General features: G+C 55.1%; 3 protein-coding genes and 1 long non-coding RNA gene across 14 annotated transcripts in view; 1 reads left to right on the top strand and 3 right to left on the bottom strand.

The window, feature by feature from the left end:
• Positions 1–25,658: 25,658 nt before the first annotated feature.
• PFKFB3 (6-phosphofructo-2-kinase/fructose-2,6-biphosphatase 3) lies at positions 25,659–86,740 on the bottom strand. 9 transcript variants are annotated; one of them, XM_036228203.1, is made up of 17 exons: positions 86,611–86,730; positions 42,890–43,015; positions 41,984–42,080; positions 41,254–41,320; positions 40,697–40,771; positions 40,286–40,342; positions 38,229–38,353; positions 37,531–37,738; positions 37,140–37,370; positions 36,815–36,919; positions 35,903–36,032; positions 35,272–35,334; positions 35,079–35,143; positions 34,119–34,241; positions 33,044–33,214; positions 31,496–31,518; positions 25,659–28,137 (listed from the first exon to the last, which is right to left on the bottom strand). In XM_036228203.1, the coding sequence occupies exons 1-17, from the start codon at positions 86,723–86,725 to the stop codon at positions 28,131–28,133; spliced, it is 1,788 nt and encodes a 595-aa protein (XP_036084096.1). In that variant the 5' UTR covers positions 86,726–86,730; the 3' UTR covers positions 25,659–28,130. The 9 variants fall into 9 exon arrangements, with proteins under 9 accessions (XP_036084096.1, XP_036084095.1, XP_015991905.2 ...); XM_036228205.1 differs by lacking the exon at positions 25,659–28,137 and adding an exon at positions 29,255–29,312 and having other exon boundaries at positions 37,140–37,286; positions 86,611–86,740; XM_016136416.2 differs by lacking the exons at positions 25,659–28,137; positions 86,611–86,730 and adding exons at positions 29,255–29,312; positions 50,112–50,537 and having other exon boundaries at positions 37,140–37,286.
• An 11,646-nt stretch (positions 86,741–98,386) lies between these two features.
• RBM17 (RNA binding motif protein 17) lies at positions 98,387–119,810 on the bottom strand. 3 transcript variants are annotated; one of them, XM_016136424.2, is made up of 12 exons: positions 119,665–119,810; positions 113,096–113,233; positions 109,239–109,355; positions 107,453–107,619; positions 106,830–106,927; positions 104,144–104,200; positions 102,855–102,996; positions 100,832–100,983; positions 99,852–99,925; positions 99,210–99,308; positions 98,781–98,853; positions 98,387–98,662 (listed from the first exon to the last, which is right to left on the bottom strand). In XM_016136424.2, exons 2-12 carry the CDS (start codon positions 113,216–113,218, stop codon positions 98,559–98,561), a joined length of 1,206 nt encoding a protein of 401 aa, XP_015991910.1. In that variant the 5' UTR covers positions 113,219–113,233; positions 119,665–119,810; the 3' UTR covers positions 98,387–98,558. The 3 variants fall into 3 exon arrangements, with proteins under 3 accessions (XP_015991910.1, XP_015991908.1, XP_015991909.1); XM_016136422.2 differs by having other exon boundaries at positions 99,852–99,946; positions 119,665–119,793; XM_016136423.2 differs by lacking the exon at positions 119,665–119,810 and adding an exon at positions 114,679–114,804 and having other exon boundaries at positions 99,852–99,946.
• Positions 119,811–135,808: 15,998 nt separating this feature from the next.
• Positions 135,809–140,904, top strand: part of IL2RA (interleukin 2 receptor subunit alpha) — a 39,228-nt gene continuing 34,132 nt past the window's right edge. The window contains exon 1 of the mRNA XM_016136427.2: positions 135,809–136,090. Within this exon, the coding sequence (XP_015991913.1) occupies positions 136,027–136,090 (64 nt within the window). The 5' untranslated portion in view covers positions 135,809–136,026. The remainder of the gene's footprint in view (positions 136,091–140,904) is intronic.
• The window catches only part of LOC118608710, a 6,311-nt gene continuing 2,160 nt past the window's right edge, over positions 136,754–140,904 (bottom strand). Inside the window, exon 3 of the long non-coding RNA XR_004953164.1 lies at positions 136,754–139,721. This is a non-coding gene — a long non-coding RNA (uncharacterized LOC118608710). The remainder of the gene's footprint in view (positions 139,722–140,904) is intronic.

A 140,904-nucleotide genomic window follows, 5' to 3' on the forward strand; every position in this document is an offset into this window, starting at 1 on the left:
GGGAAGAACGCAAGAACTTCCCCGTGCGGGTTTTTTTTTTTTTTTTTTGCAACTTCCTTGAATCCATAATGATTTCACAATTTGTGTTATATTATAGCCATGATGCAAGCATTTCCCTTTCTTGGGAGATCGTTCAACGCCATCGGCAAAAGGGAGCCTCTGGGGTCCTTGGCAGAACTTGGAAGGAGCTCGGCGCGGCTGACGGCTCAGTCAAGTCAGCCTTGAACACACGACTGCCCCAGCAGCAGGCACGTGACGGTCACCCGCGGAGCCGGTGTCTTTTGGTTTTGTTTTGGTTTGGCTTTTGTTTTGTTTTGTTTTGTTTTGTTTTTTCTCCGAAGCATGGTCCTTTTCTTAAATAGATTCACAAACACACATTCTGCCCTACTATACATTTTCCAAATTATGGTCTAAAATATGTTTATGACTGATACCTACAGATAAATAACCGCCTCTTTCACCCTCGCTGCAGGCTTCTTTTTGAAGAATCATCCCAGCCGTCATCTATATAATATGCCGTCCATGAACCAGATTCAAAGGCCAAAATATCCATAAAACAAAGGTAGCGTTTTGCTGACAGTCCACGCTAAGTGACCAAAGGCTTCTTTTGGGTCGGCAGAAGCTTTGGTCTTGTTCTTACCAAAACCCTCTAATTCCCTAGCAGGCTCTCTCTTTATTTACCCTTTCTTGTCAAATACAAGACCCCAGGAATTGTAAGGCACGTCCTGATTTCAGAAGTATCCGAGCTTGAAAAAGGCATGTGTCAGAATGGATCAAATACGGTAACATCCCATGCAAACGTTACAACCTCCGCCTTCATCTGAAGAACGGGCCCCTCCCTATGCTGTGGAGAAGGGTTTGCATCCTATAATTGCTCCGGTCGAAACAAAACCTGAACAAAGGTTTCCTTTCTGTGAGATGAGAGCCCCGTGTGTGGCGGGTGTGTGGGGGGAGGGGAGGGGCGGGCGTGTGGCTGCTTGCGTTACCTCGAGGAGCTCACGGGAGCCCCCTGCAGAGACGGGGCCGGGAAAGGCCACTGCAGGGCCGTGATTCACCCACAGCTGGCCCCACCACAAGCGCAGGATGGAGTCCCTGGGGCAGACAATGAGCTGCCTCCTCCCCATGCGGGACCCCAGGAAGGGCTCTGCTGAGTCACGCGGCGGCCACGGAGGAACAGACTGTGGCCCCTTCTCAGCATGCCCCTTGGCTGAGTCACAGACCGGCTATGCGGCGGGCACTGCCTATCGCTGAGACGAGGGAAACTTCCAGAAACCAAATAGTCCCATGTCGGGACGACAGAGGCCCCGAGAAGGGCAGGTGTGGCCGTGACCCATGGCCTCTGGCACCAAGTCCCCAGGGCCCAGGCTGGAGGCTTGCTGGGACCCAGGCGAGGAGCTGCACACGTCCGGCTCGGAGTGGAACCAGGCCAGAGTCCTCTAGTCCCAGCCTGCAGGATGCCGCTGGCCATCGCCCAGCCCAGGAGGGGACAGAGGTCGGGGAGACGGACGCCTGGTGAAGAAACGATCTCTGCCCCCACGAACGCGCAGCCACCGGTCAGCATCGTAGCCGCAGTTGCTGGCGGCAGGCCGCGTGGGGGCCTCCGTGCCCGCCGCCAGCACAGACCGGACTTTCACGCCGCCTGGCGGCCGAGACGCCCTGAAGCGTCGCTCAGCCTCCCTCTCGAGCTGTCACCTGCGGCCGTGTCCAGGCCTGTCGCTCTGGGCGACATCACGCCACGTCATCCGCTCCTAAGGCGGAACGGCACACACGCGGCCATGGCACGAAGGCATTCCAGCATTTCCGCAGCTGCATTTCGATAGACGTTCTTTCCTTTGCACTCCAACGTGCTTCATTTTTTATATTCAAGTGGTATTCTGAGAAGGGTTCAGAGTCGGCCTCAGGCCACCCAAGGGTCCTTGGCAAGGAAAAAGCTTGAGGACATCGCGCCAGTTGGCTGAGTGCGCCATGACAAAGGCCCACGGGCTGGCTGGGCGGCTTAAACGACGATACCTATTTTCCAAGACCGAGGTGGCGGCAGGGCTAACCCGTCCTGCGGCCTCTCTCCTGGGCTCACGGGCGGCACCTGTACGTCTGGTCACCTCGTCCTCCCCCGTGCATGTCCCTGGGCCCTGATTCTCGTCTCTGTAAGGACACCCATCGCATTGGATGAGAGCCCGTCCTCATGACCTCGCTTTACCTCTGCAAAGCCCCCATCCCCAAACCAGGTCGCATCCTGAGGTCCCGGGGGTCAGGATGCCAGCATATCTTTGTTCGGGGGACGCAACCCAACCCATGACTCCTGTCCGGTCCCCGTCCATCCTCACGGGGAGCCTCAGGCCCGCGGCAGTAGAGGGCCGACGTAAGCGCTCACAAAACACACGCTTCCTGACGCCTCCCTCAGGAACCTGTGATGGCCACACACTGTGGGCGACGTGGCGGCCGGGATCCCTGGGAAAGCAGGGAGCCGTCTCCCCACGCGCAGATGCTCTGAGAACCCCGAGCGGCCCGGCCAGAAAGCGGAGCTCGTCACCCACCAGGCAGCGGGTCCTCGGGCCCCCGCAGGCCAGCAGGGGACGCCGCCGGCACCGAGTTTCCGCTTGCGGTGGGCAGCCGCTCCCGGTCTCGTCTTTAACGTTTGCAGCGGTCGCGATCACCTGTGTCACACCTGCGACGGGCCCAGGGAGCCCACCTGTCACCAGGCGGACGACATTCAAAGCCTTCGGGAAAATGGCAAATAGTCTCGCCGCCTACCCTCTCTCTGGGACGCTCAGCCCTCGGACCCCGAAATCCTGTCTCCTCCATGGACTCCGTGCTCTGGAAGGCTGCAGTGAAATCCGTCCACACCGCAGCTCGCACGCACGCACGAACCCAGGATGCCGGGCTAGCCCCACGGAAAGCGGCCGGAGCTCCCGACAGACCTGCGCACGTCACTGCCTCTGCCGGAAATCGGACGTATCATTCAGACTTTAATTAAGAAACCCAGCACTCTATGTCCTAATGGGGCCATCAGAATGATGGCCTCCCGTGGACAGCAGGACGTCAGGGGAGGGGACAGGGAGACTATTACCCGTAGTCCTGAAGTGACATTAGAGACATCTGTCACCTCGGAGCTGCCGCCCCTATCGGCCAGTCACCAAAGCCAGCAGCCGGGTTGCAGCCCCCACGTGGAGCGGGCTCGGCGCTCGCCTGGCCTCCTGGCGTCCGCGGTGGCGACCGGGCGGGTATGCCGGCTCCGCCCCCTCCCCGGCTCCGCCCCCTCCCCGGCTCCGCCCCCCTCCCGCGGCGGCCGGGCAGCGCCGGGAGGCGGGGGCCAGTGCGAGTTGTCCCCGCTGCCTTCTCGGTGCGAGCGGCAGACCCGGGGCAGCGTTTCCCCGGCGAGGGACCCAGCGGCCCCCACCACCACGGCTGCCACCCGCCCTCCGGCAGCTGGTGCCCTGATGCCATTGTCGGGTGACGGTGTCCCAACCTCCGTTGCTAAACAGTCACCCTCTGTCAAGGACAGCCTGTTCCCTGCCCCTTCATTCCATTCGGGGACAGATTTAGAGACTTGCAGACTAAGGGGTTGGACACCTTGTCTGAGGACAAACAGCTACAGGACATTTGTGGCATAATCAACAATATTTTTGGTCTCAGAATCCTTGGGGGTTCCCAAGTGGCACGAGCGTCTTGTGTTATTCAGAAGGAGCCCTTCGATCGCACCTGACTTTATGCCAATGAGGTGACGCAGGCTGACAGGGTGGGGCCGGGCACCAGGGAGACCACGTGATCAGAGGGCTGGGACTTCCGGCCCCACTCGCTGGCCTCAGGGAAGCGGGGCGGTATGGTGAGCCCTGAGCCCTCGGCGAACCCTGACCCCAGGGGACGGATGAGCTTCCGGCTGGCCACCAGGGGGAGGTGCCCGGAGGGTGCTGCACCCAGACAGGGTGTGGGAGCCCTGTGCCCCGCCCCCCACAGCCCTGCTCTACGCGCCCCTCCCACCGGGGTCCCCGCGCTGTACCCCTCAGAGCTGCCAGAACGGCCGGCCAACCGCTCGCTCTGCACTCTGCGAGCCACTTTAACGGGTTATCACACCCAAGGAGGCAGACACCCCGGCTTCGCAGCCAGGGGGGTCAGAACACGGGGGTCAACGTGGCCCTGGGGTCGGCAGCGGGGTGCCTTCTGGCCAACCCCGGGCAGACAGCGTGGGGGCTGCAGCGGGGCGTTCTGTGGGCGAAGCCGATCAGAGCTGAACTTGGGCGGGAACTTGGGCGGGAGCCCGGCCGCGGCCCACGCGCAGCCCTGCGCGGCTGGCCGCGTGTGACCCCTGGGAAGCGGCTCTGTTGCTGGCAGGGAGCTTCCGGATCCCCAGCCTTCCCTGCGATCCCCTGGCCACGTCGGGCGTCTGGCTTCGCGCTCCTTGGCGCCCACACCCCCAGCGGGCTGCTTTCGGGGGCCCACAGTGGCTGGCGGGCTCCCCGGGCTGCCCCCCAGGTGCCAGAAGGTGAACTAGGAGGCAGAGCCGCCCTCGTCTGCGGTGCCAGAGACCCCGCCGGCAGCCGGCGTGGCGGACGCCAGCGCCAGGGGCAGCGACCACCGGGACCCGTCTGTCTGCTCCCTTGGCCGCTTAGCAAGTGGCAGGAGAGGGCGCCCCGTTTCCCGAAAACACGGGCGTCCCCGCCGTTCCCCGGGTTGATCCTCACTGCAGGGCCCGCTGTTCCCAGCACGGTGATTTCCCACCCACACAGCCTGGCTCGGGCCTCTCAGCAATCGCATTGGGCCTGGTGTGGCCAGGGGAATCGGCCTGAATTCTAATCACATTTTCTCTTGGCGCTTGCAACGGGGTTCCAGACGGTGGAGGCCGCTGAATACTGATGACGTGTGGCCAAGGACACTTGAAGACCATCTTTTACTTTTTTCCCGTTTAAATCATCTGTTCCTAGCCTGCTTTTCAGAAATCGAGTTAATAAACTGGCAAAATCCAGAGTTGGAATAAAACAAATGAAACAGATCTTGCTTTGTCTACTTGACAAATGTTTATTGGATGCTTGCTGGCCCCAGGCAGTGACCTAGATGCTGGGGACAGACTGATGAGCAAGATCCAGGCCGTTCCTATCCCCAGGTGCTTAAGTCCTGTGGGAGAGCAGGCAGAAAGCAAATCATTTCACCAGTAAATGTCACACTACCACTCTGAAAGAGAGGCACGTGGTCCCGTGCATTTCACAGAAATGCGAGTGAGTCACGAGGTTGGGAAGACTCCCCTGAGGAGGTGACACTGGGTGCATTGGGAGCTAACTGGCCTCGGCTGGAAGGGGGCGCTACTGGGAGCCAGGAGCAGCAGCAGCACCAAGGCCTGACCTTCCCTGGTCAAGGACAAGGGGGCTGTGGAGGACTGTGATCCCAGACGAGGCCTGGCAGGTGGGCAAGAGCCAGGCCACCCACTAAGCCCGAGAATAATTGGAAACCGCCAAAGGGCTTTAATCGTTGGGATGACACAAACGGTTACCTCGAAAACATTGTTTTCGCTTCATGGTAGAACAACGAGTAATATCAACCACGTTACCCTTTTCACACGAAATAGGAAAAAGTATGAATTATCGTCTCCTCTACAGGTGACAATACTAACACGTAGAGAAGAAAAGCGACTTGCACGGGTCATTCATTACACAGCGGAGGCTAAAACATAGGACTCTTGTCCCATGTTCCCAAGTCTCTACACATCCGTTTTCAAAAAAGTGGATTAAAAACCTGTCAGGAGTTACTTTCGGTGACCCTCCTCACTTATGCATTTGACATACTGATTTCCGAAGTCATCTGGATACAAAATGACCCAGCCAGTGGCCAGAAACACAAACCCCCTAATGTCTGCCCCTAGGAATGGCTAAGCCTTACTAATTCCTCTCTCCACACATTAAGCTTCTTTCTCCTCCCGCGTCCCCAGACTAAGTCACCCCCCCCCCATCTTCTCAGCTGCCACGTCTTCTTGCCTCTGCAAAGGCTGTGTTCACTGCACCTTCAGCATGACCTTGTCGCCACAGGTAAAACAGACACGAGAGTCTCGAAAGGGAAAAGAAAAGGCCAGGTGTTAGTCCCTAACACAAATCTAAGTCATCCCAGACCACCGAGTCTGTCATTCAGCCTTACATTTATCTAGGGGAAAGCTACTTGTGCCCTCTCAGTCCAAGTATCTTTATCCATAAGATGGAATTCACAAGACTTCCATTCCTAAGAACGAAGAACAGGTCATTCCTGCCAAAGGCCCTCCTCGGAACAATCAGCCCAGCTGAAACATGTAAAACAGCCCCTCCCTGGACTTATCGGGCAGCTGAAAATAGAGGGACGAACTGGCGTCCAGGGAAGGTGAGGCCGGGCACGCCTAGAGCTGCTTTTCCCCCGGAGGTGTTTGCTCATCCCATAGGGGTCGGCCGAGAGGCTGGGCAGCGATTCTGAGAGCCCCCCCCCCCCCGACCAACGGAGCTGTGGGTTGGAGTCCAGGGACAGACACGAGAGTGGGGTGCGGTGAGGGTGGCTCGCGTTGGGTTGGAAGCTTACGGGGGTACGGGATGGATGTAAGAATGACCCTGAGCAACTCGGCCTCAGGCGAGCTCGCCCACGGAAAGCGGGGGGAAGCGATCACAGGTCACGAGTGCCCTCAGGCGCCTGGCAGAAGGAAACAGACCGCGCGTCCGGAGGTAGATATGAATTATTTCTATGAATGATTTTATGGGAATAATGTCCTGCACACAACCGAAAGTAACAAGACACATGAGGAGACAAAGCGACATGACTGAAAATCTGCATAAATAATAAAACCTGCAGAGATGGACTCAGCGGCTCCAGTTAGCAACAGAAACTGTTACATGCTTAATATTGAAACATTCCAAGAAATAAGACTAAGGATTTCAGTGGAGAAATGGAAAGCATCTCTTTAAAAAAAAGAACCAATGGAAAATTTAGAACTGAAAATATTAATAACCCAAACTAAGAATTCAATGAATAGGTTCAGGAGAAAATGAGTAAACTGAAATATAGAGGGGGAAATGGAGCATAACAAAAATCACAGAACAACGAAATGATGGAAAATACAACAGAGCAGGAAACAGGGATGGAGCGGACGCAGGAGGAACGTCCGCCTTCCGGGTCACGTTCGAGGCCAGCCTAACCACGATCCAAAACTTCCGAAGAATGTTACAAAAATGGAACGTTTCCGACCAACCCTACTGGTGAACACAGACACGAAATTCCTAAATAAAGGAAGCGTAAGCCAAATCTAACAATATATAAAGAAGGTAACGTGGACCAGCCAAATCAGGCTCACTCCAGGAATGCAGGTTGGCTCCACATTCACAAATCAGCCAATCAGAACCACGTGACCTCTCAACGAGGCGGAAAAGGCATCTGATAAAATTCAGCAGGTAGTCATCACTACTTTAAAAAAAAAAAAAAACTCATAAGGGGTCAAATATGTGGTGACAGAAAGAAATCTAACTATGAGCAGCAAACACACAATGCAATGTGCATATGCCCTACTGTCAAATAGTACACCGGAAACATTGGATTTTGTTCATCAATGTCATGATATAAATACATACATACATACATACATACATACATACATAAATAAATAATTTTTTAAGAAGATCATGGAAGACTAGGAATAGAAGATAACTCCTTGTTTTGTTTCATTTTGAAGCATTTATAAGTAAAGAACCTTAATGTTATTGGTGAAAAGTTTAAAACTTTCCTTCTGAGTCAGGAATGAGACAAGGATGTCCCCATCGCCACTGCCATCCAGCACTGTGCTGGCGGGGCTAATGACAATCAAACAGAAATTTGGATGAAGAAGAAAGATTGGAAAGGAAGAAATAAAACTGTCACGATCCTCTGACCATATTACTGATTTATGTAAAGAGAAGAAAGAACTATGGATAAACTATTAGAGCTAGTTAAATAAATTTAAAAATAGCCCAAGGTATGAGAATAATTTTTTTTAAAGCAATCGTTACCTCTACATCACAGCATTAAATAATTAAAAGATCCAAAATTTTAATGATACTTGCAACCATTTTATATTTGATCTTTGTGAATGTTTTTTATCCAGTCCAAACAAATGTTTTTGATTGAACAATCTTTTGTGGTGAAAAAAAAAAAGATCATTTTTAAGATGGCATCAAAAAAAGTTCGTAGTCTGAAGGATAACAGCAGCCACTAGAATTTAAAACTCTCCACATGAGTTCCCCCAAAAAATAAAAATCCCAAGGTCATCGAGGAGTGAAATCACACATCTCAGCATTACAAGAATAAAGAGGAACTACAAATTATGCCGAGAACCATGCCCTTCGTCACAAAAAAAAATCTCCCTGGACCTCTGCTGTGGCTTCAAGGTCTTGTGAGGACAGAGTGGGAGAGGGGAGTTTTAGGGAAACCCCTGAAAAACAGAAGCCCTGTGAACCGCGCAGTCCACACGGAGGCCCCCAGCTCAGGACGCTGCACTTGGTCGAATGCTGTGGTCACCATCTTGCGATTCTTAATCATTTCATCTTTACGCTGATGTTTGGGAAGGGAAGTCTGATGCGAAGCTCAGAGAGAGCGCAAAGGAAGTGTGTCAAGTCTACAACCGGGAAGGCGAGGACGTGGCTCGCCACAAGAGACCATGCTTCAGCCCGGAACTCACTCTGACTGAAGACAGGGTGATGGCATTCTAGAAAATGCCAACCGCCAAGAAGCCCTGTTATCATCTTCCTTACCTGGCTAACCTGTATTGGCCAACCGCACATGCCGAAAACGATGCTAAGGGAAAGGCCGGGTCGACCCAGTTCCCATCCCTGTCAGTCCTTTCTTGCCCGTCGTCGCTAAGAGAGTGTTGGTAAAACGTGAACGCATCAAGAAGTGAGCAAAAACAGCTGAGTTAATTTCGGACGATGATTCATTATTTGGGTAAGGACAAAACACACGCGCTTGTGCAAGCTAGGAAAAACTGATTCTGGTGATACCGCTTACGAGGTCAACGCTCTTGGGTTTGCATTTATAATTGGCATTTCACAATGTAAAAATGAAAAGTAGAATTCATGCTGATAATTCAATTTTTTCTTCATTTAGAATGACATGAAATACCAAATAAAAAAACACTGTAAGTCAAGAGACTGCAGAAGAAAAACCATTTTACACTTTAGCACCTTTAATGATCTTTTTTTTTTTTTTCTGCTTTGTGCACGTGGCCCCCAAATGATGGGAAGCCTTGAGCAGAGGGCGGAAAGCCTTGCGTAAAGTCTTGAGTCAGTGCTGCCAGTAAGCATCACCGCTATGGGGATGACGAAGGCAGAGCCCCCTGCGTGAGCGTGAGACCCTAACTGTCGCCCAGGGCCCCATGCTCGGAAGGGCCCTTCGCATGGTTTAATGCTCTCTGTTGCCGTCTTGAAATTCTGGATACATTTTGAAAAAACGGGTCCCACGTTTCATTTTGCACTGGACTCCACAAATTATGTGGCGTGTAGATGGTCCTGTGTCATGGCAAGGTAGAACCCTGTGGGTTCAACTGGAATTCAAGATAGCAATATGAACTCATGTGTCAAATAATATAATTGTAGATATTCTAGTTGTTGTATTGTTTTATCTATATATATACAAATGTACAAATACATGTGAAACTATCCCAACTCTGGTCACCCAAAACACTCCAGTAGCAATGAACACACGTCCATCTGGGTCCCCCAACAAGGGCTCGTTAGGGACACGGCTGGTTCCAGGACTGAGCCGGGGCCAGAAAGTAAGGAAATACTCAAAACAAGAGAAGGCAGAGTGTCAGAGGCTACAGGAGCCAGCTTGGAGATGCGCCCACTGCCCAAATCTGGGACAGCGTGGGCATCGAAAAAAAATGATAGTAATGGGTCATAACCCACCGACTGTGATAGGAAGCTCTGTGTCCATAAAGAAATCAATAAGAAAACAAACAAGGAAATAAATGAGAGAGGAAAGAGGGCTCTTCTCAACAGCAGAACGATGGAGGACAAATGTGCAAGAAATGATGGGCCAAGAAAATCGTCCTTCTGCAATCATTACAGTAAAGATTGGTTTGGGCGCAAATCACTGACGGATGCTAAAATTAAGGGGAAGTTTGTTGAGGAACAGGGTATTTTCGAGGCCTTGTTGTCTTCCCACAGACTGCTTATTAGCTTTGAGGATGAAAATAGTGTGTATACAGTGGAAAAACTGAACAACGCCCTGGGCAAACGGTCAAAAGCATTACCCATGAGAGACGGGTAGGCGGCACACACCGTCAGGTGCAACGGGGAGAGACACGTGTCATTTACGCAGTATCCAGCCGAGGATGCAACACCTGAATCTAAGCTTGAGGGAATATGAGACAAATCCAAATCGAGAAACTTTCTGTACAATAGCTGGCCCGTCGTCTTCAAAAGGGTCAAAATCGTGAAAGACAAAGAAAGCTGAGGAACCGTGCCAAGTCCAAGAAGCCTAACACCAAAGGACAACTACATGCAGTATGTGTCGTTGAACCGGGTGCTATACTAGCAGGGTATTAGAACAACCGATGAGGTTGGAAGGGGACTGCGTTAGTCGGAAGTCCATCAAGGCTAAGCTTTCTGAATGCGATAACGGTGCTATGGTTATACGAGAGCCTCCTGGTTCTCAGAAAATACACACAGAAATGTTAAGGGGTGAAGCGGCCTGATTTGTGCAATTTACTCTCAAATGATTCAGAAAATGAAAAGAAAAATAATATGTGCCTATAAAGAGAATGAGAAAGAGAAAGAAAAAACAACAACAATGCGAATGTGGCAAAATATTTTTCAGGTGTGGAATCTGGTCACAGGAAAGAAGGGACTTCTCCGTGCCACCCTGGCAGCTTGAGTTTGACAATACTTCAAAGTAAAAAAGTTAAAAAATAAAATACCTGAGAATAAACGTGACAAAATACGTGTAAAACCCGTAACAGAAGAGTGTCAAATATTATTAAGAGAAAAATGAAGAAAAGCCAACTAAGTCAAGAGATAAACCACATTTGTGGATTGAGAAACTCAATATTGTAAAGATGTCTGTGCTTCCCAAAGTAATCTAGTCGATACATTCTAAATAAAAGTCTCAGCCTGATTATTATGGCAACTAGAAAGCTTATTCTGGAATCAAATGGAAACCCAATGGGCCGAGATCATCTTACAAGAACAAAGTGAAAAAATTTGCTCTATCAGATATCAAACTTTAGTTTAAAGCCACGTGAATTAAGGTGATATTGGTGCAAGTCTAGATAAATAAACCGACAGAATATAATCGTCTAGAAACCAACTCTCTAATCTTATGACAAGATAGAGAAAAAGACAATCCTCCAAAAAGTGGTACTGAGTTATCAAGACTTGAGGGGAGAACAAAGCAGACCTTTATTCTTATCATCCCCAAAACTCAGTCCTGGGTCGACCGTAGTTAAATGTGGAACACAGATAATGAAACTTCTAGAAGATAACTGTGCCGGTCGTTAAGCTCTTGTCCCTCAGCCTCAGATCCAGCCCTCTGCTCCCTGCTTCGCGATTCGGGGGCGACACTCCACATTTCCCCCGTGCTGGTGGGCTTCCCATCCCAGCGTATTCAGCAGTCAGGGCTGAGAAAGGGAGACCGAGAGGCAGGCGGCGCCAGAAGGGGCTTCCTCCTTCCTGCTTTGCACGCTGTCCTGCGGGCATCTCTCCCTGGCAGCCTCTGGCTCCAGCCTCCAGCTTCTTTAGGCCCTTCCAGAAGCAACCTCATCACCCCCCCGCATGACCTAGCAGCAGCCACTGGACGGCACCCGCGCCTTCTGAGTTCTGATGGCCCTGACCTCTTCCCTTCGCTCCCCTGGCCTTCGAGGCAGTACCTGTTCCCTGAAGGTATTCTCTCTCTCCAACCTAAGGTTCCTTTCTTGTCTTTCAGCCTCCGATACCCATGCAACAACTTCTTCTTTTTAAATTCTCTCCATCGAAATTAAGTAGTGTGATTTCTGTTCTAACTCGACAGTAATTGATACAACAACATGCAAGAACAGTCTTATGACGTTAGAAGAGGGAGATTTTCTAAGCAGGACACAAAGCGCACTGACCACAGGACAGAGCGTGGGAAGTTACATTACATTGAAAATATCGAAAGATAGCTTTTGAAGGATTAAAAGGCAAGCGGCAGAATAGGAAAAGATATTTGCTATTCATTCAACCAACAACAACAAAAAAGACCTTGTACCCAGACATAAAGAACGGTACGAATCAAGACAGAAAACCCAGTGGACAAGGGTACACCTTACATACAATTTTTATTTGTCAGGTACAGCTCAATAAAGCTGAAAAAAAAATAAGCAAAGACTTCTAAATGTACTTCACGAAAGCTAACGCCCAAGTGTCCAATAAACACGTGAAAAGGCTCTCAGCTTCCTTGGTCATGAACGGAACTCAAATGGAAATCCAGATGCGCTATCGCTACACGCCATCACGAAAGCTGAAATCAAAAGGACGATGCCAACCGCCGGCAGAGATGCGTGCCAGGAAAACCCTCACACGCTGCGGGTGGGACTGTGACTGGCACCGCCGGTGTGGAAAACGGCTTAGCGTTAGCTTCCCGAACCAGACACGACTTCGCTCGATGTCCGTGTCGACCGAAATGCACATCCTTTTTCACAGACAGACACGCGCGAGTACGTTCCAGGCAGCATTCCTCATACTAGCCCACAACGGGAAAGACACGAAGGGCCAAAAACAGTAGAAATGAAAATGAATTGCGGCATATTCGCATTATAAAAATACCACACAGAAAAGAGAATCAACTGTAACTCATATAACCGTAAGTATGAATCTTAAGAATTTAATGTTGAGTCTTTAAAAAAGTCACCAAAGAAAGCATAGGATTTGATCTATGCCAACTTTTTTGTTTATTTGTTTTTAAGAAAAAGCAAGCAGGATCAAACTAAAGTGTTTTGGGATGCACACTTAGATGATAAAAATATAAGAAGAACAGAAGTCACCATATCAATGAGGATGGTGGTTACTTCTAGGAGGTAGAGAGAGGGGGTACCTTTGCTTTTTGGTAGGTTACAGAACCATTTTTTTGTGCACTGTTGTTTATGTATGTTGGATTCCACAATAAAAAATTAAAATGTAGATACTACGCATTTTTAGGATCATCACAAGGGTTTACTGATACAGGGTGTATAGAAGGTTTTGCAAATATACAATATAATAAGCACTTAGTACTTAATGGTTGTTATCATCTGGTACCGTGCTACTGAGAGACGGAAGTACCTAGAAATCCTGATCTAGGAGAAAATAAAACCCCACCAAAAAGCAGTCAGAGAGAGGGCTTACAGCGGTTTCTAGCATATACTAGAGTATGTAGGTAGAAGTGAAGGTGAGTTTAAGTGTGCTTGTTACAGATAAATGCCAGGAGATCAGGCTCGGTACCTACCACAGTGCCCAGCTCGTCAGAGCTTCTCAACCATTAATGGAAATACGGAAAGTTGAGTGAGTGGGTGGGTGGCTAGGTGGACGGATGGATGGATGGACGTTTGAGGGATGGATGGGGGGACAGATGGACAGACAGACCTACAGATGGATGGACAGGCGGGCGAGTGGGCAGATGGATGGATGGATGGATGGATGGATGGATGGATAGATCGAAACGAGAGTTAGCCTGATGCAAATCTCACAGCTCTGAGAGTGCAGAGACTTTCTCTACACTCTCTCTCTGCCCGGAGCTTAACACCATACCACATACGAGAAGGTGGCAGGCTCTGTGATAACAGGGAAGTTGGTGGCCGTTTTTGCAGAACTTTTCACTGTCCTTCCTGACTGTTTACTGGCCAGGGGAAGGAATTCCATCGACCTGGATCTATAACATCTCCCGTCAAGTGGGTAATTTATTTTACCTACAAATAAAGCCCCAAAAGCAGGGTGTGAGACCAGCTTCTCCACCCAGACAGTCTCCCCTCTGGGAGCAGAGGCTAAACTAATACACGGTCAATGGACAGGGGCCAAGGCAGGAGACTGCTCTCCCGAGCCGGCCTGAAACGACAGCCACCCATCCAGAAGGGAAACCGCCGAAGCCACGCTTTCCAGTGAGTACTATGTGCAACCCAGGACGTCGAAGTTTTGTTCACTGCCGGGAAATGCCACTACATCCTCCGAGCGGTTGCTACGCTCGCTTGGCATGGCCGGCCTGACTCCTGCACTGCATGTGGGGAAGCCCGTCGCCCACGAGGCGACTGCTCCGGGCTCGGCAGAGGCCTCGTCCTGTGCCGTGTTGCTACCCTGTGGCAAAGCACAGTGTGCTCGCTGGCAACTCTCCCCCGCCCCATCTCCACCTGCCTCTCCAACCCCCACCCCCAAGCCCAGCTCCGCCTGGGGCAACGCAATTAACTGTTGGATCCATTTCCTTCCAGACCTTTTTCTTTACACACACACACACTTTTTTTTTTAATTAAAAAAACTCTACACGTATGGTACAATAAACAATAGGTTTGATTTTGTCCTGGTTCCTGGCACAGGGCTCCTTCAGGCCCAGTGATATCTTTTTTTATCCATAAGGCGCTCTTTTTGATCACACCCGAGTTTATGCTAATGAGGTGAGACAGGTGAGGCCCCCAGATAGCCTCAGGATGGGGCTGGTCACCAGAAAGACCAAGCCCTAGAGGGCTGGAGCCTCTAGGGAGAGGGGGCAGGAGGACCAGAGCTTAAACTCTGTAAAGACTCTTGACCAGTGAGATCTGATGAGCTCCTAGGCTGGTGACCACGGACAGGGGAGGATGCTGCCCCGGAGAGGGCGTGGGGTGTGCGCCCCTCCGCACGCGCTGGCCCCGAGCCCCCTCCCCACGCGCTGGCCCCGCGACCCCCTCCGCACACACTCACCCCACGCCCCCCTCCCCTCGCGCTCGCACTGTACATCGCTTCCACGTAGCCGTTGCTGAGCCATTTCCTTTATGATAACCCTCTCAGTGTAAGTCAGATGCCTTCCTGAGCCATTCGAGCAAGTCATTGAACTGGAGGAACGGGTCCTGGGAACCCTCCATTTGTAGCCAGCTGGCCAGCGGACAAGTGGCAACCTGGGACTCGCTGCTGGCCCCCGCAGTGGAAGCCCTCTGGTGGCCTGAGCCCTGACCTGTGGGGCCTGACGCTAACCCAGGCAGCGAGGGCCGTAGTCCAGGTGGACCCCCTGGATCCCCAGCCGCCGGCCTGGGAAACATCGCGACCACAAACACATCACCCGCTAAGCTGCTCTCCTCACTCAGCACGTCCAAAGCGTCCCCAAAGGAAGGACTCCGGGTTCTCCATCACCCTTTTCAACAGCTGCACAGCGAAGCGGACCCCCTTACCCCAGCGCCTCCCCACCTGTTCCCCTCGGGTGTGTGCCACCCCCGCTTGTGGGTGCCGCCCACACCTGCACCTCCTGAGCCCTTTCTTCTCCTCCACCCCGCCCCGCCCCCTCGCCAGGTTGCCCCGGACAACGAACCACAACAAACCACAGACAAATCAGGTGCGGGGCGTGTCTGGGGAAGATGACTGAGACACATGCTATTCTGCGGTACAGGATGTGCCATAATCTGCAGAACCGGGCTCCTGCTAATGGACTTGCTGTAATTTCCGACATTTCCTGTCCCAGACCACGCTGGACACAACCTCAGTCTTACTCACCATCCCCTCCCCGCCCCCGTCCCCTTCCGAGTGGCCTCCGTGGTGGAGAGGGCTGCCCAGCCTCCCGCTGTCACAGCGTGAAATGAAACGCGTGGGCCGGGCTGCCACCATGCCGCCAGCCTCGATGAGCCACCGCGCAGGTAAGTGACTCAGCCCGCTTGTTTACTTTCCCTGGAGTCAAGTGAGGATCAAAACGTGCAGCCCACACGACTTCGGATTCCTAAGTGAGCCGTGGCTGTGAACGCACGCCCTGCCCCTCCCCAGAGGCCGGGTGCCCGGCCCGCGTTTTCAGATCGACGACGCAGAAGGAGTCCTCAGTCTGAGAAGTGACGGGGTCTCACGGCTCAGCATCTACCCTCCTCCCGGCGCGTTGGGTGCTCCCAAACGGGACAGAGGACACCCTGACGGACAGCCTCTGTCTGCCGGCGCGGTGCGGAGGTCGCTGCGGATGTTCGGAGGGACAGGGCTCCGCGCGACGAGCCGGAGGGAGGTCGCGGCCGGCTTTGCGGACTCCTGGCCTAGGGCTCTTGCCTCTAGCTCACGCCGCTCCCTCCCGGCGCTAGGAGCACAAGGAGCAGGGGAGGGACGGAGAGCAGCTGCGGAGGCCTCGGGGGCCACCCGCCAGCACCTCCTTGACCTTATTATCGTCATTATCGCCATCGCAATTACTCGCTGCTGTCACGTTTTTTCACACGGGGGAAGCAACGGCACGTCAGGTCGTGACCTTCGGCTTCCGCGTCCAGCCCCGCCCACGACACCCAGCCCCGCCCACGACACCCCAGCCCCGCCTCCCGGGGGCGGGGCCTGGAGCCTGGCGCGCTGCCAGCCCGCGCGTGACGTCACTCGGCACCGGGGCCTTCGCCTCATGAAATGCGCGCGAAGCCACGGCAAAGCCGGCCCGCAAGCGCCACCGTTTGCCTGGCTCGGCAAGGTTGCAACTACATCACGAAAAGTACTCTTTCTTTCACGTTTTTACCCTGAAGTAAGGGAGACGCCGTTGGAAGAGGCTTATCCGAGAGAAACGAAGGTTGCATTTCTGCATTAAAATCGAATGGCTATTTTTTTAAAGGCTGACTGAATTTTATTTCATTTACGTGGAGAGGAGAAAGAAATAGAAACCATCGTGCTATAAATGGGGCTTAAGACGGGGCTAATGGCAAAAAAAAAAAAAAAAAAAAAAAGCCAGGTTAATGGAAAACGATCGTTTTCACATGGTCCGTGCTGGGCACACACACGCAGCCGTATAGACGTAAAAACTTACACCGTGCACGGCCGACACCGATCCGGGAAGGCGCCGAGGGGCCGCGGGGCGGGAACGCCTTCTCTCTGAGGCTCGGCCGTGTCTCGGGTTCGCGTGGCCTCTCTCGGGCGAGCATGGTGAGGAGCTGCCTTCGTGGGAGGCGGAGCGGCGAAGAGACGGCTCGGGCACCCGCCCAGGCTCCGGCCGGCGCCTGGACGCTGGCGCCCTCGCCAGGCTCGCCCGCCCCGCCGCAGCCGTCGGGGAGGGGCGGCGGAGCCGGGCCCCTGACCGGCCAGCAGCACGTCGCAGACGGCGTGGCTCGCGCGGACAACCGAAGACGAGAAACTACCCGTCTGCAAACCCTTGAATTAAGACACCCTCTTCCGGTGCCCAGCGGGAGGTGATCCTGCCGCTGACTCGGCGAGGCGCCCACAGCCCTCCCTGCTGCCCCCACCCCAACGCCAGGTGCTGGCAGCAACTTTTCTCGGTGCCAGTGCCCGAGGTGGAAGAATGTTGGAACCCGGGATGGGGGAGCTCCTGCTGAGCCACCGCTTCCTGTCCCAGAACACACCTCACCCACACCCGCCACTGGGTAACGACGCTGTCACGCTCACCCAGAGCAAACGCGGCTGCTCAGGGAGCTACACCCACCGCCACTGGCCTCGACTCCCTCACCTGGCAACCTCACCAGGCAGCCAGCTCACCTCGAAGCAATCGCCCGATTAGTTAAATTTTATGATGCTGCCTCAGATTTCTACAGGAGAGTGATTTTTTTTTCACCTTTCAGAAGGCAGCCAAGCCTCATCGGAAGTGTAGGGAGAAAACTAAAAAGACATTTGTAAAGGAACAGTTAAGACTTTGTTATTTTTAAAGATATATGCCAAAGACGTGCCCGTTTTCATTGTAAAAGATCCAGTACAGAAGTTTACGCCGTAAAACCGAAGGTCCTGCTTTATCGCCCCGCCCTCTTCACCCCCAAAACTAACTCACCTGGATAAACAGTCTGGCGGGTGTCCTTCTGGCCTGGTTCATGGGCAACTGTATAGGCAAATGGCACATACACATGTAAACAGGAACAGAGTGGTACCGCACCGCACGGGACAGTCACATGCCAGTCACATGCCACGTGAGACTTCTGGGCCAGCGACAGACCGTGTATTCCGCGATGGTCCCATAAGATCGTCACGGAGCTAAGAAATTGCCTCACCCCGTGGCGCCATAACGTGGTACCCGCGTAAGCCTAGCGCTAGGCAGGACTGCTCTGCTCTGGTCTCCAGCCATCGCTAGCAGTGCCACCGGCTAGAGATGCCAGCCCACCTGGTCCCGGCGGCTGCTCCCCCAGCCCTGTCCCCCTTCTGAACCAGTGTGACAACCGGCCCCGCTTTTGTGCTGCTTATTATAATTGCAAGATGCCCCTCAGTAATAGCCGTTTGGAAATTCTGAAGAAAAAAAGTTTATTATTTACAGGCCGTGGGGTGCACGAGGCCCACCAAGTCCTCGGCGGGGAGCAGAGCAAGGCCCAGGGCTCTGCTCTTTTCCAGGTCGAGCGTGGGGGCTTTGGCCATCACAGGCTCACTCTTTGTCGGTGGGCCTGAAACAGGAGGGCGGGAATTAAAGCAGGCAACATAATGCTTTCCACGCAGTAGGTATCCAATAAACGTTCGCGAGGCGATCGATTAAACACTCTCGGGTGAGAGCTAGCCTTCAGGGACTCGACCCCAGGCACGAGAGGCAAATTTAAAACTACAGAGTCTCTGCTTTGAATCAAGCAGAGAGAATGGCATTTCCAAGCCTGACAAACTCACTCCTTACACGTGTAGGCCGGGAAAATGGAAGTGAATACACTTTCACGGAAATCACACCAACAAAAATGAACAAAAAAGGTCAGTTTCCCATCTCCAAAGACGGTTGCCATAGAGTTTCCTCTCCTTTTAGAAACACACTGACTGCGTCCAGCAAAACAGCAAAGATTTTGGCTTCCTGGCCACCTGGTAACCATGGTTTCCTGGTTTCATTCCCCCTCTACACATGACAATCTCAGGTCCTACGGGGCAAATTAGTTAACACAAAAAAAAAAAAAAAAAAAAAAAAAAAAAAAAAAAAAAAAAAAAAAAAAAACCCATGTAACTAGCTCAAAAAGTTGTAGGGAAGATTCAACACACTGTTCTAAGACTTAACATCTAGCCCATACGGAGCTTTCAACAATTTTGTTTATTCTTCAAAACCATTTTTTCATATATTCCGTAGTGAGAAAATCAAGTGGCGTTCTCACCCCTAATTCTGATTCTTAGGACCCTTCTAACACCCTTGACCGCTGAAGAGACGGGACTAGAAAGGGGTCAGTGGAGGGGAGTCTGGGAGATAAAACCTGACAGCTTGAGAACGGGAGAGAAAGATGGGTTTTCCTCCGAGCAAAGGGAGGGCCGAGCTCTTGAACCGCCTGGATGTGTTTCCCTTTGTTTTGCCGTCCGGGGACCAGCTGAAGGCAGTGGGCAGAGGGCCGGCGCTGCCCACTTCCTCCCAATTGTTTCCACGGACCTACATTTTGAGAGGACTAATTATTGCAGCCTCCTCCTCTCTTCCCCACAAGAAGGGAGCTTTGTTTAGTAATTAAATCAGGCCGTCTGGGAGGCAAAGCCTTTCCACTTTAGACCGAGGTTTGGGCCCCCAAATAAAAGAAATAGTGCCTCTTTTTCTATTTCGCCAACGGTGTTTTCTCTCTCGCAGACTGAACTGGGTGGGGTTTTCTGCCTGACGGAAATACTGGCCCAGGCGTGAGGCAAAGCCGAGCATGAGACAATTATTTAGCTATCTCGTTTCCACTTCCAGGGAATGAATACAAGCTAAGATTGTCTTGGTTTATCGACACAACGGCACCAGTCTCCCTCTTCCTTGGTCTGGGAAGTCCCAGCCTCGGGGTGACCCGTGCTAGTTCGGTAATCTGCATGGCTGCCATCTCGGGGGGCTGCTTCTGACCCAGCTTTGCAGAACCGATGCATTTTTGTCACGTTCTAGAGCCCCTGAGAACTTCCTGTTGTCGAAGTCAGGAGTGACTGCTGTGGTTTAATCTGATGCAGACTGCTTCGCTCCTGTCTATGGGAAACACCACGTTTCCTGGTGCAGGTCACGTGGCAAAGTCACCCTCTACACCAGTGGCTCTAAGTGCTGTGGGGTCAGCAGGGGTGACAGCCAGCACTGTAAACCACCGCAGAGGACAGCGGGGCTGAGGGAGGAGCGGGAGGCTCCGAGAAGGAGCAGAGGGGTCAGCCTCCGGGAGGGGGAGGGAACTGTCTTCTTAGCAGTGAGTAGCCGTGGCTGCATCTGGCAGCCTAGAACTTTCTTCTTCATGTCACTCAGAGCTTCCGACACATCCTGTGGCACTGTTTTCTCTCTCTCTTTGTGGGGGAAGTAACTCTCACTGAACAAACCGCTAGATCAGAGTCAAGTCGGGGTTAGTCCCAGCTGCTATGACGCCTGAAATCGCTTCCCCCTCTGCGAGCCTCAGTTTCCCCATCTGTAAAGTGATAGCTGAACCAGGGGACCTGGAAGGTCCCAGCTGGAGTGATCTAGGCTTCCGAGCTCGTGTTGCGATGCGCTCACGCCTCTCTTCGATAGCAACGAAGGTTTTTCTCATTCACCGCCTGTAAAATTCCTATTAGCCTGTCGCACAATCTTGGACCATAATGGGAACTCCATAAATTCCAAGTGAATGCATGAATGAACAAATGAACAAACGTGCAGACGAAACCGAACAGCTCCCCTCAGTTCCGCATAGCACCCGCCGGGGTCCCCAGACGGTAGCGCCACACGCCCTTGTCCCTAACTGCCCTCTCTGGCTTCTCACTCCGCTCTCCTCTGTGGTGAGCTGCGGATTTAAAAGATGAGGAATCCCTCATCCGCATAGAATCCGCGTGCCACAGAACTGACTTATTCTGGAGGAGGAAGGCCCACATGCTGGACCGGGCGGGCTGAGGTGTGTTTCGGGCCCAGCTGACCCCGAGTGCCTGCCGAGCACGGCTTTTCGTGGGCACCGTGCCCACGCTCTCGGGCCTGCCCCGAGCTGGGACGTAGCGTCTTTCTCAGACAGAGCAAGCAACCCGATCACTCCAGAGAGACCCGTCTCTCCAGAAATTCCCTTTTCTTTTGAGCAAACTGGTCTGCTCTTTGTTTGCCACCTGAGGCCCAGAAAGGCTAGGACAGCTGAGGCCACGCTGTCCCCTGGAGCTGAAGAAACAAAGAGCTGCCAGGGTTAAGTGGAGTAATAAATGAACAACAGCTTGTCTCACACCTTCCTGCTCCAGCTGAGGAGATGCGAAGTGAATTAGAAAGAGAACAAAGTGTCCCAGCTCCTGGGGTAGCAGCCCAGGAAAACGGCTGCCTGCAGATGGTAGCTCAGATATGTAAACGAGTGACCGTGCCCAAAGGCCAGCCTGTCCAGAGCGGCCAGTCCTCGCTGCCTTTGAGAGGGGAGGGAGGCTTTCTCTGAAGCTGTCCTACTGGGTTTACGTCTTCCTGTTCTCTCTCTGTACTTGCTGTTCCTTGGTAAATCCATCTAGTGATGCAGTCTGGGGACTAAATAACAAAGTCAAGTCTCAGGCTGGGTTTCTGCAAGTCACGGAGCCAGACAGAGGATGCTAAATTCGTCGTCTTGGGGCCTGCGGCCTGGGACCAGCAGCTGCTCCACTCCTAGTCATTACGGTGTGGCTTTTAAAGGGCTCTCTGCCTCTGTCTCTCTCTCTCTCTCTCTCTCCTCACCACCCCCCCACCCCCGCCCGACCTCTCCTCTAATGAGACTCCGGAAGCTCTCGCTCTATTCTCCACCCCGCTACCTGGGCCATCTTGGAACTCTAAGAATCTGAGCACCCCCACTGAACCGACCAGGCTGCTCGCTCTGAAATGACCCTCCAAGACCCAAAACGTTAGACTACTGCAATGCTCACGTCCTGTTTGTAGGGGTTTTTTTTGGGGGGGATGGGGGGTGGTGATGAATGAGTTGTTGTTGAAAGGACTCATACACAGGAATTGTTAGGTCTCCGCTTTAAAAAAAAGGCTTTAAATGATAAATACAACACCTGTACACAATTTCTCAAAAATGAATTAAGTGAGCTTAGCACTTTAAGGAAAACAACCAACAGTATTTGTTGGCAATTCCAAGTTTCCACTTAAAAATCAGAATTGTAGAAAACTTGTAGCTGCCACTAAGATTGATAGCTTTCCAGTACTTGAAGAATTTTCTAATGAGATCAGAGAGATAGTCATCAAAGTGATTTTTTTTTTTAATATTGCGTTGTGAAATACGTCAACATTTGGAAAATCTTTATAACTCAGTAAACTAATATTTTCCAAATGATCTATGTTGGATGCTACAGAATCATGCCTAGGTAAAAAAAAAAAAAAATCAATTCGAAGAGCAAGATGGACCAAATGGATTTTAATGTAACAGAGTATAAAAAGTTAATTGATAAAGTTTCGGATTTCACACCGCGGCTAATCTTTAAGAAACTATTATTTTTCCATTTGGGGTATAGGATCAAAGAAGAATATACACAATTATCTGAAAAAGATATTAACATACTCCTCTCCTTTTCAACTACGTATCTGTGTGAGGCTGGGTTTTCTTCCTATGTTTCAAGTAATGTCACAACAGATGAAATGCAGAATCGACTATGAGAATCTGCCACTAGAGAGACTTATAAAAATGTAAGTGCCATTCTTCTCACTAAATTATTTTATATTTTGCAAGGTATATTCTGCATAAAATGTTTTTATAACATGTCATGAGTTTATTAAGATAAATTATTAAATAATATGGGTTGGGTTGTTCTTTCTCTTTGCAGTTTTCATTACAAATGCACAAAATGTGGATAGATAAAGTCCACGTCAACGAGAGTTCTTTGGAGCCCTAATAATTTTTAAGAGTGTAAGAATCTTATAAACCAATATCAAGGCATTACATTGTACGCCTGAAACTAGTGTAATATTATGTGTCAATTATACCGCAATTAGAAAAAAAAAATCACCTAACTTTTTTCAGTTCATATTTGGCTTAGGGAGAAATAAAGTATAAAGGAGGCTCAAGATCAAGAAGTTGAATTTCCACACTAACTTATACTGCTTCGATTGTTCTAAATTCAAAACATTCCAACCCCTATGAGAAAGATAGGGGAGGGAAGAAATGGCGGGGTTAGAGCACAGGGTTAATCATCAAAGGATGCTTTCTTGGCGAGGTGCCCTGCAGGTGTGTCCAGCCTGGGGCCGTGCACCTTCCTCAGTGCTCTGGGGCGGGCTGCCTTTCATGTAAGTGAGCTGCCCAGGCTGTTCTGGAAAGCGTAATTGTGGAACCTGAGGATCTGGAACCCTATTCCTCTAAAGTTACCTATGCGGGTATGCACCTGGGAAGTCCTCAGGTACCCCAGGAAGAGGGTCCCCCAGGAGACGCTGGTCCCCAGGCCTCCGGAAGAGGTGAGAAGGGGAAAACATAGGACCTCGGGTCTCTGCGGTTTTGTGAGCACCCTGAGTCACGACTCCTTAAAGAAAACCTGTTATTCATTCATCCGGAGGCAGGGCAGACAGACTTCTCTGCAGCCCCTAGGACACAAAAGCTTGTTTGCTAATTAACAGGTGACTCAGTCCCATTCCTGTGGCGAGTGATGCATCTCAGGCCCTGTGACTGACAGGGCTGGGTGGGGCTCTCCCCCAGGGACAGCTGGGCAAAATCTAGCCGGGGCCTTAAGTTCTTAGTCTCTCTCCGCTGCACCTGCAAAGTGAGATGAACAATACCCTCTTTGTATTTAGAGCCCCTGGTTAATAACTATCATTTCAGTGCTTACTCTATGCCAGGAAATGTCAGGGGCTGCACATGTAAGATTTAATCCTCACCGAAAGCCTGAAAATTATGGCATTTCTTCACTCCTAAGGGGAGTTTCTGTCTACGCTTAATGCATCCAAAACTGAATTTCGTCTTGCATTGGATACGTATGTGGCTTGTTCTGTTCTGTACAAACGTTAATAAATTCACGCTGCATCTTATAATAAAAAGTACAGCACGAAGTTCCCTGTCTTATGAGTGGGGAACAACTTAAAAAAACGACATAACTTGCCCAAGTGCACACAGCTGGAATGTGGTGGGACAGAAAGGTGACCCCAGGACTGTCTGTCCCCAAAGCCTGGAGTCGTCACCACTGTGTCACCCCAGGCTGCCGCCTCCCCTCTCCAGCCCGAATCTACTACACAGCCGGGACCTGGCAAAGCACCCCGTCCCGCCCAGGCATCGAGCACCTCCCTGCCCCTTTGTCCACATTTGTCAGAGTAACCAGGTGAGACACCTTTTGTTCGGTTAATCCGACCTGTCTGAGACAGTTAACTCTGAGGTCTCCCACGGCCTAAGTTTGGGCCTCACGGGGCTGAAAATGGACAGCTTGCATTGAGCATTCGTTGGCAATACAATGTTGTGAAATATTTTATGTATAGGGGACACTTCTCCACAGTGCGCACCCGAACCCCGGCAGCCCAGCTGTCTAAGTCCACAACCCAACAAGCTCCCCATCTTCGCCTCATCCCAGACATTGAATCTGAGGTGGCCGATGACCCCACATGTGAGCGGACGAGGCTTCTGCTATGGCGCCCACACCATTAAACACCAAGACGACTCCCAGGTGGCTGAAGAACCCCATTTTGAGGTGCCTCTGTTGTCTTTATGGGGTTCCCCCTTAGTATGGTCTTAAGAGTGTGTCAGAACCTGTAGGTAGAAACCAGGGCCCTTCGCTGACTATGCACTGACAGGGACAGCCCACTCCCACGCAGAGGATGACAACCGAACCCGCCCACGTGACGAAAAACGAGCGCTCAAAATGAAGTTTATCAAACATCCGTTAGCACTTCAAACTTCAGCTGTTCCACCTTTATTCCTTAAAACGCCGAAAAATTCTGCACTTAGCTTAAACAGAAGCTTTCGTCCAGGCGTCTGGCGGAGTCCTGTACTTTTCTCATCACTTTGGATGTGTTTCCAATGTATGTTTTAGGATAATCTGGGCGGAGAACAAATTTGTTGCTATTTCTTTCTTAGCATTTTTTTTCCCCTTTTGTTTACAGTGGTTTTCGATGACCTTGAATTTAAAATATTTACATCGTGGCATCTCAATATTTCCTTTGTAGTTTCTTTTAGTGCTTTTAAGCTTGGTCTCTGTTCATCCAAAAATTAGACATTCACTGATCTTTTCTTCTCCTTTTTAATAGTTCCATTTTTTTTTTTTTTTTAAACACAAAGGTCAAGGTGGATGGTGAAATGCTATGATCTCATTAGTTTTATCTTCCTAAAGAGCTGACTGATTCTCCTGGTGATACTATTTATCAAACAATTCCAAACAGCCCAGGACCAAGGGAGATGGAATTCAACCTGGCTGGAGGCTCCTTCCAGCCGCCCTGGCCTGCAGGTGGGGAGCCCCCGGGCTGGGGGGAGCCCCTGGGCTGGGGAGTGCAGCTCTCTGCAATGCTCCTTCAGAACCAGAGGCAGGTGTACGGGAACTCTTGGTACTACCTGCTCTTTTCTGTAAACTTAAAATTGCTCTTAAAGTCTATTAATTTTTTTTTTTTTTTTTGAAGCTGACACAGCTCAGTTTCCCCGACGCAGGCATTTAGCGCTCAGCATCTCCACATCCTGTTTCAAGGACAGGGATGGACAGGCGGGTCAGGAGCTGAGTGGCAGAGATTTGGTGTGCTGACCGGAAGTGTCAGTCAAAGGCTCTTCTTTCCCCCGCAAAATAAGGACCAGAGGTGCACCCCATCAGTATATTTCAACCAGGTATTTTATTGTTCCGGCAACTGCAAAATATACAAATTTCTGACAGGCATCCCCTGTTTGAAAGCTGGCCAGCTTCACCCCAGGCGACTGATAGTCAGACAAATACGCAGAACGCAGAGAAGTCGTAAGTCACGCGCAGAAGGCCCCGAACCGACCCACGAACAACAAACTCAATCTGTACAGCTTTCTGCTCTCAGGCTCCCTTATACATATTAAATAAATAAATAGCACATCTGCTATCAAAATAATAAAAAAATAAATTTCAAGTATTACAAACGAAATCATCATTGGTTGTGGTTCAAACAGTTTTTCTTCTCCCCTCAAATAAAAGAGTTTCGTCTATGGTCTCAGGACAGAAAACAGAGAGGGCTAAGCCTCCCCCTCCCCGCAAATTATGCGAAGTTAAAAACACATTGGTCCCAGGTATTTCTGTCGGGGGTGGGAGGGGGGTATGAGCGCCGAGGGGCCGGCAGGGACCCCGTGCCCCAGCTCCGCACCTCCCAGGCCATCGCGTCCTGTGCTCCCGCCACGGGCCCCTCCCCGCCCAGGCCCCGGCCAGCCCGTGTCCCACGGCCTTGTTTATGTCAGCGCCAACGCCAGGCTCTCAGAGGCGAGAGGACACGTCTTCACACAGCCCCGCTCGGCTGGGCCGGGCCGTCAGAGGCGAACGTCAGAGTCGGCTCTGACAACCAGAAACCCCGGTGGGCCAGGCCAGGAAGGGGGGACACAAGCGAGCCCTTCTCAAGAGCGGCCCCTCTGCCTAGAAATACACCCAGCCTACAAACACACACTGTCCACCAGACTCCACAGCGGAGGAAGAGGTAAAAATAACCCACATCTTCAGCCCCGCAGGAATGTACACACAGACATCCTCTCCGGCAGACCGCCAGGCACGGGGCGGGGGGCAGGGGTTCAGTGATTTGGTGTGAAAACCTCAAATTTGATTGTACGGTCTCTGAAGCGAGTCCCATTTCCCACATAATCCCAGAGAAATGTGCGTTTCCTAAAAACTCCTCTCAAACAAAATAAGGTCAGGAACAGAAGGAGCTCATCTCTCAGGCTCACCTCTCAGGGTCCAGCTCGGGTGTCTAAGCCCTCCCCTCCCCCTCACGGCTGTTTCAGAGGCCGAGGTGGGTAAGGGTGTGGGGCTCAAAAGCAGAGGGCAGGGAAGGGAGGTGACCTTTGCCACTAGCTTCGAGAGACCCTTCAAAGGGTCGTTTGGACAAACTCTCACTTTGATTTTCTGAACCAATTCTTCTGGGCTTTGGGACACCCCCTTCCTCCCTCGGGACTTGGAGCAACGAGGAGAAATCAGCAGGTAGAAACTACAGGTATTCAGAACCACGTGTCCCAAAAGCCTCGCTTTGAACGGCCCCCCTTCACCCCCCTCCCCCCGCACGAGGGGGACACCGCCCCAGGAAGCCAGCCCCGAGCTCAGCAGACAACGACGCTCGGCGACGAAGACATGCAGAGTCGGGCGGAGTCCTGCCAGGAGACTACGGCCAGCCGCGGGTGCCAAGTGGCCGTGAGGCAGGTGACGAAGGCGCTGCTGGCAGGAGGCCGGAGCCTCGCCCCCCACGCGGCCCCCGGGTCAGCCCTGCAATGATCTGAGCGCGGGCTCCCCAGCTGGTTGACTGGGGTCCCTCCGCGATCCCCATCTCGTAGGCAAGCTCGACGCCACCGGACCCAAACATCTAAGTCACTGAAGAGAAGGGGTGACTTTCAGGTTGCACGTTCTGCCGTGAGGAGTACGGCGGCCGGCGGCGCCGGGAGCCACCTCCCCGGGGCCCGGGACCCTGGCGGAGCCAGAGGGACCTAAGCGCCCCCGGGGAGGCCGAAACCCGGGTGCCACGTCCTCCTGCCGACTCGGCCAGTGTCTCCCGACATCGCCAGGGGCGGGGGCACAGCACAGACACAGACGGGGACGGCTGTCAGGGCCTGCCCCCCTGAACCTGCCCAAGTACTCGCCCGCGGCCCGGTCTCCCGGGCCCAGGCCACACACGCGCCGCGGCACCGTCTGCAACACCGTGGACCTTGGGCAGCCGGGATCCAGGCCCCGGGGCCGGCGTCATCGCCCCAGTGGGAACAGTCCAGGCCAGGATTCCAGAAACGGAGCAGAACAGCACAGGGGTGCCCGACACCCCCTCCTCGGGGCCTCTCTCACCTCCCCAAGCCTGGGGCAGGGTCGGGGAGGCCCCAGGCGGGAGGACGGGGAGAGTGGGGTGCGGGGGGTGGCCGGGGCTGGGTTTGCACATGCGCATGGGAGAGGCGTCCAGGGGTCTCGCCAGCCGACAGTCTCAGGGGCAGGGGTTCTCTTTGACCGGAGGCCCCTCTTCTACGCTTCCCGACCCCGCTGCGGGGGGAGTCCTGGGGGTCGTTGGCCTCGGGCGGAAAAATGGCGGGGTGCAGGGTCCGCCTCATTGCGTCCGCGAGGGGTCCGCGCTGCTCGGGGGGCCCTTCACGTCCTGGGTGCGGGAGAGAAGAGGGTGGGGGAGGGGAGTTATTCTCGCTGCGCACCAGGTTTCCCACGCGGGGGGTCTAAGGCCATGCGACCCTTCCCCCACCCCAACAGAGCACGCGGGGACAGCTCCGCCCCCCCAAACAGGTGCGGTCACCGGGGACCACGGAGGGCGAGCCCGGGGTCACGCAGGCGCAGGGCCTCGCAGCAGAGAGCCTGACTCCCGCCCGCAGGAGGCGGGGAAGGCAGGAGCCAGAGCAGGTGGCCCTGCGGCCGGCACCTCAGGGACGCCCAGCTCACGGCCCCGCGGAGCCCCGAGCCGCCCCTGCCCCCACCCCGGGAAATGCCACCTAAAGCAACCCCAGGCAGAAGTCTCGCCCCCGAGATGCTGGCCAGTATCGACGCCCCCTTAAACAAATATTTTTCAGCTAGGGACAGATGAGGGCTGCCGCCTCACACAGCGCTGCCTTTACCTACCCTTAGTTCACCTGGCCAGAAAGGGAAATGGCTTTAAAAAACGTTCCCTCCCGTTCTGAGTGTCCCACCACGGCTGTCTTACAGGGGCCGGCACAGAGTGCAAGCGAGGCAGCCGGGCCTGCCGGGCTCGCCCCGCCTCGGCTGCAGGAGCCTCCGGGGCAGAGAACTCCGGGGGCCCCGAGCTGCTTTCCTGGGACTCGGGAGGTGGTGCCGGCCCGCCCTCCCACCGCGAGGGCCTCAGGCGGCCGTGGGGGAGCCCCGCAGCAGAGCCCCCGCCACCCACCCGAGGTGCGCTGACCCCGCGGGCAGCGGCTGCCCTGCCCCCCTCCCCGCACCCGCGCCAAGGCCGAGGCTCCGAGCGCCCACAGACGAGTGTGATGCAACAGTGACAGGGGACCAGACACAGCGACGCCGCTCGCTCCCGCCCGGCCCGGTCGGCACACACGGGGGAAAGGAGGAAGCGAGAGAGGGGACCGAGACGAGGGCGCTGCCCTCGGAAACCGCGGGGCGCCCGGCACAGGGCGTAGGGGTCACAAACTTCACAACGGCCGGTCCCCACACAGAACGGGGCGCCCCGCGCCGCACCGGGCGGAGGCGCCGTGACTCTGAGATGCGCGGGGGGACAGGGCGGGGCATGCACCGAGCCATTTACCTTTCCAAGGTTAGTAAGGAGAAAACTTTGAGAAAATGTGACAGACAGTTCGTCTTTCAAGCATAGTGGGGGGAAAAGGAAGAAACATGTTGGAAAAGGAAAACAAAACATCTTTAGCAATCTTTCCAGTGCGCATTTGAAACCTGAAAATCAGGGACACTTGGGGAATGGTCTGTGGCCTGGGCTCTGGTACGGCCCCCCGGGGTGGGGGGGGTTGGGGGGCTGCAGGGCGCCATGTCTGACTCAGAAAGCACAATCACTGGCACCCTCGGGCCACAGCCCCTAAGACCCCGGGGCCTCCCCTCCCCCGTCACTTGGTGCTCCTGCTGCTCAGGAAAGGAAACCCCGCTGGCCTGTGCAGAAGACACCGGGGGTCAAAACACAGCCTGCCTGCTGGAGGAGCCCCCTGAGTCCAGGGTGCCGCCCCTCCCCCGGTACCGGCCTTCGGCCATGGCCCAGGCTGTGGGCCGGAGACGCCGCACATGCCACCTGGTCAAAACACCCCGTGGCTCTCCAGTCCCCATCTTAAAGACGAGGACGCTGAAGTCCCAGAATTACATCATCTTGCCCAGAGTCCAAAGAGAGAGGGTCATAGAGCCAAGATCAGACCAGGCTCAGTGTGACATTTTGGGGACTGTAGCCCCAGACATGGGCTCATGCTCCCGGGCTGGGCTGGACACTGGGACCCCCGTGGAATGTAGGTGTGAAGGGTCCAGGGGGGACACATCTGGACTGGACTGGAGGCAGTCGAGCCAAAGGCGTTCTCCTGAGAAGGGAGGGAAGTGCCCGAATGGCCCCCTCCCAGCAGGAAGATCCTCCTGGCAACATCGGGCTACGGGTCGTAAGGAGCAGGAGACGCGCAGGTGCAAAGCCGGAAGGCTCTAAACCCAAAGAAGAGTCTTCCCACGAGGAGGGCCACTGATCTGGAACGTTCTGTGTCCAAGGCCCGCCTTCCAGGGGGACGGACAGCGGCTGTTCCCCCTGAAGCCTGAATGTCACGGACAGGCCCGCCGGAAAGTAAACGCACCACCGCCCCAGGAAGCAGCCTCACGGCACAGCTGCAGGCCGTGCCCCGCCGGCCACTAGCGCCAGGCGCCCGGACAGGGGCAGGCGGGCGTGGCTGGGCTGTTCCGACAGCGGCCCGGAGAAGGCGGGCAGCCGTCAGGGCCGGGGGACCCGGTCGAGTCCTGGTTCTGCCACCGAGGGGTGGATCGCCATGGGCAAGCGACTTACCCTCGGCCCCTGTCTGATAAACGGGGACAGTACCTGCCCTGCCAACATCCTGGGGTCACTTTAAAGACCAAAGGTACAGCACACGGGCAGGCACGTGCTCCACGAGCTGTAAAGCATGACGGAATATGGTTCACGTACAGCCAAGCCCGCCGCCGAGAGCGAGCCGCGCCTGAGCTTAGCGGGCCGAACCCAGGCCCTGTGCACCTCGCATGAATTAGCAGAGGCGCCCTGAGCAGCCACGGGGGGCACGGGGGGCTGCGATGTGAGGGGCTGGGGAGGGGATACCGCCTGGTGGCTGAGACTGAAACTGCAACACAAGGCCACGCGTGCTTGGGGACCACGGGGCAGTGGAGACGCTCAGCATCCCGTGGCCGCTCTAGCGGACTCTTAACCGGAACTTTCTGCAGAGAGCTCCGGCAGAAGCAAAGGGGAAGCCCAGCGGGTCTGACGTGGAGGCCGCCCCCGCCGCTGAACGTGACCGTGAAGGTAGGGCAGGTTCCGTCCCAGGACGACCCGATCCAGGGTGATGATCTCCAAACAGACCTCTCTGGAGTGTGGGGTCCTGGAGCACCCCCGGGGCGGTCCCTGGCCAGAGCAGGAGGGAGAGGCTGCAGGGCCTCTACCTGAGCTGCAGCCTAGGCTCTGGGCAGTTTCCTCAAAATGGAAGGGGCTCTCCCAGGGAGACACAGACCCTCAACTCAGCGGCGGCAGGCACGGGCCAGGCGAGGGGGCAAGACGAGGTTTGCCACCACGGCGACCGGGCACCCCCAGGGGCGAGGAGGGGGCAGCTGCAGCGGCCGCGGCGCCAGGACGCAGAGCAAATAGCCGGGCCGGAGTTGCTGCTTGTGTCCCCGGCTAAGACTCGTGAGTCCCCTCGTCCCTCCTCCCTCCTTCAGACTGCACAAAAACTGCCATCGTCCTCGACATTTCAACAGGCAGGAAGCCAAACTGGCAAGCAAGAAGTGGGTGCGAGCAGCAAAATTATTCAGAGAGACATACTTACAAACAGGCCTTCCCTAGCAAAGGCTGCAGAGAGAAAAGGTGGAGAGAGAGAGAGAGAGGTCAGTAGAGGGACAGGGGACAGGGCCCGAGGCGTCTGAAACCAGGACATCCTCTGCGGGGACCCTCCCAGCCCGGCCCAGCCGATGGCGGCTTCCAGACTCCCTGACGATTCAGCTCGGCAGTCCCAAAGGACTGTCCCGTCGAAGCGAGGGGGACCCCCCGCCATGCGCCTCTGTGACTCCGGGTGGCACAGCCTGGCGCACCACCCAAGCTAGGCCAGGCCAGCCTGTGACACTGGCCCCTACATATCCAACCACGACCCACGGTGCACAGCAAAACCTAACGGCAGAGAGACACCACTTCGGTTTCCACTTTTCATTAAAAACGCCTCTAATTTTAGACCCCAAAGGAGCAGTGATTAGACACCTCGAAGCCCTACGCCCTCACTTCAGAGGATAAGGAGACTGGCGGCCGGGGGGTGGTGGGGTGTGCAAGCCGACAATAAAACCCGATGCTTAGAGCCGGGGCGACACCCAGTCCACAGCAGGTGCTGCTCCCTGTTCCTCGGGGGGGGGGGGGGGCGGGGGGAGGAACCGAGGCCCAGGGAGGTCCAGCCACCCGCACTCGACCCCCTCACACCGCCAGACTCTGCCAGACTCCGCCAGACTCAAACGCGCTTCGGGGGGATCGCAGGAGTTTGCAGGCCTCGGCGCTGAGCTCATAAACACACAGATTGACAGCCATGATCTATTTGTAAGAGACCAGGCCTGGTGGTTGGCGGGGGGCCGGGGGCGGGGGACCCAGATTTGTACCTGGGGATTACTACGTCTCACATGCTGGCAAAGATTCTTGGCTGTTGTTGAAGGAAAAAACGGTTTTCTAAAAATAAATCTTAATGCCCAGCAGCCAGAATCTTTCAGCCTTTAATCTGCACAGCGAATAAAGTACATTCTAGTTGTTTTTTTGCTGTTTGGTTTTTTCACTACGTGCTGTTTGAGAAGATGGCCTTTTCCAGGCCATGCAGCCCTGCGAGCCTGGGTTGTCACCGGGCCTCACGGGCTCTAGGCAAGGACACTCTCCAGGGGCCCCTCCCACTACAGTGGGGGCCATGGCAAGGGACGAAGTGAAGGAAAATACTCGGCGTGGGCCTGGGACAGAAACGACGTCCTCGGGCCACAGAGGAGTCACTGGGCCAGGGCGTCATGGACACTTCTGGACCACGGGCCGTGTGCACCTCGGGTTCAGAAGGACCTGTCTGTGGATCGGATGTGACAGGCCGCTTAGCCGCCTCTTCCGCTCGCCCCGATTCAGCTCGTGGACGTGGCCCCCTCACAAAGCTCATGCACACTCACGGCCACGGGCAGGGAGGCCCTGACGTGGACCCCCGGGGAGTCACCACCTTCGGGGGCTGCCCCCACGTCCCGTCCCTCCAACACCCACCCGCATGCAGGCCTGGGTCTGAGGCCACAGCCACAGCCACCGGCGGGCCCCCCTCCCCACCCGGACGCGGGACACGGGGCCCGAGGCGAGGAAGGCGGGGCTGACGCACTTGTCCGGGCAGCTGCACGGGCACCTCCGGGGGCAGGCAGCTGGGCACCGCGGAGGCAGAGGCCACATGCTCCTCAAAGCTGTTGATGCGAGGCTTTTTGGTGGGCTCAGGGCTGGCTAGTGGGGTGACACTATTGCGTCTCATGAGTGGGTTAGGTCCCTTCTTTGCGTCCTAAGCGAGACAAAGACAAAAGAGAGAAGGCGACAGTTACAAGGAAAAGGGAGGTAAATAAGCCAAAAAAACCCCAAAAAACCACCAAACAGAAGGTGTCTCTCGGCTTCTGGAATTGACTGATACGATAAGACCGACCACGGTGAATGGCCCTATGACCACGGGGCTGCCGTTTGCCCTGTGTCTCCCGGTCGGCGAGATCGGGAGGGCGGTCTCCTCCCAAGCCCCTTTTCCAGATCATTCCAGGACACACGCTGGGACAAACGCGACATTGGCAAAACAGGTGGGAGGAGCTGAGCAGGACAAGTTCTGCAGTTGGTCACAGCTGGCAAGGAGGCGGCTCAGAAGGGCCTTGCCTCCGGCCTCTAAGGAGGGGACCGCAGGGGAGGGGCCCAGGGGAGAGGCCCGGGCGTGAGGCCGCATCGACCGCTGAGGGCACAAGCCGGAAGGAGGGCAGGGAGGAGGAGGTGTCGGCGCTGGACTCTGTCCCCGGCGACAACCCTGGCTGACCGTGAGCCAGGGTCTGCAGAGACGTGGGACCGGCCCTGTGCCCCTGAGCTGCGCCCGGCTCAGGGCAGGAAGGGCGGGCTTCGAAGGGCCCAGGACACCACAGACACAGAGGACCGGAGTGGCAAGTGGCAATGTGCCTGGGGCGATGGGCTCTAGAGTCCCCTCGGCCTGTCACTCTGTGGCTCGTGGCCTAGGAGCCCGAGTCGGGGTCTGTCTCAACCAAGGCCCTGCACGGTGAAGCCCTGAGACCATTGGAGCCCAGTTCGGGCCTTTTCCGGGCCATCCGGCCCTGCGAGCTCTGAGACCATCGGACCCTCCGCGGCTGGAGGGTCCAGCTGGAGGCTGCTCCTCACAGAGCCGCCGCAGACGCAGCACCCACCACCCGCGCACGTACAGAAGGGGCCGTCACTGAGCCGAGGGACGCCGTCCTGTGTTCCAACCAGCCAGGCAACTGCCGCCGGAAGCCGGGTTCTAATGCCAAGACCTCCTGGCCACGCTCCCTGGGAATGGGAGTCTCCTGTGCGGACGGGAATGGCACACTCGGTATGGACGTGGCGGGCTCATGCCCGCAAAGCACCGCGTCTGGACAAAGCACGGTCCACCTTCTTTTCACAACGGACGCCTGGGCGGATGCCTGAGAGACCCGACCGGGCTGGCCACCAGATCTCAGACCCCGCCCCCACGGCGGGGATCAGACACCCCCGGACGCCGAGGCCTCCTGAAGACACCCGGCGCCCGCCATGCCTCGCGGACCCCGCCTCTCGGGCCGCATGTCCTTCCTCACTGTGCTCGTCGTCTGGGCCACGCTGAGCCCACGTGCACGGAGCCGACTGAGCGACTCCGTGGACGCGGCTTTGAGCTGCTGCAAACAGATACTACGCTTGACCTTGGCCAAAAGGCCGAGAAGCGAGGCCAACACTGCTTTAACCCCTAACTCTGGAATGGGACCGTGTTAGTTGTCTGTCCCACAGGACGAGGCAGCAGTCGCTGAGCCGTGTGGCTACGTTTACGAGCAGGATGTGTCCTCCTCTTTAGCGGTCACTTCTTGGGTCAAGGAAGAATGGAGAAAGAAAGTGTGGAAAGAGAGAGAGGAAGAGGTCGAGAGGCCACGAGAAAGACAGGACAGGAGCCCAAGACGTGGAGAGAAGGGCGGGAGAAAGTCCCCGGGGCCCCCGAGTTCCAACGAAACACCCCACGAGAACACCCCGTGAGAACCTGCTGAATGACGCGGTCAGCACGGACAGGCAACGCAACCGTGGGGACCTCCCAAGAGTACGCAGGCACCGGTGCTGTCACTCGACAGACCGGGGGATGGGGGACAGGAGTGGGGACCGGCGGGGGAGCTCACACGCACCTCTGACCGCTCCCGGTGTGTGTTCACTGACTCCACGTTCAGGTAGATGGACTCCACGCGGCAACCTGGGCGAGGGCGGCGAGAGATCGAGCGGCCGCTGGTTACAGGGGACAGGCCGCCTACAGCCCCACAGCCACCAGGAGCCACCACCCCAGGGGGGCGGTCTTGGCAGGGGCTGCGTCACCACACTCACCGTAAGCGACGGGCGTCAGTTTCAGGACGGTGTGAAGGGGGCATTTCAGGTAAGGCATCTCCTCTGGAAGAGGAAGGCGCCATGATTAGGTGCGGGGCTCAAGGACGGCCATCTATGGGACCCCGTGAGAGTCGGCCACAACAGCGCCCTCGGGGGCCCGGCCAGGCAGGGGAGCCGCCCCACCACCCCCGACACAAGGCAGATGGCCCTAGAAAAGACACCTAGCCCGAAGAACAAAATCAAAACAAACCCCAAGCCCACCTTCACACAGAGAGTGAACAAACAGTGCCTCCCCCAACAGCTGGGTGTGTCAGGACTCAGCTGGGCCTCGGGCAGACACAGACTAAAATTTTAAGTTAGTTTTCTGGGCTGTCCGCCCCTTACAGGTGAGCCGAAGAGCAGAGCTGGGCCCTGCCCTCGGGGCCCAGGGCCCCTGAGGTGGGCACGGACGGGCCCTTGGGGGGCTCCTGCACGAAGCCACCATGTGTCACATGCACTCTGAGGTCTCCCGGGGGAGGGCAAGGGAGGACAGGGCCACCCCAAACTCAGAGGCTAGATTTCCTACTTCCTGCCAGGGCCTGCGCCTGGCTCCCGTCCCCCGACCCCGAGAACGCTTCGGGGACAGCGGCACCTGCACTCTTGTCCAGGAAGTAGGCCAAGAGGCAGCGCAGGACGGCCTGGTGGCAGATGACCAGCACGTTCTCCTGGCGCTCCAGCTCCATGATCACCGGCTCCAGGCGCTGCACCAGGTCTTGGTAGGACTGCAGGACGGAGGCCAGGGGGCCGCGTGGGGCAGGAGCACGAGCCCCCGCGGCCGCCCCCGTGTGACCCAGAGAACACCCGTTGGCCGACCGCTCAGCCGGTGCCCGTGCTGCCGCCTAAGGGTGCCGGGGGCCTCCCGCAGCCTCAGAGACAGAGGGCATCCCTGCTCGGGGAGAATGTGGGGGAGCAGTCTCCCCACGGGGCATAACCTCCGCCCCTCTCCTGACCCTCCCCACTGCGCTGGGGAGTGAGGAAGCCGCGCCTGTCACACGCTGACCCAGGTGGCGGCAGCCAGACACAGAAGGCCACGCAGCGCACGGCCCACTCGTGTGAGAGGTCCGCAGCAGGCCCCTCCAGGGACAGACCCGTGGTCGCCGGGGGCTGGGGCTGGGGGGGCTGGGGCTGGGGGGGCTGGGGCTCACAGACGGGCATTTTTTGGCATGACGGAATGGTCTAGAATTAGAGGTGAGGATCTTACGTGCTGGGGATACACCAAACACCACTGGACTGCATACTTTCAAAGGGCGAAAGCAGTTAACTTTACATTATGTGAACATATCTCGATAAAAAAAAGTTTTAAAGAAGGGGTAGGCCTATCTAGGGCTTTCGAGACCCGCAAGGCCCACACACATGCTGGTCCCCCTGCGGTCCCCCTTCCTGCTCTTACTGACCAGGTCCCAGAGGCCGAGGGCCAGGGTGAGACAAGGGGACAGCGCCACGGGCTACGAGGGAACTGACGCAGACCCGCCGCAGACAGGCGGGGGGCGGGGCGCACACGCACCTCCCCAGTGGGGTACCGGTAGTAGTACTTGTCCTGCTCGCGCAGGGCGTACTCTTCAGGGTAGGTGTCCTTGATCTCCTCATAGGTCATCTCCTCGCAGACGCCCTGGAGGGGACACCTGGAGGTCATGTGAGAGAAGCAGCCCCACATGGCCCCCTCCCTGGGCCCCATACGCCTGCAGGTCTCTGGGCCCTCAGGGTTTCCAGCAGAGGGGGCAGGAAGAGGCCCCACTGGCCGGTTGCCCCGCCCCCCGTCCCATCACTCCGCCCCCCCGTCGCCCCACCCCCAGCCCCCCACCCCCAGCCTGCGGGGTCCCGGCACCCACCGCGTCGATCTCGTTCAGCGCCTTCCACTGCTCGTAGGGCAGCTGCAGGGCCTCGGCCGTCTGGATGGCGCTCTTCAGCTGGCTGGTCCACACCTTGAGGTCCTTCAGGTTCTGCTCCTCCACGAATTCGCTGAGGGCGCTGGCGAACTGGGGGCGGGGCGTCAGGGGCACACTCTGGGCTCCAGGCTCCAGCGCCCCCTGGGGAAGCAGCGCGGGCTCTTCCCGCTGGCACTAGGGACAGTCACTCTAATGTCGTTCGAAAGGCGTGGAGCCCCCCACCCCCGCCCCACGGCCCGGAGACCCTCTGCGTCCACACACACAGACACACACGGACACGCAGACACACGTGCACGGGGACGCACGCAGCCCCGGCCCTCGGTCCCCCGCCTACCTTCCTGCCCCTGCTGGACAGGCCCGAGTCCCCTCCGATCCTGCCGCGGAGGTTGTGCTCGCTCTCGCCGTGCCGGCACAGGTAGATGGCGCGCGGCTGCACGTGGATGTTCATCAGGTAGTACACGATGCGGCTCTGCACGTGGTCCTGCACTCTGTTCACCAGGAACCGCCGGCCCACGTCGATCACCTTGATCAGGGACAGGTCTCTGCGCGGGAAGGCGGCTGCAGGTCAGAGCCCCGCTGCCAACCACAGGGCGCGCCCCCACCCCAGGAGTGTGGCCCCGCCCCCAGGAGCAAGGCCCCGCCCCCGGGAGTTTGGCCCCGCCCCCAGGAGCGCAGCGCCAGGCGTCCGGGCCACACCTGTGTGCTCCGACCTGGGGGTACGAGTGTGGGCGAGTGGGAGAGAGGCTGCTGTCCCCCAGGAGTAGGGGAGAGAAAAGCAGGAGACTGCAAACAGAACAAAGGCAGCGTGGAAGGGGCAGCAGCGAGAATGGGCTCAGATATCCACTTCCCACACTTCACGGGCTTAGTGGCTGAAGCAGCCACACTGAACGCGCAGTCAAGGAACTTCCGGAAAAGGCAGTTTAAAAGCGAGCGCGGGAGCGGGTCACCAGGAGCGGATGCCTCGTGAGAAGCCCAGGGAAGCACAGAGGCCGAAAGCCGGCGATTCTGAGCGCGGCGCCTCCTGGGAATCACCTGTCACATTTATCGGGGTCGAGGGGCTGATAGCTGGCTTCGTAGCAACTGATTCTCTTCATGAAGTCGTCCATGGCTTCTGCTGAGTTGCAGTCTTTGTAATCTGGGCTGGAGATTTTCACTTCCTGTAACACCACAAAGGGGCAGCTGATGAATCACGCTGGAAGGCTTTCTGCTTAGCTGAAGCAGGATTTGGGGCTGGCAAACGGGGAGAGCACAGCCAGGCTCAGAGCAATGATGATCCAACCCGGCGTTTAGGAGGAAAGAAGAAATGCAGCGGGGTCGAGCCACAGCAGGACAAGGGCCGGGGGGAGGGACACCCCGGCAGACAGGGATCACTGCCTGACAGGAAGGAGGCAGGAAGCCAAGGGTCTCATGACACCTCTGGACAGGCCACGACTGGGGACCGACCCAGCAGCCCAGTCACCCCCAGATGGCCCAGCCCTCTGTTCGGCCAGGTTCCGCGTCCCCGTCTGCAACTTCCCGAGGCGGAGGGAGGCTGTCGGTTAGCCGAGGCGCACTCGGGGGCCGGGGGCAAGGTCCCCGGCGTGTGTGTCAGGCAGGACCCTTCCCCACCACCGACAGACGGACGGGGCGATGCACACTTGTAACTGGCCCCCGACTAACACTGCCCTGCCTGGCCAGGCCAACATTCCGAGGTTTGCGCCCACGGGAGGGAGATGCAGCAGCCTAGCCCTCGGGCCTGCCACCCCCATAACTGGACAATTAGCCTGAGCCACCTGGCGGATGTTAGTGGAACTCAGACTTTTATCCTCCCAGCAGCTACTGTGGGGCGAAGAGAGGCAGCTACTCTTCCAAGCAGTTCAGTGGGGATTCGGCGTTGCAGGGCGCAGAGTTCCGGTCCGGGGAGATGGACGGTGGGGAAGGTCGCACAGCCACCCGCATGTGCTGAGTGCCACAGGAACACGCCTCTGGAAACGGCCCCCGCGCCCCCCGGCACAGCCAGCCGCACAAAGAGCACAGAGGAGAGGCAGGAGCCGCCGGCCGCGCGAGGCTCTGCACACCGAGGATGCGCGGGGCACGGCGTGCTAAGAGCCGGGCAGCGAGCTCCCGGCCGCGCGCATGGCCGCTGACCCCCGGGCACAAGTGGTTTCGCAGATGCTGCTTCCGGTATCGGCAGGTGGAGGGAGCAGAACCAAGACAAAGAGATGCGGCCGAACCCTCTGAGCCTCTGCCTTCGGACCCGTCAAGACTAATTGGGACCGATTTCTCTCAATTTGAATAGCCCGGCCTGAAAGATGAGCTCGTCTCTTAGAAACGCGTGTAACATTCCCGCCGCCTTGGCACGGAGGCCCAGGGAGGCCGAGTGCCCACTGCCGACGAGCCCCCCGCCCTCCCAGAGGCGTTCTGCCCGCGGCAACACCGGCGTTTCCCAGACAACGACCGCCCTATTCCCATGTGTCTGAGCCCCACAGAAAATCACCTCCACCTGAGACGGTCACGCGCGGTCAGGTCAGACAGCAACTCCTTCTGTGCATGCCATGTCGCTACCCAGGGATAAAATTTAAGAATGCGACAAATGCATCGAATTAAACTGCCAACTACGCTGTTTATCCGGGCACCTCCCCTTGTCACAGGTTGTGGGTGCCTCAGCAGGAGATAGTTTCAGCTCCCCAAACTAAATGCTGCCTCTACCCTGCTGAGTCCTATGGCCTTTGTCAATCACAGCCATCCGCCTACCAGGGCCCTCAACAGCAAAAGAGACCGGCCTGCTTCCTGGAGGGGCGACCTGCCCTTTGCCCCAAGCAGCCCCATCCCCATCCGCATCCCCATCCAGCCACCGAGCTGCCGCCCCGTTCCGGGTCCCCCGCTTTACCTCACGTCCCACGGACACTGCTTAATGCTGACTGACTGACTGACTGACTGACAGGCCCTGCGCGTAAAGCCAGCTCAGGTCCGAGAACACACTTCTACGTGAAACACTGCCCTGCCCTTCCGGCCACCTGGGTCCCACCTTGGACAAAGCCAACAGCCGGCAGGAGAGCCGGCCCCCCCTCGGGGCCCAGGAACTGCCCGGGGGTCCAGCGTGGCCTTACCATGATGTTCGAGGCGACCACGGTGGGGTCATCACACACGGACTCGATGAAGAACACCTGGGGGGGGGAGGGGAGGCAGACACGTCAGGAAGCGACTGACCAGGACACACAGAGGGCCAGCTCCGGTAGCACCCCATGACCACCGTGTCTGAGGAGGAAGGCTGCCACTCTCAAATCCCAGAGACAGAAGAAAAGGGGCCACCTGCCTAATCGGATCCTTCCCCAGTCACGCAAGACACACTTTGCCCCCACCCCCCGCCCGTCAGGGTCACCCCCACGGGCGCCCACCGGGAGGCGGGCAGGACGAGGACAGCGGGAGGTGGAGGGACAAGTGTGAACCGGCCCGTTCGGAGGGTTTCCCTCCCTCCCTCCCTCCCGAGCGCTCCGGGCCAGGCCGGCAGGTCGGCTCACCTTGAAATCATTTTCTTTGGCAAAATGCAGGATCATGTGTCTCCTCTCTCTGGTCGTATTGGTAGCATCGAACACCTGATGGGGAGGAAGAAAGTGGGCCGTGAGGGGAACCCACGCCGGGCTCTAGCCGCGCTGGCCACACCACGGGGGCCGGCCTGACCCTTCCCGGTGGGAGCCCACGGCCCTCCCCGCGCCGGTCCCCAGCCGCACTCAGGGGTGGAAGGGGACGGACGGCCCTCGAAGCAAAGGAACAAGTGACGGCGACATCGAGGCCGGGGAGGGTGCACCCCGGGTCCAGCATGCCCCGAGGGGCGCCGACTGCGCGCAGAGGAGGGGCGCGGCGCACACTGGCCGGCCGCGGCCGCGCCCTGACCTCCGGCCCGTGGCCCTGCGCTGCTCGGGCCACCTGCTTCTCCCAAGTCTCGGGCCGGAGGCCCCTGTCCCTGTTCGAGGGGTCCCCACGATGCCACTGCTCGGGCCAGTGTCTCCATTTCCCTCTGTCCAGGCCGCCATCCCACCACGGGATTGGAGACGGAGCCGCGTACCCCCAAACTTACTGAGATCTGGCCCCCCTCCTTCGTCAGGTAAGCTTTGACGTCTCTCAGGGCGGCCAGGGCGCATTGCCTGGGGCACAGGGAAAGAGCACAGGCATCGGGGCCCGCCCACCCCACAGAGACGCCCCGCACCCCACCTCGCCTCGGGGTGCCCAGCCGTGCTACCGCTGACCTGCCCAGGCTGGCCAGGCCCCGCTGGCCCGGGGCGCCCCGTCAGAGCCCCCACGGAGGCCCACAGTCGCCCCCCCAAGCACTGCTCATGCCCGGCTGCACGGTGAACCCCGGGACCCCTGAGAAGCCCACGCCCAGGTCCTGCCCAGGTCGCAGGACTGGCCCGGGGCGGGGCTGGTGTCAGGTCCCTTCCCGCCTCCCGGGTGACTCCTAAGTGCGGCCAGGGCTAGACCTCGTTACACGTTACACTCGGGTTTCGGGATCACCTCGGGCTTAAAAAAGCCCTTTCTCGTGTAAACAGCTGACTTTCCATGAAAACGGTTGTGTTCGTTCTTAATAACAGGACCGTGTTGTTGATCCACGTCACGTGGGCTGCGTTAGCCCGTCCGGGAGCAGACGGGCGCAGCGCGTCTCCCAGAGGCCAGGAGACGCCCTAACGCACGGGGCCGTGGGGCCCCCGGCGGAGGGCCCCACCGCAGGCCAGCTTCCTCGTCCCCTCGCCGAACCCCGCTTCCGGAAGCAAAGCGACACCCCGGCCGGGGCCGGCCCGGCGCGGCCTCACCTGCGGACCCGCATGGCCTCCTCGTTGTCGGGGCGGAAGAAGCTGTAGGAGCTGTACTGCTTCACGGCCTCCCGGCGGTACTCCCCGACGTTGAACACTGCGGCGGGCGGGGACAGGGCCGCTGAGCTGGCCGCCGGGCGCACGCGGGCCACCGCGGCTGGGCGCGCTCCCCCGAAAGGGAGAGCAAGCCCACACACGCGCGCCAACTGCAGTGCGATTCTGGTAAGACGTGGAAACCAGAAAGGGGACCCCCTTTCTGTCTTCCACCTGTCTTCCACCGGGAAGACAGCCCACAGGTGACTGTCTGCTGCAGCCCAGGCCCCTGTCCAGCCTCGCAAGGTCAGGGCTGGAGGCCGCGGCGTGAGAGCAGCTGGCCGTCACACGCTAGTGAACACAGGGGCAATGCTTTCCGCCAGCGGCGCCCCCCACGGCCGGGTCTGACTCAGCCCCCCGCTGACGCAGCAGCCTGCGACCCCGAATGCTCTCTCTTTGCGCCGGGCACTGTGCTGGGCACAGCGGGGGACAGCGCTGTGAAATCAGTCCCTGTCCTCCGGGCATGTCCCAGATGGCTGGACACACCTGGCAGGGACTCATGAAACCTCATCGATGGCTCAGAGCCCTTTACAACTGTCAGCAGAGGGACGTCCTAGCCACCGAGTGCTCTGGGAACGTTAGGGCTTCAGACCAGCACGGGAGGCAGCGGACGCTTCCTGGAGGAGCCGAGTGGGGGCCGCGGGGGGACTCGGGATGGCGGGGATCACGGAGCGGCCAGTGAGGAAAGGCTCCAGCAAAAGTAAGGGCGCGTGCAGCGCGGCGGGTGGCAATATGGGGACTCTTTGGGGGGGAGGCTGGGATGGGGAGTAGGGTCGCAGCACCTGGCCACCTGGCCTCGGGGCGCAGGCTCACCTTTCGTGGGGACGCCAATCCAGTTGAGGTAGCGAGTCAGCTTCTTGGAGATGTAGGTCTTCCCCCGGGCTGGCAGGCCCACCATCACGATCACCGTGGGGGAGTTGGTCAGCTTCGGCCCACAGGCTGCGGGGGGACAGACCGGGGGGCCAGAGATGAAGATGAAGCAGCCTACTTCCTTCCCCTCTCGCGGTCCAGCAGGACCCCCCCCCCGGACCCCCCGTCACACCTCGCAGCTCCCTCCTGCTTCCACGTGACGCCCCCTCCCCAGTCGACACAGGACGTACAGAAAGACGCCAATCCCAGTCTCCAGCCCGTCGGTCTGAGTGACCCTCCTATGTAACTTTTATTTTAAGAAGGCAATTTTGTTTACATTGACTTAAATTAAATTAATCGGGGTGACATTGGTTAACAAAATAATGTAGGCAAGGAAGGCAATTTTAAAAAGTGGGAGTCTGTCAAATGAAAGTAGGTCAGGGACTCCGAACGCTGCCCCACCCTCCCCGCCACAGGGTGACAGACACATTCCTTTGTCCCCGGGACGACTCTCTCGCCCTCTAATGCTCCTCGCCTGCCCACTGCCTCGTTCTGAGTGACAGCAGGCCGAAGGCACGGCAGGTCACGGGGTCCCACGTGCTTCCGGGCAGGGAAACCCAGAAGGTCAGGCCTGGGAGCCTCCTCCTGGCTCCGCTGCTGAGCTACTGTCCCACAGCCCTCGGAATCTCGGTGAGACGACATGCCGGGGAGAGAGGCCCTTCGCCGCGTCTGAGGAAGGCAGCCGCAGAGCCCTGGACATTTGAGGGGCTGGTGTCTTGCCCCCCAAAACCCCTGAACTTTCCAGCAACTCCAGCATCCTGTGATGAGCGCTCGTGGACCAGGGGCCGTCTGCTGGGAGCAAGGGACTGGCCACCTGCCCACTCCCTGGCTACCAGGGTCAACCCCACGTCCCCGCCAGACACACGGCGCTGCTCCCCGGGCACCGGGCACACGGGTGCAGGCAAAGCTGTTCGGCTGCACCCCAAACCCAGGCACACGTCGTCATGTTTAGACAGGGGCTTTGTCTGAAGGAAGATGCCTGTCTGACACTGGACGGTCCCCACGCAGTCCTGCCCTCGTCTGCTGAACAAACCGAGGTCAGCTCGCTATTCCAGGGCCCGCCCCGGACCTGTGGGCTGGGGACAAGGAGGAAGCTCAACACAGCGACCGGTTCTCTCACGCGTTTTGACCATCGGTGACTTTCTCCGTGCAGAACGAGGAGGTGGAGGAGGACAGGCCGTCAGGAGGCCGAGACATTCAGGGGCCACAAAAGCCTGGGCTGGGGTCCCCCAGCTCCCAGTGGTCAGGAGCGAACCAGTACCTCGAAAGCGGAGGCGTTTCCCTGCCCCTGCGTGAGCACAGGAGGCGAAGCCGCCACGGGGCACGCGGAGGGCGGCGACCGTCTCCCTGAGCGCGAACGGGGACGCGGCGCACCCTGCTGCACGCACTGCGGCAGCCGCAGGCGGCACGGGAGGAAAGGTCCTGCTTGCGCCCCGCCGCCAGCCCCCTCCGCGAACCCTCCCCCCAAACCACTGGCTTCCCACTGGCCTCGCCCGATGCGCCCACCAGGCGAGCCACTGACACGCACAGAGACAGACAGGTGGGCGCGCGCACACGCGCGCACGCGCGCACACGCAGAAAGGCCTCCCCGCGGCACGCCTCTGAGCCGAGCACCTGCATGGACTACTCTGGCTGGATCCATGCCAAAGACATGGAGACACGGGCCGACTCATGCGTCCGACCGCAGATGGGCGCTGCTCTCCGCCAATCACGCGCGCGGATCTCCAGATCTCCGGCTGCGAAAGCCACAAAGACAGACGTGGCAGAGGCACTCTCTGAAGCCAGAAATTCAGGCTGAATCTCAAACCAAAATAAACCATCGCGCCTTTATTTTGCAAAGCAGGAGTCATTCTTCCTATGCTTTGGCTTCCTGCAGAAGACTCAAGGAGCTCCCCTGGGGACCGCAGGAGGTAGTAGACCCCGCCCTCGCCCCCCTCCACCCAGGGTTCCTGGGTCTCCTGGCCAGCAGGGACTCCACACACCATTTAGAGCAAGCCTTTGAGTCTTACTCTCCTCCATCCCTCCCCTTTCTTTCTTTAAGGCACAGCACGGCTTGGTCCTATAATCCCCTGCCCCTGCCTTGGTTCCCCACGGACCCTCGGTCTCTTCTTCTCTGTGGCCCTTTTCAACCCACCCAGCCCCCATCCCACCCTCCCGGAGCACGCTCACTGCCTCTTCCTCCTCCCCACCAGCCCAGGCACTAGCATGGAGTTGAACAGAGGATTTTCCAAAAAGTACTTGAGTGTTTCATTGCATCTGGTGTACGTGTTTAATATTTGAACTCTTTTTTGACCAAAAAAAAAAAGTTTCTATACGGAGATGTACTGAGATGTCAACTTAGATGTCAATGCAAATGTGTACGTGGGATGTGTATGCACTCGCTCTGTCAGAGGCCAAGGGGTGGCCGCGGGGTTAACAGGACATAAACCCCTCCATCGCAGCTGGGGGGGGCACTCAGGCTCAAAGTGTCATCCGTGGTTAAAGCCACCCCTCCCGTAAGAGCTCAAAGAAAGTCCCGAGTTCTGGGAGCCCGCCCTCAACTCCCTTATGTCACTCACGCGCTGGAGGGCGCGCCGCCGGTGCTGGGCGCCCGCTGAGCACGGAGCGTGCGTGGACACACAACCCCTGTGCCGAGAGGCCGCCGGTCCGGGGCGGAGGACGACAGCACACAGGCGGACCAGGCACACGGCGTGACGGATGCCGGGCCGACGGCAGAGCACACGCCCCTTGGGGAGCGCGGCACGGCGGCCCGGGGTGGCTGCGGGGGCGGGCTTGCGCCGGGCCGCCCGGCTGAGCGCCCCTGAGTGGCACGTGGGCTGGACCCGTCGGTGTAGGGCCGGCTGCCTCGTTTATTAGTACGTCATGCACTCTGGTTCCCTGCACGTAAGTGGACAGGGGACAGCACACCACAACCAGGAGGCCAGGTGGTGGCCGGAGCAGCCCGTCCTGGAAACGGACAGCCAGACAGATGCGCTGCGACTCCATTTCCAGCGCTGTGAGCCGGAGGAAGCCGCCAGCCTCTCTGATAGTGTGCGATGCGCTGACATGGGCAGGCGCTTGGCAGCTGTCCCCACCCACAGGACTGCCTCCCACAGCTCATGTCCGCAAGCAACATAAACTGTCAGAAGGCGCTCTGCTGTTGCTCCGTCCCTCCTGCAAGCTTTCTTCTGCCCAGAAGCGCTGCAAACTGCTGACCTCAGAAACATGCCAAGGCGTTTGAGCTCTTTGCAATAAGTGGGTAGATTACTGCTTCGACAAGTCTTCCCCCAGGGGAAGAAATGGAAAGGGCCGTTTAAGACAGAGGCAAGCTGCAGATGCTGATGGGGTCAGCCCGCAGCACCCACGGCCTGCTGGAATGCCTGCAGCGTAACCCGACTCCCGCCCAGCAAGGGTCAAGGGCGAACCAAACACTGCACAGAACGCCCTGCAGTTAGCACCACCCCGCCACCCGAGGCAGCCTCTCTGGGAGACCAGCTGCACGCCCTCAGCCCTGGGAGAAGCAGTGCAGGCCCAGAAAGCACTGGCAAGCTGGCAAACTCCGAACTATTGTCCACTGGACCCAGACCCGCCCCTGGGGTGGCATCCGCCCCAAGAGTCTGCGTAACGTGAGGGACCAACATCTAAGAGGTCTGGCCCCAGGCGGGTGGGCCTGAGGATTCATTTGGGAGCTCGGAGAAGGCAGCTAAGCCAAACCTTTTCTGCAGTGTGCGGTGAATGCCTTACGCATCCACGCATTCACGACTTCACAGGCACAGTTTAACGCCTCCCTAAGTAACCTTTGTCCAAGGAAAGCCCCTCCCACCCCAGGGACAGTGAGGGACTATAGTGAGTCATCTGGCACCCTTGGGAGGCAGCACAATAGCCCAGTGGGCAGGAGGGCCGGGATGGAGTCAGAGTTCAAAGCCCGTTCTCACGATCTCCCTTGACCTTGGACAAGCTACTTGACCTCCCACTGTCTCAGCCTCCTTTTCTGGGAAAGGGGACAGGCCGCTTCATCGGGTTTCTTGGGAGGACCAACTACTACGTAATAGGCGCGAAATGCTTCCCTCAGCGCCTCCGTCAGCATCAGCCTTTATGGCTTTCCTCCCTCCAGACATGTGGAAGCCGAGACCCCCCAGTTGAAGAGGGTCAGAAGCGGGGCTCACAAAGTCTCTCATGACATCCTGCAAGTGCTCTCTTTTTCCTTAACCAGTGGCTCTCCGCCAGTGGCTGAACCTAAAGGGCTCTTAAAAAAAACAGGACGCCCAGGCCCCAGCAAGTCTCGCTAGGTTTGGGGTACCCATGTGGATTTTGTTTTTCAAAATCTCCCCGAAATGGTTCCAATGCGCAGCCAGGGCCGAGAGTCACCGCTACAAATTGGAAGTGATCACCCCATGGACAGGTAGGGGTTTCTCCTGAACACCCCCATCTTCCTTCTTTAATTCAGAGTACCTCGGTGGGTTTAAACCCCTCTCTGAGATGAAAACCCTTCTGCCGGCAGACAGCATGGACGCCACTTTACGGATGAGAAAGCTGAGGTCCTGGGCGGATGGAAAGGCGGGGGCCCCTCCGCGGACGCCCCACGTGCGCTGACAGCCGGCAGAAGGCACGGGCTGTCCTTGCCCGTCAGCGAGGGGCTTTCCTGCTGAGGAAGCTGCTTCGCACGTTCAGTGCGTCTCCCCGAGTCACGCCGTGCGTTCGAAGGGAGCTGCAGGTTTCGTGAGAAGCGTTCACCGTGCCTGTGGGTGTAGCGCCAGGGCACCCTAGGCGTGTCTGGAGCTTTCTGTTGCTGTTTTACTGTCCTCTGCACAGAAACAGAATGTTCCCCATGCCCTCCGGGGAGTCCGCCACTTACAAAGAAGGTGACAGGTTCAGGAGGAAGAAAATCCATCCAGTGTTCCAAATGCCATTAAAGAAGGCGGGGTGGCGTCGGGGACGATGCCCAGAAGAAATACCTCGTTTTCTCTATTCCCATGGGAGACGAATGTGACTACAGAAGTCGAGACAGACGCTAGACGCTGCTCCTTGAAATACGGGCAGTAACAGCTGTGAGGGCTGCAGATGTTTTTATAAAGGAGCACGTGTCTGCAACTGCACCTCAGAACCCCTCTCAGGATTCCAGGGGTGGGCGGGGCCACCGCCTTAATCCATCAGCTTCAGCATCCCCCCGCCCCCCAAGCTCTGAATGGTTCTGACAGGGATTTTTAGGCAAATCTCTCATCTGCGTGTGAAACGTGCAGACTCACAGAGCCTAATGGATGGGTCTCCCGCGCCTGGAGGAAGCGTGCTGCACACTGCTGCTCAGAACCGCTCGCCTCGGCGGAGGCGGCCCTCCACGCGCAACCTCGGGGGACCACTAAATGCGAGCGTGTGCGCGCACGCGCACATACAAACGCGTGCATTTATGCACGCAGACAGAACCAAGCCCCACTCGCACGGCCGGTTACAGCTTACAAGGCGCAGTAAATAGGTTCTGTTCCAAGTCACAAAGGGCGGGACTGTTTCTGCATCTTGCCGGGGGCGGGGGGAGGGGGGGTGGACCTCCCTCTGAATTCGAGGTGCCGCATTCCTCACCACCAACAGGTTTCACAGACACGCAAGGAGACCCGGGTCAGCCCAGGTTGCAAGCTATTTAAGAGTATATCTAAACGGGCTGGGAAACAAGGAACAGACCTGCTGGGTCCCTTGCAAAGAAATGGAGTTCTCCTTAAGGTGTCTGTGATCCCCAGAACCCTCATATCCAGCCGAGGGGACCAGCCGGTGGAGGAGCAGCCCCCACTGTCAGGAGTGCTTTGCCAGCCCCCATCAGCAGCAGGAGCTAGATATACCACAGAACCAGGTCGCCCCATGCCTAGGGCAGGTGGGGGTGAGATTCAGAGCTGGGCGAAGCCCAAGGTGTGAGCTGTCACACATCTGTGTGAGCTGTCACCACGGCCTCTGTGAGAAACGTGCAGCACTCAGGTGCCATCCACGCCTAGAAGCCACCTCTAGGGTTTGCACCTGGGACTCCTTGGTTACCTGTCAGGCAACCTGAGCTGGCCTGGGGCGAAGCACCCACCGCTGGGCTCCACCCTCTCCACCTGGTGGGCTCCTGGGCAGGTTACCTGGGGGAGTGGCGCCGCCCTCAAACCATTGGAACCCCCTTTTAGGAGCCGGCTCTCCTCATAGCTGGGGACGGGGCCTGAGGTAACCCTTTCCATAGCCTGTATGGCGACCACAGACAGCAGGCTGGTGAACTGCCAGCAAACTCCGGGCGCGGTGGGGTGCGCGCGCGCACGCAGCGCTGCCAACTGAGCGGCCGCCGCCGCATCCACCGCCCCCCGCCCCCCAAACCGGAGGCGACGGCTGGGTCCAGGGCTGCTCTCCTGCGGCCCCCAGCGCAGGAGCCGACGGTGGGATAGGGACCGAGAGAGGAAACAGACATGTGGAAAAGGAAAACGCGAAAGAAAGAATAGAAGTAGAAGGAGAAGTAAAGAGATTCGAAATATACAGAAAAGAGATGGAAACGAAACAGAGATGAGACAGATAAATACGGAAAGGCGGAGCGGGAGGGATGGAACTGCGGGGCGGCGGGGAGGGGAGCCAAATATCCGGGGGGGCTGGGCGAGGCGATGGAAATAGAGGTAGAGAGAGGGACGGGGGGGGGGGAGTCGCGATGGAGGGTGCAGGGGGAGACGTCCGAGGTGACGCTGCGCGCGCGAGCGGCCGCGACCCTGGGCGGGACTGCGCGCGGCGGGCGCCGGCACTAGGGCCGGGAGCGCGGGACAGCGGGCGTCCCTCCCCCGGCGCCCGCTGGCACGGCCTCGCTGCAGCGCCCTGCGCTCCCCTGCGCGGCTCTCGGGGCGCGCTCGCCGTTTCCGGGTCCCCCTGCGCTTGGTGGCGCGAGCCAAGCGCAGCGCCTCGGCAGCCGGCCAGGGGAGGCGCAGCGCCGGCGCCGAAGCCCGCGCCGACCCCGCCCCGCGCCGGGGAGGAGCTGAAGGCGCCGGACCCCCGGCCGCGGGGACAGCCGCGGAGGGCGGCGCCCGGCCCCGCACGAGCGCGCCGGGGGAGTCTGCACAAAAGCGCCGGGCCGGCCGCCATACAAAGGCCTCGCCCCGCACGCGGCGCGCGCCCCCATGCAGCCCGGCGCGCGCGCCCCTGCACTCACATCTGGGCAGCGAGGGACGGTGGTCCACCGGGATCCAGATCTTCTGAACCCGACTCTGAGTCAGCTCCAAAGGCATCTTCGCAGCCTAGGCTCGGAGGCCCTCAGCCCCTTGCGAAGAACTCAGACTAGAGGAACCCCCCGAAACAAAGGGGAAGAGGGGGTGCGTGCGCAGCAGCGCGGCCCGTGCGCTCTCCCTGGCGCAGCTGGTGGGAAAGGTGCTTTCTGCTAAGTGACGAACGCTCGCCCGGAGCGTGAGGCTCCACGCGCGCTCCGAGAGGCGCGGGGGGCTGGGGCTGCACCCGCCGCCGCCGCAGTCCGGGCCAGTCCCCGGGATGCTCGGAGCGCAATGACAGCCGCGGTCGCGGGGCTCCAGCTCCAGTCGTCCGCGGCAGCCGCCCGCTCGCCGGCTCTCCAGCTCTGCTAGGATGCCCCGCACTCCGCCGGGCTTTTAAGGGTCCGGCCGGCGGCGGCGCACACGTCAGCCTAGGGGCGGGACGCATTCTTCGGGTTCCAGCCCCCCTTCGCGGGGGAGGCCGCGCGGGGGGCGAGCCAGGAGGCGGCCCGACGGCGCCCCCTGCGGGCCCGCGGCGGCAGCGCGCCGCGCTCTGCCAGTCCCGCTGACAACGCCCTGGGCGCAGCCTTGGCCTGAGACCCGGCCGCGTCAGCGTCGTGCTGTGACCTGGTCAAGACGACCCGCACGGCTTCCTGGAACAACCACCCCAGTGGGCGCGAGTGTGGCCCGTGCACCCCCGGGGCTGGTTGAAATGCACCCTCCTTGACGGCCTCTTTGGGAGCGGGACCCCAGTACTCTGCATTCTTAACACCCACTCCGGGTCAGGCGTGTCAAGCCGAAGAAAGGCCCGGGCTTAGGTTTAAGAGTCGGGGTGAGGGGCCCCCAAGGGAGGACGCTGAGAGCGCTCTGTGGGGTACAGCTCTCCTGGTCACCTCTTGCCAGAGCTGCCCCGTGGTAATGCTGGCGAGTCTCACCCACCGCCACCGCCCCCCCCCCCCCCCCCCCCCCGCCACCAGCGGGGAGGAGGCTTCCCCGGTCCTGTGTCCCCACCCTGCCTACTTCCTGAATCCCTTAGAAACCTTGACCTGTCTGAAACCGGCTGCTGAGAGCTTGCGACGCTGTGCACGAGGAGGGGGCTGGAACCCCGCGGAATAACTGCGGGGAGGGGGCACCTTGATTATGCGAACTCCTAAAACACACGCCATGGACGCGGCACAGCCCGCTGCATCCTCTGGCCAGTGTCTGGCGTGTGTGTCCTTCCTCCGCCTCTCCGGTCCTCGCAGTTTTGCATCAGCTCGCGGCATTTGACAGTCGTGTAGTCAGGCCAGTGGCCGCCTGTGAAGATCTGGGGTGCTTCTAGTGGGGACTGCCGCAAGCGCGGTGGCGTTGCATGGAAGCGACTCCTGCAAGCGCTCCATCAGCTCAGAAGCGCTGCCCTGCCTTGCAGAGGCGCGCACCTCACGCCCAGGCTGTGCTGGCTGCGAAGAAGGCGGGGCTCCCCAAACCCACAGTGCAGCGGAACAGTCTGAGCACAGGCTGCCACACGTCGCTCACGTCCCGCATGGCTCAGCCGGGACAGCGCCCGCTCCCCTGCGGCCGGCTGGGCTGCTCCCGCCCCGCCCACTCCGCCCGTGCCGCGTCCCCCCTCATCAGCGCCCGAGCCCGCCCAGGGGCCGGGAGCCCCGAGCGTAGAGCGTCGCCACCCTGCCCTCCACTCCCCGCCTCCCGGCGCACAGCCCTCGCTGAGTCCCTGCTCTCCCCCGACAGCTCTGCTGACTCAGGTTTCGGCCTCGGCAGCTGTTCAGAAACCCGAGTGCCCGGCATTGGACTTGTTTTTCTGCAATGGGAGCAAATGCCAGAGATGACACCCTATAATGGCCCTGGGACAGTCCCAGTCCGCTCTTGAAATAAGAGTGCGCTGATCCAAAGAGAAAAGGCATTGGCAGGCGAGCTCCAGTGCCGCTGGCGGGAGCGGCTGCCAGGGGGTTCGCTGAGGTCAGGCGTGGGGGCTGCTGCACCCCTAGATGCTGGCAGGCTCGCCTCTCTGGGAAGAACCAGCATACCCGCTGCCTGCTCCTTTCCCACTGGGTTTTTCTTGCGAAAACCTGCCAGCAGGGCAATGGGGCAAGGTGGCATTCTTTCCTCCTCTAAGCTTGCAAACCACCGTGGTGGGGTTCAGCTGAGGGGGCAAGGGGACCACACTGCGTTCACAGGTCTTTAATCTCCTCTCTAGTAACATGCACGTCCAGGGCCCAGCTCTGAGGAGACCAAGCAATGGACGGTCCTCTCTCCTGGCGCAGCGGGCGCTGTCCCTGAGGGCTCGCCAGTAACGCCCGAGGCAGCCATCTCTGCAGAGACAAGCCTCTGTCCTCCCTCCCTCCCACACCTGAAGTTCAGGCAACCCCCTCCAGCCTCTCGTATCTAAGTGTAACGAACTGGGAATGCACGGGGGACAAGGACGAATTCACACTTTAAAATAACTGTACGACTAAGGGGGCGGCTAGAATTGGTGGCGCATTTGCAGTCCTCAAGGAAATCAGGGTAGCGCCTTATGGAAGATGAAATTACTTCGCTGCGAAACCCTTTATAAACAGCCCGACTGCAACTGAATTCCAAGAATGTACTGGGTTCGGAGTTTGTGGTTTAGACGTCATCGCCTAACTCTTCCCCTAGTTCCACGAATGGCCCTGTCTTCACTCAGCTGTCTAGGGCTTTTATGGACGTCTTGGTCCCCATCCTGGTGATCAACAACACACTCCTTCAGAAAAGGCTGCGGAGAGTGTAAACATTTCTCCAATACAAAGATATTTTTACAAACAGGACAGCTCCAAGGACTAGGGGGAATTTTATGAGCCATGGTCCTAAGTATTAAGACTAGCAAAAAAACTTCCAGATACTCCAGTGGGTTTTAAGTGAGTAAGAGGAAGTTTAGAGATCACAGGGATTAAGGAACTAGGCTAAAGGCCAAGGAGCAGCCAGCTAGTTAGGAACTTTTTCCACCCCGACACGAACAAGTTCTCCCGGGGAACTGGTGATGGGTCCGGCCTAACCCCAGGGTGCTGAGTGTAGTCTTGACACGGGGATGGGGGTGGGGTGGGGGGGCCATGATCCCGCCCATCCCATCCGGGACGACTGAGCGCTCTGGCAGGAAACAGGGAAAGCCTGGGCCGCAGGGCCAGGCAGAGGTGCTTAGAGAGCCGGCTCTAGCCAGGAAGAGACGCAGAGAAAGGATGGTGGACGCGACCTTTCTCCGTGACGTTCTTCCGCCCAGTTCCCTGTGCTGGCCAGTGGTGTGACCCTTCCGTGCCAACAGCAAAGCAAGCCCACTTGCACGACTGGGTGCCAGCTAGCCAGACAGAAACAGCCACGCCATGCCGGCGCCCACCTCTTCCCGGGGGAGACAGTGAGAGGGAAGCAGCTGCGAGCCGTCAGACTTGCTGATCACACACCGAGTGTCATCCTTTGCCCTCGGGAACAATCTCACGGCTGAGAGAGTGAAGCGAGACACCAAATTAAAAGGCCAAGATGAGCCCTCCCCTCCCCTCCCATCCAGAGACAGGGGAGAGGGCGATCGTTAAAGAAAATGTGTGTCGCTCACATGAATGAGAACACAGACGCAGACGTGCACCCCGGGGCGCACTGGAGGATTGAACGCCGAGTTCCACACCTGCGCGGGGAGGCGGACGGCAGCTCGACTCGCCATCGCCAAAACGCGGCAGCAGCCAAGACGCCCTTCCGTGGGCGAGCGGCCAAGAAACGGTGCCACATCCAGGCCAAATACCGTTCAGACGCTAAAAATAAATAAGCCATCGAGCCACGAAAGGACATGGAGGGACAGTAAATGCACATTACTGACAAAAGCCAAGCCGAAAAGATATGATTCCACCGTATGATTCCAACTCTTCGACATTCTGGTAAAAGCAAAACTACGGAGCGGGTCAAAAGACGGGTGGGGTGGCTGGCGGGGTTGGGGTGCAGGGTGCAGAGGTGCCCACTCGGAGTCCCGCTGGCCTTCCCTCTCGGGCGCAGCCCTGAGCACACTCTGACACTCCTGGCTCCTGCCGTTAGAGCACCCACATTCCTGGCCCCTCCCCCCACCCCATATCAAGACGGATACTATTTGCGTTTAGAAGTATTATTTTAGGACTTGAAAATATTTGTGCTTTTTAAAAATCAGATATTCCGTAGTCTAGTAAACAGTATTGTACCAATATCAATCTCCTGGTTTTGATATTTTACTAGTCATGTGAGATGTCAGCTTTAGAGGAAGCTAGGTGAAGGGTTTATGGGAGTCCATGTACTATTTTGTAACTTCTTATATTTCAAAATAAAAAGTTAAAAAAACACACATGCAAAAAAAACCTTAAAAGCAGCGATAGTGCAGTTTGCTCAAATTCTGGGGGGAAAAAAGCATAGTACAGCTACTATGGAAAACAGTCTGGAGGTTCCTCAAAAAATTAAAAATGAAAAAAACATTTAAAATGGATCTACCTTTTGACCCAGCAATTGCACTTCTGGGTATTTATCCAAAGGAAAACAAAACAATAATTTGTAAAGATCTATGCACCCTGTGTTCACAGCAGCACAACTTACAATAGCCGAGATAATGGAGGCAACCTAAATGCCCACCAACAGACGACTGGATAAAGAAGTCATGGTTCATATATACAATGGAATATTACTCAGCCATAAAAAAAAAATATATGAAATCCTACCATTTACAATGGCATAGATGGACCTAGAGGTTATTATGCTGAGCGAAATAAGTCAGACAGAGAAGGATAAATACCATGCGATTTCACTTATATGCAGAATCTAAGGAACAAAAAGAACAAACTAATTGGAAAGAGACTCACAAATGTAGAGGACAATCTGGTGACGGCCAGAGGGGGGCTGGGAGAAAGTGGTAAGGGTTACAGAAGTAGAAATTAGTAGTTGACAAATGGTCATGGGGATGGGGAGCATGGCCCAGGGCATGCAGTCCACAGTGGTGAAATGGCTAGGTGGAGAGCCAGAGGAGAGAAAGCAATTAAGGGGATTGCTTAATAAACTATATAAATGTCTAACCAACGTACTATATGCTTGAGACAAATAAAAAAAAAAAAAAAAGCAAAGTTTGTGTAGATCTCTGCATTGAGGAAGAAGGACATTGGCAGAAAGGTAGTCAAGATTTGCATGTGTCCCTAACACCTTTGCTTCTTGCAAATGACACACACATGCAAACAGAATTTGCATGAATCCTGCTCTTATGAAAAATGAAATCAATCTCAAGCTATGTTTTAATTTGGTTGGGGTTGGGGGCGGATTCTGTTTCCGGGCTTTGTGTAGGTCTTCGGGAGAAGGTCAGTGGGTTTGTCATCCTGGTCACGGGTTTGCATGGTTAAAACAAAATGAGAAAAAGAAAATCATGCGGAGCGCAGCTGGGCTGGTCCTTCCCTGGGAGGAAAGGAGGCCCGAAGGTGAGTAAGTGCTGGAGAGGCTCGCTGTCCGTCCTCTGCGATTCGAGGTGCTCACGAGCGGCAGTCGTGCGGCAGGCGCTGCGAGGAACCAGCTCCGCTGGACTCTCGGCCACTGTGGGTCGGGCCACAAGGAGGTACGTGATCAAACGGCTGTCACCACGGTGTTCCGTGCCCAGCCTCACGCTGAGCACGACAAAGAAACAGCTCAAGAGCTTGTAATTTAAAGCCAGAGGGGAAAATGTACACGGTTTCGAATAAAAGTGGGGAATTCATGTGGAGGCGTCAGGTAAGGTGAGAATGCGCCACATGCGGACTACGGTCAAGTCCATACTGGGACAGTAAGAAAGAGGCTGCGCGTAAGTAGGGGGTCACCTGGGACGGTCAGATCCATCTCCACTTTGTCTCTACTGACTCCAGGAGGACGCATGGAGCTCGACGCCAAGGTCTCTCATTTCTCTCTGTATTCAACAGGTGTCCGCGGAGAGCGGCCGGATCAAACACTATGAAGTCGCATGTGGCTGTCGGAATTATGAGTTCATTTTGAATTTCCTAGTGTTCCCCCACGTCTCTCTCCCTCTCTCTCTCTCTGTCTCTCACACACACACACACACACACACACTCCTACCTTTTTTTCTCACTGCTAGTGAGGCTGAGTCTCACAAATATTAACTTGCTCGGCTGTGATCACATAGCTAATGAGCCAAGGGAACAAAAACGAGGCCTTCGGCTCACCCCACATTCACCTCGGTTTCTCCCAAGTAAGTCCGTCTCCAGCTAGAACGTGCAGTCTCCCTCCCAGCGGCAGTGCCAACAGCAAAATTTCAGGATCTAAGTGGTTCCAATGACAATCGCTAAATTACTTAGTGTTTTGTTATAATGCGGCAGGACGAATACGAATCATCGTGAGAAACTATTACCAAGATTAATACTAAAAACTTTCAATCGAATGAACTGAACCTTGGAAAACACTGCTTAATGTATGAAAACGAAGAGCCAGCCGCTCAGAGATTCACGAGTCTTTATGTCTTTAGCAGTCGAACCTGGAGAGACTTCTGCCTTTCGGTGCAGAAAAGGCACGTAGAGCCAGATTAGAGAGAAATGACAGTCTTATGGAATGGAACTGAGCCAGCACTGAGAAACGAAACAGACGTGGAGGCGGCCCTGAGCGTTCTATGAGCCTCTCGAAGTTTTTAACATGTCCTAGTTTCTTAGTAAAGGAAAAGGAGAAATACTCCTGTATCTCCAACGCTGTTCGAATTACTAGAGAAAGCTCGAATTTCTATCGCCGACACCACGTTTTTACCAGAAGGCGGCCCCGCCCGTGACAGTCCTCCATGGCATGATGCCTCCCCGGACGCTGGGGCGGTGCAGTCCTATGGGAGCGGCGGGCACCACGCAAGGCTTTCACGCGGGGGGGGGGGAGGGGCGACGCGCCCCGCAAGGCCCCGGCGCCTCTGCTCAGCTAGAGGACGGAGGTGACTCCCGCCTGTGAAACGGGGTTTCCACGCGCGAGCACGCGGCAGCGCGCCCGGCCCGCGGCCTGCCCGACGCGTGGTCGCCGAGAGCTCTGTGCAAACCCGGCCGTCAGCCTCCCGCCGAATCGGTGGCGACTGGGCTAGAAAACCAAGGGTGTGTCCCTGATGCCGCCTCCTTTCCCCCCATCCAACTCTCTGAGGCCCGTCCGTCTCTTCCTGCATGAGAGAGGGCCCTCCAGGGGCCCGTAGGCACACGTGGGACAGCATGCACAGGGGGTGGTGACGGGAATCGGCTCCCGGGTTCCGGAGGGGGCCGGGAGTCCATCCACCTGCTGTCTGCAGCTGGAGGCCCTCTCCAGGTAGGACGCGGACCCCGCCCCGGGGAGGGCCACCTGCTTCTCTCAGATCAAATGCTGGCCCCTTCCAGAGACATCCTCACAGACACGCCCCGAAAGGTGCTACCCCAGATATCTGGGCACCCCTTGGCCCAGGCAGGTTGACACATAAAATTAGCCGCCACGGTTTCTGGAGGCCATCCTGCCCGCCTCCCCTGACAGCAGATCAGGGATGTTGAGCGGCCCCGCTGGGCAGCATTTTTTCAGAATCGCAGGTTAGATGTGGCCGGGCAGCTGAGCTGGCGTACAGAGGGGTCCGTCCATTCCGTTCCCGGACACCGCGGCTGGCCAGACGGACGTTTGTCGCATGAGCCAGCGCGGCTTCCTGAAGCTTCCACCGGGGTCCTCGCTCTCCTGCTGGCCTCAGGACAAGCCTGTGGCCGCGCACATCCGCGAGCGGCTAGCACCTGCCATCACAAGACTCCTGGGCCTGACCACAGCGTGGCCACAGAGCAAAGCCGCCCCCAGGAGCGGATTCACCCCCTGGTGTTAAAAGAATCGGGTTCCAGGGAGAAGTGTTGAGCGACACCACCAGACCTATGGCAAATAGGGAAAGGGGCCGGACACTCACATTGCCATGACGAAAAGCAAGTCTGAGGAACTGTGGGTCATGTGGGTTCACAGTCTCAGCAACGGACGACCAGACACCCCTGAGCTCCAAAGCCGACCCAGTGGGAGCCGGGGCACAGCTGAGCCAGGACAGAGCGTGTGTGTCGGGGGGCTGTGGGCGGGGAGCTCAGAGCCTCCGCCCTGCCACTCACCCCGTGGACACCAGGCCACAGGACTCCCCGCTCTGGACCCCCACCCCCTCATCTGCCGACGAGCCATTTGGACGGTCCCCAGGCACCTCTCCCGCGTCTCCAGGGATCCTAACTGTTCTCGATGAGAGATCAAGAGAAACGACACTAGTTACTAGACCGTCGGCAACTTAAAACAGGGACGGCCCCGCGTCCGGTGCCGCCGGAGCTCGCCGCAGCGTCGGCACACGGGAGGGGCAGGATGCGCGTCCGTTTGCGACGATCACATCTGCGGTGACTCAGTTCGGCTCGCGCTGGGGGCCGGAAGCGGCTCCCGTAGCTGCTGCGGGACCCACCCGGCTCGGAGGCGCACAGGGCGACCCGCGCTGGCCATGGCGGGCTCGCCTGTAAGCGCGGGACCTGGCTTCCCGCCCACCTCCAGGGGCGGTCACGAGGACCGGACCAGATGCGAATGAGCTGCTCCCGGACACGCTGTGCGGTCTCAACAAACGCGTGGCGGTTGGCGCGCTGGACCGTCCAGGGCCACCGCGAGGCTAGCGGCCGAGATGTCCGCACGGACTTCTGCACTTCCCCAGTGCTCCGTGACCCGCCCACCGCCCCAGGCTCCTCAGCAGGCCGACTACATGCCCCCAACCCACACGCCAAGGCGAGGGGGCAGCCCGGCCCACACGCCGAGGTCCCTGACCGGGACTCGGAGGGGAGCGGGAGCTGAGAGCCAGCGGCCGTCTGCAGGGGCAGGAGCGCCCCGGGCCGGCGGGAGGGAGTCCGCGGTTGAGAAAGTGGGGCATGGGCCGGTGTCGCAAGGCCCGGGGCCCGCGACGCTGCCGTGGTGCAACCCCGGGATTGACACACCGGGCTGGCGCCCCTCCCCTTCTCGGGGCCCCTCATCCTTCTTCTCTCTCCCGGGGGAAAACATCCTAAAAATAGAGCCGATCGAGGCCGACATAAAACTGTGCTTTAGCATGCGTTCTGAAATCCACTGCTGAGCCCAGGATGGAAGCGCCGTGGTGGCCGGCGTGCGTCATGGGCAGCGTTCGCGCGGCAGAGCGGGTGGTCTGTCACCGCCCGAGGCGAGGCCAGTGCGGTGCCGGTGACGCCCCAAAGGGAGGCAGTGGGGTCGCTGCAGCCTCCCGGGAGCCTCGCGCCCTGAGGAGCGGTTGAAGAACCGGAGGCGAGACAGAGAACGGACAGAGGACGACAAGCCCATGACGTAAGACGGTGACGGCTCGCAAATCCAGGAGGACCCGACTTGCGCCGCGCCGCTCCCGTGAGCAGAAACCAGGCTGCTGGCTGAGCGCCAGGAGGGGGCCCCTCGCACTGTCCCGCAGCGGACCCCGACGGGACAGAGGGACAGTGGGTCCCAGCGGCAGCTACGTGCCCCCTGGCCGAAAACTTTGCCGAGGGTTCCCACGAGGGCTGGGGCTCAAACCAGCGCCCAGCCTCTGGCTAGCCCTGCAGATGGGGGACCCTAGGATTCTGGGACAGGCCTGAGCCCTGCCCCAGCTCACCAACCCGATGACTCTGGGCAGGACACGTCCCTACGCGTCAAAGATCTCAACGGTCCTCTTCTGTTGTAAGGTTTTTACATCTAGAACTGCAAAATTGGGTGAATCCAGGTACAAAGCTGCTGATCCAGGGTTGACTCACACGTCGGATCGACGGGTCGTCAAGGGGCTCGGGGCCACAGCCTGGGTGGGACGTCCCCTTGACGAGCCCCTTGGCATCGCCACGTGAACTGAGCTACGATGTCTTCCCATTCACCCCGGGGCCACCGGGGGCCATTCGAATGGGCGCCCCTCAAGCAAATCGCTGTACCCGGAAACTCCAGACCAGAAAAAAGTTTCACATCTGGACCAGCGCTCTGCCGAGTGATCGGCGAAACCTCCGCGGTTCCCAAAAGTGTGACACGGGATTCCCACTCGGAGTAGCGACAGTTCTGGTTTAATTTTTTAATCCATAAGCACAGTCTTTACACATAAAGCAAATAGGATAAAATGGCAGCGTTGGCTGAATCTGGGTGAAGGCTATCCCAGGATGCTTTGCACTGTTTTTGCAACGTTCCTGTAAGTCAGAGATTATGTCAGAACGAAACATTAAAACTCAAAGCATTTTAAGTTCACGAGGCACATAAAATGGTAAAAATCCTGCACATTCACCTCAAAAGGACCTTCCTCAGATTTGGAAGTCGCATGCATCTGATGAAAGTTCTAACACAAGAAATCAAAGATGTCTCTAAAATGCTAAACCAATTTCTCGACAGACACCTTGCAAGACATACAGTCTCGTATTACAGAAAGAGGGTGGAGAGGTACTAGGCTTTGCCTTCGGACGAGGCTGCTGACACGCTCCGTCTCCAACCCTCACGGGCACAGCGCCGTTCTTAAATTCATCTGCCACGTTTCCCCTCCAGAACTGGAGTAAATTAAACAGCTCGCGTGAGTGGTAAAATGTAGAAAGCAGAAGATTCATTTCAGTTTACGTGGCGACCCTGCTCGCTGTGTGCCCTGCGGCCACCCCCGCATTCCTTCTCAGCTGACTGACCCTTCGTGTGGCAGATGGGCGGAGGCAGAGACCCCCCCAATGTCAAGGTCAGTTGCCTCCTGCCCCCTCCGCAGGGATGGGTCGTGATGGGTGGGACTCATCCACCCACCGTCTCCCACGGTGACTCCTCTGGATGTGGTCATGTGACCAAGTCTTTAGAGTAAGCGACAAACGACATCCTTTGGGTTTGGGCCACTGTCGGTCAGGTATCCCGCTACCCCCACACATGTTCGCGCCTCGAAAACTTAACGAGGAACAGCCTGCTGCTGAAGCCTCGCCCACGACAGAAACAGTTGGTTAACACACGTGTTGTATGTGACAGGCTTACGTGCTGTATTCTTGCACTAGTGAGCTAGAGAAAAGAAGATAACAAGAAAACCATAAGGAAGAGAAAACACGGTTACAGCCTTTATTGAAAAGGACACCACACCTGTCAGTGGACCTGCTCGGTGCAAACGCGCCTTGTCCAAGGGTCAGTCGGCCACACCCAGCGTCCAACCCCAGGACAGAGGCTTCCATCAGAACTGCCGGGTGGGGCTCAGGCTTTGCAGTGTTTTGAAAGCTCTTCCAGAGAGACCCCGTCTGGATGCCCACTCCCCGCCACAGGGCCAGCCTGCGCTCAGCTTCCGGCTGGGGCCACCGGAGCGGGGAGGCATGCACGCACCTGACCACGACTATTTCACGCCTTCCTGAGGAGACGAGAGGTATGTGCAAGGGAAACCGTTTGTAAAAAAAAAAAAAAAAAAAACCCGCCGGGGGGTTTGGAAGCGTTTTGGAGAGATCCACGCACAGACCCTCGGGGGTCGGGCGTCCGGGGGTCCGGTGTCCGGGGGTCCGGGGTCCGGGGGTCCGGCACACGGGAGCCTTTCGGAACTGGCGCTCCTGCTGCGTCTGCAGTTTCCTGTGTGGCTCGGGACGAGCGTCCCAGCAGCCTGGACACCTTCTCTGTTTGTTTTGTTTTGTTTTTGAGAATGAAGAATTGGGTTGACCTTCTGAGGCAGGCTGGAGTTCTCAGCATACTAAAGTCCTAGGTAGTTTCCAGAGCACATTGCCCTAACCGGCTGTCATGGCGAGGAAAAGTCCCCTGAGATGTCCCCTGTCCCACCCTGTCCCTGCACCGTCCTGGGGCGAGGAGAGCCCCTGGAAGTCCCCAGGGGAGGGCAGCAGCGTGGCACGCAAGGACTCAGTCACCTTGGGGTGGGGTGGGGCGCGCGCGCACGTGTGCATTCAGGGCACTGGTGCTCCAGACCCCGCGGGGGGGGGGGGGGCGGTCAGTGGGGACAGACGGCCACCCCGGCTGACCCTGCTGTGGAGCAAGTGGGACCGTGGGGCATCGGTAAAGGATTGCACCGTCTGGCAGAGGCTCAGCCCTCCGCCCTCCCAGCCGTGGCCCCGGCCCCTGGACTGGGTGACAAACTTCACCCACATTTGGGCCTCGTCCAGCGGACACAGGAAGAGCGTGGAGCGGTCTCGCCTCCGTCCTCCACTGGCAGCCAAGGCCCCGCATCTCAGCCGGGAGTGGAAGGCCTAGCGGAGAGCCAGGCGCCGGGGGCTCCGGGGGACCGGGGGCTCGGGGCAGCGGGCGTCCCGCGTTCACCCCTCCCGCCCCCGCGGAAGCTGGCCGCTCCGAGCGGAGCATGCGCGTGGCGTGGAGCGCTGGCCTGCGGAGATCCGGGGCCTCAGGCCTGGGGCTCGGGAGGCTCTGCCTCTCCCAGAAGTGGCGTGGGACTCAGAGCCGCCCCGCTGTGCGCTGGGCTCCCCTCTTCTGGTTCACGGCGCACAGACCGCTCTCACGCTCGCCCACCCCTCACGTCCCCCGTGCGGTGCTGGCCCTTCTGCGTCCAGGACCCGTGATCCAGACCCTCCAGGGGTGGGGGGAGCGTGGGGACAGGGCGGAGAGCCTGGCTGGACGTCCCCGGGGGGACTTACAGGGAGACTGCAGCGAGCACGGGGACGCAGAGCCAGAGCGGAAACCAGGGCCCAGGGCTCCGCGCTCGTCCCCTCTGCCCTGCCCCGGTCCACTCTGGTGCAACACGTGTGACACCAGCCTCACCATTTCAACCACTTCTGAGTGTGCGGCTCAGCGGCGCTGACACACTCACACTGTTGTGCAACCATCGCAACCGTCCAGGACGTCTTCATGTTCCCAGACTAAGACTCTGCACCCATTAAACAGGAAGTCCCACCCCCCTTCCGTAGTTCCTGGCAGCCCCACTCCACTTCCTGTCTCTGAATTTGCCTGTTCTGGACTCTTCATATACGTGGAATCGTGTATCTGTCCTTTTTGTGACTGGCTTATTGCACTTAGCATAACGCCCTGTGTCGGGGTGTCCTTCCTCTTCGAGGCTGAACGATGTCCCATCGTGTGTAAGGACCACACTGTGCTTCTCTGTCACCTGTCAGGGGACACCTGGGTTGCTTCTCCCTTTTGGCTGTTCTGAAGGGTCTGCTCCGAGCAAGGGTGTGCCTCTGTTCAAGCCCCTGCGTTCACTTCTAAATCTTTAGCTTTAAAAAAAATGTCAAGATCAGCCTCCGTATTACATGATTAGGATATGTCTTAGTTTTAGGAACACATTCGACGATTTGCTAATTTCCAGAGAACTAATACATAGAGTAGAACATCATAGTTTGGATTATTAAAAGTAAGTCCAAACACATATTTGCACACATCGTACGATCAGCTGCTGAGAAACAACTAGAGAGAGTACACACGAGCACTCACTATGGCTACTTTTATGTTAGGGGGTTAGGGATGATCTCTTTTATTTTTGGACTGTCCTATCCTTTCTACAATGAGCCTGTACTATTAGTATTATTAGGAAAAAAACTATTTTTTCCCTCAGTCCTATGCTCTAGGACTGTCTGTGGGCCTGGGGTCCGTACAGACTTACATACACATCATTTATTCATTCATTCACTGAAAACAATGCAAATTATAGACATTTCTAAAAGCTGATTGGTTTGAATGGCTGAATACCGTGAGTCCAGTAATTATAATGTGGCCGTGGCTCTCGCTTAGACTGACCTCACTAACGGATGCCCCCAGTCTGGGATTAGTCACATGCCTGGTTGTCACTCAGGGGACTCAGCGGTCATCTCACAGCTCACCCAACTGGAAGGGACACTGGGTTCAGACGCCACCACCACGCCCTTTGCCGCCAGCTGCCTCTGGCCGAGCCCGGCTCACACAGGTTGGTGCTGCACATCTGTGTTCTGCTGTCTTGGCGTCCACCTGCTCAGGCAGGTTCCCTCCCACCCCGGGCTCCTGGGGCACCAGTCCTCAGGTCGCCGTGGGAAAACCCAGCCATGAAGTCTGGAAGTCGGGGGGCCACATCTCAGAGGGGAGGAGGGAGGAGCAGGCAAATCCCTTGTGCTGGGGAGCACCGGAGCGAGGTGTTGTCGGTCTCCTCGGAGACGCGGTCTTTCGGCACGGGTGGGAACCAATGGTTAGCGAATAAGTGGGCAGAAAGCTCTGAGCAAAGAGTAAGGAATTGGGGCAAATAACTCAAAAGCAGCGTACCGCCCAGCAATTTCGAGCTTCTGCCTGCCTCACCTGCCCGCTGCTCCTCTCCACGCAAACCACACCGCCTGGGTTCAAATCCAGTTCACTGCTTACCAGCCGTGTGACCTTGGACCAGCGTCTTCATTGATAGAACAGGGAAGGTAATCGAGCCCGAGAAGTAGTAGACTTTTTTTTTTTTTATTCTTAGCTGATAATTTCCTCACTAGCTGCCTCTGATTGAATACATCGGGCCTTGGATTGGGTACTTTAAACAGATCGTGCCTAAGCCTCAGCTCCACCCAGCCATCCAGGGACTCTTGCCCTTCTAGATAAGGGAGCAATCTCAGAGAGACTTAGAGATTCGCCCTAGGACACCCAGCGGCAGAGAGGCGAGGAGGCCTTGGGTGGGGGTTACCCAAGGTAGGGCGGAGGAAACTGGGACGAGAGCATTTCCCGGGCGGTACCTCAATACCTAGAACCGAGCCCGGCCCAGAGTAGATGCGCCAGGAGCATCTGTGAAGCGGGCGAATGAAGGAAGGAATCAATGATGGCTGTGCAAGTCAGTTGCACCCACAGGCTCACAGACAGGTCTGCAGTGCTCGGGCCAAAGGAAAAGGGGAACCGACCAAACCCAAACGAACGCGTTCTCCCCCAGTCTGGGAATCGCCGACTTTAGGCTCCTTAAATTCCCCACTGTGACCAAGGCTGGACCAAATCAACCTGCAGCCCTGGGAGCATCAGTGGGTACCACGGCCCATCTCATAACTGGTCTTCACGACAGCCTCCAACGCAGCACCCACCCTCATACATCCACCCTCCCAGGCCCCCAAAGCTCTCAGCAACGTACACCACCTCACAGGAGTTTTCCATGCTCCCAAAACAACCCCACCCTACCCAGCCTCAGAAACGTCCCATAATTCCATTTTACGGCATTCTATTATATGTGTATATGGGGGGGAGGGAATCTGATAAGAGGAATTCATACTAAAATGCGAATGGCTACATTTCAGTCATCTGGTAGCTTCTGAATTGTTGTTCCAACCACCAATCAAATCAGTCAAGCCCTACCCTGTTAGAGTTTACTCTAGAGCTAAGAAATTTGTCACATAAGAAGCCACTAGAGAACAATTCAGTGCTGAAATAGCTCTGTGTAGGCTGAGTGCTTACCTGGAGTCCCAGGATCCCCAAGTTAGTCAGGCCCTGGGAGGCTGCCTCTCGGGGCAGGAAGCCAGTCTCCTGCAGTCAGGGTGCTCCTGCCTGCTTCCTGGAGCCCTGGCTAGACAGCAGCCTGCATCTCCATCCTGATGTCATTTCCAGTTTCATCACCACTCCTCTGATCCGCCTCATATACTTAGATCTCAGGTAAGGTTGTGTTTGAAGAGACGGTTCTGTGGCTATAATAGGTCTGCAAACCACGATCTAGTCCAAGCCATCGATTTCACAGGCAAGTGGATCCAGATAGTGGTTACCTGCCTGAGACACTCGTGAGTGCGCGGCTGCTAGGACTGGATCCCAGGTCGTTCTGTAAAGTAAACACGTCTCTGAAGTGTAACATGCGCACCATAATGCACAGCTTGACAGATGCTCCAGCCGAACGCACCTGCAGAACCACCGCCCAGCGCAAGAACGAGGTCAGGGCCGGAACCCCAGAAGCCCCCCACGTGCTCCCTCGCAGTCGCCATCCCCAAGGCCACCAGGATCTTGACATAGTTCTTATGGTTTGAACTTCGTATCGGTGGCATCGCACACGTGTGTTCTACTGGGCCTTGCTTCATTCACTTAACATTTGCTCACCGGACTCGTGCACAGTGGTTCTTATGGCTGTGGTCCCTTTGCCGTCCTGTAGGAATTCCACCGCACGAGCATAGCGTGACTTATTTACCCACGCTGACGGAACACGCTGGGGCTACACAGGGAACGTTGCTCTGAACGGTCTCGTCGCCGTCTCAGCGCACGCGCGCTGGCGCGTTCTCATCGCAGTCCCAGCGCACGCGCGTTCTCGTCGTCATCTCAGTGCACGTGCTCAGGCACGTTCTCGTCGCCGTCCCGGCGCACGCGCTGAGGCGCGTTCTCGTCGCCGTCTCGGTGCACGCGCACAGGCCCGTCTGCGCACCAGGAAAGGAGCCTGCTGGGTCGTCGAGCATGCGTGTGTTCACTACATACCGCCAAAGAGCTTTCAAAGTGGTTATGTCTGTTTTTCACTCCCACGTGACGGTTTCTGTTTTGATCCCAAAGTCTCACCAAAACTTAGTCTCTTTCTTTTTAGCCATTCAGCCTAAAGCACATAGACAGTAGTATCTGCCTGTGGCTTTAATTTGGGTTTCCTAGATGACCAAGGAGGTACGGTGGCTTTTCATTGCTTATTGGCCATTGGGATAGATTCTCTTATGAACACTGTTTCCACGTGAAGCTGCTTTGGTTTGCTCGGTTTTGTTTTTCCTTTCTCCAGCGTCACTTATGCGGATCTATGACATACAGGAACCAAACTGTCCCCTGGATAAGAGCCCTGAAGCCAGACTACCTTGGTCGTGCTCCAGCTCCAGTGGTGACTAGCGGTCATTCTGGGGGTCCAGCCCTCTCCCTGCCCAGCTGTGTCGTCTGTAAGACAGGGATGGGGACTGCAGGGCCTGAGTCCTAAGCCTGAAGGAGTGAACAAGTGCACAAGCCTAGAACAATGCTCGGCACACTCTAAGCGCTCCATACGCTGGGATTTTTACTGTGAGACCCAGTATTCTGAGCCTGAACGCGCCCAAAACTGCTGAGAAAGAGGGGGCATGGAGCAAGCCTGAGTTGAAATTTCTCTTTGTTGGCGGCTTATCATCATTTTGGCAGCAACCTCGAATTTCTCCTAGCTACAGAGATGCGTCCCGTGTGTGGGAATCAAAGAGATGTCTGAGTAGAGGAGCTGGGGCCAACTCATCTCAGCAGGCGAGAGACAAAGGGGGAGGCGTCTGCAGAACCCCACAGACCACATGTCCCAACATCACCTGTAACCCTGAACCACAGGCTGCAGGGACCCCACCTCACAGAGCGCCCAACACGGCCTGGCACCCGCCCTTCCTCTCACCACTGGAGGAGCCAGGACAAGGAGGCGGGACTGACCAACTCGCCCCGTCCCACCCAAGCGTCTGCCCTTGCCTTGGTCAGCACAGCCCTGCACTCAAGCGTCAGCAGGCCCAGCTGCTCGCAAACAAGCCCACCCAGCCGCCAGGCCTTGGCGCTCTGCTGCCTTGGCTGGGGGCTACAGGCGGGTCCGGGGAGCAGGCCCCGGAGGTCAGCCGGGGCCGTGGACGCCCTCACTCTGCAGAACTTGAGCTGCCCACTGGCATGGAGCAGGCTGGCGGAGCGCCGTGTGATGGCCACACCAGGTGCTGGGGCACGGTGGCTTTTCTAAGAACCCCTGCTCTGGACCAAGCACAGGGGTCATACGGGCAGACAGGAAGAGGTCAGGGAGGTCTCCATCTCTTCTGGTAAACAAGCCTGTGTCAGCAAAGTGGTGTAAACAGCCAGCCCGCCCTATGAGCCCAGAATGAGTCACAGACATCCAAGCCCCTTATTTCACAGGTAAGGAAACTGAGGCCCAGAGAGGTCAGTGGGCAAAGCGTGGGCTTTGGAGCACGGCCACCTGTGGTTACGGGTTCTTCCTTTTCCTATAACTGGCTGCTTCGCTGCCTCCAATCCCGTAGCTAATTAGTCATCAAATCCTAACTGCTTCTCGAACATGCAACCCTGGTTCTCCCTACTCCAGCTCAGGTCTCAGGTCTCAGCCCTAGCCCCAGGTCGCGGCTGCCCGTCTCCCCCTGTCCCCCAGCCGCACGCGGCAGTGACAGGCCCATGTTCTAGAACAATGTTTTGGTTCTGCTCTTCCCGGCTCGGAAACTGTCACCGGCTCCTGACTTCCTCCAAGGCCCCCTTCGGCCCCCCGGGTCCTCCCCGCAGGTCCTCCCAGCCGGCTCCCAGCAGCCTCGCTCCCGTTCCTCGCTGGCCCTGCACGCTGGACCTCCGATCGTCCCCTCCCCTCCCCCCTCCCTCGCCCCCGACTCTCCTGCCAGCTCTGCTTTTCCACAGCGCACTCCGCCGGGCACCCCCTTTTCTCCTTGTCGCCTGACCCCTTCCTGTCAGCGCCTTTCGCTGCTGTACCCACGAGCTTTTCTTTCCCGGACAAGCGTCTGTTCTGCACACTGTCGCGTCACCGGACCTGTGCTCTGCACGTGTCCCCGCCACCCTCGAAGCTTCGTCAGAGCGGGAACGGTCTTGCGCGCGTCGGGCCCGGCACGGCGCTCAGCCGCCGCGGGACGCGGGCACCGGACACGTGGACGCGGGCGCGGACACGCGGACGGGCAGCTCCGCCACGCACGCGGCCGGCGGTCTGGGCGGCCGGCCCGACAGGGGCCCCCTCCAGCGCGAGGACGCGCTCGGCACGGGGACCCGGAGGTGCGGAGCGGCGCGCACCGTCAAGGGCTGCGGAGGACGCGGACCGAGAAGGGCGACGCCCCTGGTCCTTGAGTTCCAATCGAAGGCGTCCGAAACCACGTGTCTCACGGCTCCCGACCGGGAAGGAGCCCGTCCCCGTTGACGCCTGGGTCTCCTTAGGGACCCGGGACTCAGGGCTCAAACTGCAAGGTCACCGAGCAGCGACAGGCGCGGCGACAGGCCGTTGAGATGTCTACCTGGAGGGTGACCTCAGACGCAGAAGGGGGCGGCCGCCCTTCCACACCCGGGGCCAACCCCTTCTGCTACAGGACGTGCCGCTGCGTTTAGGGTCAGACGTGGTTTTCGGGTTTTTCTCACGCGCAGCAGCGCAGCGCGCAGGACCCACGCGGCGCGTGCGCCCCCCGCTGGCGGGTCGGGCAGCCCGGGGCTGCCATCGGGTGTCGGTGGGCTTGTTTCCAGCCAGAAAGGGATGAGAGGGGAAAGCGGGGAGGCCCGGTTCCTTCCCACACTGGCACTGCACCCTGTCCCCCTGCTCCGCACCCCAGGTCAGTGACGCTGGTCCCACTGCTGAGAGAGCCTGCCAGCCAGTGGGCTCACCCCAAATCCTGGTTCCCCGTCTCTGTCTCCTGAGGGGAATGAGAGACTCGGAGCTTTCGGGTGCTGTGTGCTCTCAGATGGTTCGTAATTACATTAAGTGTCAATGGCCTAAACACCAAGTAAAAGACCCAATCGCGTTGCATAAGAAGAGAAAGCAAACCCGATGTAAGAAAGCCACTTTAAATAGGAAGACCTGGGCGGTTAAAAGTAAAAGGGAGGGGGACATTGTCCATGCCGACGCCAACAGGAGAGGGAGTGGCTGTATTAGTAAACGCAGAGTAAACTTCGGAACAAGGACTGCTAGAGGCATTCAGGCGGGACACTTCATAATATTTAGAAGAGCCGATCCAGCAAGAAGACGTCACAGCTGATGCGTGTCGGTCATCGGGAGCGTCTTGTCCCAGTTACTGCCGCTCGTGTGGTGGCTCCTCCCCGCCTCGGTGCCCTTCAGCTCCCGGCCCGGACACTTCTGCCTGTCGATCTCCGTGGGCCGTGGACCCTCGTGGCACTCGGCGGAGTCTGGTAAACGCACGTTGCTGCTTCGCCGCCCTCCTCAAGGCCAAGGATGGCACTGCTCATCTCTAAGCTCAGGACACAGCGCCAGCCCCCTCGTAGGCATTTCCTCCACGAGTGAATGAATGGAGGAGAATTTAAGTCCTCGGAAACGCAGCCTCTGGGCTCTCACTGGCTCCCAGAAGAGAGGCGGCTTTCATTCGCGTGGACACTGGGCACACGGTCAGAATTTGCGCTGTCCTACCACTTACAAGCCCTGGGGTGTGAGGCGAGTCACTTAACCATCCGGGGCCTCAGTTTCCTCATTTGCAAAGGTAAAGAGAACACTGGCCTCGCCCAGCTGTCACTTTCAGGTAGCGGTGCTGAAATGTGCTCTGCTGACGTCGGTTATCGCGAAGCGCCAGGCACTGTATGACCTGTGTCACAGGGAGCCGAGCCTCAGGCCCGAAAGCTAAGTAAAACCGTGAAGACCACCGGGCGCAGGCGCCGGAGGGGACAGCCCGGCTCCAATGGCCGCCCCGGCTCGCCCACCCCCTTCTCCCATGTCGGAGGCGCTGGCTCCTTGCTGGCTGCGCCCAGCACCCTCCCTGCCTGAGAAGTGGGCGACAGCAAGCTCCTGGACCAAGAAGCAAGTTGACACATGACGACGACGTGACAATGACCCGCCATGCGGGGACTTCCTCCCCGAGGCGAGGGCGATGCCTGGCTTCCACGGAGGAGACGCCAGAGCCTCCGTCCCTGAGCCCCTGCCGGCTTTCGGGGTTCCCCCTGTGACTAAGACGCCAGACGGGAAATTGGCAGGGACGGGGAAAAACGCCATCTCTCCCCGCCGCTGCTTCTGTGTCAGCCGTCCAGGCAGAGCTCTGGGCTCGGGCCCTGACTCACCGGACAGGACTTTGCATTTTAACAACATCTCCGCTGAGCCACGAGCCTTCGCGTTTGAGAGGCGCCGTCGCGGTCACTTCTGTCATTTCTCTGAGCGGCGGTGGCCGACTTTTTTGATCGCCCACTCACACCTCCCAATCAGATGTCTCTTTAGTTACAAACGTGCATCCGCTACTGCACTGAAATGTCACGCACGTTTAGAGAGCTTAAACCAACATTAGAAATGGAAAAGAATGCACTAAAAAATAAATAGAAAGAGGTTATAATATTTTTAACTGCGCCCGAAGTAAACTTTTGGGCCCCACGGAATGGTGTAGGGTGGGCTCTGCCTTTCCCAGCCACTGACTTAAAGGGAGAGGGCCTGGTGCGGGGTCCTAGGGTCCCGAATCAGTGACTCCTCTGGCTTTTTGGAAAGCTCCCCTGCTGTACCCCCCACCCCCACCCGTGCCCCTACTGCAACCACTTCCTTACAACAGACCCCCCCCCTTTTGTTCTTAATCTTCCCATCCACATCCACAAACAAAGGGCCCTAGGAATTGTTGTGGCTGAATGTCTTCTGTATTTCATCTGTTAGAGGAACAAAAAGAAATCACAAACAGGGGCGGAGGGGGCGGGAGCCAGTTTGCAAGGCGGGTTTCTTTTTTTTATGTAAAAGTCATCAGCATTCTTTCTCATGGCTGGATCACCAAACAACCCCAGAAGTCACACAAAATGAGGTGACAGTCACGCTGCAGAGGTTTTTAAGTTGCTCCCGGCCACGCCTGCCTGTTTTGGGATCAGCATCTATTTCTGGAGCTGGCACAGGGCGGCCCTGATTCTCCGGCGTGAAAGCAAAACCATCCATCTCCTCGTTAGAGACGCAGAGGGCGGGTCCCCAAGGCAGCTCCCCCGAACCCGCCACTTCAGAACCACCACAAACAGAAGGCCAGGAAATTCAACGACACGCTCAAAGATGCCCAAAATGTTACTAATTTAAGATTTCTGCAACTAGGGAACGGGAAGAGTCATTCCAGAGAGCAAGCCACGCAGACCCCCAGGAAATGTTTCACCCCTCTTGGTACCTGGACCCTCAGAGAAGCCGGGACAGGTGTAAGGAGGTGCACATCCATGAAATAAAAGCCATCAAAACACGACCAGGGCATCAGGCAGGGGCCACTCCTCCCTCGGGCCTCGGCGCAGGAGGGTGTGCACGGCTCGGAGGCCTCGGTGTGGCCCCTGGGCACCCTCGCATGTAGAGAGTGGAAAGGTGTTTAGGATTTTAAAAGATTCTGCACACTTCTAAGCCTCCCTCTAGACCTCAGCCGACAGCCCCCTTTCTCCCGGTCCCTCAGCCACCCCCACGCCACAGGTCGGCAGGGGCACCCAAGGCCACCTGAGGACCAGGTACAAAGGCACGAGAGCAACGTCAATAATCCCGGCAGCGGGGGGAGGATGGAAATGGGTCCACTGATGACCCCTGTCCCCTACGCCCTCCCAACTCCGGTGACTGTGGCCCAGCCTTGAGCCGCCTCCGTTCCTCCTTTCGTTAAACTTAAGTTTCAGCTCCGCTGGCAGCCAGCAGGGACCCCATGACAACCCCAGGGCAGGAGTGAAGGGATGGAAAAACCTCTTCCCAGGCACGGCGACCACCCCGGGAGCTGCATCCTGGCAAGAAAGTACGAGAGGGACTCGCTTAGAGACCTCTGGGAGGGACAGGAAGGACAGGTGTCCAGCTAAGGACCACGGGGAGGGGCTGTCTGGGAATGGACACGCGTCAGGGCACCGCGGACGGCCTGGGCGTTGGGGCAGGGGCAGCAGCCGGGCGCCCCCACCCTTGAGCCTTGCACCCGTTTAAGCTCACAGAGAAGCGGGTGGTGGCGGTGACCGCAGAGCTGTCACTGCGGGACTGAGTCACTGCGGGAATGAAGGCTCCTTCGGGACAGGAACAAACCACCGCCGCCTGTGGAGCACCAAGGACGTGCCAGGCAGGCGGGTTTGGCGCGCCGTGAGCTTAATCCTCGCAGTTGACAGGTGAGGAAACTGAGGCACAGAGCGATTAAGGAACTTCTCCACGGTCATTCGCGGTAGAGCTGTGTCTGACCCCAGAGAGACTCCAAACGGTCCACCTCTCCCCTTCGCGTCCCCAGCCTCCGCCCAGCCCTGGGCTTCCACCTTCCTGAACAAAGCCTCAGCCCCTTCTAATGAAAGTGACCGGCCTCGGCCAGGGAAGCCGCAGCGAAATGGTGGCTCTGGGACCAGTCTTCCGAAGCGCTCGTTGCCTGCACCAGACGAGCCCGTTGGGCTGCGGAGAGGCCGAGGCCAGGGACCGAAGGGCGATGTCCTGTCACCGCGGCCCCCACCCTCGCCCGAGGTGCTCCATGCCCTGAAGTCCGTCACTGGGCGTTACAGATCTTCGAGGTCAGTTACAACACGAACTGAGCTACTGTCACTCCAAGATGGTGCCAGGGGGATCTGAGGAAATGACGGGAGAGCACAGGAGAGCACCCGAGCCCTCGAGACCAGGGAGAAAGGGACCAGAAGGAAGCATGAGAAACCGTCCCTCCTCTAAGCCTTCGGGCTGGGCTGGGCGGGCGCCAAGGACTTCATACCATGGACGCAGAGAAGCAAGACCTAGGAGGCTGAGGGTGAATGATCAGGTGACTTACTGATTAAGGACACCTGCGGAGGTAGGTAGCTTCTAGAGCTCTACAAATTGTGTTCTGGGCAGAGAGGAGACCAAGTCTGGATTCTGCCTCAGGAAAATTCCTTAGTTTGGTATTTTCAGGCTGTTTTTGATAAGAAATTGTAACCAGGTCTGCTAGAGACCAAAAAAAATAAATAAATAACAGATGCCACCTCTTTATACCCATTCCATACCTACCTTCCTCTTAGGGATGCTAAAATGGGTTAGATTTGGCAATTTAACACATGTAGCAGAGACAAAATAGACTCCTAGTGTGCTCTTCTCTTCAGAAAATATGAAACTACTAATTTACAAAATGAAGCCACGACCTCTGTGTGGCTCTTTATGCATCAACCCTACAGGCTTAAGTTCTGAAATGTGAGACACGCAGGGCTGGGGCGGTCAGACCAGCCCGGGGGTGCCCTCCTGACTCTCCAGGGCAGCTAGGTGGTGTTGCCTGGGGGACCGAAGTGCTGTTACCCACTCCTCCAGTCCTCAGCTCTCTGCCATGGTCCCACTGCCAGCCTTGTCTAGGTACAGGGCGTGCACAGGAGGAGGGCTGGCTTTGAAAAACGGCCTAGGAGGCAGTAAGAGAGATGGATGATGGTTGGATACTGTGATCACATTTGTTAAAGTCAAGATAATTGTTTAAACAAGTGCTTTTGCACTTAGAGGAACAGCGCTTATAGGAACAATGGGTCGCAAGTGTGCCCCGCCGGGAAATCTGACTTGCTGGTGACACAGGCCTCTTCGGTCTCCTGTAGCCCTGGCAATCTCTGTGGCCAGGACAACCTCCCTCTTCATCTGGGGTGGAAAATATCAGTGACACAGCTAAACAGGACTGAATGAATCCTCTAGTCCAGTGCACTCAACCAACGTAGAAACCCTTTGGCACAATCATCAGTCCCAAAGGAACCCACTCCATTAAAACAGACGCACCATGAAGAGGGAAGGGCTTTGGAGCCTGGCAGATGAGAATTGGAAGCTTAGTTCCACTATTTTCTTACTGATATATGTAAAAATCTAGCTGGACCCAGGTCCTTCCATATTTATTTCCTAGAGAGAACTCCATAAACATTCATTCATGCCCCCCTCTCCGTAACTGACCTGAAATTCACCCCTTACCCCTGACTCCTGGCCCCAGTAATTATTTCTCTTGTCCTCTAAGGCAGGCAGCACTGGGCCTACTCTCTCGTTCAAAACAGTGTCTTTCAATATTTGCAAACAGATTCAGCTGCACACCCCACCCTCCCGTCCTGTCTAGTCTGGGCTAACGTCCCCTCTCCTCCTGTGACTTGCTTTCCTGACCCCTCACTAGCTGACTCACTCTCTGCAACCTAACTCCAGGCCCTCTTAAGGAAGAATCGGATGTACCCAAGGTCCCAATTCTTTCCGGGCCCTGGGGGAAGGGGGCATCCTGAGCTGTAATCTGGGCCCGGTCCCTGGGGCTGGGAGAGCTTGCATCCAGCAGGTGGCTGCGGTGTTAGGGGACCACCGTGGCTTTCAACCTTCAGGGGGAGCCTTCCCGCAGCGCAGGGGCTGCACGGGCTGTTTACAGCTGTCGCAGAGAACAGCACATCCCCAACGGCGGGCGGGCTCAGGACCTCTCAGACCAGCCAAGAGGGAACAGGCAGCGTCGGGCACCTACACTACTTCATCCCCAATTAAAGATCAAAACACTGCAAGGTCTTACGCAATCGCCCACGTCCAAAACTTTTTTATAAGTCACCCCCTCCCCCGCTGTCCCCCCTTCCTCGTGAGCCGCACGCACGACTGCCCGGCCACACCCAGGCCGGCCTGGGCCAACCACCTGCCAGCCTAGTTCCTCTCGCGGGTTCCAAAAGTATGGCCGCTCCCAGGCCTTCTGGGAGAGCCCTCGGCCAGCAAAACAAGCGGGGGCGGCAGGGCGGGGCGCCGGGAGCCCCGCCACGGGCCAGCCAGCCGCGCGCACGCCGCTCCCACGTGCGGACCCCGCCCGCGCGCCGCCGGCCAGGGCGGCGACACGTGAACGCGGCGTGCGGCGCGGCACGGGGGCGGGGCGCCCGCCGATTGGCCCGTTCCCTGGGCCCGCGGCCAATCCGCGCGCCCGCCCGGCGGCCCGGCCCCGCCCCGCCCCGCCCCGCCCGGTCGAGCCCCGCCCGTCCCTGCCCCTCCTGGCCGGCCGCGTGTCCCCGGGTGACCCTCCCCGGCCCGCCGCGCTCTGCGGGTTTCCGCCGGACGCCGGCCGGTGGCCCCCGCCCCACGCGCCGTCCCTGGTCCAGACTGGCCGGAGGTGGGGGCGAGTGGGGCGCAGCGGGGCGCGAGGAGTGGAGTCCGGGGCGAGTCCGCGGGGTCTTCCCCTTCGCCCCTCGTCGCTAGGCCCTCGGTCGTGTCTGTCCCCTCGGCGCCTGGCCCCAGAATATGCCTCTTTGGCATAAGAATCATTGCGAGCTAATTTTTGAGAAACTGCAGACACAGGAGAAACTCTGATAACGGAGAAGTTACCTTTTTATAAGGGAAATCTGCATTAGAAACGGGGCCTGTACCAGGAAGAGGGCAATTCCAGACACCGCATCGCCTGAGAGAGTTGTCTGCACGCAAGGCAAACTTTACATTTCCTCTTTTCAGCTTCCTGTGAATTTTCTTCGTCCCCCCTTCGAAGCCACCGCGCCCTCTCCCTTTCCTTAGCTCGGGATGGTACAGAAGCCTCAGTGGCCCGGCAGCCTTTCGAGTCCCACATCTTTGCGGGGCTCCTGAATGTATGTACATACATACTTAGGATTGTTTTTTTTCCTCTACTGTTAATCTTTTTATTTGGGGGGGAGGTGCTCTAGCCAAGAACCTAGAAGGATAGAGAAAAAATTATTTTTCCTGCCCTACAATATATAGGGCATACACATGGCGGCGTGCAGTATACCACACCAGTGTTGATACAAATCTATATAGGTTTTTTTTTTTTTGCCTTAAACATTTCTGTTTGCAAATTTAAAATTATATATAAAAAGTAACACGTTCACTGCGAAGTGATTGAGAATACGGAGAGAACATGGAATATTCCTGGTTATGTTTCCTGGCAGACCTGTCTGTGCAGATTTTAAAGCCCCAGGGGATTTGGAATTAGCACTCAGTTCTGTACTGCATTAACAATCACAAATGTCATTGCTCATGGGGAATTAGATATTACTGAGGAATTTCATTTTCCTAATTAATAATACCCGGAGTAAAGGAGATCCAAGATTAAAAAAAATAAAATTCTGAAGAAAATATTTTAAAAGCAAATGGAAGATACAAATATGGAATGGGGGAGGACAGGAGAAGTTTTGGGTATTGAATGAGAATAAGAGAGAGCAGTATGAATTGATGGTCCTTAAAAAAAAATCTGTTAATTAGCTCTGTCCACTGAAAGGGCCCCAGAAGCAGTGACCCCAGTAGCAGCAAGCACACCAGAGCCCCCATCCTGGTGTCTGTCGTTCACTAAAAGTAACCAGGGCTCTTGGGGAAGTGGCTTCTCCCAGAATCGAGCTGAGCCTGGAATGTGTGCTCCAGCCAGGATGTAAGGAGTGTGTCAAAGGGACAGGGGAGCTAGTTCGAAAGGGCTGTCAGCCAAAGTGGGACAATCTGAGCCTCTAAATGAATAGTGTCAGATAGGAACTCTAACACATGCAGTAATAATTTCTGAAATCCCGGAAATCATACTGATACTTTTACTACCATTAATAATGAAATTATAACTTTTAAAGGGGAAGTGGGCAGGAAAGTTCTTTACAAAAGAATGCCAACTAATGTTGAAAGAATGACAGAAATAGTAAATTGCCATTTTTAGCCACCATACCAACAAGTGTTTCAGTCAATCATCCATACATGCTTAAACCATTGCATGAAAGATTATTAAGAACGGGATATTCTATTCATACTTTGCAAGTGATCCCAAAGGACCATCTATGGATACGTTTTTAATTGCAAAAGAGGAAAAGTTACCTTTACAAATGACTCAAACATATTACCAGTTATTTAACATGATTAAAGGGATAAAATTACACCCTAGTTCGTTGACATAATAGCAGGAAGAAGGACACGTCATCTGTGCAATTTTCTTGCCAAAAATGTCTGACTTGAATCTAAAAAGAAAATAATAAAGCAATTCCAAATTGAGGGGCTTTCTGGGGAAAAAAAAAAGCAAAAGCAGTGGCCTGGATCTTCGAAAACGTCAACATCATTAAAATAAGATTAAGACTAAATAAGGCGGGAGAACTCTTCAAGGTAAAAAGACTTAAATGTGTGACACTTGATTGGATCCTAAATCCAAAAAGAAAAAAAAAATCTAAAAAAGACTTTGAGACAAGAGGAATTCAACTATGGACCAGTGACTAGATAAATCTTGTATCGTGTTAAATTTCCAACTAGGATGAGAACTGTACTGTGATCATTTAAGAGGCTGTTCCTGTTCTTGGGAGGAATGTGCTATATTTAGGGATGAAGTGTCATGATGTCTGCAACTAATTCTCAAATGATTTAATATCGAGAAAACCAGTTGAGAAAATAACCCAGTACAACGCAACGGTTGGAGAGTCTGGGTTATGCAGTTGTCCACTATGCCCTTCTTGCAACTCTTCCGAAGCCTCGACATTTCCGAAGGTCAAAAGAGACAGAAATGGAAAACTTCCCCAGGCAAAGGCCCCTCATCGCCCTCACACACATTTTACTTTCCTAACATACAATTTAATGCCCAGTGGACTAGAAACCTGTAATTCTGAGTCATCCATCCTAGGTAAGTCAAGGTTGGAATGTTTGTGTAGATACACAGATAAAATACACAAAAATTACAGAGGCAAGTCTGAACCTCGGTAAAAGGAATATTGTTTCATTATCTACGTATTCCTTCAAAGAACATCGTTTAGTTGTAGGTGTTTCAATTTTATAAAAAGTATTTTACTGGGTCCAACGTTTTGGGGATTTTTTTAAATAGTCATCCAGGATATTCGGTGCCACTGTCTTATCAGACTGCCTTATCATATTCCATTGTTGACTAAACCAAGAATTAACTCGTCCTGGTCCTGTCCCCCAGGCGTTCGGCTGCTTAAAAGTGTCCTATCAGAGCGCTGCTGTGAAGGTCACCTGCGCGCGCACCAGTTTCCCTCAGCAACGCACCTGGGAATGGCACATCTGCTGCTGGGAGATGAGAATTTCTCCTCCACGAGGTGATCCCGAGGCCCGCGGACCCATGGGCGCGCCCACCACAGCTGCGTTTCTGCCAGCCAGACAGGGCTAAAATCGTCCCCCACTGTGGCCTCCGGCTGTGCTTTCCCGCTCACTGAAGGGGTCAGATTTCTTTATTTCCTCATCTTATGTTACACGCTGCCTGATTTTTAAAAGGTTTTACCAGTCATTCAGTTACTTCGAACAGAAGCCAGAATAAGGACCGTGTCCTTGCTCGGTGCGGCTGCTTCTCCCGCAGAATGGATTATGATTCTCCTGTCCTGCCGTATGTTCCTTACTGGTACGCACTCCAAAATAAATATTCTCAAGTTTCGTAAGGTTAAGAAATCAATTTGCTCTAAAGCCGTAGTGGCAACATGACCTTTTGCTTCATTCGAATGGCTTTGAATAAAACGCTGTTATATACTCCAGGATTTGCACAGAACACAATTTCGGCTTATGCCGGATTCCATTTCTTGTCCATTTATATCTGAGAAATGATGTAACAACAGCCCACATGATTCATGGTAAAGTAGCCACTAACTGACTCATTTTCATTGTACAGGGATGACATTCAAGTTTTAGATTTTTCTCACACGGAAACCAGGCAACCTGCAGTTTCAGATCTCTTACTGATTTGAGGCAGCCAGCTGGTAAAATAATGCTCCTGTAAGATGTCCCCTGTAGCCTCGCTTTGAAACAGAGCTGGCAGGGTTCTAAGTCCATAGCCCAGGGCCATAAAGTTAAACTGGATTCTTTCTTTCTGTTGTTCAAACACTAACGAGATTTAAAACCTATATCTCCAAAATGAGGCCACGTGGCTGTCATCGCGATGGCGCGGGGCCTGGCTGGTTTGCGGGGGGCTGAGGGTGCCGGGTGTCACGACTTCCCATCCTGAGACGGGGGAACCACACTGAGCTGGTCGCCCGAGGAACACACATGTACCTGGCAACTGGTACTACTGCCCTGGCAACGCGGGCCGCGTGGGAAGCCCGCTGAACGCCGGAAGACACCTGTGCTCACACCTGTGCTCAGCGCCTGTACATGAACCTCATCCAGACCCCGCAAACCCCCTAGGTGTGTCGACAATCATCAGCCCCGACTTTGAAAGCCATTTGCTTCTTAAAAGAAGCGTCTGCCAGGCGGCCGGCCCAGAGCATGGTGGATCTTCCTAGGAGGCCGCCCGCTGAGCCCGCGTCCTTCTGAACCGTGGACAGAGGCGGAACCTGGGGAAGCGAGCCGCTGCCCTGTGGTTAGTCACTCAGCGCCGTGAGCTCACGGCACCCGCCACCTCGGCCCTGTGCGGCTGTGAAAACACAGCGCCCGCAGGTCGGCTGGGCGGCAGCCAGGTGGCACCCAGGACGCACTGCTCCTCTCAGCCCACGTCCAGCCCATCGACAGTCACGCTGTCCCCAGCTCCTCCGTATACTCAGCACCCAGCCACTTACAACCAGCCGCCCGCCACCAGCCTGACCGAAGCCAGACTCGCCGCCCCCCAGGAAGCCTGGTCTCCCGGCTTCGCCCCTGCCACCCTGCAGGGCAGCTGCTTCCTGCATCCCACTGGGAGGAAGCCGCCAGGCCCCACGACGGCCTTGACCTGCACGCCCCGCCCCCTGCCTTGCAGAATGTGCTCCATCCCCGCTGGTCTCCATCCCCCATCCCCCAGCTCACAGACGCCGCCCCTGCTGAAGCACGCCTGAGACCTCACACAGCCCGCTCCCCGCTCCCTTCTGTGGGTCACCTCTCAGCGACCTCCCACTTCGAACAGCCCCACCCCCGCCCCGCCCCCACGCCCCTCCCCCGTCCTGGGGGGCTTCCTCTGCCCCAGGCGCTCTGCGTTTGCGCGGGGATCTGCGTTCGTCTGTGTGCTGCCGTCCGCCACACGGACGCGGGCGCTTCTGTCTGGCTGGAGGCTGCACGCTCAGCCCTTCACGCGCACCTGCTCCACCAGGTGACGGGCAGCTGCTTGTGGCGTGGGGGACGCGCCAAGGGAAGCCCCTGCGGCAGCAGCAGGGGCAGGGCGGGTGCCGGCGGCCAGACACAGCCCACCGCCTTCCAGCCGCGTTTCTCCCTACTTCACGCGTCTGCTCAGCTACCGAGTGCACCCCCTTCTTGTACAGATGGGTAAACCGAGGCCGAGAACTCTTAAGTGGCTTACTCGAGATCGCCGAGCCAGTTACTGACACTGCTGGACATGGCGCTGCCGGTCTCCGAGCTCCCAGACTCATGTTTTTTTCCACGAATCCCATTTCTAACAAGGGGGACGCCCGACACCCCAAAGAGTCCCACGTCACCACTTCTACCGCCTGTGGGTACCTGCCGGGGCCGCTCTCAGGACTGCCCCGACAACGCACTAACACATACTTAGAGACGCACAAACAGATCTGCAAACACGGCCCCGTTCGGGCAGAAGCCGCGAGCGGTCCAGCGCAGAGTCACAGACAGGCAGGAAGGAGGAAGGACCGAGATGAGGGCCCGGGTCGCGACGGCCCGTGAGGTGAAGGGGCCGCCTCGCGATTCTGCGGAGGGTGTAGGAACGTGATGGGTGCTGGAGCTCCTCACAGACCTGCAGCTCCTCACAGACCTGCAGCTCCTGAGCACTCACGAGCCCTCGATGAACAAGGAGAAAGCCCCCCCTGCGCGCGACGACCCCGGGCTCGCGCCAGCCAACACGCAGACGGCACCGGTGCTCACCACACGTGCGGCGAGCGAGCGAAGCACACGGATTGATGAAGCGCTTGCTTCCACCTGGCCCTGCATGAGCATGAGAGAGAGAGAGAGAGACAGAGAGAGAGAGAGAGAGAGAGAGAGAGAGAGAGAGAGAGAGAGGGAGACGCCCTGCAAACAGCTGGGGCGTGAACATCCAGCATCCAGTGGGGGAGCATTTCGAGGACAAGTTCGAGACCCTGGTCACGGGACAGCATGCACCTGCAAGGCCCCGTCTGCACAGAGGAGGTGGGGGGGGGGGGCGGAGAAGACCTGCACTTGAGCAGGGCCTAAGCGTGCGCGTGTAAACGTCACGTGTGTGTAAACATCACGCGTGTGTAGACGTGCAGGTGTAGACGTCGCGTGAAGGGTTCCAGGCACTCGGGAAGGCGTGGCTGGGTCCCAGGACAGGGGAGGATGTAGGAGGAAATGACAGGTACGAGGAAATAGGGTGGCCCGAGGCTGGCCACTGGGGGACGCTGAGGGATGCCCGTGACCCCAGCGCCGAATGCGCTCTAAGGAGTGGTGGGGGACCGTCAGGAGGGTGCAGCTTGGTGACAAAAGGCCTGTGAAGACAGTGTCAGCTGAGGCTTCGCGAGGTCAGCCGCAGAGGCAGGAGGTCTGGGTGGGAAGCCGAGCTGGCTCGGCAGGGTGGCCGGTGCTTCCCGAAGCCGACGTCACTCGGCCCCCTCCCCAGGGAGCATGCCGCAGCCGTGTCAGGAGCAGAGCTCTGCAGTGCCCTGGGCGCCCCGTTCTCCCCCAGTAAGCCGGGAGGCCCCGAAGGAGGAGAGGGCACCCCAGAACGCGGCCGGCCTGTGCCGACAGACGCCCAGAGCAGACAGTGGCACCCAGCCCTGCACCCGAGCTCAGCAGAGTGAGGCAAGAAGCCGGGGCCAGCCCAGCTCCCCCGGATCGAGAGGATCGGCTCTCTGCACCCCATGGGGAGACGAAGGGAGGGCAGGTCCCAGGTGCGGGGTCCGAGAGTGCTGACTCATCTAACGCACAGCTCCTGCTGCAGGCAGCTGACCCGCAGGAGCCCCGAAGGAGCCGCGTCCCCCACTGATGGCTCCCCGGGTGTCCCTGGGACCGTGTGCCCAGCGGGGGATGCTCAGTGCGCCACGCAGCTGTGCCCTGACACCGGCTGGCCTCCCGTCCCCCCACACACTCAGCACGGTACAGCCGTGCCCCGGGGTCCCCTCGCGAGCAGCAGAGGGCTGGCCGTCCCCACGTGCAGGCCCGACACACACCATATCGCCCCGTGTGCCGTGCCACACGCCATGCCATCCTGGTCTGGGCAGGAAAGGCAAACGCAGAGGCCGCGGCCCCAGCCGTTCAGCACACGGCCGGATGAGAGGATGCGGACGAGGTGCACGCCGGGCCTGAGCCTCACGACCTCCACCCTCCCGACGCGGGCACTCGTGAGGGTAGATGAACGCAGGCCCGGACGGAGCCCGCCACCCAGGACCGGGGAGGTGCTCCGTGAGTGCTGATTTGGCCTCTGATTGTTAGTGACCATTAGACCCTCCGCCGGCTAGTCCCCACGTCCCTTCAGAGGGTGGGGATATGCGGGAAGCCTGGGACAGGCTGGGTCTGAGATTTTTATAGGCCTCTCAACCCGAAAGGGAAGTGGAGAATTTAGTCACGCCCCCAGGGTCTGAGCAGAGCCACCTCTAAATCGCCTGAAAAACGGCCCATCTGTTGTCGGTAAGACCGCCCTCCCCCGCCCCCGCTCCCTGCACCCCCCACCCAGGACCTTCCTCCCCTGGGTCTAGTTTTTCCTCCCCTTTGGTTCCCACAAAGCCCTTTCACGTTTCTCCCAAGGACGCTTCCTTCTCCTTGCTCAAAGCAGTCTTGAACCTCCCTGCCCCGGCAGCTCAGAGGAGTGTCCAGCTCCGTCCCCTGCCACAGCCACCATCGCTTTGGAACCGGCCAAGACGACGTGAGCGTGGACGCACCCTCGCCCTGCACCCTCACGCTGCACCCTGCACCCTGTACCCTCACCCTGCACCCTCACCCTGCACCCTCACGCTGCACCCTCACCCTGCACCCTCACGCTGCACCCTGCACCCTGCACCCTCACCCTGCACCCTCACGCTGCACCCTCACCCTGCACCCTCACGCTGCACCCTCGCCCTGCGCCCTCACCCTGCACCCTCACCCCACACCCTCACCCTGCACCCTACACCCTCACCCTGCACCCTCACGCTGCACCCTCACCCTGCACCCTCACCCCTCACCCTGCACCCTCACCCTGCACCCTCACCCTGCACCCTCACGCTGCACCCTCACCCTGCACCCTCACCCCACACCCTCACCCCTCACCCTGCACCCTCACCCTGCACCCTCACCCTGCACCCTCACGCTGCACCCTCACCCTGCACCCTCACCCCACACCCTCACCCCTCACCCTGCACCCTCACCCTGCACCCTCACCCTGCGCCCTCACGCTGCACCCTCGCCCTGCGCCCTCACCCTGCACCCTCACCCTGCACCCTCACCCTGCACCCTCACGCTGCACCCTCACCCTGCACCCTGCACCCTCACCCACCCGCACCCTGCACCCTCACGCTGCACCCTGCACCCTGCAACCCTACACCCGTCACGTTGCACCCCTCACGTTGCACCTCACCCTGCACCCGCACCCTCACGCTGCACCCTCACCCTGCACCCTGCACCCTAATGCTGCGCCCCTCACCCTGCACCCTCACTCTGCACCCTCACCCCCTCACCCTGCACCCCTCACCCTGCACCCTCACCCCTCACCCTGCACCCTCACCCTGCACCCTCACGCTGCACCCTCGCCCTGCGCCCTCACCCTGCACCCTCACCCTGCACCCTCACCCCTCACGCTGCACCCTCACGCTGCACCCTCACCCTGCACCCTGCACCCTCACCCCGCACCCTGCACCCTCACCCTGCGCCCTCACGCTGCGCCCTCACCTTGCGCCCTCACCCTGCGTCCTCATCGGCTGGGGGGAGGTCGCTGCCCGCTGTGCCCGCGTGTCTCGGCCATCACCACTCACTCCACCCTCGCGCTGTGGCTCCTCCTGACACTATCACCGCCTGCGGGCTACAGTGGAGCGGCCGCAGGGCCCGGCTGCAGGCACGGACCCGCCAAGTCCGTCACACGCCCAGCACTGCGCGTGTGCACGGCACACAGCAAGCCCCTCGTCTGGAGAACGCGCCGACGCACAAGCGAGTGTGTGAATCGGGGCATGCGGCCGCCAGGTCCCGACTGATCAGACGTCGATTCTACCCCCGAACGTGGGGCCCCAGACCAGCAGCCAAGGTCCTCGCGGGTCCTCTGCTTGTCCCACCGGGTCTGCCCTCCACGGAAGGTCGGTCCAGCCAGCTGTGCGGACAGCGGTGGTCCCCGCCTTCAGCGCCCTGAGGTCAGAGGGTCCTCCCAGGCTGCTCTCTGCGGGGCCCCAAGCTGCCTGCATCCTCGGGGAGGCTTGGACCCAGTCAGGCCACTCTCCAGGGACTGCCGGGCCCCTCACCCTTCCGGGCCTGGGTGGTGATGCCCGGGGTTCTGCACTGTCTCCCGTGGGTCCCTACGCCCTACCCAGACCTCACTAACAGTCCCTTTTCTAAACTCTTGGCAACGTGTCCAGGGCGAGGTGCCAAGCGCACCTCCCAGGCCCCTGGCCGAGCAGCACCCAAAGCCACAGACACAGCATGGGAAGGGAATTAGCAGTCAACTGACTTTCTAAAAGGCTAGCTAGGAGGAAGTCCTCCATCGGCTTCTCTTTGTTTTGGGGCGAGAATAGTAAAGACTTTTCTGATTTTTTTAAATTCCTTTTTTGAATAGTTCACACATTCGGATGGTTCAAAGTTCAAAAAAATATATAAAAGCGAAATGTCCACTGCCGCCTCCACCGGCTGACAGCCGCAGAAACGGGGTGCGGCGCGCCCCCTCAGGGCAGTGTGTCACCCCCGGGCGGCTTCCAGAAGATGTCCCTTCCCGATGTCAAACCAGTCCCCTGTAAGCTCCACGGGTGCTCACGGCTAAACAGGGGGTCACACTCAGGGGAGTGGGGACTCGCCCCGCCGGAGTCCCCGCCCTGGCTCACGCATCCGGAACCCCAACCACTGTCTCTCACACCCCGAGACCTCCGGGGGTCAGCGTCCACAAGCCGAGGGACACTATTTTCCTCTCCATGCAGCCGAGTTCTCTTCCGATTAAAAACAAAGAAGAAACAAAGCTTAGCATGCTGGGCGGCGTGCAAACGCTTGGTCCTGTACGACGTAATAATTCACTAGATGCCGCCATAGCGAAACCTTCTTATATAAAGATCAGGCGCCCGGTTGTTTAATCCGTGATGCCCAAGGCTCCCCCGAGGGCTATGACAAACAGAGCCCTGCTGGTCAGGACTCTGCCCCCAGAAACCGCAGGGTCGCTGTGGGCGGGGAAGCGATGGCTCACCACAGAAATGACGGTTCACCCTGCGGTTAAATGGGAGGCCGGGGGAGGGGCTCTGAGAACCTCCAGGGACAAGGTGGCCATGTTACACATGGAATACTGCGGACACGCCATGGGACTGCATGTCATTGGCCGGGCAAGGACAGAACAGAGCTCGTGATTGCTGTCCTCGGCTGTCCCCTCCCTTCTTGCGGTCCCCAGCGGGACAGGGAGTGCCACCGTGCCCCTTCCACGACCAGGAGCTTGCAGTGGCACCTTAGCAACCTCTGTGCAAGGGACAAAGGCCAACAGGGCGCCCCCGGCAACCACAGCCCTAACCTGAGGCTAAGGTGAATTAGGAGGGAGGCGGGGTGGAGGGAGCCCCAGGAAGCTCAGGGCAGGGGCCCAGGGGCCCCGGAAGCAAGGCTCCCTCTCAGTGAGTTCTCACGGTCGCTCCTACCGGTGGGGACAAGGAAGCCTGTGGTCTTGATTGACAGTGGGGCATGGGAGCCCCAGCCTCTCTCGACACGAAGAGAAAGGGCAGAGGAGCCTGATGGCTGTGACCGGAAGATTTACCTTCTGGTCCCCGCCCCGCCCCCCCACCGCCGCACTCCCCGTACCTAGGCTCCCACCCGGGGGTGCCCGGGGCCCCAGCCTGGTTCTCCAGCGCCCACCATCACCTAGCCCGGAAACAGGGCCACAGACCACGGGGACCCCTTCCAGGCAGGGGACCCCTTCCAGGCAGGGGACCCCGGGCTCAGTGGGCGTCGGGGCTGCACACGCGCCGGCCCGCGCGGAGGCGCGCTCCCGGGGGGCTGCGGGGCGCCCCCGACGCCCTGCCCCGGAGGCTCCAGGTGGCTCGCAGGAGGGGACGGGGCGGCACCCAGCGCCCCCGCGGCGCCTCCCGCGCCCCGCCCGCCGCATCCCAGCACCTCGGGCCTCGGCGGGGTCGCCGGCAGCCCGGCCGCAGGTGTGCGCCTACCTGTCCTGAAGGGCATCGTGGAGGGGACTGCCCGCGGGGCTGGCCCGCGACTCTGAGGCCGTGCGACGTCCCAGCGCCAGCCTCGCGACGGGGCGGGGGAGGGGGACAGGGACATATTTGGGCAGAGAAGGGCGCGTCACCGCGGGGGAGGGACCCGCGAGGCGGGAAGCGCGCGGCTGGGCGGGGCGGGCGCTGGTGCCGCCCCCAAACCCCTCGCTCCCCACGCCCGCACCACCCCCCCCCCCCGCCCCCGACCCCCGCACCCCGCCTGGCGCCCTGCGAGCTCCCAGGCCGGACCACCCACTCGCTGGGCAGCTCCTGCGGGCGGGTGATCCGGGTTAACCACCCCTGGAAGGATTGGGGCACCTCCCACTGTTATTTGCATGTCCTCAGGCACCCAGGACAGGCACAGGCGACTGACTGCTCCACTGGCTGCTTGGCTGGACCTGAACCCATATCAGGGCTGCAGGGAGTGGCCCCCAAGAGTCCACATCCGGTGGCCAGCCTGGCCACGCTCACCCCGAGTCCTTCCTGCCCGGCCCTGCGTTCCTCCCGCGCCTGGCACCCCTGACAAACGTTCTTCCGCTCCCGTTTTCACTGCCGACTCCCTGGACCCCTGAGCGGTGCGTCGCACACAGGTCAAAAACACGGCACTAGTGAGACTCAGGGACAGGAGGCCGAGAGAAACGGCGGCGGGACATCACCCCTCCGCGCCCCGCTCGGTCCCCTCCGTGAAGGCCAGCGCCCCAGAAGGCGCTTCACTGTTTGGTGGGCTCAGTGTCTCCAAGACAGGGCACCTTTCCAGGCAGGTAGGCGTTAATTCCAGGGGAAAGCGGTTTTATACTGCAGTGTGAAGAAAGGATGTTAGAACAATCTTCTGAACTGACATTTAAAGCATCCACGCAAATAACAACCGGCTCCCTTTCCATATAGTGAGAAAAACCGTCCAGGTGAGCTGAAAACTCGGAGCCCGTGGGGTTTTTTTTTTTTTCTTTTTCTTCTTTAATCGTTTCTTGATCAGAACCAGTTTCTTAGCCTGATATTTGTTATGGGTAATAGTTCAAACTCCTCCCCCATTTTCAAAGGCAGAAGATGCAGGAGGAAGCGACGTGGGTCAGACGGCCGGTCGTCACCCGGCCTGGGAACGCACAGCCCTGCGCGAGCCTCCTGGAGAGCTGCTGCTGCTCGGGCCTGGCCGGCGACCGAGATCGTGAGCCATCGGGCTTCAGGTCCTGTGCCAGGGCCCGCGTGACTGCAAGTCAGTCTGCGACCGAAGCGGGAAGTAAGGGACAGGGGGGAGCCCCAGATTCGATCAGAGGAGACGGGGCCTCCCTCGGCCCTTTGCCACGCCATGCCACGCCACAGCCATCACGCCCGCTGGACATGCGCCTTAGTCCACCACTTAGCGGCTGGATATGGCGCTCGAGGCCGCGCGCCTCGGACCTGCCGGGCTGAGCCCCGGTGAAGCCAGAGGGCATGCCCTTTGAGCTGGTGGGCCTCTCTAGTTAGCGCCTTTCCTGCTCTGTGGTCTCTCCTGCTGGCGGTGGTCTCTGTCTGGGGTTCCTAGCACACAGCTCCTAAAAGCCTTGGCATCTCCGGACGGATAAGACAGCTTTTTGAAAGCTGACGAGATGACTGGTGGCCCCTGGATGGCTTCAGGATGGGGGCCGGTGGCCCGAAGGCCAACGTGGGAGTAGCGGGTTAGCAGGTTGGAACTTTCAGGTGGCGTCAGAACTGAACTGAGTCACTGGGGACCCCGCTGGCCTCAGAGAGCTGGAGGACCGGCGGTTGGTGTGGGAAAACCCCACACATCTGGCGTCAGAAGCCTGTGGCCTGTTCACACCACTGCGAGGCTCATGGCCGGCAGGGAACATGAGACTCCCGTGGGCCTGTCTCGCGTCTGCCCCGCACCCGGCGAGCGGCCCCCGCGTACTGCTGCTGTTGATCCTGGACCCTCTGCGCATTCGCTCTGATTGGAATCGCCTCACGAGGGGTGGCGTCAGCACCCAAGAATGTGTTTCTGTCTGTCCCCGGCAGAAGGGAGGGACCAGCTGAGACAAGCTCACACAGCGATAAGAAGCAGAGTCGACTGCATTTGCTGAGGCCCTGAGTCACGCGCGGCTGGTGCCCGTCAGGGGGGCGGGACGCGGCCCTCTGGGCACCGATGCGGAGGAAAGATACGGAGCAACTCTGAACTGAGAAGATGTTCTCGGGCCTGGCCGACAGCTTAGCGTGAGTCACAGAGCCAGGGGACTTGCTCGTCACGCGCCACCTCGCGGCCACGTTGGCCGACATCTCTGTTCCCAGTCTGGGGGGCTGTCGGCTTCACACTGCTCCTGTCCCACATCGAAGCTCCTAGCTCAGCCAAGCGTTGTTTTAAAAATCTAGCCTAGCGGCCACGAAAAGAGATGAAATATCTGACCTTTGCGACCACATGGATGGACCTCGAGATGATCACGCTCTGCGAAATGAGCCAGACAGAAGAAGTCGAAAACCACACGATAGCACCCGTATGTGGGGTATTAAACGAAAAGCAACAAACGGGCAGGACAAACAAACAGAGACTCAGGGACATGGACTACAGACTAGTGGGTACCAGAGGGGACGGGGAAGCGGGGAGGGAGGCAGTGCCAAGGGGGTCATCTACGTGGTGGCAGAAATCGAACCGCTGTACACATGAAACTTGACTGGATTTCATTAACCAATGTCACCAAAAAATAATAATAATAATTAAAAATAAATTAAAAAAAAAATCTAGCGTAATTGCTAGAATCTGGGGGAAACTCTGAGCATTGCCTGGCCAGGCCCAGGTCTGCCTCCCAGTTTATTCGGGTCCCCGTTGGGCGGCGTGGCCGCGTCACCGTCAGCGGCGTGAGCTGGCCGTCTGTGCTCAAGCACGCGGGCGGGCGAGCAGGCTGCAGGCTGCTTGAGCTCACCCCGGGCCTCAGCCCGCGTCCCATTTGGTAAGTCTAGGGTGGAGCCCAAGCGTTAGATTTCCATCGAGGCTCCGGGGTGATCCAGATGTCGCCCGCCCGTTCTCCTAGCTCCAGCTGGCGCTTGGAGAACCCGAGGGAAGGTGGGACTCGGCTGTGAGGTGAGGGCGGGCGAGGGGCCTGGGCCAGAGACTGGAGCCCCCCGGAACCAGAGCAGGAACCCCACACCCGCCACCGAGTGCCTCCCTGCCCCAAGCTCTTGCGGGCAGGAAGGGCCTGGGGCCAGTCTGTTTGCCTCGCTTCAGGAAAAAGAGGGCCCCTTCCCAGGCCGGAGGCTCATGCTCTCTCCAAAGGGAAGGTAGCACAGCCTCCTGTCAGCCAGCTAGCCGCACGGTCGCGTTTCCCAGCCTTCCCCCTCTAGTTATCGACCACAAGGCTCTGCCCCCGATGAAGGGATTCCGGGCCAAAGCAGGACCTGGGACCCTTTCAGCGGGGGTCAGGGAGCAGAGCCCCGCTGGGCCCACGATGTCCCTGACACGGCCCCGCCCCACCTCTTCCAGACCCCCCAGTGCGGGGAGCCCGGCACTGGCCACCCCCAGCCGTGGCCGCCAGTGCCCGACGCTTCCCAGCGTCCAGGGGCTCGCCCAAAGGCAGACCCGCAGCCCGCCTCAGGGCAGGGCGCCCGCGAGGGGCAGGGCGGGCCAGGACACCACGCGGGAGGCCCGCTGTGCCGCCTCCCCGTGCCATGTGACACATCCTCTGGACCCTCAGGATTCTGTCCACAAAACGAGGAGACTGTGTTTTCAGGGATTGTTGTAGGATCTGGTGCAGTCACGTTTGCCCGGAGCGCAAGTGGTCAGTAACAGGTAGCTGCCGTGATGAGTAGTATTGCTATGAGTAGAGCTGGAAGCGACAAGAGGCGACTTCCGGGGTCCCCCGGGTAGCAAGTGGGAGGAGGAGAGAAGCGATGGGGGCACGTGGGCTGGACCGAGGAGGTGCCAGGGCCGAGGTCCAGTGGGGTCGGGTAGGGCAAGAGACGTCCAGCTCCCTGACTGTCTTTTACCAAAATGTGAGTGTGTGTGTGTGTGTGCGTGCGCACACACGTGTACAAGTATGTGACTACGAAAGGCTTGATGCTGCACGGTATCAAAATACGGTATCAAACTACAGACACTACGGGCAGTGACCTGGACACGTCCAACAGACCTTGGTTTCCAAACACTATTCCTCGATGGAAGGGACCAGGAGACCTTGCAGGGCCGGGGCAGTAAAGATGAGCCCGGGACATCTTGTGGTGCCAAAAAAAAACTAAGCATTTTGCTGAAGTGCCAACAAATGACGGGCATATCCCAAAGACGCAGGGGGCCAGCCCGCAAGGCCTCCTCTGGGACCGTCGTGGAAGGAATGGGTTGTGACCCACAGAATAAAGAATCCGTGAGCCACACTGACATAAATAAATGAATAACTAGGGAAGGAAGGACGGCTCTTCCTCACAAATTCTAGAATTTATAGAAATGATTAGAATTCTAACTATCACCGTAGAAGGAATCGCAGAACTAGAAAAGTCACCGTTTTGCAAATGCCACAGTAAATGCCGTGTTGCAGAATCACCCGCGGGCACTAAAATTAGTAAGCAAAAATAGGAGAAACAGGACCTCGACAGCCTCACAGCGTCTCCTAGGCAGTAATTACTAATTGCGAAGGGGGAACGGCGGTTTACGTGGAGAACCCTCGTCCCCAGGAGGGGGCCAGAGCGGCCCCACGTGCCTCCTGACACAGCGCGCCAAGCACCGATCCCATCCGCGTCTTGCTCACAATGCACCACCTGAGTTTTGTCACGAGGGAACATGAGATGCCCGAAGCAAGGGACGTCCTGTACGCGAACCGGCAGGCACTTCTTCCACGATGCCGAAGTCGCGCGAGGCAAGGACCGAGGGAGCGTTCCAGATCGGAGGCGGCTAACGGTCACGTGAGGGCCCGGGCTGCGGCCCGAAGCACGGAGGGCTGTCGGCGGAGCCCGGCGACGGTCACCTCCGGGTGTCGGTCGCTGTGCTCTGGTTGTGTGACGTTCGGGGAGCCGGGGCGGAGGGCGTGTGAGAATTCCTGGTAGTCTTTACAACATTTTTGTTAAGTCTGAAGTTAATTCGAAATGAAAAGTTTTTAAAAATTACAGAGAGCCATTGTGGGTGCCGGAGAACTCCCAGGAGACCCCCACGCCCTGGCTCCTCTGCGTGAGCAGGATTCCATTCCCGTGGCTGCAGGAAGAGTCCCCCACCTCCTTGCTGGCCGTCAGCCGGGGTCACGCTCAGCCTCCAGAAGCGGCCCGCATCCCTTGCCACATGGCCCCCCATCTTTGAGTCAGCCAGGGCAGGCTGAGTCCTTCTCATGCTTTCAGCAGGCATCTCTTGGAACCAGCTGGAGAAAACTCTCTGCCTGACGGGATCCAGGCGGCTGATTTGGGACCTTAACTACATCTGCAAATCCCCTCCCCAGCTGCACCTGGATTAGTGTGGGACTGACAGCTGGGAAAGACTCGCATGCCAGGCCCAGGAATCCTGGGTCCCCGTAAGAAAGCCCTGCCCAGCAGGGAGGAACTTCTTAAACCACTGTATGGATAGCAACCCGGCTGCAGGCTTAGGTGAGGGCGGGCCTAGCGCCCGCCGTGGGGGCGTGGCTGACCTGGCTGAGCTGGGGGGCGGTCCTTCGCTCCTAGCAACCCCTCATTGAAGGGGCTCCTCCTGCGTATCCCTGGCCATGCTATCCTCTCTCCTCCCTTCTGTTGATTTCGTCTCTAGGAGACAGTCTTTCCAAATCCTTGACGAATGTCCCCAATGGGAGGACAGTGTGATTGTGTTTAATGTTCAACTATGAGCAGGTCGACGGGGCAGTTTTGAACACGCCGGAGGGACCGGGTGTCCTTCAGAAGTGAGGCTCCAGTCAGCGGGAGGCCTTGCGGGCTGCTCCTGGGGTCTGACTCGGCCTCGGAAGCCCGCCGAGCCCAAGGCTGGGCTTGCGTCGTGGACGGAGCTGCTGGAAGCATCGGAGCCCCACGCGACCGAAACCAGCCTGCCCTTCAGCCCACTCCTGGGTGTCGAGGCCAGGACGCTTTCCCTCAGTGTCACAAAGAGCCTTCGTGCGAGTCTCCACGGCGCCCTGCCCCGCCCATGACAGCGCTGGCCTCTGCTGGGGAGGTGGCCTGCCCCGCCCGCTCGGCCAGAGGAGACCCACGTCCACGCCCCTCGACCGATGTCACTGTAATCACGGTGTCACACTGCCCTTCTCCAGGGAGCGCTGTCCGCTCCCTGGCCAGCGTCCTACGAGCAAGTGTCTCGGTCCTCAGAGGACTGAGGACCGCTCGACCACTGCGTTTACCTCAGAGGACTGAGGACCGCTCAACCACTGCGTTTAGCTTTAACGACGGAGGGGCCAGGCCGCCCCTCCCAGAAGTCTGACTGAACTTCTCCGGCCGAGCAGTAGCTTCCCACGGCCACAGGGTCCTAGAACACGACGCCCACGAGGGACGCGAGGGGCCGGAGGGCCTTCGAATGACTCACCTGATCCCTTCCGGAGCCGAGGGCCGCTCTCCGCGGTGGGGGTTCGCCTCCCCTGTACTAAGGACACTTCGGAGGCCGGACACTGTGGACGGCCCAGGCCGGCGCCGCGCGGCCGGGCAGCGTGACCAGGTCCAGCCCCGGCTCTCGCTCTGCCCGCCGGTGCGGCCCTCGGCCACCGCGCTCGTCCTTGGCCTCCGTTTCCCCGTCTGTGAAATGCGGAGGGCGTCACTTGCTGGCAAAACGCAAACAGCAAATGGCTGCTTAAAAAAGGATTTCATTTCTAATGTTAGACACACGTATTTTTACTATAAATTGAAGGTGGCTGTTATAGATACAAAAGGCTGCTTGGAATTATTTTTAATTAATGTTCATTTTATTCAAATTCAAAAATGTGAATAAAATGGTTTTCCGAAAGCCTTCAGGTTTAACTTAAAACTGCATTATTCTACTCATAACTTTATTTTATAAAATATATTGAAATTTAACAGCCACCATTAAGGGAAGCCTTGACGACTGGTCCCATTCAGAGATCTAGTTATCTGAACCGACTTTACAACTGTAAACTGCATTTACGAAGTTAATACTTTGTGCTTTATACTTCTTCGGTTTGTTCACAAGCGACCCCCGCCCCCAAGTTCTTAATGTGAATCTTAAGTTCTCTAAAATGTTCCTATACTGCTTATAGTCTTAATAAAATTACATCTTTTAGGTCAAATCACACGTCTACATTAGTTACTCAATTACATTTTTAAAACTTTATCATAGTGCCCAACAGAATGGTAAACATTTAATAACTCCTTCTTCAGTGGTTAACTGCTATAAAATTATTACATAATTGTTCTGAATATTTCCCTACCTGCCCCAGTCAACAAATAAATTACATAATCTGGCTTGAATGATACGCTATGTAAATGAGCAGAGACATGGCTTAACACCGGTAAAAGCAAGTTATATCATTATTCTCTTTTTGCCCGATATTTCCAAATTGACTTCTTTTGAAAAGAAGTTCAACATCTTAATCCAGCCTCTTCCTCTCCTTCGAGCCCTGGCAAGACGGGCTATTTCGACACAAACAAGCTCGCTAAGGGACGCCAGATGGCCCCGTGGGGCTAATGACACTGGCCACTGGAAATGCTGTTTCGGTCTTTGGGAATAATTCCTGGGTCTGCCCGAAAGGTCCGTCATTAGTCAGAGGGGACTGGCTGTCCAGAAGGACATGTGAGGAGGAAGGTTTACTTTTGTCAGAAAATACGCAGTTGTCTTAATCACGTGGAGGAAAAACAGCATTGCCCTTTTTCTTGCATCGTCATTGTTATAAAAATAATGCAATCGGTGAGATGCAGCGAAGTGTGGAAATTATAAACCACCCTCACTGGCGACATGGACGCGGTCATGAGTTTTATAAGCAACCGTCCGTTATGCAGTCTGCAGAGAATCCGAGTCTTTATTAAAAGTGATAGTGAGTTTTTATTTCCTCGAAGAAGAGGATGAACTCCTTGGTTGGAAGCTCGCAAGCAATGGCCATCCTGCACACGGCCCTGCCGCTCCAAACGCGTCACACCCCGGGGGGAAGGAGTGGACGAGAGAGAGCGTGACGGCCACGGGTGCCCTGCCCGCCCCGGGCGCTGTGTCCGCCTCGGGGTCCCAGCCCCCGACCCACCGCCCACGCTCCGGATCGGAGCTGAGATGTGACCGAGGCCTGCCTGCCTCCCGCCAGCCTCCTCGGCAAGGCACGCCGAAACGCGACCCTTGTCAGGGCAGGGACAACTGTCCGTGCTGTTAAGGCTTAAGAGAAGACGGGAAAGTAAGAAAAACTAGAGAGAGGGACGCGACCTTTGTCCGGAGGTTAGCTCACCGTGGCGGGGACATCGAGGTGGCAGAGAAACGAGCACAGTGAGTCAGAGACCGCGAGTCAAAGTGACGATGACGGCGCTCGACGGACCGGGGGAGGCGTGAGGAGACGGGGAGCGAGAGGGCCTCTCCGCCAGCCGTGTCCCCGACTCCTTCGGTCTTCGCGCGGGGCTGCAGGCCCTGCGAGTGGTGCGCACGGTGTCTTCACCGGGGACGCCTTCCGCGGCGCGCTCTTCGAGAACGTTCGGACTCGTTGCGGAAACCCCGACCCTTCGCACCTTCGGACGCCTGATAAACCCCTCCGAGGAAGGGGCAGGAAAGAGGACGCATTAGGAAGACGAGCAGCACGAGGGGACCGTGACGCCGGGGTGCAGGGAGGTGCCGGCACGGCGAGCATCGAGGGGCCCGACTCGGGGGCCGGGCCCCGGCTCCGGGGCTCCCGGGGGGCCGGGCCCCCGCTCCGGGGCTGCGCCTGCAAGCCCGCGGACGCTAAGCGCCGCCGCCCCGCGCTTCTGGAATCACGCGGCGGCTCCGCAGTTCATGAAAGGTCAGCTCGGGGGTTCTCCACGCGCCTGTGAGTCCCACAGGGATCGCTCCCTGAGAGGAAATCCCATCACGACGCCTAGGCGGTCACTTCATCGGCGCGTTCCCCACGACCGCGAGGCGGTGAAGAGCCCCGTCGCCGGCTCCGCCGAGCCCAGAGCCTCCGTCTGCCCGGCCGGCCCTCCGCGCGCCCTTCTCCGCGGCTTGTTAAACTTCGGCGTGAGGCGAGGGGGCGAGCGGGAAGGCTGGCCCGCGGGCTCCCACGGCAGGGCTGGCGCTCCCGCCCGCTCCGCCCTCCCTCCTCGCCCTCCGCTGCGGGCCAGGCGCCCCTGGGCCGGCCCAGGAACGAAGCTCCGCGTGCCACCCGGGAGTGTGCCCTCCAGCCGGCCACACTGCGGCCCATAGCGACCCTTCTACGGGCCCCAACTTCAGCTCCAAAACCGGACCGCCAGCGAGGCTTCGGCTGGGAGCTCGCCGTGCAAGCGAGCCGGGTCAGAGGCGCGTTCAGTGAACCTGACGAGGGCCTCGCTCTTCACTGCGGCTCACGCTGACGTCAGGCCAAGTGCCACACCGAAGAGCAAACGCGGCCTCTGCTGACGGCCTCGGCCGTCAACGCCCGTCTGCCGCGGCGACAGTGAACCGAGGAGAATGGGTGTGGTCAAGTTCCTCGTTTTCCAACAGTGACCTCCCAGTCTGCGATCACGTTAACGCCTCAGGCGAATCACTGCCACACTTCAAATGTCCACTTAGGTATAAAAACCTTTTTCTTTTTTTTTTTAGTGATGGCAGGTCTTAGGACACTACAAAAATTTTTTTAAATAAAATCAAGTTTTCCTTGAGTTCGTCAATACGTGTCATGACCTTAAAACATCACAAGCCTTAACTTACTGATTTAAAAAAAAAAAAGGCCAAGGATAAGTATTCGTCCAAAAGTCACACCAAAAACGTTCAGGGCGCAGAGACGTGGTCTTTCACTCACTCCTCAGACGGCAGAGAGCCTGCCGCGTGCCGGCTGGCCCGGGCCCCCCGGCGGGAGGGGCCCCGGCCGCGCCTGTGACTTTCACAGTCCGGTGGGCACAGACGTGCGGCCGTGCGAGCTCCAGCGTGTCCGGCGCCACGGTACAGGTTAACAGAGGGCGCGATGAGAGCGGAGCCCACTCGGAGCACGCGTGTACCTCGTCGGGGTACAGACAGAAAGACGGACACCGCCGTCAGCAGGCACCCACGACCGAAGCTGCAAACCCGAAGAATGAGCGGAAATCACCTAGGGTGAGGTGGGACGGATGGTTACTATAAAAAAATTCATTTCACGTTTCTCGAGCACCATCTTGCAGATTGAGAGATTATTCCATCATCAGAAATTCATCGCAAGTAATGCGCTGAGTGATTAAAGCAGTCACGGGTGATTAAGAGTGATCAGCGACAGACCAGAAAGCAGCCCCTGTGCCGAGCCGGAGACTAAACATCGAAGTGTCAAGTTACGTGCATCTCTGGTTGCTGATCAGGAGACAGCTGGGAAAAGCCACCTAAACGCAAACGACGACGTCATGATAAAGCAGAGCAGGAACGTGCAGGCGCCAAAGGCAGTGTGCCGCTCACGCTCTACGAACACGAGTCCCTCGGACCCCAGGGGCCACCCCAGCGGTCTGGGCGCCCGCGGCGTCACGGCCGGGCCCCGGGGAGACCCGTCCGGGTGTCGGGGCTCCTGCGCCTCCCGTGTCCCGAGGAGCATCCCGTTACGTAACTTTCCTGTTCTTTAACCCAAACGTATTTTCTAGAACACGTGCACTTTTATCACGAACACCAAGTTTCAACTCAATTTCACTCAGTAAAGTACCGCAGAAAAGGAAATGTTCTTTTATTTACATTAATAAAAACAGAACCCTTTTGTAAAAAGGGTCAGAACATTCCTGTCTCCAAACCAAGTCCATGGACGCAAAGTGACGTCGAGCGCTTTCTTCCCCCGAAGGTACCACAAATTCCAGGCCCTGACGACCTACAGACAACACAGTGCCACCTCGGGCAAGTCACATGCAATGTCCGGGCAAGCAAGGGACAGGACTCAGGCACAAGGATGTCCTGAGAGCACGTCCTGCCCTGAAAACAAACCTCAAATATGTGTTTCCTTGTTCACGGTCCTGCTAAATGTTTAAGCCACACATACCGCGGCACTCGATGGTACGTTCCAGAATTCCGGAGTTATGTTAACTGGCAATACAGTTTAAGTAGCTGACGTGGCTGAACTTCATGTTTTAGAACTATGTATAAGAACTAACACTACTGTACATTTTGCCAGCAGGAATTTGACCCTAAGGAACCACCGTTCTGAAGGACGGGCACGCAGGTCCAACGTACCCGTGAGGTTCTGAGCTAACGCGTCATTTCTCATCTACGCGAAGAGGATGCTTGAACCCCTGAACACAAACAAATGCTGGATTCATGATTCCCCTACCCTCGAATCCATCACGGACCCTACAGTCTGACTTAGTTTAATCGAAAATGACTCATCCAAACAGGTCATGGCAGGTTCACAACCCTTCCGCCTGATTTCAGGCCGTGAAGAGACTTTTCTGAGTGGAGTCAGTAAGAACTTCTCTGTTAGAGAAAGCAGACATTTCCCCTTCGGCAGACTGCCAAGATGACCCTTTACTAGAATTTATGAAGCTACAGTTTAGTAACTTGCAGGTCTTGTTAAAATTAATTTTAAAAAAATGAAAAAAAAAAGCAAATAATAAATTAATGCATATCCCATATTCCAAAACTTTCTAGACTTTTTAGTGCAAGAAATACTGTCTAACTGAAGCACTTGAGAATTATCATGAAATTCTAGCAAAAAAAGGTAATCATCTCAGAAGTGGTAATAAAAAAAGAGAAACAACCAGAGAGGCACACAGATTTTTTTTTTAAAGGATTTTTATACTATATTAAAAAACCACAAAATAAAAAAAAAAGGGCCCGATCGACACACATCCCAGCAGCCCTTCCGAGTCTCTGCGCCACGGCCACGCGAGCTGGCTGTCGCTCTCTGCTCGGCTCGCAGCCTGTGGTTCGTGCTCCAGTTCTTAAATCAAACTTGTTCCGCCAAATCCAAGACTCTGAATTTATCCAAGTTGTAGAAACATGCTTTTACCACCCGGCCGCCGAAATACCTGCCATTCAGATCTACGACAGCTGAAAGGCAAACAAAGACCATCAGTGTGGGCTGGCCGTAAGACGCCACGCTTTAATTTCAACAATTACGAGCATAGATCTAATTTTTCTGTTCTTCATATTGAGCTGTACAGCTTACCTTTAATTGCTGATTCCACCCTCTCGAATTCTAAAAATATCCGCACTGCTTCATCATCAGGGGCACCGGGGATCTGGGAAGGAACGAAAGCAGAAAACTACACAGTCACCACCCGAGATGTCGCTGTGTTCTCCTCCCTACATGACGTGTCAGAGTGAGTGTCCTAGTCATCATCGCATACGAACAAGTGGTAGCCAAATACCCAGGAAATAAGTATAACTTGTCCCCAAACTCTGCCGACACCCGTTTAGGACAGGCAGGTGTGAGGTGCTGGGAACACACAGCTGACCCGTCAACAAGCGGCGACTGGGCACAGAGGGGAAGCGGGAGCGCGCTATTTATAGCGCAGCACACCCCGCTCTATTTGTAGAGAATGTTTTGCAATCTGTCTGTTACGACAGGTTGTAAACATCACAAGAAAACACTCACTTCGAATATCACACATTTTCCAACTTTGCCATATTTTTCACACTCTTCCTTGGTTTCAACCTCCAAGTCTTCATCTACCTCTCCTGCACCAACCATGTTCTATAAACAAAAACAAGTAAATTCAAGTATCGAGTATCATTTACAAATATATGTTAGATGCATAAATAACCCCCGTGATAGCAGATCTTCTCAATCCCAAACAACACAATGAAAATGTTCATCCCTGTAGCACCTAAAAGTTGGTAGTTCTTAGAAAAAAACAAAACTATACATCGAAGTTCATAAAGTTACAAGAACAATTATATCTTAAAAAAATAAAACTATACATCGAAGTTCATAGTTACAGAAACAATTATATAAGCATCAGAAAGCATAAACTAAGCTAAACTTCTAATGATTTCAGATGTTTTAAGTTACTCACTGTAATCTTAAATGTTATACTCAGCAAAGAAACGTTAACGAAGGAGGACAGGAAAATCAGTGCCACACAGAGTCTATCTGAAAGCATCATCTGCAGTAGCATCATTTCCCGTTTTCTTGACCCGTATGCTACCACGGGGCTGGGGAGCGGGCAGGGGCAGTTAGAGGGGAGCGACACCCAGACTCAAGGCAGGTAGACGGGTTCTGCTTTCTGCTTCTTACCCGTAGTAGGACCACTTTAGTAGGACACTTAAGTATTTCGGTTAGTGGATTTGAATCCGACTTCTTGGATGCATCTGTAGGAAACAAATCACCATCTGTACATATGTTGGTATTGTGTCTGAGTTATGGGCCATTTAATCTCAGTAGCAACCCCCATGCCCCAGAGTCAGTGACAAGCACCAGGCAAGCAGCCTCTGAGCGACCACATAGCCTCACCTGTGCCAGAAGCCTCTACTTTGCTTCCGTGTAGGTTTTTACCATAATCCCTGGGAGTTTTTAGCTCCCCCAGTTCCCTGCAATTTTTGTTTGGTTCACTTCCTAAAGGGCTGACAGAGTACATCAATCACAACCCTTACCGGAGAACGTCTTGGCTCCAGCCAACGGCACTAGCCCAACGTAATAAGCAGTTAATTAGCCAGCCACCGGCTGACTGCAGAGATTCCCGCAAACCGGGGTGACTCTGGGCTGCCTGGCGGCTTCTGAAAGCTGTGCTGACGGCCTGCCAGAAGCTCTCCTCTGTCAGGAAAGGGAGTCAGCTATGCTGGCTCCTCTTAAAATGCCAAGACACGCTGGACCTACTCTAGCATGTTCTCGGCACAGAATGGGCTGTGGCAATCTAATTAAAACAAAACACCGAGGACGTGTCACCTACCAGTAAGAACTCAGAGGATGGGGACGGGGCAGGCACAGTCACTGAGAGGCCGCGCGTGGCTGTCACGCTGTGACAGAGGGACCACGACCTTAGCGACGGGACGCGGCTCTGCCCGGTAGGAGCAGGCGATAAACGCCGTCCTGGGTGCCGTTCACTTACTGGCCGCCCGCCCTGTCTCTCTGTCCCAGGGGCCTTCCTGCCTCTACCTCTGCCCCTCCCAGGAGGCACGGCACAGGCGGGCTGTGTCGTCCTCGGGGACCCCCCTGTTCTGTGCGGGCGGGCCGGTCTCCCCCGCACTGCGCGCCCCCCGCTCCTGGGGAAGACCCACCTTTCTCTGTGACTTCGCCCACAATGATCTTGCCTCCTCGCTTGCTCGTCTTCTCCACCGACAACGCCGTGCTCAGCCCTTGCTCGTGCTTCCCGAGACCCTGGCCTTCCCGGAAGCCATACTTCTGCATGATTTTATGAGCGACTGTGCCCCTGGGAGGGGAAGAGGAAGACCCTTTACACCGAAGCCATCAGCCGGGGTGTAAACCGAATTTTGTCACCGCAATAGACTTCTGGGGAGAAGTGGAAACCTCACGAGGGCCTTGATGAGCTCACACCTAACTAACAAAAGGCCACTCAGCAAAGTTGAGGGAAGCTAACACCGGAACCCCAGACGCCCTGAGGTCACCTTTAACGTATGGGAAATGACTTCCCCGACAAAGTCCCCCACGACCCATTAGAAAGCACTGGACTTCGTACGTCCCACATCTGCACTGCTCCACAGTGTCCGGCCGCAGATTAAGTGTGCCTTCAAAACCAAGTGTGAGTCTCACGAGGACGACTGCAGCAGCTGCCAGTGACAGCCTTTCCAAAGGGCTCTCAGATCGTCTACTTAACAGGAGACAGACTGAGGCCCAGATCAGCCAACGAGCTTAAGGATGGCTAGGAACAAAGCAAGACATGACACTGAGACATGACTTTGACTGGTGTTCATGGTGGAAAGGAAACGGGAACCCGCAAGTCCTGCGTCCCCTCCAGGGCACCGACAGCACGAAGCTGCCCAGCGGCACGCGGAGGTGCCTCCCGGGTCTCCAGGGTGCCCCCCTGCGACGACAGGTACTTCCGCCGGAACCGCAAAACCCTGCTCCAGCTAGAACTGCACCTCCATTACTTCCTGTGTGCAATTTCCTTAAAACTTTTGTTTGAACAAGCTGTTCTAGGGCTAAAAAGAAATGACCCAAAACTGAACTGTGCCACACTGCGACTTCCTTACATGTACGTTAAAGACTGAATTCTTGTTTAAAAGGGGATTCAGCAAAAAAGGCAACTTTTATGATTAGCAGGAGAAAAAAAAGGCTTTATGTCTGCCCACCCTCCAGCGGACACCCTGGGGCAGCCCCACAAACCCTCCCACAGCAGATGGACTGTCCCTTCTCCGCCCTGCCCAATGCGGTGGCTGCCAGCCTCGTGTGTACTTGAAACAAGACTGGTGTGACCCAGGACCTACATCTTAAATTCACTCCCGAGCCGCCATGGCTGGCAGCTCCCTAGAGAAGAACACAAGCCTAGGGGCCGGGCCCACAGAGGTCAGACCCGCACAGTCCCCTCGCAGCGCACGAGCTCCGCCCACCTGCCCCGTCCACCTCTGACGGCTCTACGGACGTAGGGGGCTCATGCACAGGGGAGAAGCCAGCTCAGTGTGATGCCCGCGGTCTAGGCGTCCCTGTCACAGACCGAGAGTCCTTCTCAAGGCCAGAGAAGGCCAGAGAAGGCTTCATTTGACCGTCCCTCACAGCACGAAAGGAACAGTAAACATAAAACTTTTTCAACGAGATGCACGCCGAATCCAGTGGGGTTAAAAACAGCCTGCCATGAGCCCCACCTACAAGCTAACCTTAAAACAGATTTTTACATGTCGGCAAACAAATTTCTAATTATAGCTAGGACGGCTGAGTTTTTAGACCAAAGGTACAGAACCGTAACCTTGAAGCAAATGGCTCATTTTATCAAGGGAAAAAAAGGTGTCATTCACCCTTAGGGCAGTGTTAGCTCCCATTCACGTGAGCTGTTCTATCTGCAAACGTCATGAAAACAAACGTAACTATCAGGAACGTCCTCCAGAGTACACTCTGCACCTGCACCGTCCCAAACTCCCGTGATTTGTCCAGAACACGCAGCCCCATGCCGGGGGACCACGTGCGACTCGCTGCCACGCGCGGGCGTGTGTGACTGGACGCACCAAGCGCCTCCCGAGAGCGCCCGCACTTCCGGGCAAGCTGCGTCTGCCGCAGGGGCGGCCGACCGCTCCGTCACCCTGCGCCGCCTCCTCACGCGCGCCGCGGCGATGGCACCGGGACCCTTACCCCATGTTGGCGAGGAAGGAGTTGCCGGGCCCCGTCGGGGACCGGGGCCTGTCCTGCTCCTCGTACGCCGGCGGAGGGACGGCGGCTTTGGACGACTGCGAGCGCGGCCGGGAGTCCTCTTCGTAAGGGAATTCTCGGGGTACTGATGGAAAAACAGAACAGCTTTACCAAACACCCAGAGATTCTGAGCAGCGCCTAGATACATCTTCAACTAATTCAACGGACGTTTTCGGTTTGCTCCAAGGAATGAGAAAACACCCAAATCGATTTTGGCCTCCACCTGACTTTGAACTCACAGAGGCGGACACCGTTTTTCTGACGCTAGCTTTGTTCCAGCTGTTTCTGTCTCTCGAATGTCCTTTTTACATCTTACTGAAACGTTCCCCATTAGAAGTGCTCTGAAATGACAACTCTTGTCTGATTTGTTAAGATTTTTTCAAGCTCCAGGGAGACCCGAGCAGTCTGTTCACTCCCATGGCATCGTGTGTACCTGTCCTAGGACTAATCTCAGGACGTCGTCAGCCCAGCACAGGCTGCGGTCTCTGAGGTCATGGACCACACACGAGGGCAGTGACTGTCACCCCAGGCTACACGGCAGCATCAATGGGACCTTTATCAAGACCCGGACACTTGCGCCCCACCCCCGGAGACCGGTTTCGAGTGGGTGTTCGGTCTGCCAGGTGTTTTCACATGAGAGGCATTGAGCAGTACTTTCAGAACCGTCTTCTTTAAGAGGATAACATGAACAGTACAACGGGTATAAAAAGCACCGGAAATGAATGTTTTCTGGGCACAGTTCAGGTGCAGTCCAACCCAGAGGACATGAAAACTATCTCGACGACACATCAGAGTTCAGGTCCAGCCCCCGAATCCTAGAGCAGATGGCCGTTTGGCGCCGTCTGTAATGTACGCAATCTGGGCGCCGACACGGAAACCAAAGGCAGGAAAAGCTACGGGAGGCGGGCGCGCCACCTTGTGGACGGCCGTGAACTTGGCGGCCTCCAGACCACTCCGCACAAAACTGTAAACTGAGGAGCTACTATTTGTTTTAACCTGACTCCAAATGTGAAATGTTGGAGAAGACAAAATTTACACAAAACAAAACGGAGACCTCACCGTATAAAAGTCCAGGCCTCAGAGCCCTGCACAAAACCTCCTGGGAGTGGGAGGGGGCGACTGGAGCCTGCCCCGGGCCCTAGGGTGAGAGCCAGAGGCCAGGGGCGCCTGCGGGCCCAGGACCGGGTTAAAGGGCAGCAGCAGAGCCGCGGGCAGGGGCAGCGGATACGTACACTCTTTGTCTTTCTCCACGAGAGAGGTGGGTGGGGCGATGGCGGCTCCGCCCATACCTGCGAAGACAGAAACGCCACTGATGAGAGGGACGTTCAGGTGCCAGGCCTCAGGCTGTAACGGATGCCACAGCCATACCACGCTCTCCCCTCCTCAACCGCCTAAAGAATTCAGCGTCTGCACCCAGGACTGAAAATACAGAAAACTGACAGAACCAACAGACGTTTTTTTCATGGCGGACCTTCAAGAGCCCTAGAATGCAGCTGACAAGTGAACCTTATGGCAAAAGCACGCGGCCCAGAGAACGGGCAGGCGGTCGCCTAGAGCACAGCGACAGGGCCGCTGGCCGGGGCTGTCCCTCCGGCTTCTGCCTCGGAAGCTGGCGTCACCGTGTCCATCTTTTAGAGGCGCGTGAACGGGCAGAGTCGGGATAAGACGCGGCTCCCTGCGGCGCCTGGCCCTCCCCCTCCCGGGGCGCACCACTGGACCCAGACGCCTGTGAGCAGCTGCGGGCGTTCTGGCCGCTGCAGAGCTGGTTTTGTGCTGTCGCCATGCCCACTCACGGCCCTGGACAGAGACTCGTGGGCACAAACCAACCAAAATGACTCGTTTGCTTCCCCTCAACACGGGGAGAACGTGAATGAAGAGCAGGAGGAACTTTTCATTAGGCTCGAGCCCTAATGTGTATTATTATTGCTGAATCACCAAAGAAATAGCACAAAAATAATAAACTGTAAAAAAAAAAACCTCATTCAAAAGCACTGCTGCACCAGCACGAAACGCTTCCCAAAGAAAGCCCTGTAAGCCAGCACACGGGCGGCACGGTTACCAGGCCTGGGCTGGACGAAATGCTTCCGCGGAAATAGGAACTGCACTTTCTCATCTTTCGTCTGAAGCGCCTCCTGGTACCACGTTTTAATGCTGTCACTAAGACCTTAGTGATTGTCGACTGATTCTGAAAAGATCAGCTCTAAGGAGTTCGGTATAAAAAATTCAGGTGATGACCGGAAACATGCCACTAGCCGGTTACCACGTGGATGGCAGCCGTCACCAGCTGCACACAGGTGGCTAGACCGCCACCACCTCCCTGCCATCAGGCTCCTGCCCGCTGCTGCCCAAGGAGGCGAGCGGCCTTCCTGCAGGCAGCCAGCTCCTCACAGACAGGGCGGTCGACCGCCAGCTGGGAAGACGGGACCCGCAGGCACTCGGCCTCCGTGCTGGGCTCCGCCGCAAGCGGACGGGACCAGCGCGTCGGTTCCTGGCGACGGCTGCGCAGTGCTGGACGCGCGTGCCCGCCCCCAAGCGAAGCCCGGGCCCGACCCGTCAGTTTCAAGTGCACAACGTGATGACCCTACATCTGCATATGTTGTGAAAGGATCACAATAAATCGTTAACATCTGTCACCATACGCCAGTACAATGTTTTCTTCTTGTGATGAGAACATTTGGGATCTACTCTCAGGAACTTTCGAATACGCAACACGGTGTCAACAGTAGTCACCATGCTGTACGACACCCCAGGACGCCTTTGTTTTATAATTGCAAGTCTGTACTCCCCTTACCCACTTCTCCCACCCCAGACCCCCTGCCTCTGGCGACCACCGATCTGTTCTGTTTCCACGAGCTTGGGTTTTTTGTTGGTGAGTAGGGGTCTATAAATATATTTATGTCTACACTGAATGATTTAAGAATCCTAAATTATTACAGACTGCTTCTTTCCAACTCGATTAGTATTTTGAAATTTAGATTAAAACCTGAATCAGCCTCGGCTATATGCCTGGGTAGACCAGGCTCGTCAAACTGTTGGTCACGAAACAGAGTTCACATATGTGGAAACACACTCCAGCTTCCTAACATTATTCTCAGGTCTTAGGTTTACAGATGGCCACATTATAATGAGGTTTCAGGCAGACCGAGATTGTGGATAAGGTTAACGGTGGACCTGCATTCTGAAGCGCTTCCCGGCGACTCGGACTTCTCGCCCTGAAAACGGGATGGTCAGAGCCCCCTCCAGGCCACAGCGCAGCATCAGGAGAACCTGAGGGAGGAAGCGCTTGGAGCAGTGCCTGGTACCCAGCAGACAAGTACGAGATTTAAATTCTCTCTTAAATCTCCATCTGCAACCAAACTGGCCGACTAAATCAAGCAAATCCCAATGAAAACAAAAGCTAAAAAAAGCAGCATTCCAGCCTCTCAAGAACGAACACGACTTGACCGCCTCGTGGCCGCCAAGGGTTTGGCTCCATCCCAATTACAATTCCGCTTGTAAAGTTCCAGCGCTGGACGGGGCCTTACGAAGTAACTAGTTCAAACTCTCATCCTCCTGCTCTCCGATGACACAGAGAGGCCAGTGTCCAGGGAAGCTCAGTGGCTTCCTCAAGCCACGCACGTTCGGGCCCACGTTCTGGAAACGAGCTCAACAGAAACGCGGCTGGACACAGTGCCTGGGTGAGTGCGGCAGCGCGGCAGGTCACGGAAAGCATCCGGTTACGAAAGGGTGGACGGGTGGGGAGCGCAGAGGGCACGTGTGGAAACGCGACACCGGTCAGCGCTGTGCGCACGCGCGGCTGCCGGGGCTCCGGACAGGAAAGGACCTCGTCGCTGCCGCCCGGCCTATCACACCAACTACGAAAAGCAAACAGCGGAAGCGCCCCGAGTTTGGAACACAGCGCTCACGGTCACGCCTTACTTCTTTTCCTCCTCTCGCGCTCGTAATCTTCGTCTTCATCGGAATCCGGGTCTGGTCGCCTTGAAAACCCACTGGCCTCATGTCGGTCTTTACGCCTCCTGTGATCATAAGGAACCCGTCATCACGGAAGAAACCAACTTAGAGATGCGAACCCAGGGATGTCGTCCTGACTTTCTCTTGGCTGCAAACATCCGGATCCTCCCTTCCACAGCAAACTATGAACGGGAGGAGGGGTGTGTGTGCAAACGACTGGTTGAAGACTAAAGCAGACAAAGTGCAAGAAAAATCCAGATGATGAACCGAGCAGATTTAACAGGTCTATGAGTATTAAGGAGCAAGAAAACGATTCCCTCATAGCACAGGGAGAAAAACTATTACTCAACATTGGGATTCTAAGTCACTGTTCTCACAACTCACCCAAAACGTATACTTTAAGTTTTCTTCATCTGCATATGGAATTTGCTCTACTACAAATGCTCTAAAACAATCTGGTTTCTTGCGGCCATTGCTCAGATCACCCGTGAACAGCAACCGCGGCCGTAAGGACAGCCCTGACGTCCACTCGCTAACGCTCTCCTGAGGGATTCAAACGCGCGCTGTCCCCGCGTCCAAAGGGGCCTTACTTTTCTCTCTCTTCTATTTCTTTCTGTCTTTCCAGCTCTCGCTGTCTCTGTCGCTCCTCTCTTTGGCGCTTCACGACCTTCTCATAATCATTAGGAAACATAGGGTCGTATTCGTCGGCTAAGGGAATCAGAACTTCTCCCGCAGAAAATCCACTGGGTACAGGATCCTGAGGAAGGTAAACGGGCCACAGTAAGTGTCATCCTCATGTCTTAAGATCTTATTCATAGAACTAGGGTCAAAGACGATGAGGGCTGGGAGGAGCCTTGGTGGCCATCTACCTGCCTCCTATTTTACGGATGAGGGAACTATTACCACGAAGTTCCTGAGAGAAAGAACTGTCACTATGAAAGTTAATTCTCTGTCATTTCAAAATTTGAAAGCAAACATCGTTTACCGTATAAACCTTGCTACCCTGCTAAGTTTAACGATGAGCCATCGTTCTCTAAATGCTCTAAAGAATAAAGCAGTTCGTTCAATTTTTAAAAATTAAAATGTTAATACCCTAATGGTAGAGAAGGTGGGTGACCCTAAAACACTCACATATTGCAGGTGGCATTACGTACTGAAGCGACTATGCTAGAAACAAGTCTGCACTGAAATCAATTGCCAATAAAAATGTCTGACCCCTTACTGCCACCTCAGGAAAGCCAGCCTGAGAAAATAGTTTTACATGCACAGAGCGCTCTCTGGAGAGATGCAGGGAGCTGTAAATAATGACAACAGTAAAGCAGATCTAGACGGTTCTACAGTTAGGGAACACTTGTGCAAAATATGGTGCATTCACCTGATAGGAACTTCATAATCAAAAACTGGTCATGAAAACTATTAACAAGAGGGAAAATGCCTAATTAAATTTTAGCACAGCTACCTCACAGGTTCCAGAGTTGAAATACAATAACAGAAGATGATGGGCCAGTTTTGAGAAAAAGTTGGGTGGAGAATTTATGGGAAAAAAATGTTAAATGACTAAGAATCTCCAAAAAACACCTCCACTGTGGGTGCCTCTCGAGACTGCTAGCAGGAGCAGTGCCAGGTCCTCCGGCCAAGAAACACCAGCGAGAGCTTCAGCAGTGTCTGCCTGAGAGCGGCCGCGAGGCGGGCAGCACACGGAGTCCCGCCCAGGACGGTCACGGCTGTGAGGACAGAGAAATGGGGTGGGGGGGGACTGCGCCTGGGCCCGTCTGGGCCTCCCCCGGTCGGGGGACGCGGGCTGGGAGTGCCTTAGTGAGAAGTCCGCAGCAACAGCACATTCCATCGCTGACCCTGGGTCACTTCTCATGGAGCAGTACGTGTGTGTGCGGTGGTGGTTAAAGGGTCAGAACACCTGAATGCCGTCGACGGAAGAACGAACGCACACCTGAAGAGTGGGTGTGAGCACGCCTACGGTGTCTGTCTGATTCACCTGCCCCCACTTTGTACAGCTTGTGAATTTTGAATTATGCCCTTTCCGGCTCTTCCTTATCCTCACTGACCTATTCACAGTCGTCCATGGCTGTTTTGTTTTTAAGCTCATTTAAAATCACTGGGAAAATAAAGGGTGGGGTGGTAGAACTGTCTTTATTAACCCATTTCTCTATTTTAATTCACCATAAAACAACAACTATTAAAATTCTTTACGATGGCAAAAATCGTTTTTCTTTTCACACATCTCCACTTTCTGATCTGCTATTTCAAGTAGCTAAATGTTTTAAACTTGATAAAACAAATAAAAACTAAGTTGAAAATGACAGTGCTGAGACTGGGAAGGCCTGCCGCGGAGACTGCGTGTCAGAGTGTCACACTCACCTTGAGGCCGGCGGCTACGTGCGGCGGGGTGTCCACGACCTGCCGGTCGTCTGAAGAGCCGCCTCGCTTTAGGTCGATTACCGGGGCGAGGACTGTGCTTTGTTTTGTCCTCTGGCTCTAAAATCATTGAAAAACAGGAGAAGTGAACCGAAGCTTCAAATTAAAATTCGTACTGTTGGTGACAAAACTTTTTTTATTTTTTTGGTCTCTGTAACAAAACCAACCTTTCAGAGATGAGAAAACCGTGACCTTAAAACAGCCTTTTAATTCATTCCATTCCTCTAACCACATACTAGTTTCATTAGCCTTTTTCTACAACACAAATCTCCTCTATTTTGTGCAAGTTTTATAGTAAACTTGGTCGCTGTAATGTAAACTCCCACGTGAAACTAGCTCCCGCCAGGATCCCCCTCTGAGCAGGAGGGCGCATCTGGAACAGCACGGGACACTTCGACTGATGTGGCTCTTCCACAAGGAATGGGCGTGTCTTATGTCCTGGGCAAGACACTTGAGAATTAGGGTATTTTTCCTCCCCAGTGGAATATAAAACCCTGCCCGACCTCTTTTATTTTGAAACTACAAAAAAACATTTTTTAACAAGATAGCCATGACCATTCGCAGACCACCGACCGCTGTCAACACTTTCCCCTTGAGTGCAGGGCCACTTGAAAGAGAGCTGAGGATGCCAGGGCTTCATCCATCATCTCCTGAAATCACGGAAATGCTCTTACACAACCACGCTATTTCCACAGCCAATAAAAGCGATCACTGCCGGTATCAGGAACTGATTCATGTGCGGATTCTCCAGGCCGTCCCCTCAGTGTCTTTTAAACAGCCGGTTTCACTCCGAACCAGGGCCCTGCCAAAGCCCACGAGGCACTTGGTTTTCAAGTCTCCCTGTCACCACCACCGCTGCCACCGGCACCTCCGTCTTCCCCTCCTTTTCTCCTCTGACGCGTCTTGTAAAATGCTGCTCATTCTAGATCTGTCTGATAACTTCCTGGTGGTTTAGCTTCACTCATTCCTCTACACCCTGCAACTCCTGAAAACTCAAGCTAAACCTTGATTTTAGGTGAGTGCTTTTATTTTGGTGGGGGGCGCTGTGCCTCCTCCGGCCTCACCCCAGCAGGCCACCGGTCAAGCTGTGTGGTCTCAAGCTGTGTGGTCGTAATGCTAAGCGTGACAGATAGGTACAGGGTGACCTCTTGACCTTCTGTACAGTTTAATCCCTGCCTTACAATTTAAGGTGTTAACATTTTCATAGTTATCACAACAGGCTCAAAGCAAGCCATTTCTCTTGAATTTAACAGTACTTATAATTTTAAGCAAACAAATTTAATCCAATCATTAAATATACAAGTCGCAAGGTGAATACCAAGGTTTAACGGACAATGAATGGAGTGAATTGTCAAAATTATACTTTTCTATTATTTTGTTTCTAGTCTCTCTCCATCTTTTAAATGGAGATACAGAGGAAACTGCAGCCCCATCTTTCAACTGCAGGTAACGCTTCCTCTAGCACATACCTTTCCGGTTTTGGTTAGGCCAGCCCGGGACTGAGTAATCAGTACATTAACCAGCCTGAGAGTCAACGAAATGCACCTTCGCTCCCCTTCAAGAAAAACACATCAGCTTTACACGGCAATCGCAAAAGATGTGAGAAAGTCGGCAGACGTGATTTCACAGGCAACTTTTCATTTTGACCAATTAAAAATATATATATTTGAAATCTCAAGAGATTTCCTAGTCGCTGAAATTAATCTATTTAGACAAATGAAAAGATGATAAACGTAACTTGAACGGACTGAAGCAGCAGTACCGGGGAGGGCGTCCGAGCGCCCTGACTTCACATGAAACGTGAGTCCTTGCTTACCAGCACGCAACTCTTCTCATCTGAGTAAAATGACTGTATGGAATATCAGCGTGTGCTCCCTTACATTTTATTTGACTTTTTAATATATTTATTTTCTGGAAGGATTTTTCTCAATTGTATTTTATAAAAGTCGGTTTTCAACCTATAGCTCATAATTATGCACTAGCTGGACGGAGAAAGTGATCCTGAAGTACCCTGGGCAGGAATAAACAGATTACTGAGAATTTTAAAAAGTGACCGCATTGATCCATGAAGCTGACAATTTTTAAACTGGGAATAAAGAATTATCGCAAGCAATTTCGATCTGTTTATCTCTAGAATATTTGGACTTCTACTTTCTGTTCTGCTATCTTCCACTGAACTAAGATTGCCCACGAATAACATCCATGCGACACCTGAGTTTATGCGTGAGAATTGCTCCTCGGAGCCAGTCATTTCACAAAAGAGCAGGTCTTCGAGAATAAAATACATGAAACTGTATTGTTTGGAATATAAAACCTTATACACTTACATGCAAATCAAAAGGTACATGAAACTTACAAAGATTTAAACACTTAAACCAATTTAAAAAAATTAAAAGGAAAAACCAGACGTTTTACTAATAATCCTTTCATATGGGATGAAAGCTTGTTTTAAAAAGACAAAATTCTGTCTCTTTAAAAAGAAATACATAAAAAAATCTCAACCTGGTAATGATGAACTTGAACAAGAGAGAACCTCTAATGAGACTGCACCGTTAAGACAGGCCGCTCTGCGGGGTCCCCCCACCCCCACCCCGGCCCCAGGACCTCTTCTGGCCCTGAGCGGCCACATGTCAGCGCTTCACCGTAAGTACCTGCTGATGCCGTAGGGACGGGGAAGATACATAATGTCAACTTTGAAGACCATTTACTATGGGAAATTTCAAACACAAACATAAAGAGAAGAGATTAAAGGACTCTTAAGTCTATCAACTCATGGCCAGTTCGGTTTCATATGCACCCCTAGCTCTCCTCTCCCCGATGGGATCGTTCTAAAGTAAACCCCAGAAATCACAACATTTTATCAGTAAATATTTCAGTATGTAGCTCTAAAGCAATTTTTCTCAACTTCTTTTTCCTTCCTCTATAGCCTTCCCCAAGGAACCTTTCCATACATTTTCCTCATCCATAGAATTTCAGTCCTAGATACATTATATACCTCTCGTGTTCTTTATGCGTATCGGTGCTTTATACATTTTTTTAAAAAAAAAAGCATGTTTTTCCCATCTCCTTAGGACCCACATTCGCCCCATCGAGGGTCTAGGGGCACAGCCTCCACTGGGGACGCACACTCCCAACCCCAGCGGCCCTTAAAACAGTAAGCAACCCGTACCGCCACTCTCCTCCCTAGAAGTACTCGACAGTAACGTTTTAATATCAAATGCCCCGTGGACAGCTACGTGTTTAATGTTCTGCATGCTGAACAATCTCGAGAGTGTTGCCAAAGCCCAACACGTGCGTAACTGGAACAAAAACGAACCCCAGCCTGCGGCCGCCGGACACACTAGCCACCACCCGCACAGTCGGTGGTACACGTGCGTCACCACAGCTTAGTGACTACCGCGGGGCCTCCTTCCTCCCAGAGCTGACCCCACGCCACCCACAATGAACAGCAGGAGTGCCACCCAGAGCACAGGCTCCGGGGCCCCGAGCCAGAACCAGGATTCACCAGCTGATCAGGACCAGGCCGCTGAAGCAGCATTTGGACCAAGTCCGCGAGGTCGGACACACGGGGTTTGCAAACCTGTGTCGCTGCTGGAAACTGAGCACCGCTTTTCCCCACCGGAATCTCCGAAACAGCTCCGTCCGCCCCCAGGAGTCCGGAGAAGCAAAGTGACCTTGCGCCCCTTACTCCTCTCCACCGAGCGCCTGCCCCCCCATCAAGTGCGACCCTGCAGAGTCCACGAGCGGGCAGGAGAGCAAGCCGCCCAGGGACTGCCGCGTCTCCCTGGGGCTGAGCTCACCTTCGCCTGGGTGAGGGCCGCCTTCTTCACCTGCAGCTGAGACTGCAGCAGTTTGAAGTTCTTGGACCAGCCTTCCGTCTTCGAGTCGCTGGTCTCCACTCCCAGGTCATCGTACAGGGACATCTTTTCGGTTTAACGCTGAAATAAAAGGGGGAGGGTGAGGTTTAAAGAACGCAAAATGTTCAAAGCTTCTGGTGTGGAAATACCTCAGTATCATGGAATTTTAGAGGTAAAACGCATTTGGGGAGGTGCCCAGGCCAGGAACCTTCGGCGACGGAAGCCAAAATGCCCGCTGCCTCCAAGCGGCGCCCCCGCTGACGCGCGAAGCCACACCCGTGTGTTGTTTTAAAATTAAAGCCCGAGAATTAACCTTCCTGTCCGTAGGTCATGTGGCCAAGTAATTCGGAGTGAAGCTGGCAGGCTCTGCAGCACGCGATGAGCCAAAAGTGGCAGATCCAGGTTCAGCTATTGCTCACAAACATCCGATTAAAGCCCCGCTTTGTCTCAGCAGTGAACAGTAGAAGCCTCACAAAAAACACCAACTGCAGGTTCATTTAGCAAAATCAGCCACCCTTTCATAAAGAAAATTTAAACGTGCCTAGAAATTAAAACCAGAAATGACCTCACAGATGCCATATTTTGATCGCTTACTGCGGGGAGAGTAGAGGGTTAGTTCTTGAACAACCTGACCTCGCATCCTACCAAAGAGAAACTGGTAACCTTTAATGTCACTGACTACCAAGAGACAGCCAGCGATCTAGTGAATGATCCAAACGAAACATCCCTGTAGAATGTAAGACGACAACGTGACCGTTCACACCTGTCTGGCCCCAGAGGCCAGCACAGGCTACAGATGGCTAGGGAGGCCCATTTCAAAGCCAGGTAGGTGACCCTCACCACCCCTGCCAGGAATCCCGACTGCCACCTTTAACATTCTGGAACCCACAACATGGCCCGCTTCTCAAAATAAGAAATCAATCTCTTTCTCACAGATGGAAAGAAAAAAAATTTTGATTGAAATCCCTAAATTGCAAGGCAATGCTTACACAGGGAGCTTCCGATTTATGGACACATCCCCAAAGCCTGTCAGTTCCCAGGCCCAGACAGTGTTTTGCCATGGAAACTGTTGGAAAAATCCTGTTCCACCTGTGTCTGAGGACGAGCAGGCCATATGGACAAGGAAAATATTTAATTTCCCCCCAGGGTTATGTCTGACGCAGGACGAAATTCCCTCTGGTGTACGCTTACTTCTCCAGCCTTCTGTATGACTGGGGTTCTAAGGCCCTGCCGCCCCAACACCTGGACTGACCTTGGCTCCGCCTCGTGTGGGGTGGGGGAGACGGGGTGGACACCAGCTCCGACCCCGAGCACAGCTGTTCCGGTTTCAGGCAGCGGTGCGCTCTGCCTGAAGTCAGTGCCCCACTGAGCTGCCCCTGCCTCTTAACATCTGCACCCTCGGATTACCGGAACGCGCCAGCCCTCGGCCCCCGAGGTGGCACAGCAGCAGGGTGCGTGACCGCTGACTGCCCCAAAGGCCCGCCCGACGTCGAGGCACGCCTCATTCAGGCTTCTCTGCAACTCACCAGCTCAGCTCGCAGCGCAGAGAGAATGTGCCAGACAGCACATCCAACAGGGAAATAAGTGTCCACTGCATTCAGTGCCAGACGAAGTGAACATTTTATTCAGGAACGTGGCAACATCTTGTCACATTAAGCTGGGGTCACTGAAGCTAAATGAACAAGAAGTAAGGAACTCCGTTTCTTAACTAAGCGTGGCTGAAATACGACATCTTCTGAGTTTTACAGGGAATCTCCCTGGGGTCTACTTCCAGAACCTGCTTTAATCCACGCCGCCGTAAACCCCATCAACACCTAGACCCAGGTTGTGGAGTTCACTGCTCCAGCCCCAGACCAAGGTCACTGTCTGCCCCAGGGCTGCAGAGGAAGCCGGGCCAGCTGCACAGCTCATGCGCTGTCTGCAAACCCCACACAATCCAGCTTTTCAGAATTTTCTGGCCAACAGGGACTTCGGCCAGAAGGAAGAGCTCTGCGCCAAAGGGCTTCCGAAGCTTCACGCACCCTTCGCCCAGCCTACCTTGTGCTCAAAACGAGTTTCAATTTAAATAAGATATCCTTCAACTGTAATTTTAGTCTGAAAACCTCAAATGGAGCAACAGCAAGAAAAACAATGGTGACTATCCAGCTTAATACTGTGGTTCTCAAAGAAACTGCTTCAGAAACGACCGTGCATCTTTTATCTAACCTAGCTCAATTTTTTGAGTCCTCTTCATCTCATTGGTCACAAAATCAAAACCTAGTAAAAACTATGGGTTCATTTGCTTTATTTTTCTTTATTCTTATAAAAGCAAGGGAAGCCTAACACATTCTGTGAAATGAATGTACATGAAGTTTTCTGGGAAATTACAAACATAAATTATCAAAATTTGTTTGCAATTCAAACTCCACGTTACCTCTCCCAATATGGCTTCATAAGGAATTTGAGAACTTCATCAAAGGTGTTTATAGTTGTCAGCGTCAAAGGGTTGAGCACATGCCTGCTATACTATGAAGGGAGACTAACTTCTTCGTTTCTGCATCTCCGATTTCTGGCACAGAGTAGGCATTTAATAAACATTTGCTGAAATACTAATAATCGAGTTCAGCCACATGACTCACCAGTGAACCTGCACAGTGCCCACGGGTTCACTGGAAAGTCACAGTAGGCAAAGGTTCTGAGACGGATGGCGGTTATGGTCACACTGTGCGAATGTACTCAAGGCCATGGTATTGCACACTTAAGGTGAAAATGGCAATTTGTATGTTATGTCCATGTGACATCACGCACACACGAACAGGTAAAAGGGAGGGGAGAGGGGGTGAGGTAACGGGGTGCTAACTCTCGTACCTCTCCCTACCCAGGAGAGTACACTCTCCTAGAAACACTTTTCCAAATTTTTGGGTTAAAAAAATCAAGCAGTGTCAAGCATCTCTGCCTCCCACAGAGCTCTTTCATCTACGAATCCAGCATTAAAAAAGATTTCATCGCTGAATTAACTAGTTTTCACGAGACCATATTTCCTGATTCCATTTCTAAACTAAAGATGGTTTGTTGAAAATTCCATTGGATTTGCCTTGATCTGCAAGCTTCGGAAATCGTTGCGCAGCAAAATCTTACGTTACAAGTTCCTTGCTTCTGTTCTCGAAACCTGTGTCTGAAACGGACGTCCCGTTACGACCATCTGCTAGTTTTCTGCAACAAGTGCTTGAAATCAGATCTCTGCACCACAGCAAAGAGCTTTCTTCACCTTCGTTTTCAGGGAACTTCGAATTCACGGGACTGCATTTAATCACAGCAATTACACACTCGTCATCCAGACACGCACGAATGGCCTGCTTTTAATCGCTATAATGGTACAAAGTGACTTTACCACCCAAAATGAGAGACCGGATTTGGACAAGAAGCCACCACACCCAACCCATCCGACCCACCCCCATCCCACTCAAGTGTTTCTCCGGCCCATGGGTGAGCCTGAATCCCATCCTCGTTAATTCCCTGCTTTTTTCCTTTTATATAATTTTCTTTACATAGCTTTATTGCATCTATTACTTAAAAGATGTGGATGTTTTTAATTTAGCTGTTTTAAGCACTTATAAATATACCATAACCGATTCTCTCATTCTCCCATTACTACCAGTGGAACATAACGAGTGCCTTGACGAGAAGGCCCAGACCTGAACTTAATTCATGTGAGATGTTACTGACATGATATATCACATTTATTTCATGAAGTCTCGTGCCAGGTAATAAAAAGTAGCACTTTCTAACATTTGATGTACCATAAGATGCCAGGATCAAATGCAAATACAAATAGCTGATTTTTATAATTTAAAATACCTATTTACTTGTTTATTGTGACACCTCTCGATCAGCCACACATCCTTCATATATGCTCCATTTAAGAAGAAACACAGGGAACGTGGTTCTGCCAGAAAAATGACTTTTAACGACTACCTAAGCCGCCAAACGACTTTTTTTAAACACTCGCAACAGGCAAAGAACGTGGAAGGCGTCGTCTTAGGGACGCCCCACCTACTCACCTTTCAAGAGCATCTCTGGAGCCTTTGGTGACTGCTGCCCCCACATAACACTGTCTCCGATCTGTTCCCATTCCCTCTGAACACAGTGGAGGGGAGTGACTTTCACACGTTCTGCCCCCAAATGGCTGACACATCTGTCTCCTATCATATCTTAAGCCCCTTAGAGGTAAAGGCTGTCTTGTCTTCATCTTTGTATCTCCAGCTGAGCGCCACGCTTGGAACACTGAGCGCTGTATAAGTATTTTCTAAATGTATCCGAATGGATGGAAAATGTTGATGCACCTACTTAAATCACAGTGTTATGAAACGGTAAGATCTGCTTCTTATGAACATAACTTACGGTAAGAGGGATCTGTAAGTATGTACAGTAAGCTTTAAATAATGCACTATAATTAATGGGAGAAAAAATATTGCAACCATACAACTAATGAGTCACATGAGCTCTGAGCACCTAAAGAAGCAAGCCTGGTAAGATGAGACCTTCTTATCACTAAGTAGGTATTTCTGTACCATAAAACAAGGGTCCCCAAGCCCTGGGCTGCGGACTGGCACTGGTCCTGGCCTGTTAGGGCCTGGGCCACACGGCAGGTGAGCAGCAGGAGAGCAAGTGAAGCTTCATCTGTATTTGCAGCCACTGCCCAGGGCTAGCATCACCGCCTCAGCTCCACCTCAGGTCCTCAGACAATAGATTCGCATAGGAGCACCAGTCCCTGGTGCCACAAAGGTTGGGGACCACTGCCATAAAGTGAAAACGAAGCCAAAAGACTGCAGGAAGTCTACACAGACACAAGGGAACAGGAAGGAAGAGGCTATGAGGGGCAGTGCGTCCTGATGTCCACAAAAAATACAGGTGATAAAAGGCATCTGCCTGTCAGATTTGTAATGCTTGTCCCTATACCTCCACCTCTGACACTGTGTCACAGTTCGGTGTTTCCACCCATTCCCACAGACTCTACTATTACCAAAATACCACAGGCCGGAGTGTATTCTAAAGAAAGTCCGCAGAATCACCTGCAATTTAGGTGCATACATAATAATAGGATATCCCTCATGATTTACTATTATGAGACTTGAGGGGTTACTAGCCCTGGCTAATCTGTTCCCTGAAGGTAATTTAAAACAAACCAGGTGAAAAGAAATCCACTTTAAACAGTTACATTTGGGGATGCACAGCAATTCTCCCTGAATTCTTACTTTCCATAAAGGGTTGTTTTAGTCTTCACTGTTAGCGCCTTTACCACATCCCATTATATTTTTGTGTATCTCACAATCCACTCTAAACTGTACAGCATCAGCACGTTTCTTAACGAAATTCTAAAAATAAAACGCCTTCGGTTTAAGTTCCTGATTTCTTACCCCATATTCCCTAAATATCCTTGTTATAATCAAAATGTCTGCAGTCTTTATCCCATGAAAACATGGAAACTGAACTGCATCCTTTGAAAACTCCACCTGGTGCTGGGAGATAGAGCCCTCAGCTCCCTGTGTGTACGCACAATTTTCGCAGGATTTTCCCCTTATCCAGAAGATACTTCCCACCCATTCGCCTGGTTCTAGCAATAAGTACCTCCGAGGGCTCTCCTTTGCGGACTTCTCTGAGAACCTTCCTGATCTGCCCTGACCGCCTCTCCTCAAACCTCTCTCTGCCTTACCTGCACTCTCCGCAATGCGACCACGGTGTTTCACCTCTGACACCTTCACACTTATTTCTGCAGGGACCCTTTTCCCCACCTTGCACATCTAACAAAAACACCCCGAGCCTGAGTTATAAGCATCACTCCCTCCTGGAAGCCTTTCCAGACCCCACTCCGGTCCCTCGGATCAACCCAGACAAGGGTTTTATGGCTGTTCCCCTCGAGAGCAGGAACAGAACCCCATTTATCTCGCACCTGCCGTTTATAACACATAGTCTGGGCGAAAGGAGCTGCTCAAAAAACGCTAGGTGACTAGACACCAGCGCTAAAACAGGCGTCGAAAGGGCACGGACCGAGGTAATGCCGGAGTCGTGTCCTCCTGCAGCTGCCCGGGCAAAGCCCTCATCTTTGAGAGGTACCCGCTCGTGGGGTTCCGCGGTTCGGGACCGAAGCAGCTCCTCTGCTCCCCGCGCCGTGGGCCTCGGAGGGGCGCAGGGGTGCTGGTACACAGGTGGCACAGGCCTGGCTACCGGGGTCTGGCAACCGAGCAACTTTTTCTAAACGTGACCAAGGAGAGAAAACTGTCCTCGGGTCGCGAAGAGACAGAGACAGATGGGGGGGACGGAAGAACGGGGGGAGGAGTGCGAGGCCCCGGAGACCCGAGGCAGGTAAAGGGGGGTGGCGGCGGGCGCGGAAGCCAACGCCGAGGGTCGCTGGGACCTCTGGCCCCAACGCGGCGCGGCGCAGGGCCACGGCCTCGCGTCCGAGGCCCCCGGGGATGGGCCCGCCCCGGCCCTCGGCCCCAGCCCCCCGCCCGCCCCCGCGGGGCGCCACTCACCCGGCCCGCCCGGCCGACTCTCCCATGGGCCGCGGACAGGGCCGGCTGGGCGCGCTCGGCGGACGCCCGGGACCGTCGACGGCGGCCGCGCCAACCCCTACGCCGAGTCCGCAGCGCGCGCCGGCGCGGGGTCAGGGGGCGCGTGCGGCGGCGAGAGAGGCGCGCGGCGGCGAGAGAGGCGCGCCTGCGCAGAGGACGCTCGCCGCAGCGCCCCCTGCTGGCGGGAGGACCGCGCCGCGCCCCCGCCTGCGTCCCGTGCTCCCGCCAAGAGGAGTCGCAGTGGCGCCAAGTTCGTGAAATGCCAGACCCTTCGGAGAGCAGGGCGGTGTGAAGCCAGATGCTGAGGAGCAGCACTGGTCCAAGGCTGAAGGAGAACGAACCTAGCCCTTCGTTCTCATTCATTCAGAACCATTCGTTATATGCATGAGGCTGGAAATAAATCACCATAGTTCAGATGAATTGGGAAAACTGCTGCAAAAAAAGTGGCAACAAGCCCTGAACTAAGCGTACGTCTCAGGAAGCAACATACACAGAGGTCACGGTCACGTGAACGGTGTAAAGCCTCCCGGTTTAAAAACGCTGTAACGGAATTTGGGAGGAAAAGAGAAAGTGCTGTTTTCTGTAAATATGATATTCCTATCTATCGCTGAGGGTAAACGTATTTCAAGACTGAGAAAGAATATAAGCAACTCAAATCTGGTGTTTAAGAAAAGGAAGAAAAAGGAGAAAAGAAATATAGTAATGAGTCAATAGATGATCTAAAGAAACAGATGATTAAGAACATTATGTAACAGTATCATGGTAACCCAAAACAAAAATTCAAATTTTCCAAATCATCGAAGCACATATACACAACTACAATGAATCAAACTAAATCATACAGTGAAATATTTGAAAAAGTTACGAATCAGAAAGCATAACAAAACAGTATAACAAAACTAAGATCGAACATTTTATACGAATAAATGTAAACAACCTAAACTTGCCTATTTAAAAAAATACAACTTCAGAGTGGAGCAAAATCCATAACACAACTCTGTTATATACACGAAAAAATAGTGATTCTGAAAGTTTAAAGTTACAAGAATAGAAAAGCTATATCAGGAATGTGCAAACATAAAGAAATCAGGAATCACAAACTTACTATTAACAGGGTTGACGTCACAGCAGAGAGCATTAAATGAGTATAAGAAGGCTATTTTATAATCATAAGTGTTTGAATTTCACAAGAAACATTATGGGAGAAATAAAGAGAATGAATACACAGAAATAATTGGTATAGTCCTTGCCACATGAAGGGCACAAGAGGTAAACGAGGATAGAGGAGTCCTAAAAATATAATTAACTTGGTAGATCTAAGATATCAAACTCTGTACCCTGACACAGAGGTTACATTTTTTCAAGTGTCCTTGGAACATTCACAATTGGACATATTTTAGGCCACAGAGAAAAATCTTAATTATAGTTCAATAAGTAGAACCACATGAATGATAACATTTGATCACATTCAATAAAACTAGAAATGACAAAACAGATAATAAAACACTCCTACTCCTTGGAAATTTTCAAATGCTTAAGTAACATTTGGATCTAAAAGGAAAACAAAACAAAAAAAAGCAAAATAATACCTAAAAACTATGAAAATTAAAATGACATGTCAGAACCCATGGAATCTCACTGAAATTAATGCATGGCTTTAAATGATTGTATTAATTAAAAAGTTAGAATAAACAATAAATTAAGCACCCGTGTAAGAAATTAGAAATAAAACAAAAGAAACCTTTGAAAAGCAGAAATCTGTAATTAATAACAATAAAAGCCTACAATGATGGTGCAAAAACAGAAAAATACAGAATTAAAAAAATATATCCAAGAGCTAATTCTTTGAAAATAAATAGTTGAACTATTAACTAAACAAGGAAAAGGAGAGAAAGCACAAACATACAAAATATGGAACAAGGGAAGCTAACTCCAGATGCAGAGGAACGTAAATTTATCTCAAGAGGTGACTTAATTTAGTTTTGTCAAATAAGTTAGGAAATCTGGATGAACTAATAATTTTTAGGAAGATATCATTTCTCAAAATGGACTTTAGACGTGTCATCGAATTTAAACAAATCCTAGGAGAAATCGAGAAGAAGAGCAAAGAGCTCTTCTCCCAAAGAGCAGCAGATCCAGATGTTTCCACAGAAGAATCCCACCCTTTAGGGCCAATGAATTCCAATGCGCTATTGCAGAGCAAAGGCAAAGAAGGAACGCTTCCAATTTCTCGCATGGAAATAGTCCGGAAATGACACCCAACAGTCATAGCCCAAAGAAAACTGTAGGCCTTCCTCACTTAAGAATCTCAATCCAAAAATCCTAAATAGAACGTCAGGACAGCATTGGGACAGAAATCCTCAGTCCTGGAATAAGGTTATTCCCAGAGCTGTGGGGATCCGTTCCTTTTTCTTACCCATGATTAGGGGGGCGGAGAGGGTGGCTTGTGGCAGAAAGACAACGTGCTCGGGCCTGGAGTGTTGAGGCTAAGTTTTTAGGCAGAGTTAAAATGCCGTTAATGGAAAAGGAGAAAGTCGTTCTCTGGATAGGAGATGTTCATTGAACATTTAAGAAATAAAATGAGTTTACTGAGTGCCTCCGATAGTTTCTGGCTTTCTATCAAGCTGGGAAGCAGAAAGGGCCGGAAGAGCAAGGACAGAAGGCGTCCAGGCTGGGTGTCCCCACCCCTGATCAAAGCACAGGTGGGTGAGCGAAAGCCCTGACTCTGAGGCCCAGAGCCTTGGGGACTCTTCAAGGGGGAATCTGCCGTCTGTCAAGCCTCCCTCATCCCCTGGACGTCCCCAGTTTGCAGGCTGTTTACTGCCACTGCCCTCCCGCCTTTGTGGTTGGAGTTTTGTCCATTTCCACATCATTAAGTCACGCACTGACAGACAACGCTCTGGTTTACAGAACATAGACGCGGTCACTGCCACTGTTTGGGAATTTTCTAATTTAATTCTTAGGAGGAAACCTCTTTCCTCCTCATCTACGAGTGCCTTAGAAATACCATTCTTGCTTCTTCTCGTCAAGAGTAACTAATATTATTCTTATTCTACGCCCTGAGAATCTGAGGCTTCCTGAGATGGAGAATTGCAACCCAGGCCGTGCCATTAGCAGGCGAGATGAACGGACTGTGAAGAATCAGATGAGGGACAAGACAGAGGCCCAGGAAGGAGGCCGGTCCGGGCCAAACGGCAAACGCCCCTAGTGACTCCTAGTGAAACAAGTTGTATGATTTCTCTCCAGTAGCGCTCAGCAGCCTGGAGGGAGGAGGGCAGAAAGCAGATGGCAGAATTAATCAAAAACTAGAAATGAGCATGGCGGATGTTCTCAGAAAGAGATAAAAGAGATGCTTGGGCTGGCAGGAAGTGGCTAGAAAGAAGCACCGTAGCACACAGGACGGACAGAGATGGGAGGAAGGCCAGGATGAGTGAAAAAATAAAAAAGTAGGTGATTCACTTGGAGGAAAACATGTTAGTTAAGATGAGAGTTTGATCGCAACGATAATTTGACCAAAGATGATTATTCCCAGGGACTGCGTGTGTGGCGGTACTTTCGACATACCACGAAGGATGATTTTTGTTCATTTTTATATAACGCTAAGCAGTTTTGTCCGCTATAAATTTTGTTTGTTTGTTTTTCCCCTCTACGTTTTCTTCCTTTCTAAGTTATTCTCTACAGTAATTCCTGCTCTGCGATGTTTATTATAGCAAAAAGTTTATAAACAGGCTAAATAGTCAACAGTAAAGACAGTGAAATTCAATTATGTTGGGCGACAATTTATATGGAAGAATGTCATCGTTGTTTTAAAAATATGTAAATCCATACAGGAAAAGTATCTAAGGAATATTTGCCAATATGATTTTCTCTGTATAGGTAGGATAATAACAGTTTTGCATTTATGTTTATTGCTTATTTGTACTTTTTCCCAGTAAAAAAAGTTTTTAAGTATGTAGAAATTTCTAAATTTTTTTTGAAAGTTTTGATTCATTGTCTACAAATTAATGTCTGTTCTGCTTATTTGACAAGATGTTCCACACATTTCGAACTGTTTTGGTCAAAAGCTAATCCTTTCAATAAGAAATGTACTTCTTTAAACATATAATTGTGCATGTTTTATGATTTCAATGTGGATTTTTTTTTTGATGCCGAGTTTACATACGCACATACCTAAAATGGCCGTAAAACTACAAATTTTTTTTCCCCCTTTCCAGGAGTGACGTTCCCACTGTGGAAGCGGCTCCGTGTGAGAGCGACATCTCTCTGGGGGTCCGTTATCTCTTCCATCCTGCCGTTGGGCGCCATCCCCAGGGTGTGTGGGCAGAAGCAAGCCTTGATCCAGAACTTTGATTGTGAGTACAGCTTTGAGTGACACCCTTAATGTGGTCCTCGGGGTGTGATCAGGTCATCAAAGCTTACGTGGCAGGATCAGGAAATGAGTTTATGCGTGATCAGAGGGTTTCGAGGGATTAGTAACACTTTCGGCCCGCCCCCCTCCCGCCATGGGGCAAAAGCTTGCACAGAATGGTGCCGACGGCTAGGCACAGAGGTAAAACATTCACAGAATGGCAGAGGAGAACTGGCGCCAACCAAGCGCTGGGGGTCTTCGCATAAATCGTCTCATTTATCCCTAAATAGCCAACGGCACTCGTGGTATTACGGACAGCAAACCGAGGCTCAGAGAAGTCAAGCCATTTGCTGCAGGCACACGATTAGCAAATGACTGAACTGCGATGAGAAGCCAGGTCCGCCCGCCTGTCTGAAGTCAGTGTGCTTACCACGTTAGCATTAAGCTGCCTCCTGATGAGGGAGCAGTTTCACTAGCCAAGCAAGAGAAGGGTGCTTGCCCGAGGTGCCAGCTCTGGTGCCCCAGCGTGGGGTGCTCTGAGGTTTCGTCTCTCCACGGCCACTCTGACGAATGATGCCATTCATCCAGCACTCTGTACCGGGCTCTGGGCCGAGCGATGTACATGTATTATCTAATTTGGTCTTCATAAGAGCCCTGTAAGGGAGCTCTCATCATCCCCGTGTACAGATGAAGGAATGGTGGTGGAGAGAAATTATTTGCTAAATTAATCCCTAACTTCCTGAACCCAGAGCTTCGCAATCCCAAAACCTGTCCTCTGAAACCCGACGCCTCCTTCCACTAAGGAAACAGGAGCAGAGCCCAAGCCGCCGGGCCCGCCGTGTCCAGGAGGGAAACATCCGTGAGGCCAAGGCGGCGATTCGGTTCTCACGCTTCCGCAGGGCTCGCCAGCCTTGGACGCCGCCTGAGGCTTTACGGAGTTCCGTCTGGGAATTTCGGAGCCCAGTTTCTCAGAAACTTGTCCGAGATCGGGATTATCGTTCGGGAAGGTAAGAACTTCGACTTCGAACGCCAGAGCCAAGGCGGCCACCTGCGACCGAGCTGCCATCATCTCACTGAGACCAGTGTGGGACCCTGACTGCTTTGCCCCCCCCCCCCCCCGCGCCTCTCCCCTCCGTCTTCTGGGTGGCCCGCTGGCTGCAGCCTGCTCGCTGGCCCTGGGATGCTGAGCTCATTCGCTCCCCAGGAAAGCGCTTCCCCCAGAGAGCTCCATGTCGCGCTCCCTCACTCCACCCAGGTCTCTGGCCGAGTGTCACCTTCTCATGGGGGCTTTTCTTGACCTCCCCACCTACAAAAAGCACCCTCTGCCCTCCGCCTTTGTCATGCTTGACTCACCTGCACTATTTTTCTTTGTAACACTTATCGCCATGGGACATTACACGACATGTTCATTTATTTATTTACTTATCGTCAGTCCGCCGCACCAGAACTTAAGCATCACAACAACAGCCAGGATTTTGTCTGTTTTGTGCTCAATAGAATGCCCGTGCAATGTGCCTGGCGCACAGTAGGTACTCAATAAAGGGTAGCAGTAACGAAGCGCCAAAAATGAGCTCAGTCCAAAATGAATAATTCCATTCTTTGTATGAAATAGACAAGTCACCAACATGAGGAAATATGGGTACCGAGATGAGAGAGATGAGTTTTTCAGAAAAAGACAGATAAGTGAGAAAATTAGAAATTAGTTTTATCTTCACCATGGTTGAAATTAATCTAACCTCAACAGATGGCAATCTCATCATTTATCAAACAAGAAACAGACTATTTCATAGTGGTTTGGAGAGGGAAAAAAAAAACGAGGTAACTGAAACAAAAAGTTTTGAACTTCTCAGAAAAACTGAACTTCATCAATTCGAGGTATTGCTAATACCCCATCGGGCCCTGAGTGATGATGAAACAAAGCCTCGGGTTCCATGAATTTAACCACTTGCTAATGTCATTTCTTGTTTCTCCAGACGGGCGCCTTTGTTCTATTTTAATCCTCTAGGTGCCACATATAAAAAAAAGTTTCCCTATTAGGATATATTCCTCTGGCCCCATTACCCAGAAATTCCCTGTCGTATTTCTGTTTTGTTTTGTTTTTATTTTTATTTATTTTATTTTGTTTCGTTTTGTTTTCTCGAGCTCTGAAACTAGAAATCGTTGGAAAGAATTGTGAGGGAAAGAACCGGGAGCTTTTACGGAGGGGCAAAGTGGCCCCAAACCTAAGCAAGCGACACGCGATCCTCCTCCCTCCACCCCCTCCCTTGGGCCTCGCACTCAGAACACAGGGCTGCCCAGCTCAGCTTACGGAGGCCTGTCTGATCCTAAAAGGACAGCAAGTCCTGAGCTGAAGCGAACCCCACGCTCTGCTCCTGAGAGGAAGGAGCTCACATCGGCTGGCTAATCGTGCCCAGTTCTCTGGGTTCACGGCTGAGGACACTGACCTCCTGCCTAAGAACTGGAGATGCGCGTACAGTCGAACCCTCTGTGACACGTCACGTACTCGTGGACTCAGATACGCCACGACCAAATGATGATGCTCCTCCGACCCGATTCTGTGGGCAAGAGCCTGGTGAAAACCGGCGGAGGCAGGCGCCACGTTAATCTTGCTGCCCACGACCGGAGCTCTAACAGGAGTCTCCACGTAGCCATGCCTTCGACAGATACTTACCGAGCTCTGTTATGAGCAATGTGTTGGGCTGGGCCCTGGGAATAAAAGGGTGACTGAGAGGCACTTGCAGCCTCTGAATGCAGGTAGAATCTAGTTGGAATGATCGGTCACGTCTCCGGAGACCTATAACACAGTTACACATTTGAAAACGCCACGGGCCATGGAATAGTGGTGTTGTTTAAGACAGGCCTGGGAGTCTAGAAAGGACGTCACACCCAGGCGATTGTGTGAGCATGGGCATGACTCAATCACGATGACATTCGATGTCCTCATCTCTAAATGGCAACAGTCCCCTGACCTCTTCCAGAAGCTGTGGCAAGTCACCGAGAGAGCGCACGTGAGTGAGAACGCAGCACGCTGCCCGCCACGCGGTGTGTGTCTAATCGATGCCGGTGACTGTCATCGATGTTGCCGGCAGGCAGAGGTGTCATTTCCCCATGGAGGGACGAGGCGAGGTTCCCTTTAGGGGGCGGCACTAGAGCTGGCCCTCGGAGCTTGTTAGATTTGGGCGGATGGGTTTGGCAGAGACAGCCGAGAATGGAGGAGGTCACGGTGGGGGCTCAGTGAGAGGCTGGTCATTGTTGTTGGTGGTGGTGGTTGGTTTTTCTGTAGCAAAGACAGCATGAAAGGTGACAGCGGAGAACTCCCGTTGCGGAGATGGGCGAGCGCACATGACGACGGGCTCTGGATGCCGGGCTAAGGAATCCGGGCTCGGCTTCACAGACGTCGTTAAGACTCTAGTTCTGGGCGAGGGAAAAAAAAAACGACAGTGTCCTCTCCCAGGATCTCCCGGGCGCGCGCAACAGACAAATGGGTCCCTGGGAACGAGACGTTGCGACAGGGGGAGTTGATTCATAGTGGCGCTTGGTTTCCCACAGTGCCCGCGCCCCGTCGAGTAAAGCCTGGTGGAAATCACACACTGCAGCACTGCAGCCCGGGGTCACAACAACAGGAAGCACCTGTCGGTTTCGCAGAATTCGCAGCGGCGTTCTCTGCGCCGGTCTGCGAGAAAGAAGCCTGTTTGTGTGGCGCCGACTGGGCCAAAAGCGGACGTTTGTCACCCACTTCTCGGCGATGGAGGCACCGATCACGGCGGAGTCCGTTCACCTCCCACCACCAACGCACTGAGGACCTCCGCGCCCCGACTTCCCCTCACTGGTTAACTTGTTGGGGGCGCGGGGAGGCGGGGATTAGCCACCTGACAGGTGGCTCTCAGTTAGCTGGGGGCTCGCCTGCTCCTCGGCCCCTGTAATTAGATTGTGGGCTCCCTGAGAGAAGAAGCCCTAGATTTCCCTTTGCATCTCCAGACCCTGGGCCGAAAGCTTTGCTCCCGGATTCTTAACCTGCCCCTCGTTGAACTGAATGAATTACAGCAAAGGGTGTGCCCACGGGGGTGAGGAACTGTGCAAAAAGATAAAGTAAAATCAACGATGTGACTTTAAATAAAGATTTCAGCCTGTATCCAAAAGATAATGGCCCAGAAGCCCTGGGACGCCGTAGGCCTGAGACGACAATCTCTTCCTGAACGGAACAAAAACTTCCATCGTGGAAATCACGGGCTCTCGGCCCCGCCGCTGGTGGTCATGCGGTCGTCAATCCAGGAGGCGAAGAGGCCTCTTCTCTTTGGAAGTGACTCCGAAACCACGGCCTGGCGCATAGCTCTGCTAGAGGAAAGGGGTGTGAGATGAGAGCGAAGGGCCCCCCGGGAAGGCGGGGTGGGGCTGGTGTCTGTCTAAAGGGCCCCTGCGCAAGCCGGCAGCCACGTCCCTTGCGGAGGGCCCGTCTCTGAGCGTCCTCAGAGTGGGCGCACGTCTTAATTTCTTAGCTCGCCCCCATGTCCCAGCGTAACGCTTTAGCTGTTCAGTCAACGTTTGTCGATGGATGACCTGACGGAAGTGAGATTGCCGTCTTAGAGTTTCGCCTTTCCCTTCCTTCGACTTCCCTGGTCGAGATGCTAGTAAACACTGAAACGCCCAAAAGGAGAGCAGCAGGGAAGGAAAGAGGGGAGCCCTGCGACGCCCCAGCTGAGCGGGAGCCGCTCCGAGAACGCCGTGCTGGGCGTATTCACGCCCCCTCGAAGCCGGTTCGGCCCCAGAGGTCGCGAATAAAAAGTGGGAGTTTTAGTCAAGATTTTTGTAGGACGCTATCCCAACCTCTTCTCTGCCCCTCTCTCTCTCTCTCTCTCTCTCTCTCTCTCTCTCTCTCTCTCTCTCTCTCTCAACTCTACTTCTCCATCGGCCATCCACTGTTTTTCTCTCTCTGTAGCAATTTCGCTCTCTCTCGGCATCTCCGCTGTGCGTACTCATGCCCTCCCTATCAACTACACCTTGAAGAACCGGTGGGTTAATACCTGAAAATGGTAATAAGTGGATTCCATAGAGAGCTCATCTTAGCCATCTTCAGTCTCCGGTCCGACGTCGTCATCCTCGATGACCGCAAGCTGTGGTACCCCATCACCGAGCGCGACTCGCCAGCTCCGACTGAGTTCACTTTTTCCGTATCTTGCTTCCTTACCCCATCCTTTCTGTTTACTTTTCATTTCTGTATTCAACCATCACGGTCCATTCCTTTCATCTTCCTTTCACGGGCGGAATCGGTGCCTCTTGGGACTAGAGGCATTATCGAGATGACGGCTGTCAAGCGGCGGTGACGAGTGAAGAGAAGGTGTGAACGACGGTGACTGATTTCTCACCACCTCGTCCCCTTTCACCTGCTACTCCGTGACCCCCGTCCCCTACTGAGACTCTGATAAATAGAAACAGTTTCTGTCACAAGCTGACTGTCCATCAGCGGGGGGAGGGGAGAGATGGGGGAGCCAAAGTTTAGGATAGCCCGGATGATAAATGCAAAAATTAAAGCGTCCATCTTCCAGGGCCATCCGATACGGGGGCGATGAGGCAAGAGCCAAGGGGGACCGGCTAACTCCCATGCGTCAGGGGTACCGCCTCCCCGCCACTCACCCAGCCTCAGCCTCCCGAGCCCCGACTTAACCGGCTGTCGTCTGCCCTCATCTCCCGCTGCCGGTCTCTTCGTTTCGGTTGGCTAGCATCTTCACCAGAGCTCACAAACTCCGTTCTCTGTATAACGGGAATTAAAACCTGCATTTGTCCTTGGCAAGATATGCTGATGTCAGCCCGCCTTGCCATCCCAACCCGCCTCACTCGGGTCCTTACTGTTTCTTGCCTGGAGAGCATCTTGGCATCTCTAAGCGTGTAGTCTGGTCTGACCTTTACTCTCTCCTACTCGCCGCGCCAGCTCGGGCTCATTAGGATGTCGGCTGATCATGTGCCACCCCTGTTTAGACATCTTCAGTGGCTCGAGTCCAAACGTATTCTGTGTTTCGAGGTCCACCCCACTCTAAATCCACTGCCTGTCTACACGACTCCAGTTCTGGTGAACCACGGACCATGCCTTGCCGCCTCCGTATCCACCCACCGAGGCTACACCCACCCGGGATCTTTTCCCCTCCGGAATTTCTATCGTTCTCCTTATAATGATTATTAGTGTTTGTCAACTTTTACTCTTAGAAAATTGTCTCAAGCAAAAGGTAAGGCAGCTTAGGTTAGAAATTTCTTGTCTGATGCAAAGAACAGTTTCTTCTGAGAAGTAGCAAGCATTTCTGACAATAACGGTTGAACTATTTCCTGACGAGCTTAGACTCAGCTTGCACGGCTGACCACCTGCCCTGAGAGGAACTCAGTTACCGTCCGCCAAACGCTCATTTCTTGAACCTAATCTACCAATGTTATCTAGCTACCTTTCTTCCTAAGAAAAATATGTACCTACCAGGAAAGATACCTTTGAACAGGTCTTATTGGAAAGTACCTTCTTGTTTGAAACAAAACTTTGGCATGTGCTCACAAAGAATTTGTCTGAAATTGCTTTAATATATGCTAGTTATATTTTTATGCATATGCACCTTAACGAATAGCACCGGGACGCCCATATGTGCTATGCCCTGTGTTAGGTGACATGAGTTCAAAGATGTGCTGGGTATAGGCCCGTCCTCTAGAGCAGGGGTCCTCAGCCCCCGGGCCATGGACCGGTATCGGTCCTGGCCTCTTAGGAACCAGGCCACACAGCAGGAGGTGAACGGCAGGTGAGCGAATTAAGCTTCATCTGTATCTGCAGCCGCTCCCCAGCGCCAGCATCACCGCCTCAGCTCCGCCTCAGATCATCAGGCATTGGATTCACACAGGGGCACCGGTCCCCGGTGCCACAAAGGTTGGGGACCACCGTTCTCTGAGGCTCACAGTTTGGCGTGGCAATCTTTAATCTGTGGTCTTCAGACACTTGAAGTTCAAAGCACCATGACTTTTCTGAAACAGCCTTCCAGCTCACTGGGCATGTGCTGACGCATGGTTTTTTTTTTCTCAAGGAAAGAAACTGCAGATTCCATCGGACCCTCGAAAGGGTTCTTAGCCCCGCCAAAGGTTAACCACCAGACTGGAGGAAGAAAAGGCGCATAAACGGCGAATTGCAAGGTCGTGCGGCAAGCACCATGACAGAGTGAGGACAAAGGGTTAGAAAAGGCCACCTGGAGGGCGTGACAGGCAAGTGTCTTTCTGTGTCAGCTGCAAATTCATTCAGGGCAGCAGGTTTAATGGACATATACATATTCACACGTACGCACGCACATACGCAGCTGCAGCAGATTATGTACAGCTCAGGACAAAACAAATCCGCTTCCTTCTCCTTTCCCTCCATCCTGCCCGGCACCATGCAGTGAAACAGCAACTCAAAAGATCAAGGTCAGCGAAGACTGAGAACTAAGACTGAAAGCTCAGCTCAGCACACGGTAAAAGTCAGCTAAGTCACCAGTCCACCTTAGCGCCAAGAGTCGGCCCTCCTGTCTCGTCTGAAACATCGTGTGGGCTTCGTGACATGGTATTTAAAATGTTTTATTGATGTGAATTTAAATATTTTATAATTGCAACCAATTAAATACTTAAAGGTATTCGTTCTGCTGGTTTTCTTGTGGTCCTAGGTGTTGCTTAGCTACTTGGTTCATGTATCAAATTAATGGTTATGTGCAACCTAAAAATAATATTAGGAAGAAACCTTGAGTAACATGTCAAATGATTGAATCATTTGGCTAGATTCGTTGTTTAAAGCAAAATGGTAAAACATTTTCGATCAGAAGCTCATGAAATGCTGCTGTCGTCGTCGTTGTTTTTCCCACTTAGGAAGCGTCGGACTGAAGCTATTATGTCCCTGCAGCTGTTCCCGTGCGACCTGAGAATCGCCGAGGCGCTCCGAGCGAGCCCGCCGCCCCGTGGGAAATCACGGACGCGGGCACACGTCAGGTTCGCTGTGCATCAAAACCAGTTATATCAGGTAAGGTGAGCTAAGCCGCGGACACGAAAGATCCAGCGATGACGTGGTTTAACGTACAGAAAAGTTCGCTGCGCTGTTACCTGGCGGAGCGAGGCCCGCGCCCAGGCTCGGCTCGCAGGTGGCTGTGCTCGGGCGTCTGCAGCACGCGGCTTCCGAGCCGCCCCGGCCACAGCGCCCCCGCTGGCGGGAGGGAGAAAGGCAGCGGTCTGCGTCACACGGCTAGAGTCTTCCTGTCGTCGTGTCTTTATGATATTACGGTTTAATGAATGCCCAACGTTTATATCACGCATTTTTTTTTTTAGGCGAGACAACCCCCGGTTGACCTCACGGATTGCAAGGATCTTGTCAGCTTACGATCCCTTATTTTTAAATATTTTTACGCCTGCAGCACCTGGTCCTCCTAGGTGGTCTCCCATCCAAGTACTAACCAGGCCTGCCCCTGCTTAGCCCAATCAGACGGGATCGGGCTTGGTCAGGGTGGCGTGGCCAAAGCACGCGATTTTTCAAAGGCGGCCTCTGATACGGGGCTCTGACTCAGCAACACTGCTCATAAAAAGTATATTTATTTGATTAAAAAGTCACTATTTTTGTTTTAATGATGCGTATGTCATTTTTCGTAATAAGAATGTAAAATAAGATATTTAATCTATTTTGCTAATATTTTATAACTTTGTTACTTATAAAATAAAATAGATTTAACTCTTCTAATTATTATGAGAAGACATTTAAAGAAGTTCTATTGTAAAGCAAAAAGACTCGTGATTCAAACTTTGATTCTTTTATATAGTGATGACTTAATCCGTAAGATTAATTTTTGCTGTCTAATCCAAGTACACCTTATGAGTCCTGGGTAATATTTCTTTGATCCTTGAAACTTTTGTAAATAAATATCATTAAATTTAATGTTGCTTTAACTTCATAGAAGAAAAAGAAACTGATATCAAACGGAAGATATTATTACTTTCCGACAAGAAATATCAATTCCTAAGATGCTTTAGAGTTTAAAGAAACACGAAGCCCTCTAAAAGCTCGGAGGCCGTGGTGGACTTGTTGCTTCTTCGTTAGGTCCGTGCTCACTCTCCGCGGTTGTCGGTATTTCACATTTTGTCCCTTTACTGTCTTGCTCTTGAACAGTGGGCACGAGCCTTCCCCTTCCTCCATTTCCGAAAGCTTCCGGGCAGAGCAAAGCAAGGCAGGCAGCTGTGGTGTCCAGGGCAAGGCGACGCAGTAGCCCGGAGTGGGGGTGTCACAGCCCCAAGGGGCAAGAAGGTGTCTGCATGGTGAGACAGTCCAGAATCGGGAGTCGGTGTCCAAGCGGAGTGGAACAGTTGTCCCCACATGGAGCAGCCCAGTGGGGGACATCGGAATCTGGTCAGAGTGACAGGGGGTCCACAATGACCTGCAGACAGGCGGGGGCTATCTGAGCCCCAGTGAGTTCACGCATGCCGCTGGAGGCACAGGGTCCGGAACCACGCAAGAGGAGGAGGTTGTCGCCAAGGGGACTGGCCCAACACATGCTTGCAGCACCCAAGCATGGTCAGAAGGACACCCACAGGGGCACGGGGGCAGCCTGGAGAGGGGTGTCAGAGCCTGGTCAGGGTGAGGAGGCCAGGAATCCACAGGCGGGGCAGGGAGCAGAGGGGACCCATGTGGGGAAGGCGGTGGCATCAGAGACAAGAGGTGTACAGGGGGACCGACTACAACGTAAATAGACTGGGGATAATGGGCACCAGACGTCCCACCGTCAGAGAAGCGAATCGCAAATGTAGAAAAGGAACGAACTAGACTTCTACCCCGTGGTGTTAGATCGGAATTGGGATGTCAGGTGTGTCTGTGTGAACGCGCAGTTTTCAATATGTGTAGATGGATGTAGAAATAAATGTGGATGTAAAGTGGGGTGTGTGCGTGTGTGTGTGTGTGCACATATATTCTGTGTGCATGTGTGCACATATATTCTGTGCCATCTCAATAGCAATGAGCATCTCTTGGCTTCTAAGGACTATTTTCCTCTAAAAGGAACCGGGGCTCCTTTGATAAATGGCTGACTGCAGGGACTAGACACCAAAAAAGCATAAGATGAGAAAGAAAAATCGTTTAATGCCCCCAAAGCTAGCAAGTCCTCAAAGAGTGCTGAGGACATATCAAAGGGACACAGAGCCAGCTTGAATGGATTCCCAAAGGACAAACAGGAGACAAGTGGGGGCTTCAATAAATGACACGATAGATGGGAACCCATCGAACAAAACAGAAAATCGTGAGTCCGTCTAGATCTAAGTTAATGAATAATTGGAAAGTTCGATATGTGATGGGATATTAACATCGCACCACAAAATATTTGTTCCAAAGAGGAAAACGGTGACTTCAAAGACAAGGGGGGGAGCACCTAGAAGACACCTCTTTACTCAAACGATCGGCGTCATCGGTGGCAGGCCAAAAGGTGCGATGATGAGAACACAGCAACCGCTTCCGGGTTAGTCCTGCCAAAAGGCAACACCTGAATCTCATCATAAGGAAACAAGAAAGAAATCAGACTGAGGGCTAATCCGCAAAATACCTCGCCTGCAGCTCTCAGAAGCATCAGGTCACGAAATCAAGAAAAGACAGAGAACATTGCATCGGCAGCGACTCTCAAGTGGTTTAGGGGAGAAAAGTTCTTTGTGTTATACTTCCGATTTTTTGATACATTTGTTTCAAAAGCATACAGTGACAAGCAACTGTGGCTTTCTACAGGGATGAGCCCCGGGGTGAACAGAACTGCTGTACTCCAGACAGTTGAAAACGTTTCTAGCCATAAGTTTAGGCTTGCTCTGGGATCTTAAACGGTAATCCTGTCACGGTTTGAAAAGTGTCCCACTCTGAGAGAGAGACGAGTTCGCCGTTTTTCTCTGCAAACTCTGGTACTTAGCCTCCTGGTTCGTTAGTGGAATTCCAAGGCTCGTGCCAGAGGTGGCTGCTTCGCTGACGGAAAGTCACAGGTAGAGAGAATACATGTTGGAACCGTTGGCCGCCCACATGGTCTTCCTTTTGTCGGTATCTTTGCTTTCATCCTCATGTTTTAACAATTGTATTTTACTCTAACAAGATGATTGCTAACGGATAGAATTTCTACGCGGCAAAACAGAGTCACCCATTTCATGAGAATCAGAGGTAGCTCTGGCAATAAAACAAGAAAGCGAGTTTTAATTTAAAAGTTTGAAACCAAAGCCCACTTTTCATAAGAGAAAGACGCATCTGGAGGCAAAATACCTTATAAAATGACAACTCACATTCGGGAACCCGGGACGTCCTGGCGAAATGTGCACGGTCAGCAGCAGTTAGGCACCTTGGGAGATTATTCATGGATTCTGAGTCCGGGCCCGTCTGCTGCGCCCCCTTCAAATATCCGAACGTCGGAGCCCCCGTCCCGATGCCCACCAGACTTTTTTAAAAGGATCGGTGGTCAGACGGCTCTAGACAATTGCTGAGGCTGCCCCCGCCCCACACCCCATGTGGCATCTTCTGCCCCTCGGGGAGCTGTCCGTTTGGGGGAGTCCCCTGACTTCGCGGTGACGTAAGCGTATGAGGCGACCACTGCCAAGAACTGCTTGCTCACCTGTCAGCGGCAGGGGAACCCCCTTTTCTGTTCTGAGTGAAGCTGCAAAAGGACACGTCAACCAAGCCCGATCCTTCTCACCAACCCCAGCCCACACCTCCCAGCATCTGAACCTTAAAAAAGCCTGGGTAAAACCACTTCCTACATTCGAGACGAAGCAGAGACGGCCAGGCACAAGTTCCTGGCTGAGCAGAGGACAACTCGGTGGCAGAGATGAGGGGGCGGCGAGGACGACGGCCCGCGGGGACTGACCCCCTCATTCCCCGCCTCCCAGCACGATGCTGACAGGAGGCTGACAGGAAGCCCAGCCTTCTGCAGGGGAAGGCCTCGGCTTCGCTGCCCCAAAGGGCACAGCCTATCCCGCGAGCCAGGAAGATGGAACCAGGCTTACTGATGTGGAGAGTCTTCGCACTCATTCTGGTAACGGACGGCGTGATAGGTAAGCGGTCACGGGCGCCCTCGGGATCCTGAGAAGGCTAATGGATGTCACTTCTCCTCAGCCGTAGAATCACCGAGGGCACCTAAGTAGAAGGTGCAGGGAAGGAGGTTGAGTCCTGGGCTCAGGTAGTGCCTCAACTGTATCCGATCTATACAGAGAGCTTGAGATGGTGGCCTCTCCTGTCACTCAGAGTCTTTGACAGCGAATTCTGGAAAGAACAGAGCGGTCTGATATTTAAAGGTCGACACGACCCTGAGGAATGAACAGATTCCTCAAGAAATTCTCTTTTATTTTCCAGTGGGTTTAGTCTTCCACTGCACCTGCCAGTCATTACGGTGACACTGGAAGTCTGCTGGGACTCTCTCTGAGACCAGTGAGACGTGTCGGAAGCGTCGGTAACTCGGGCACGACACGCTGGGATCATTTAAGATCTCGGAAGGGGTTCGCTTAAGGGATGTGTACTTTGTTTCTCAAAAAATACCTTATGCGTGCCACTTTACAGAAATTTTGGAAATATAAGCATGCTCGCTTCTAGAACACGACTTTTGTTCATGTGCTTATGTGTATATATGCATGTGCTATATGTATAAGTATAGGATATATATATATATGCAAATTTTGAAGTTCATTCATCCTTTTGAATGGGGTTTGTCACAGATTTTTTTAATAAGAAACCACCAACTCGTACCTCAAACCACCCTTCCTAATCGAGTGTGAATTTTCTAATGACTCTTCCCTTGCTTACCCAGCAAGGTAGATAAGCGATCGAAGTCTATAATTTCATATCCTTATTTGCTCGATAAACCATAGTGCTAAGTGACCGCAGAAAAAAGTGTCAAGAAGTACAACACAATGATGCATATACAGAGTTGTTTTGCCTTTTTCAGGGGAAGTGGCCAGGTCAGGGTGGGCTGTGAGCCTATCCAGGTGCAGGACCTTTGTCGCTTTAGAGCTAAAGTGGCCATGGTTTTAGGAAAGCTTATCATGTGATTTCTGTCTCAGTACGGTCTTTGCAAAGTGGGAGGTTGGTTTAAGCCAGGACACAGAAGTCTTTGCAATTGATCATGCTTCGTCCCCTGGGAACTCATGTCAAGTAAACCGGTGTTATTGCTGGCGTAAGTGGTGACCTATGCGAGCGTAGGAATGGTCTTGGTGGCAGCGAGGCAAGTGGAAGTATTATGAGGACTCTCTCATTCACTCAATTCTCCAAAAAACTCTCTAGAACCTCTCGTTCCCCTTTTCCGTAGGAAATACGAAAATGAATAGGACGGTCTTGAGCCTTAAGAGATTTATGACTTAGTAAGAGGAAGAAAGGCAGAGATATAATACCAGTAGTACAAGCATGAGATCTGTGGGAGCAGGAGGCTATCAGAGAAGGCTTCGTGGAGGTGGCGTGCAAGAAGAGCCCCAAGGGACTAGCAAGCGTCCAAAAGTGAAAATCCCAGCTAGAGAGGGTCGTATGAGCTAAGACACCGCAGAGCGTTAGGGAATGGCACGTGGTTTGCTGTGGCCCCCAGCGCTGGGTAAGGACATGAAGATACTGGGAATTAAGGCTGGGAAGGTAGGATACGGCCAGATGAACGACCCGAGGCCTTGGATAACAAGTTAAAAAGATTTCAACGCCATTCGGTAGGAAGCAAGAAACGACCATTTATAGGGTACCTTCTATGTGCCAGATATAGGCCTCCTTCTAATCTTTGCAATGACTTTGCAATGTGGACCTCGCGCACCCACTAGGTGAAGCAGAACCCAAAACTCAGAAGTCACGCAGGCGGCGGCGGGGCGGGGGGCTCACACCCAGGTCTCCCGGCTTGTGCTCCATCTGCCCTGGTCACTGCGGACAGGGACAGGGCTCTCTGGAGCGGACACGAGCACGGCGTGGGGGGAGTTCGGGGGCGCAGGCAGGCCCGAAGGCTCTGGGGGTAGTCCAGCTCAGAGGCGCACGAGGGCTTGGGGGTAAAGACGACGAAACAGGCTGTGTTTCTGGGGTGACATGTGGCTTAGGAACCACCCCGGGGCAAAAACTGAACTCATCTCAGACTTTTTCTTCCAAGAAGCCAGTCTTAAAATAACAAGTCTTTTTCATTCCTTACGGGCAAGAAGTCTCTAACGAAATCGAACAGACTGTCAAACAGATGCGATTTCTAGCTGATTCATAAGGCGGATTTTCATTCTGAAAATTTCCAAAGCCACTATTTAAAATCGTGGCGGGCTTCAGGGGATGTATTAATCAACTTGGGTGTTTTTAGTCTCTATATTACTAGGTCCTAGGATGTGATTAAAAAGAGAATTCTCCTCATATTACCAATACAGCACGTTATTGAAGTCATCTTTCTCAGAAGTGGGGAAATTCTGAGAGTTTATCTACAGCCTTGATCACCTTCCTTTTATTCTAGGAATTCTGTGATCAAATCTTCATCCCCTAGACTAAAAAAAGCAAAACAAAACAAAACACAAAATACATATGTAGAAAAACAACATGAAGTGTGGAAACCCATTAAGATGGTATTTCTGTCTGACTATTCCTTCTTGTAAAAAGTGCTGCCCACAGTGGAATTCCCCACCTTCTCCTTGGCCGCTGAAACGCAAAATGTTGAACTCCTCACGTTTCATTGTTCGGTTTCCCTAGATTCCCAAACGCTATCACTGCCCGTGACGTGGCTCATGTCTGAGACAAGGCTTTGGTCCGCACAGGATGGACCTTGTAGAGCTGCCGCTAACAGAGGTGCGAGAGAACTGCTCCCACCTCTGGTCAGTTCGCGATGGTGGTAAAGGACTGTGGGTCCACTGCCCAGCCCACCACTCGAGCCCTCTTGCATCTCGACGAGACGTGTTCTTAGCCTTCCTTGCCTAACGCTGAGTATTCTGGGTACTTCCGTGCAGCTTCTTGTGGAAGTCATTCCCCTAACAGCCAGAGTCGCCTGTGAGTCAGGCTTCCCCTCACCACGGTGGCCATTCGGGTTTAGTTTCCCCGTTCCTCTCACCACTGGCTGATGATCGGCGCAGGTCCCTTAGGGAGTGGGACGTGTCACCTGAGGTCAGTGGAGAGAAGAATTGGGGGGAATTGAACTTTGCGGGGAGCTGATGGAGGCCAAGGCACCTCCTAACAAACAGTGTTGGGGGACTAAAGGGAAGACATGTGAGGAGTGTGACTTTTGACAAATGTCTATACCTCCTCGGGCCTCAGTTTCTCTCTGTAAAATGAGACAGTTGATAGAGATGACTTTGAAGCCCTTTCCGGTTCTTTCAGTCTATGCCAAGCATTCTGAAAAGAAAATGAAATGAGCTCTGTTTTAACGGCATTTTCAAGCTGGGAAGCTTTGGGGTGAAAAAGTCTCCACGCTGAAGACACACACGGCAGGGTTTAGGTGAAGAGATCTCCGGGCGTCACAGTCCCAAAACTGACACCTCATTGTAGGTTATTTCCAGCTGTCCCCACTGCGCTCAGGTGTGACCCACTGCTCCCGTCACTGCCGTGGTCGTGAGGGTGGAGGGAGAACGCCACCAGCTGCCGGCGAGGACCCTTTGCTTGTCTAAGGAATCTTTGCCTGAAGCCACTTCCTCCTTTCGCACGGGCAAGGTCTTACATGCCCGGGAATCTATGTCTCGTCTCTTTACCCCAGGCCATTCCCTGTGAGAGGAGGAAAGAGAACCTTAACTCAATCGATTGCTTCGAAAAGTCACCAGCGCCCACCCCTGCACACGGAGACTGTCCGGCCGTGTCTGAGGCGGACGCGGAGGGCTGTGGCCGGCGGCCGGCCGGCAAGGGAGAGCGGGTGGAGCTCTGGGCGCCCCCAGCCCGCCCGCTTTGGCCCTCCTCTGCTGCTCTTTTCACATTTTTCAAATCCCAAAGCACCCGGATCACGTATCCGTGTGGAATCTTGGCTTTAGGGCAGGTGTGTGGCTTTAATCCACTGTCGGCGCCCCCAGCCCCAAATATTTTTTGGGGGGATCAGTGAGAAACGTGAAGGGAAGCAGAATTCCTGCGGGAAGGTGACTGGGGCTGGGTGAGGGGAAGCCACTGAGAAGGTAAAAATCTGAAGCCCGGGAAGACCTCCGATTGCTGTATCTGATGTGTTAACATCCATCATTATGAATAGAGAGGACGAGACACAGGAAGTCGCCGTCCCTGGTAAGGGACCTGTCGTTGGCTTGGGGAGGGCCACCCACGAGACCTGGGTGTCTAGATGGGACAGCAAGGAGAAACCGAGGACGCCAGCCGAGCGGGAAAGTGGCGAGGCCAGGACCGGCGGCCAGGCCTCTCTCTCCACCTGTCTGTACACGGACCCCCGGTGACATGCGCCCGCCCATCCATCGCACTGTGGGATCACTGAGACGAAGGCGGTCACAGTCCGTGCCCCTAAAATGCTTTTGCCTCAACCATGGAGACAAAACATCTGCTCGGTGAGTCTTATCTCAAAGACGGACCAGGGGAGCCAAGGGCGTCTGCCAACGCGCCAACGACCCATCACTGACCCCCCCCCCAACAACGGGGCTTTCAAATAAGTCACCCATTTAGGGGAAAGCAGTAATATAATCGTTTCTAGGTATTTTAGATATTTTCCACTCTAAAATTACTCAGATGAGTTTTGGCTGTCTGACTTTGTTTAAAGGTCACTCTGGGACTTGCTTTCCATCCCTAAAAAAATCAGGTCCCACCGGGCAATGTGTCATGGTGGCGGGACCCAGCACCACGCACGTTAAGCACACGGCTGGGGGGCTGTAACAAGTGGTATCTGAGCCCCGCCCCACCCAGTGTGTGCACTGAGCAAAATGGCTAATGATCCTCTGATTTAAAAAAAGTAAAAACTGAA

The sequence above is a fragment of the Rousettus aegyptiacus genome, unplaced genomic scaffold, assembly GCF_014176215.1.
Source record: "Rousettus aegyptiacus isolate mRouAeg1 unplaced genomic scaffold, mRouAeg1.p scaffold_m13_p_10, whole genome shotgun sequence".
Lineage (NCBI taxonomy): Eukaryota > Metazoa > Chordata > Mammalia > Chiroptera > Pteropodidae > Rousettus > Rousettus aegyptiacus.

Coding starts and splice junctions, on each gene's coding strand:
- PFKFB3 (XM_036228202.1), bottom strand. CDS start 86,725: ATGTCCCTGTCCCCCTCCCCCGCCCCGTCGCGAGGCTGGCGCTGGGAC. Junction 37,371..37,530: donor TGTCCAGCAGGGGCAGGAAG/GTAGGCGGGGGA, acceptor GACTGTCCCTAG/TGCCAGCGGGAAGAGCCCGC. Junction 35,335..35,902: donor CTTCCTGGACAAGAGTGCAG/GTGCCGCTGTCC, acceptor TTCCTCTTCCAG/AGGAGATGCCTTACCTGAAA.
- RBM17 (XM_016136422.2), bottom strand. CDS start 113,218: ATGTCCCTGTACGATGACCTGGGAGTGGAGACCAGCGACTCGAAGACG. Junction 107,620..109,238: donor ACGTAGCCGCCGGCCTCAAG/GTGAGTGTGACA, acceptor TACCTTCCTCAG/GATCCTGTACCCAGTGGATT. Junction 99,309..99,851: donor CTAAAGTGGTCCTACTACGG/GTAAGAAGCAGA, acceptor TTTTGTTTATAG/AACATGGTTGGTGCAGGAGA.